At 32.1% G+C, this 121,516-nt stretch overlaps 1 protein-coding gene across 1 annotated transcript; it reads right to left on the bottom strand.

Annotated features, from left to right (window-relative positions):
• Positions 1–8,954: 8,954 nt before the first annotated feature.
• GPC3 (Glypican-3) lies at positions 8,955–118,490 on the bottom strand. The gene is made up of 13 exons (XM_051210605.1): positions 118,223–118,490; positions 80,913–81,356; positions 63,886–64,201; positions 43,354–43,741; positions 34,398–34,566; positions 29,320–29,447; positions 26,980–27,129; positions 23,556–23,674; positions 20,656–20,908; positions 17,941–18,142; positions 14,594–14,832; positions 12,879–13,041; positions 8,955–11,515 (listed from the first exon to the last, which is right to left on the bottom strand). Exons 1-13 carry the CDS (start codon positions 118,395–118,397, stop codon positions 11,151–11,153), a joined length of 3,111 nt encoding a protein of 1,036 aa, XP_051073184.1. The 5' UTR covers positions 118,398–118,490; the 3' UTR covers positions 8,955–11,150.
• Positions 118,491–121,516: the final 3,026 nt, after the last annotated feature.

Below are 121,516 nucleotides of genomic sequence, written 5' to 3'. Positions count from 1 at the left end.
ATTTTTTGAATGTGATTGAAAAAAATTCAAAAATAATTGATTGGCTAGTTTTTAAAAATGTGTGCTTGCGTGTTTATTAAAAAACCCTATCAGATATAATGTAACCAAGATCACTTTCGGTGTCCATGACAACGTTCGAAACAATACAGCTAGAACTTTGTGAGTTATCTACGTTCATAGTTTTGAGAAATGGTGATCAGTCAAGGAATATTTATGTTTTACATCACTTTTCAAGAACCAGTAACCACTAATCACCATTTTGAAACTAATTATTTTCATTGAACTAAACGAGATGAAAAGAATTTTATTAAGAATAATGTAGAAACAATCATGCAATAAACGCTATTCAATGGTCGGTTCACGACGTCAATAAAATGAATCAATATTTTACTTGTCAATCACGACTACAACGCATAAGAAATAAAAAAATATGATTGTATCCAAGCTAAGATATTAGAGTAGGAAAAAGAAATACGGTGGTCACGTTCAAATTACAATACTTTTGAAATATATTGGGGAATCCATCATCTTCGTTATTCTTTGTTCACATTTCTTCATAGAACTAGTACTTTAACAAAAAAGCTTCATATGCATACGATTGTACAGCTTGATAATAAATTCATTGAAAAGAGATCCCTTCGCTGAATTTCATATTTTTAATGCTTAAATAAGAGAATATGACAGTAATTTATGCATTAAATTGAGCTTATGATTCATGTAATAAAACGGGCATAAAACTAAATTTTTATTGAGTTCATGAACTGATCATCATTGAAAAGCTGGATTTTCAATGGTAGTTTAGTATTGATCAGTTCATGATCTCAAAAAACTCAACAATCTCCACAACGCTATACTGATAAAGCGAAATGCTAGTTTCATACAATCTTTCTGATAGATACTCAATTTATCTTAAGGATTACGTAATCACAATATTAGTATATCATTTCTAAATAGTTCTGGACAGGACAGAAATTACGCAAATCTTCAAACTGCACCACGAGGCAAACCCTAACTTGGAATCCTGAAGGGAAGCGGAAAAGAGGAAGGCCATAGGACACATTACGTCGCATAATAGAAGCAGATATGAAAAGGATGAATAACAACTGGAAGGAGCTGGAAAGGATTGTCCAGGACAGGGTTGGATGGAGAATGCTGGTGAGCGGCCTGTGCTCCTTCACGAGGAGTAACAGGCGTAAGTAAGTAAGTAAGTTAATGTTCTAATGAATATTTACATATGTAATACTGCCGATTTATTTACTGAATAGGTTTTTTTCTCCCTATTATTTTCTTTTCTTTCAAGTAGTCGGTTAAACTTGTATATAGTAAGATTAGGTATCATTATCAATTATCGGATATCGTATGTTATAGTAAACACATTTTATCAACCACTTTATTTTGTCCTAATAATTTAAACTATAAGACTTTATGTTATTCTTAGTGTAAATATTAGTTATATAAACTGAAATTATAAATTATATTTGGCGCCATTAAATGTATGATTATTATCAGCAAAATGTTGGATAAACATGAACTTTTAATATCAGGTTAATGAAATACAGTAAAGTGGTTTAATTGCACTGTTCAGAGTCTTCTATTATTTATTATTATTATTATTACTAATAACTTTGTTCAATATTATATTTTTGGCACAATATAGAATTCTCAGCAAAAAGTATTTCAACAAGTATCTGTTTATTACTTCTTAGTCAATACTGACGATAAATATTGAATAATCGCCAATTAGATGTTCACAGTCCAGTAAATAGACATCGAAATAATGTACATTCTTTCCACTGCATATTGTCAGCAACCACGATATCTCTGATTGAAACTTTTGTAACTTGTACAACGAATGGTTGTACACTTTAAAAAAAAAGTAACTGTATAGGTTACGCAATCAATGGATATAATAATGTAATAAAACAAACAAAAATAGATAACTTGTTGAAATATCTATATGGCAGGGACAGGTAGCCCAGTTGTTCAAGCAGGCCGCCAAGTTGTTTCTAATGTTATGTGGTTATCATAGAGGTACATTTCTGATTATTTTCATAAACTGAAATTAATTAATGTTGATTTGTATCTGTATTTGCAAATCATTAAATCAATGTTCATTACTGAAATTATCTTCGAGCGTCCTTTTTTAAACTCCCTCAATTTTTATAGTCATATTTCCAATAATTTCTTTCTTGTATTAAAACCTATATAATTGATAAATCTCTTTAAAATACAATTATATGAACGAAGAATATTCTTTTCGATAATTTCTCATCAGGTTCTACAATCATAAGTAGTCTCTTTTTATTATTAGGTAACAAAGTAAATCAGAAAATTAAGTAATTTCAATAGTTGAGATCATGAGTCAATTGAAGCTAGAGAATGGTGGACGTGTCACTCAATTTCGTGGGTTAGTTCAAGTTGTACATTAACACCGTTGGATGCCGGCTCAGTGGTCTAGAGATAGTTCCTGGGTTCGAATCTTACAGAGGGGGACCATGGATAAGCACTACTTAGGAATCCCACAATAGGATGAAACGGCCGTCCAGTGCTTCCAAGTTATCTATGGTGGTCTAGTTTCAATTGACTCATGATCTTAACTATTGAAATTACTATAATATCCACAAAAACCGCTTCTGACAGACAGTTAATTGTCCATTTTCTTACTGATTGTGACTGAACACTACTCCATAGCATTCTGACCTTCATTAAATGACCTTTCTAATAAAATAATTTTGAAATATAAATGTTGTAACAGATGTACACTTACACCATTTTCAACATATAACATAGTCAAATTCATTAATACATGCCTTGTTCTTGACCTTTGTAAAATATCACAATAATTATGGAGAGCCTGATGATAAAGTTATTGAAAACAATTGTTCATTTCAATATTCTTTATTCATGAATATGTATAGAAAATTTAAGTAGAATAAGAATGATTTACTGTTCAGTTTAAATATTCAACAGTAATAAAGATAACTTGACTTTTATTATCAAGACAGAAAGAGAGAGCATAACGATTCAAACTTAAAGTATACATACAATCAAATATAAATTTTGTGATCACTGATAAATTCAGATAGTTAGGGTTGACTATAAATGACATTATATTGATTGACAAACTAATTTAGAGAAGAATATATCTATGACAATTCAATAACTTATTTAGTACCTATTAAAGATGTTAATTGTCTAGGAACAAGTGATAACATTTTAATTGCACGTGTAAAGATTCTAGGAATAGATTTCTTATATTGGGGAAAATATAGTCTGCTTGTTTAAACATACGCCAAAATAGTGTATCATACTTGGCGATAAATAGAAAGAAGTGTTAAGGACAGAGTTGATTGGAGAATCCTAGTTGATGGCCTTTAGTGTAAAAGGGGTAACAGATGTAAGTAAATGAGTAAGCTTTTTTTGGGTTGTATTGGGTCCCGTGTAAGTAAATCGTATTGACATGAATGCAACTGTACGAACTCGTTCTCTAGTCCAATTGCTGATTTATTCACTTGTACTATCATTAGGACGGGTTTGTTTCAAACAATTTGAAACGACCATCTTCTACGGCTTCTCGATTTCCAGATCAGTGATCCCAAATACTAGTCATTAAGTAGTTTCATAAATTAGATAATTATTTAAGTGAAATACAAGACCCATCCCAACTGATGCATGTCATAAAGAGAGCAAGAACAAAGATTGGTGCAGAATAATATGAATTCATTTTATTTCGTTAGGTTCTCATCAGCTGCTTACAACCTAAATTATTTAAAATTCAACATTATTACAGATATTGGCATACTTATACATAAGAGGGTGATTAAGGGTGAAAAAATGTATCATGGTGTAGCGAAGATTCCGATAGAGTTAATGAGGTCATAAGATTTTGTCTCGAATAAATAAAGTTAGAGAGGGAAAGTTCCGGAACATTGAAATAGTGACCAGAACTCATGAAAATAGATTAATGGTAATAAAGAAAATATGAATTGAAATCAGTCAATTATGTATGATGTAATTTAAACTTCAGAAAGAGTTGGAATAATGACGCAATGAATAAATAAATAAATAGAAATAAATGAATAAAAAGGGGAGGGTTATTGTTACCAGGGTAAAGAAAGATTTATTACTCTTTTTTTTTGTATACATAGGTCTGGTTTTAGACGTTTGATTGCTAATGCTTCAGCAAATTTCGGAAGGTTGAAGCTTGATTGTTTATTAATCATCTTGAAGGACTTCAGTGTGTCGATTTCGTGTCCTGTCTCAAGGAGATGTCTTGCGATGGCAATGTTGAATGCTTTCAATCAATTTGATGTCACACTTTTCGGAATATGTTCTTTGAATCGAAAGTAGGCTCTCCATGAAAGGGATACCTGTCGACCTTTGATTGTGTCAAAGAACATGTTGTTTTGGACAGGACAATCAATTTTGCTGCAGGATAAGTTCTAATCACTATTTCAATGTTCAGTAACCTTCCCTCTCAAACTTTATTTATTCAAGACAAAATCTTATGACCTCATTAACTCTATCGGAATCTTCGCTACACCATGATACATTTTTTCACCCTTAATCACCCTCTTATGTATAAGTATGCCAATATCTGTAATAATGTTGAATTTTAAATATTTTAGGTTGTAAGCAGCTGATGAGAACCTAACGAAATAAAATGAATTCATATTATTCTGCACCAATCTTTGTTCTTGCTCTCTTTAAGATAATAAGGGGAACTATGTGTACGAAATGATGCATGTCAATTGATACAAAGTTAAAGATAACGATTTCAACTGAAAGAATAGACCACTAAATAACTATTTGATCGGTGCTCGTAAACAAAAAATGTACAAACTAATTCATCATAAAAGCAGCTACTCAAATTTTGACTTATTCTTCTTTTACCATATTGGCATTGATGTTTGTTATATCTGAACGAAGGATAAATGAATGGTAACGGTTAAGGATTATTTATGGACTATCATTACATATATTCTTATTGAATATTTATTCAGTAACTATATTATATGCATATTCATATTCCTTTTATTATAAGTTTTCATTTGATCAATTGATTACTATTATAAGATTTACTATTCTTAATTTATTCCCAATTTATTAGTTACAGTCTCTCACAGCTACTTTTGGCTTCATCTTGTATAATTGTTATTTTTTTATTTTATGGTATGATGCAATCTGATTTGTTTGTATATAAACACAGTATGTATGAAATATATTATTCATATAGCGGAGGCTGAAATTAGTGCTCTGGAATTAAGTGGCTGGGTTGGGTGAGAACCTGTGGAGGCCCGTAGCTTGATTTTGTCCTCATCTAGATCGACGATATTCGTTGGAGGGCTCACCACTTTTGTGGCCCTTTGATCTGACTCCATTTAGAGCGTATGGAAGATTTGCTATCGCTGATTCTCGTATATCATCGTGGACTGAAATCGCGTTATCCAATAACGGAATTAAATAAGTCGAATAACGAGAATTGCCTTGAGAATACATATATTTCGAATATGAAGCGAATAAAAGAGTAGAGCAAAATGACATGTAGGGAGGATGGCTTGGAAGCCAACTCCATCTTTGTCAAGCGTTACTCAATTTTTATAGTCAGACAAAATAAAGCTGCAGACATGTGATTAATGGAATAAGAAGGGCACACACATATACGCTCATATAAAAACAGTCTAGATTGATAAGCGAATAAATATCAAGGTCAAAGTATGGCTCGAATAGAATGAATAAAATGGGATATCCGGAAGCTAGAATAAGGTATATGGGCTTGGTACAATAACTGACACTACAAACCTATGATCTCGAAGGTTCAATAAGAACTCAGAGTTAATTCTAGGCTGCTTGTACTGTTTATACTTCATTGGTTTCGTCAATAAGTCGGTTTTCTAAGTGGCGATCTTATCACGTGATAATTAACAGGACATTAAGAGCATAACAGTCTTAACTATAGAAATTTGATTACTTCCCATCATAAATTTACTCATCTCAGAATTATAGGATTATTGGATTAATAAATCTGACCGTAGTTGATATAACAGACTGATGTTAGTTAGAAAATCATCGAAAACATGGAAACACTGGATAACAGTTTCATCTTAGTATGAAACCCTTAAGCAGTGCGTTTCCACGACAGCAACTTAGGGGACCGAACCCAGGACCTATGGGTCTCCTGGTGACCACCTGAACTTTGTACCATTGAGTCGGCATTCAATCATGTACATACTTAACTTCAAACAATTTTCACTATTATGTGACCATTTTCTATCGCTTGCGGTGGATTACTGTCTTACATCCGATATACTTAAACTTCATTGAACACGGCTTCTTACTAGATCACCCTGACTTACCTTTCTAAGTTAGTTATTAGCGAGCACATGATTACTATTCTTTGAAAAAAAGTTTGTGGAAATAAATTAATTTTCATTGTTTACATCATAAACTGGTTTTAATCAAATAAACATTAAAAGAAAGAATTTAATAGAAGTTGATTCGTCCTATTATAGGACTTGGATAAATTCACACAGATCACATATAATATCATTATCAAGTGTTTATATTTAAAAGCAAATAATGTAAAACGATGCGAAACCACAATGTCACCTGGTTGGAAACTAACATTTTATTACAATGATGACAAAATAAAATATTATTTCTTTCTAGAAAGAAAACAGGTTTATGAATATCATATGTTTTATATTGTTTGAAGTGACTCTTTAAATTGACTTATTCTGTTCTATTCCTATGAACATTAATAATTGAACATGTGATTGAAGTGTAAGTTTAAAGTAATATAAAGAAATGTATAAACTGGTTTATGGAAACCAAATACTTTAGTAATATATAAATAAAATCCAACTACTAGACGCATATACAATAAAATCTTTTAGTTAACTAATGAATTTCAATTATTTGACAAAATAAAAATGAAATTATCAGTTTAGGGGTTGTGGAAATTGTTAAGTTTTTGATTGAGATCATGAACCGATTGATGTTAGACCACCACTGAAAACCTGGAAGCACTGCACGGCCGTCTCGTCCTATTGTAGGACTCCTCAGCAGTGCGCATCCACGATCCCACCCGCGGGATTCGAACTCAGGACCCTCAGTCTCACATGTGAACGCTTAACCTACTGGACCACTGAGCCGGCACTCAATGGTGGTAATGTCTAACCTCAACCAATCCGCGAAGTTGAGCGACCATCTTCCATTGTACTGAGGTAGACACCTGTTTCTACCTGACACGGACGAAACGGCCGTCCAGTGCTTCCAGGTTTTCAATAGTGGTCTAACATCAATCGGTTCATGATCTCAATCATAAAAGAAAATTAATAAGTAGGGTAAATCATTTAAATGGAAAATGATACCGTAAATTATGGTGAATTTTGAATATTGATGATAGTGGCTAAATATAAAGTGTGTGTGATGAGGGCTTCATTTAATTCAAGATTAATCAGTTTTAAATACTGTTCAATATAAACATAAATATTAATGACTTCCATTCAAGTACCTACAACTATCTAACATTTCAAGAGATAACAGGTCACTCAAATTAATTGCTACATTACAATCAAATAGATAGAATTCTATCACCGCTCAAGGAATAAACAAAAACAATATGGGTCACTATTCAGTGATGATTTAATTTTAGATATTTTAGTCGTGAGAGAGTTTAGTCGATGACCGAGTAGCTCATTGATGATGTTGCAGAGAGTGAAGCTATGTGGCGTGTGTTTAGATGGTACAAGAGCATCAGTTGTCACAAAACTGTAAATATGCTTTACTGATTGATGCTAATCAGCATGAAACTCATGTCTAAGGTTTTAAAACTTCCAAAAACCTAGAAAGTATGGGGCTACTTTGGTACTTTAATTCTGTCACTGACTAATTTTTTATCAATGAATAAATAATTCCTAGGCAGATTACATCGTATTTCATGCCTGAAAAAGACAAGTTATTTTCAAGACAATGCAAATATATATAATTAGCTGTCTTCTATGGCTTTTCGGTATTACGTTCGGTGGCTGGTAATGGTCTTAATTTAATAGTGCCAGTAAAACAGTCTTGATGCGTAGTCACTAGTTGAATATAGTCACTTTTATTTCAGTTATGCCACAAATAACTACTGCCATCAAAATAGTTAGTTGGTCAAAACTTCAGTTACAAAGAATAACGTAAACTGTGAGGATACATGTGAAATAAGTGAACCAGTATTGCGCGAAATTTTTCTAAGTTTAATTTAAAAACTTAAGGTAATATGAAAAACCCCACCTACAGACACTCAGAGTGCAATCCTCTTCCAGTTACTCCTTAGTGTATTCACTTATCTATAAAGCATTGAGATGTGGCTTAAAAAAGAATATAGAGTATTAACTTGTAAAATCTCCAATTACCTGCCAACAACACCGATACTGAATGGTGTAAGATCACCCAATATTACTAGAGGAAAACATTCTATGGATCCAAATCAGTTAGCATATATCATCATAAAATGTTGGGTGATGAAAAAAAAACCCAGAACAACAGCACACTGATACGTTACGCATAGGTAACAGAGATGTGTGTAGTGTCAGTTATTATTTTAAACCCATATATCTTATTCTAGTTTTCGGAGAAACCAATCTATTCATTCTATTTGAGTCATATGTTGACCTTGTTAGTTATTCGCTTACCAGTCTTCATTGTTTTTATATGAGCGCATATATGTGTACACTTCTTATCCCACGTCTCATCACATGTCTGTAGCTTATTTTTGTCTGCCTATAAGTATTAATTAACGCCTGACTAAAAATGAGTTGGCTTACCAGCCATCTCCACTCTGCATCGCTTCTCTTCCTGCTATTCCATTCACCTCATATACAAAACACATGTATTCAAAATCCCATTCTCGTTATTTGACTTATTTAATTCCGTTATTGACTAACGTGATTAAAGTCGACGATGATATACGAGAATAGGCGATAGCAAACATCCATACGATCTAAATAGGAGTCAAATCCACGGGCCACTAAATGTGACAACTGAAATCCAACTTATGTGTACAAGAAAAAATTGTACTTTGCTCTAAATTGCCTCACTAACTTATTGCTACTCTTCGACTTATTTTCTAATAATTTCCTTTTAAGGAAAATAAGAACGCTAAATTTGTATTCATAATAAGAACGAATTATATGAAAATTTTATTTTATACCAATAATCTCTACAAAGATTCTCGTAAGCACTGGTTAGTTGTTTCATCGTAGTATGGAACTCATCAGAAATGAGCATCTAGGATCTTGATAAGAGAAATTGAATCCAGATTTAATTCTAGCGGCAAGAACTGAACTTTTAGACTGTAGCAAGCCCATTCAACTACTGTATTATTTATCTGCTCACTGTAATTCAGACACTTAATTCACTTATGTTAATTTCTCTGTGTGTATGATTGAGCGCGTGTCTGCACATCAACCTCAATCTATTCTCCTATTAATTGTAACATGCAGATAATCAATAATTTATCCACACTTGATTAACACTCATAATTATATACGGATTTTTAACTCACACACATACGCACACGCTCTTGGTTTCACAGTGTGCTTGCTCGCTGTACGCTTGCGGATTTTATTTATCTTTAACAATAAAATATCTCTACAACTGGTGTTCAGGCTTCTGAATAATCTCAAATAAATCCATAATCCTACTAGGAGATTTAGCCTGCCTTAAATACTCAATTAACAGGATATCATTTATTGGAGTCAGATATAGAGGAAATTAGCCTCAACAAGACTACTGAGCCAGGATACAACGTTATACATATATATTCACTTAACATTTAAAGAAATAACAGTATTGCATTCAAAAAATTTATTTTAATTTCTCTCTCTGATTATGAGTCAAAATATGAAATGGCATCATTTGAAAAGAGAAAATGAGAAAAACAAAACAGAAAGGAAATACAAGCACAACAACAAAAAAGAAAAAAAATGAAGAAATTAAGACACAATAAATAAATATAAAGTACATTTAGTACATTTAGTATGATTCTCTATTAATTTATATTCACTAAATAAATAAAGATTTATGCATTTGTTTCATATAGATTAACTATAATCTTATCAACGGAATGATATTCAATGGTTATTTTCTATCATTTACTCATTTCTGTTTTCTTTTCTTTTTGTTTTTTTCTCTTTTAAATTATACTAAATGAAATGTTATCCATTTCAAGGATAACATTCTATAGATTAATCTATATAGTCAAACTGAATAATGACTATCATCATATAAGTCAATTATATTACAGTTCATGAATGTATATTATCCAATGATGTAAATAAGTATACAATGACTATTTATAGTGAAATGTCGTTTAATTTTGGTTTTTCTATCTACGAGAGAAATTTAGGAGAAAAAAACAAACAAAACAAAGAGAAATGCTGAGCAGATAGTACAATAATGAAAGAATAATCATATCCTTACTTGTTCATATCATTGATTATAATAATATATCAGGTATCATTCTATGTAATAAACGTTTGAAATAATTGAGTAATATTTCAATGGATAGATGTAAAATTTCTATGGATTATTCACATTTTTCAATTAATATATGTAAACGCTTTACTTTATGATCGAAATCTGAATGAAATAGCATTTAAATGGTTTAAGTTCTTATGAAATGGAACAACAACAAAAAACGAAAGGGGGGAGTGTGATGATGGTGACGGGAGAGAATCATGAAATCCATGATAAAAATCATCTCAATCAAATCAGTATGTCATTATACAATTTCATAAAGAAACCCTATCGTATATTATCGTAATAATGAATGTTCTTACAATTGGTTACCATGTGTTTTCATTCTTCTATTCTTGTCAACAATAGGTAGTTATCAATTAAATTCATTGATATTTAATAAAGAATAAAGTAAGAAAATTCTATCATAAATTCTTCTTCTAAAAGAGAAACAAATATTTCTGTACATTATTTAAAGTAAGCATTTTCATTGTAAAACAAGTTGAAAAATGATATAATGTAGGGTATATGAAATGGTTCATGTGCATGAATGCATAAGTGGATACTTGTGTGTGTGTGTGCATGTGCTCATGTATGTGTGACAGACAAAAAGGCAATTCATGTGAATATATCAATCATTTATCAGATTATATCCCCAATAAATAAATTAAAAGCATCACAGATATGCTAATATTTATAATCTTATATTGTTCTCGTTGAAAATTAATACACACAGCTACATTTTTATTTTTATTTGAATCTTGAATTTTGTTTAAATCAGTTAAGTTAGTTGTCATATTATTTTCTGTATTTTGTTTATTTGTCCATAATGAATTATTAAGATTCTGATGATAATTTGGATTCAATACACTATGATTACGTAATGATTTTTCATCAGATCCCATTATTGATATATTTAATCCTTGTGAATTCATATTCATAAAAGGGAACATTTGTGGATAATCAAGTTCACCTTTGGAATCATGAAAACCACTTTCATCATAATTTATTTCTAAATAATAATAGAATATGAAAATAAGATATCAGTAGTGGTTTTGTAAATATTATACTAATTTTAATAGTTGAGATCATGAGTCAATCGAAATTAGACCAATATGGAAAATCTAGAAGCACTAGACGGCCATTTCGTGCCACTGCGTGACTCCTCAGCAATGCGCATCTACGATCCCGCCTCTCGAGATTCGAACCCAAGACCTATCGATCTCGCGTGCGACCGCACAACCTCTAAACCTCTGAACCAACATCCAATGGTGTTAATGTCTAACTTCAATCGATCCATGAATGACTGCACAACCACTGATCCATTGTCTGAGGTAGATATCTGTCTCTACTCGACACGGATTGAACTACACTAGTCATAGCTTCTCACTAGAACTTCATGAAATCATCTTAGAGCCAGTCACTAGTGAGAACATGTTGATTATTATCAGTATGGGGTTGCGGAGATTGTTAAATGTTTGATTGACATCGATTAAAGTTAGACTACCAGCCATCCAGTGCTTCCAGGTTTTCAATGGTGATCTGACATCAATGGATTCATGATCTCAATAAAAAAGATATAATTGAAAACAATCTAACATCGAAACTTTCCAATAATTAATTTATGTTTTTGAGTTATCTTTCCTTAAAATTATCAACATCAAGATATTCCTTTCGAAGTCGATTAATTACCGTACATAGTTTTTTTTCAATTATAACAATAGGAAAGATGTGTGGACTAAAATTCAATCTCAACTTCCATTGTATGATTTACATTAATTCATTTTGGATAGTATTTATAAGATAAGATCATTGAAAATAATAAATAGTTGTTACTTAGTAGGTTAAAATGGTCACTGATTATTGGAGATGTCATTTAATGTTGATTGAGTAATTTTTAGTAGAAATAACAAGTTTTGATGTCATAGTATACATCATAGACTATCCTTCTTTAGACGATCATTAAATAAACACCTTGCGCTGAACAACCGTTTTATCGTAGTATGGGATGTTTTACCAATACTCATCCAAGAGTTCACCAGGAATTAAATCCAAAACAAACAGGTTCTAAAGTGAGCGCTTAACCTTTAAATCACTGAAGAGTCCTATAATAGAATGAAACAGTTGTCCAATGCTTTCCAGTTTCTAGTGGTTGTCTAATGCCAGTTCATAATGTAAACTACAATATTCAACAATATCCGCAAACACTTCACAATAACGATCTGAATTACTTAATAAATAGTTCAAATAATTAAAAAAATATTTCTATCCAATGGGATCTGTTCGGCTTGAAGTAGGAAATTTGTTCGATCAATGGGGTTATTGATTACTTATTTGACGATAATAAAAAGTTTGAACTTCATCTAAATCTATACCTTCTTGAATTAAACTATTATCTACTGGTTTTCCATATGTATGTTCTTTAGTAGGTGAACTAATTGGAGTCCATGCATATAATGTCCAACCTGGAAAAAAACCAGAACCAAGATTTGAATTTCTATCTAACGGTCTTGTTTGTTGTTTCTTGTCAGGTGGATTCTGTAACAGAGAACGAAAGGGAGAGAGAAATATAGAACTACTTAATTCTTCTAAACTATAAACAATAATAAGTTTGTATGATTTAGAATTAAATAACTTGATTTTACGAAATCGAAATTAGACACAAGAACAAGAAGTATCTATAACAAATGTATAGAATGTGTAAAACAGACTCCAACAATTGAACAGACAAAGAGAACTCATAAAATTTGATTCAACTCCGAAAGGTATCATTACGACGTGCAATACGTAAGTATCTATACAAAAAGTTTTAAAAAACTTTGAGATCTAGCTAGACTGGAATTATATTACAGAGGCTGTTTGAAATTTATGTGAATAATTGAAGAATGTCATGATAATAAAATTCTAAAGTTTGTTTCATGCAGTAATGATTAAATTGATTTTTATTTAAAACTGGAAAGCCACCGGGGAAAGGAAAAATGGAATGGTTTAAATTGTTATGGGACCCCATAAGATTATTTGATTACAGTGATAAACGATCCGCTAAAATGTGGTTTAAAGCATATTAGTAATGTGAATATATCTTATGTATAAGTTTAAAGGCTATTAACTTGAAACGGTTGTAGATAAACTCCGAAGAATCTGAAAAAAGCTCAATGTCTAGTGTCATCAGCAAACTTTAAACAAATTCCAAATGTCGATTTCCTTCATAACTTGTCTCTTCATACTAGAGAAATTTGACATGTTTTACATAACTCATAAAACACAAGGTAACCTGGTATTATATATCAGTATACGGTTGTGGAAGTTGTCGAGTTTAGACTGATATGATGAACGAATCAATGTTAGACCACCATTGAAAACCTGGAAGCACTGGACAGCCGTTTCGTTCCAGTACGAGACTCTTCACCAGAGCACATCCACGATCCCTCACCAAGGGAACTCGAACCCATGACCTTATATAAACGATCTTCGATTTTCTTACCAGAACAATGGATAAATTTCAGTCATACCATTCTTTTTAATTATATTATGATAATTAAAGGTTTGTATGATGGTGAGAATCTGAAGGTCGGCCAAATTTTATTGATATATGCGTTTGATGCATAAAGCTTTCTTAAAATCAGTGATGATTGCGATAAGCTTATTTGATTGTTCTGAATTAATTTCAACTGAATGAATCTGTTTTATTTGTTACTACAGAAGAGTTTGTGAATATCGTTAGATTTCACTGTTCACATAAGGAAATAATCTTAGTTATACAAGCGTTGAAAACTGCACTGATGAAGAGTTTAATTACAGGTCTAAACAGCTGTTCAGTGCTTCTTGAATGTCAACGGTTATCTAACTAACATTAGTTCATGATGCCGATTCATTTAAATGTATTATCTAATTAATTCAAAATAACGTATTCTTGATCAATCTTCTTTAAGATTGTCCACTCTAGACTTAGGTGTCAATATGTTTTACACAGGAGATTATGTTCGCACAATTAAAAATAAACTAGTAACTGTTCATTATCTAACCCTAGCTACTGAAATAAATTCGTAACTTAAACATGATTATGTCCAAAAATGAACTTTTGTTTTACTTTTTTCTTTGAATTTCCTTGATTTATAGTCATTCGTATTGGTTTCGAAGAGGAATCCGATGACGATGGATCATTATTTTTAGAATTCATGGGTATTTTACGTTGTATTTCTTCGTCTTCTTCTTCTTCTCCTACTCCTTGTGCATTCCAGTTTAGTATTGATCCATAAGCGAGCATACCTAAAGAATTGGTCATATCTGAATGTGAATTGGATGATGTTTTTCCAGTTTCATATTTTTCTGAAAATGAAATAATGAAGCAAACATTTGTAAATCACACAAATATATTTTAAAATAAATAAGCCGATACTTTCAAATGAAAAGAATAAACATCTATCCTGGAACACAGTTTGAAAAGAATTTTGTAGTCTTTTCTATATTATATAAGATGCTTATTGTTCTCGTTCACTTTTGTATGTGAAATTAGGTTACTTCAGTGGGTGAAAAAATTATTTTAGTATCAGAAGAGGTTTCGTGGAGATTGTAGTAATTTCAATAGTTAAGATCATGAGTCAATTGAAACTAGACCACCATGGAAAACCTGGAAGCATTGGACAGCCGTTTCATCCTATTGTGGGACTCCCCAGCAGTGCGCATCAACAACTCCGCCTCGCGAGATTCAAACACAGGACCTATCAGTTTTGTGCGTGGGCGCTTAACCACTAGACCACTGAGCCAGCATTCAACGGTGTCAAAGTCAACATATACTCACTAGTGACTGGCTTCAAGAGGTATATCCTCGAGTTCTAGTGAGAAGCAGTGACTAGTGGAGTTCAATCGGGTCATTTGTGAGATAGTAACTCACTGATGACAATGGTGGATGTGTCGCTTAAAATTATTTTACTTATATTAACATGTAAAATCTACGATTTCTGATATCATATCTATCAACTATTCAGATATAATAATAATAATAATAATAATAATAATAATAATAATAGGTTCAGACGTCATTTAGACTAGTCTATCACTTTTCAAAGTAGCATATATCTTATTGGAGTAAATTATCTTTCTAGGTACTACATACTTTAGGTTTATTTTGAATAATTAAAGTTACCAAGAGTTTGATTTTGCTTCAGATTACTATTTAAAATATTGTGCTATTGTCCTGTGTATTGTTTGTGCACAAAAATATTTGAATTGAAGTGCCTATGATTCGATATAAAACTATAGATGACAATATTTGAGTAATTCCCTAGAATCCCAAAATTCATTTGTTTCTGGATGATACGTCAAAATGTTTTGCTGTATAGAAGCCTACATATATGTATGGTAAATAGTTACTTACTGTCAACATGAGCCATTCTATATACATGATAATCATTTCACTGATTCGGAAAGTATTATCACCCTCCAGAGAGTTTGTTTGTTAAATATCGATAATCAGATGGGTTCATAGCTCATGTGGATGACTTTTAGTAGATTTTCGTTCACTTAGCTTGACAGTTTCATCATCGAGCTCATATCGTTCTTCTGAATGAAGTTACCAGCCTAAAATTTTGGTAGAAATGAATTATTCGGATCTCGCGACACATGATTGAGTGTTTGGTCAACAAACTTCAGTCTTGATTGTTGACCTTTATTCTGTCATCAAATGCACATTTATATTGATTGTCTTTCCCTTTGACCTTATCCTTGATTCGAAATTTTTCCACAATATTTCCAATTAGTTGGTAAATGCGACCTAATTTTCAGTGCGCTCATTGATTATTGATTGACCTAACTGTCAAGCTTCTCCTTGTATTACTTCTCGCTAAAATCTCATCATTTTCCTTGTTAATTATCAACATACATTAGTTTAAGCAAAGATATATTGTAGTGTTTAACAGAAAGTTGATATTTATGCAGATGAAGAGGAAAAGGGAGTTCACCTTGTCTGATATAGTGATTCTTGCAGATGGGACAGTTTATTTTGTAGATGACGTTGGTTTTTATTCTCTGTCATTTCATCTTTCATGAGTATAAAGTTGTGGAGATTGTTGAGTTTATTTAAAATCACAAACTGTTCTAATTTAGATAATCACTGAAAACCTGAAAACACCGGACGATTGTTTAGTTCCAGGTTTTAATGGTGGTCTAACTAAAATTGGTTCATGATTCTAGTGAGATTTTATCCTTACTTGGCGCAAGATTAACTGAAGCGATTTAACTGGTTTATGTGTTACACTTATTCCAAACGGCCTCAATAATCTTGTTGTAGTTTCTGATATGTTCTTTACATATATTATGATGATCCATTCGTTGATTTCCATATTTGATTTTCTTTTCGGTTGATGAGTTTGATTGATGTTCTTCAACGAATTCCGGTGGATACCTCTTCTTCTGAAAAATAATTATTAAATATTTCTCTTCATATTTTGGTGTGGTAAGTGTGCTGGATTATGTTTTTTGCTCTTTTGTATAAGGTTTGTACTCATTTGATTTTGCTAGTTCCTGGGTTGTTCACAACTCAAATGAGAACGTGGTCCGTGTGAATTGGCTCTCTATACATCTGACTCCTCTATCTTCTTATATTGGTTAAGGTGGTCAGCACATCCGAGAATAGTATTTTGTTGTTCGGTCCGTTTTCTATTGTGAAACATATGTTATTGAGGACATTGCTGATCAGAATGCATACATTTTCCAGAACATACCGATGATGACGAATGACCTCCGCATAATGAACCTACATTTTTGGTATGATCACTGATTCTTATTAGTGATCATATCGAGCCATACAATCCTTGCATCACTCCTTCTGAGATAAGTTCACATTAACAATCGTCAAATAGGTATTCCTCTCGTCTGTTTGTGGTTGTTGTTCGTGAATTAAAAGCATGTTATTTGGCATAAACAGGTGAGTTCAAATAGACTTTAACTTTAAAGTCTTATGTGAATTGGAAGATTCGTTTCACTTGTGGCTAGGCCAAAGATAAAGGATCTTTTTTTAACTTCGGTTCAGTCAAGGAGACTAAGATTGTCGATCTTGATATTATTAGGAATTTCTAGATTTCTTGTCATGTTATTCATAAAATTAAAGAATGGTGTGTTATTCTATTAGAGTGGCTAAATAACTTGGAGATGATTTATACTTCTATATCACTTTTTTGTACTTTAAGGCATCCGTCATCTGTCGATACTATGTTGTTTACCACATAGTTCACAGTTCTACTGAATTTAGTAAACAGTTTGAAAATGTTGTATCATACGCATCTTTTGCAAAGATTAGCAAAATTTGCAATGGTTTCGTGAGTTTCTTAATCAACATCAAAATTTACTGTTGCTACCTCGAGACTGATCATGAGGAGTCCCTGAAAATGTATGTGTAAATGATATATGGATCAAATCGAACAGAACTTAATTTAATACCTCCAGGTTTTTGAGATGTTGAAATTCGTGCCCATGATTCCGGTGGTGTATTTCCTTTAGATTTACCACTTCCATTTGAAGTAGACTTGGCATTTAATGAATTATAATAGTTCGTTTCAGCTAACAAAGACTTCACGGACCATTCCAAATCTCTAGATGCTCTTACTAGAATTTCATTGGCACGTCGAAAAGCTAATTCCTTCTACAGTTAGATTATAACAAAAAAGATAAAGTGGAGAAAGTAACTGCAATTAACTAGACTGAGAAAGCAATCATCTTGAATACAAAATATTCATTCTTATTTGACGGAGAAAATGCAGGAAAATCACATTCATATTTAATTGAACCATAATTTTCATTTCTCAAGTTTGCAAGTGGTACATCATAACACAATGATTAAGTTACAATGTAGATCACAATAGATATTCTTGTTTTACAGTAAACCTACACTGAAAATATCCTACAGCTTTGATCAACTAAACACTATTTCATGTAATAAATGCATTTTTACGATCACTGTTAAAAATCGAATATCTAAAAATTTACCTTGCACTAGGTATCTAAGCTAACAAAAAATGAAGGATTGTGTTATAGAGATTGTTAAGTTTTGATGAAGATCATGAATCGAATAATGTTAGACCACCATTGAAAACCTGAAAGCACTGGACGGCCATTTCGTCCTAGTATCAGACTCCCTAGCAGCGCACATCTACGATCCTGTACGCGGGATCCAAACCCACGATCTTCGGTCTCGCGCGCGAACGCTCAACCTATAAACCTCTGAACCGGCATCCAATAGTGTTAATGTCTAACTTCTATCGATATATGAATGGCTGCGCAACCATTCATTCATTGTCTGAGGTAGATACCTGCCTGAAGTAACCAGTGGAGTCCAATCCGTGTCGGATCCCAAGTGCGAGATCGTGGGTGCGCACTGCTGAGGAGTCCCATGCCAGGACGAAGCGGTCATCCAATGCTTCCAGGTTTTCAACGGTGGTCTAACACCAATCGATTCATGATCTCAATCAAAAATGAAGTACACTGTACATGTAATACATCTGGTCTGCAGAATAACCTCTGATTTGAGAACATTTAATTAAAAGTATTTTCTATGAATATATACAAAACTACAAGTTATCTTACCAGATATTTGCAACTTTTGACAAGATATCTCAATAATTTAATATTTATATTTCTTTGACTTTTAACTACTTTATCTTAATAAGTAGCAATAAATATTTCAGAAAGTTTTGAATGTATAAATATCTTGTTAATCGTGAAGTATTTCTGAAAGCATTTAGAGACAAGTGCAACCATAAAGAAGTTCAAATTTACAAGGAGATGGGTTTTAATCGTGTAACGAAGTTTTCCAACTACAGTGGTGACCATAAATTAACATTTAGTAACATTTTGGTTGATAGAAGAAATCATAGGGGTAACAGATATTTTTATATTTTGAAAAATCACTTCGCTCAAAGATAAATGCAATGACGATTCTTGATCACGAAAGTGATGGTAACAAGAAATTTACTAATCATGGATTGTTATTTTGATTCGGAAGCCGAAGAGATTAAGATATATTCACTTATTATGCTTTCTCATAACGAAAAGGCACATCGTTACTCTAATACACATTAATATTTATATGGATACGTGAAAATATCAAACCAGTGTCATTTCGCTGCCATTTTTTCCAAGGTTTTTTTGACCTACTTTCTGTTATAAAACCTTGATTCGTTTTCTTATCAATTCTGTTACATCTAGTACACCTATCATCATACTATCAGTTTGTACTTTTTACTTATAATGTGTGGTTATGAAATCTGTTTCGCTGTAATTATTGACCCATAAATTGCCTTGATAGATTTAACTATTTTTCATATATGCATAGAAACATTACAGTACATTAGTGCAAAACTTGATCAGGATCTAATTGAAAACAATACTGTACACTTATACACGTTGTTTTAATTTGCATTTTAGGAATTCTTATTATTTTAAAATCGTTTGTTCGTTCATTTTATTATTAGGATCAGTTACAGTGATCGGTTACGAAGACAATACTTTCCACAGTTATAGACAAACGTATACTGAAAACAAGATTATGTTAATACAGAAATGTTTCCACTTTACATATATTCTTCATAGTTTAGACTAGGAACTGATGTTAACTAGATCACCACTGAAAAGCAGGAAGCACTGAAGAGATGCTTCGCTTTAGTATAGGATTTTTCAACAGTAGGAATCAATAACCAAACTACATGAAATCGAACCCAGGACCTTCGGATTTCGAGGTGAACGCTTAGACTTTATACCATGATCAAAAGGTAATGGTCTGAGTGCTTAACTCCAATCAATTCACTACATAATGCAACCATGTTCAAAAGTTACTAATGGCTGAGTGCCTCATACTTGACATGACTAGATTTCTCTTGTCACGGCTTCTCATCAAAAGTTCTGGAATTACGTCCTAAAATTAATCACTAAAATAGACGCTATATTATTATTGCAGAAGGTTTGTGGATAAAATTCAACGTAATGAAAACCAATAAACAGTTTGCATTGATTTCATAAATAGTTCATTGTTGAAGGAGACTCTGAAACATCACAGTTTACAGTCATACTAAAACTTATTTTATATAATTTCATTTCAAAGTCTAAAATCAAATTGTTACTTATTTAATACTAGTTCACTACAAACTCTAATTAACTTACATCATGTTGTAATGGAGAATTCCATGATGGATTATTCAATAAATAGTTAGTTGATGCAATTGAAGCTGACAATAGATCATCTGTTTCACTGACACTTGATTGTTGTTGTACATCATTTGTTGGTATAAATGATGTTCGTTGTTTTCGACTTGGTGATAATTTCTCATTATAATTTTCGTTTTGTGAGCTTGTAGCAATAGTTTCTTGTAATTTTGGTTCATGTTGACAAAATGTACATTCCTCTTCATTAAAACTGTCAAAAAATTATTTTTAAATGTGACATAAAAACAAACTGTACAATTTAAGTAGTATTTGAGATTTTGGAGAAATTTTGGATCCCAGTGCTAGGCACTACCCATCTTTGCTTATAATGCTTATGAATTGAGGCAATAACTAGGTAGTACGCACAGTATGTACATATGCTAGTAAGCGACTGATCACTTTCAGTCCTAAACATCAATGCGAAGATTCAGGTTAACAATAACTCCACCCCATTTAACATACAAGTGGCTATTAGGAGTCAGTAGCTAAGTAGGTAACGCGATGATGTTTGAAGCGAACGGTACTGGGTTTGAGTCTCAGAGTGGACATCAACTCTGAGATGCAGATACATCCAGTTGACTAGTTCCAAATAAGACGAAACGCGCATCCTGGATTTCAGTGCTAGTCGCTACCCATCTTTGCTTAGAGTACTAGGTAAGTGGTCTTATAACATATCAATTTTTATATTTCTCAACGTACATTTAACCTTTAGCAACTAGGTTAGAATTCTATGGTACACATTACTAACTTCAGTCCATATGTGATATTGAGTAACCATTATTATACTGGCTATACTATTAAAGTAGAGACGAAGCTTTTGACTGAAACGTTAATAAATAGTGGTTCATTGAAGTTCATAAACCGCTGGAAGGGTTGTAATCCGATTAGACCTATGACGCTTCTGGCACCCATAAAGCGAGTTTACATTATGTTACCATTCAGAGGTGACTCAAACAGTCTCATTTTGAAACGGAGACTTAAGTTATCTATCAACAGGACATTTTATGCAGCCCAACTTGTCATTAATGAAAAGACAAGGTCTGTGTTTCCCTTATTGTGTCTACCAATTTACATGTATGCGCGGAAACATGTACATAGGGGGGAGCAATTGCGGTCTGCAATTAACGGTGGCGGAACATATACTCAAATGGCTACAGGAACAAATCGATTCCAATGGTCAAATAAAATCACACGATAGACAGACACCTTCCTCCATTGCGAAACAATTAGTTGAGACTGTTCATAAAGTTGATATCAAGTCATCATATGTAGTGTTGTACATAAACCTTCAAGGATGTATACTAAGGTTTATTAAAGTCTTGACTACACGGAAACTGAAATCCCCTTTATGTGTTCAAAAACAATTTGTTCTTACCGTGAACCTACCCTGGTAATAGTGATTTATTATCCAGAGTGGTTATCACATTGTTTTTGTGTACTTTATTTTTCTTTGTTACGTCTTACATTAACCTATCTAGTTGACCTTTTAATTTTCATATAAAAACGTTCGAATAAGTATATGTGTGTGGTCAGATTGTTCAAAATGCATTGCGCAAATATATCACATAATTCTGATAACTTTCGTCTTCTAATTGTATTATCGAAATTTATCAAGTGGACTAATTGTTTTAAATCATATTTAGGTTAAATAAAATGAGATTAAATAATAATCATCAGAAGGGGTTTGTGGAGATTTTAGAAATTTTCACAGATTGAAATCATGAGTCAGTTGAAGCTAGACCACCATTGAAAACCTGGAAGCACAGGACGGCCGTTTCGTCCTAGTACAGGACTCCTCGGCAGTGCGCATCCACTATCCCGCACCCCGCGGGATTCGAACCCAGGACCTGGATGCGCACTGCTGAGGAGTCCCGTACTAGGACGAAACGGCCGTCCAGTGCTTCCAGGTTTTCAATGGTGGTCTAGCTTCAACTGACTCATGATTTCAATCTGTAAATAATAATCATCATTAAACTAATTATTAAATAAAGTATGAATGGAGTGAAAACATTGAGCTATTCATTTGTAATTTACCAGATTGTTTCAAGGAAAACTAACTCTTACAGAATAATAATATTATCAGAAGGGGGTTTTGTGGAGAATTTAGTAATTTTATACTTGTATTTATGAGTCAATAAAAGCTAGATCATCATGAAAAACCTGAAAGCACTGGACGGCCGTTTCAACTTACTGTGGGACATCTCAGCAATGCGTATCCACGATTCCGCTCGAAAGATTTGAACCCAGGGCCTTCAGTTTTGAATTATCAAAGAATTTTGCCTGAAAGTAACTTTTTAAAATTCCTATTTCTTAACCAGAAGTTTACCATTTAAAACCTACTGATGTTTCTTTATATCATCCTTCACAGTTTTATATTGATATGATTAAAAAATGATATTGCCTTTCTTAAAACTAATAATAATTTCAAGTATTTTGTTGGTTTTTAGATCTCTGAGCTAAATGGTTTAATTTAGGGGGTTCTTCTTGAAATATGCTCTGAAGATGTTGTCCAAAATGACAATGAAAGTTCTACAATTAAATCATCTAGCTCAGAGAGCTCGGCATTCTTAAAATATCCACGTAAGCTGCAAATATTTTTTATCATTTCAGACGTTTCAAGTATAACTAACATTGACACTAATATCTAGGAAAACTGAGAGATTTCACTTTTGATTATTTTTTAGTGCAAGTTATGGCAAAATTACATGACATGTGGTGTACAGTAAACACCATAAAAGTAGTTTTACGGCTTGTGCAAAAAGATTCACAAATAATAATATTATTGCTGTACAGAGGATTTCGATTTCAATTTCTATGCTTAATTTCGAGGAGGTTACAACTATTTATAAAATCTGTACCTTGAAATAGTTGTTCCATTCCAGCATTGATCACGTCTTCTACTGAGTAAAGCCAGATAAGGTGATTCTAAGCACAATGCTGTACTTGAACGTGACCATATGTTTGTGATTTCATCCATCTGGAAGGATAAAATTACATCAAATTAATAACTGATATGAAGAAATCGCTGAATGTTTAGTCAAATAAATAATGACCTTTATTTATTTCCTAAGAGTGATTCTAAGCAATTATTAAACCTAATTTAAACTACTCTTTAGAATTGCTTTCCAATTGCTTTACTAGGCATTACAGAGTATTCAGGTAATTGTGGTAGATCCTTGGAAAAGACGTATATTCTAGTTCATCTATCCTAAAGAGCTTGCGACTTAAGGCTATATTGAGGCAGTCCGAACAGGATGTACATATGCCAACATAAGACTGATCAATTGAAGTCCTAAATAACGATGGGAAGATACAAGTAAAACAACACCAAGTGAATTCATCTATTCTAAAGTTTAAAAACGTACGGTGAGGCTCTCATATGAATTTTATAACGACGATGGAAGATGATGTGATACAAATAAAAATGGCATGTAAAATGTTTCGTTTGAAAAATACTGTTTCATGAAGCTTATTTTTGAACGAATCTAATGGACAGGATCGTTTTTCTAATGTATTAGTTACTGAGTGACGGATTCGATGTTTGCCTTATCCTTTAGTGTCGATCGAATTCTACTGATCAAGTTGCAATGTAGCTAGGTGGCTGAACATAGCGTGAACCATGTCAGGTTGTTAGATGACTAAAAATCGTCAACAGAAAACCCTGAATCTAGTTTTCGCTCGTTAACAAGTCTTTCCTGGAACTTTGCCTTTTAACTCCAACCACCTAGTATCTTAATGTGCTGTACACAATGTCGAGTTACTCAGACTAATGACTGAATTGTAACTTGATTGATTGAGTCCGATTAGAAGTAAAGGAATAGATATGATACTAGTCACTACTCAATTAATGATCAATTGTATACATTTCATTCCTACAGTAGGTTAGCTATTGTCTCAGTGATAACATCTCAGACTATGAACCAGGTGATCATCGTTAAAAACCTTGTTTCTGTGCATGTATTCTTTGGATTATACTAAGTTAAACGACTATTTAATTGGGATTTATTATTAGTATATTATGTACTTCCGTTGTGAATTATTCACAGTGTAGTGAACGAGAATACAAATGGGGACAATCGAGTGTATTTGAATACAGAACGTCTTAGTAGAACCTGAGAACCATACAGTAAATACTTCATTTGTAAAATGTTAATCAATCTTCTCAGACTTCATTGTTCTTTCGTTTCCATACCGATCTTTTCTTCGATTTTCTTAACCATCTGTCACCATGCATTTCACTTTCGATTGATGATACATACTACTTATATCTGTCAACATCAGTAGCACACACCATAACAGCAACTAAACATATGACACTAAATAAAGGGTTTAAAATGGTTATGGTTTTCCTGCTTTTGTGGAGTCGTTTCTAATAAATTGGAACATTGAACATAATTTATTAAATTGATATTGCTCTTTATTTGACTTAAATACAACCATTTTATCATTTCTAGGCTTCCTCAAAACGCACAGATTTTGTTAAGTAAAAATTTCATTGCTTACTGAGTGTTTTTATGTGTATCAATTGTCAATATCATTGCCTCAAAAATGCCCTGGTACGACCGAGAGTGCGGAGAGTTAACTCTTCCTCTCAAAATGCTTTCACATGGTCACTCTTATATAGCCACTGCCAAGGAAGCCCAACTCATTGCTTTCTCGTGGCACTACTGTTGTTTACGAAATCGAGAGGACGAAAAGGTATTGTCTGTCGCTTTAACTGGGTTGGTTGGTGGATGTAGAGGATCGGCCTAGAGGAGTTGGAAAACCCTGATTCCAAACCAATGGTGCACATGGGCTCCAGGATCCTGAGGGGAGAAATGGAGCATAAACCAATCGTTGGTCACCGGCTACCATGGGACTGCATCTCCTGACGTTTTTCCATTGTCTTGTGGATCAGACCTTGAAGTCGAAGGCTCCGGGCTTGGTTCCCCAAGAAAACTAGCTGCTTCGGTGTACGCACGCAGGTAGTATCACCGTCCACACACATCTAAGTGACGTGTGTGGTGCATATGTGTTCGGTGCCCCTTTGTACCAATATTTACGTGTTCAAATAAATAAATAAACGAAATATTGACTTATTCATTTTAGAAACTAATTAGGTCATTATTTGATGCTGAGATTTATTCCAACATTGTTTTTTTAGGTATCATACACTTTGCTAATGGTAATTAAATAATTATACGCGAAGCAAACCTATTCAATGAGCGTAGTAAAATGTTTGAATGTTGTGAGAAGATACAAGAAGAAATGATTGACGGTGTAAGCTACTTTTTGAAATATTAATACACTTGATGTTTAGTAAGTAATTACTAACATTTGGTTTATGTGACTTCTTTGATTTCTTCAGGTATAAACTTCTGATTAACCTGTAAACTACTGTTATATCTTTTTCGGTTTTAAATTTGTTTTAATTTAAACACGAGCCTTGTTTTCTATTTGTCTACCCTAAATGCCCTATTTGGGCGGATATTATATGCTTGAGTTCATTATACGTTGTGATTTACTTTGTCGCATATTTAATTGTGCATCTTTTTGAGTTGGATTAAAATTCGAATATAAAGATTTTTACTTTATCTGTCTTTTATCTTCTCTCACCAATAAATCAATATCCGCTTAGTAAATGATTAGTCAATGAATAGTACAGTTCTCTGCCCGTAAGCCTGAATGGTCACAATTTAACTCTCATTTGTGGTTTAAAGATTACATTTAGTAGCCTGGGATGCCAGGTCTGAATTAAATTTTTTGCATATCCAATTACAGAATCACTCGGTATATCAAAAGTCATATTACAGTGTGTACAACTGATGTCGATAGATATAAGTAGTATGTATCACCAATCGAGAGTGGAATACCTGGTGACAGAAAGTTGAGAAAATCGACAAGAAGAGAACGAGAACAGAGAGTAATTGGTATGGAAACGAATGAAAAACAATTGATGGATATTTTGCAAATGAAGTATTTACTGTAACTCCAGCTGGAGCCACCCTAGGGCTACTGCCGGTCCCAAGCCCAGATAAAGGGGGAGGGTTGGGCATAAGGTTAGCGACCTCATCTCATAGAAAACTAACTCGCTAAAAAAATATATAAGACCTATTTACTGTATAGTTCTCAGATTATACTATAACATTCTGTAATATCATATTGAAATACATTTGATTGTCTTTAACTTTGTTCTCATTCATTACAATATCATTGAGATACATACTGATTAGATGTTCTAATTTACAAAATGTATAATTTTCATTATTTCAAAAGTTGTATAAATTGAATTGATTTACTTACAGTTGTTTTCATTTGTTCAAATATCTTTTTATGTTGTTTTAAACGTTTTGTATTATTACTCTTTATTGGTTGAAATATAGTTTTTGAACTATTTTTAAGTTGATCAAATAAATTGTATAATCTTTTTATCCCAGAACATTGAGGTTGTAACTTGTGTAATGAGAAAAGAAAAAGGTTGGTACATAAGGTGTGATAGCAGTCAAAACAAAATAACAAATGAATGTTTTCAAAGTTTATGAGATTTAACTAGGCTTATTTTTTTGCAAAAGATCGTTTTCGTCACAAATCGATATCAGACATTGAGCTATTGAGAACTTGAAGGTATTTGACAACTGATTCATTATGGCCTAGGACCATATGAAAGTGTATATACATGAACCAGTTAAAAATCTAAAATCAGATTTTTTCGGTCTTGTTTTCAACACATTACTTTTAGATCATCAAGCGAAGATCCAATCATCACTATTAATAAATCCAGCCTTGTTAAATTAATGACTATCCACTGCCATGAGTTATATCTCTCACAACCATGACATGGCTGACTGATCTATGTAAACCAACCATTACTTTTCACTAGAAGTTGGGGAATCCATACCATTGACATTCCTCGATGACGAACACATAAAGTTCAATTAGGTCATGAACTACGAAAGAAATCGATTTAGTCACAATTAGATTACTACTTGAGTGCTCTGAGTTAATAATATTCGCATGTCAAAGTTAGACGGCTGAAAAATGTGTGTGTATCGGGTTTGGAAATTCTAAATGAGGTTGCTTCCAGAGAGAATACTTAAAAGTAGAGTTAATTATTAATAACACTTAGTCTCAACAAATAATGATCTAATAAAGTAGAAGGATGTCGACTCAGTTGTCTAGAGACCAGGCGGTGGATAGCGCGACCAATGGTTCGATTCTCTGTGGTGGGGTCGCGCATGCCATCTGCTGATTCTCGTGCTTGGAAGAAATAGCTATCCAAAACTTCCAGATGTTTCATAGTTGTTTAACTAAGATCAGTCCATTAAAGTAACCGTAAAAATGGTAAGAATTATGTGAGTGGAGATTTCGGCAGTTTATTAATTTTTATAGTTTTCACCATTTGAATTAATTGTGAAGAATCCAAATGTTAATATAGCTGGGAAAATTTGACGTTGTGGATCAAATAATATTCAGTTTTGTGGATGGACACGAAAATTATCACCCCTAAATGATATGAAATAGCTATCAATTTCTATTTGATTTTTGATGACTTATTAATTGATATAAGTCAACGATAAAAAACTATCTCCGAACAAACCCACTACAATACAGAATTTCAGTTGTAGAACATTTCAGTTGAACTTAGATAACAGTAGCTCGACATTCGTAATATAAGTTTATATCTCACTGACTTTTGTCAGTGTCAAAACAAGAAATAGTAGAGTGCAAAATTTGAAGAAAACACTTTCAATTCTTGCTGAGTATTAGTATGAATGATGAACAACAGTACAGTGCTCACCACTACTACACGAACAGAGCACTAAAGTTCATAATGTATTTGGAAAACATGCAAACTTGATTAACTATATTCAAGCATGATATAAATCATTAGTATTCTCTCAAAGTTAGTGGATGTCTCATACGTAAGATACTGAATGTCCGTTGACCAGATACCATCAGCAACAACCTACAGTGGTATAGAACAAACCAACTTCCGGTTGAGTAGGAAATTAGGAAAAGACGTTGGAAGTGGATAAGACACACATTGAGGGGATCATCAAACTGCATCACAAGGCAAGAGCTAACTTGGAATCCTGAAGGTAAACAAAAAAGAGGAAGGCCGAAGAACACACTACGTCGAGAATTAGAAGAAGACATGAAAAGGATGAATAGCAACTGGAAAAGATTACTCAGTAGAGAGTTGGATGGAGAGTGTTGGTATGCCGCATTTGCTTCTCCACGAGGAATAACAGGCGTAAGTAAGTAAGTGTATTTCTCATATACAAGACCAATACTAAATCATAGTCAATAAATACATACACATTTATTTTGTTAATCGGTTATATTCAATTGAACGGAACATTTCATTTTCCATAAAATGTAATATATAGTACAACTGACAAAGTAGAAAACCTGGAATTGATCATAGCCAACTTATGTCACTACACTAGCGTTACTTCATAATTGAAAAGGATAGACTCATTCTCTAGAAATTCACTACATATAACAAATACTAAGTTTAATTATGCAGTGAAATAATACTTTATATACATTCATCACTAAACTACATTGTTTACTCAGATGAATACATATCATATTTACAACTAAATTGATCTGGAAACAAAAAACGCAATCATCTCTTACCCAGTTGTGATAGGTATGCAATAATTGATGATAATAATTTACAAGATGTTCTGGAAAATCATCCAATTGACTTTCTAATCTTAATTGTGGTTTTTCTAAAAATATATCTGCCACACTTTTGATAGTTTCTATAATAAAAATAACAATAAATAGTAGTACAATGAACCCTTTTTTAATTCAGTAAGAGAGAACCTTTATTGAACATTGAAATTTTCTTTGGTAACTTACTGGGTACCAATGAAAAGTTTGAATCATTCGATTAGGAAATCGATCATTTTTAATTCCATCTAACTATAAAACTTTATAATATTGGAATAATGCAATGGTATGGACATGAGGAATCTGATATTTTGATAAAGAGAGATATCCCACTATTCTTTACTTTCCTTGCTCTCAGGTTTTCTCATTTCTTTTATATGTTTCTCATGCAAATATAGTTTTTTTTCAGTTAGACTAGAATCAAATAACGCTCGCTTACTCGCTTACGATTTCCTAATTGTCTACGAGTTAGTCTTCTTAGAGTAAAATATCAAAAGCCGAATAGTTATTTAGTATCATCTGAGAAGAATTTAAACTGCTGTTATATCCGTACGAAGAATAAATGATTAGTAACATACAGAAATCCAAATTGCTATGTCCTAGGCCCGTCAAATATCATGTGACAAAACTGTTACTCAGAATGCTGACTGCTACGACCTTTAAACTGGTATTCATTCCGTAATCGTTTTCAGAATGTTTGAGACTTGTTGTTATTATTATAACTATTATTATAGTTAACCATTGTCCAAACATACCCTAGGTCCTTTAACAAGAAGCGTTTGTCTACTTAAAATTTATAAGTAGTTAAGAAACCTTATGTAAAAGGACATGAATTTTAACAAAGGTGTAGTGATATTAGTTTAATTCTTTAATTCACAACGAAAATTAATTCAAGATGTGAGTACGTGAAGACTAAGAACTGCATTATTTCTCTACAGTGAACATGAACTTAAGAGAAGGAATTTCTTTTCAACGAACTTATTTTCAAGCTGTACAATCGTATATATATGAATACTTTTTGTTAAATTATTAGTTCTGTGTAGACAAATGAACAGGGAATAAATATGGTGATTTAATAGAAAGATTATAACATTAGGTTACGTAATATAGATAATAACAATAAGAGATTCCGTATGTGCGAATAGAAAGACTTGTCAAATTAATAAGTTAGCAACGGATTGTTGTGTGAATGAAGTAAGGTAATTAAAATATTTTTGTTACAATAATTAAAGGTAATAGAGGAGTAAAAATGTAATGGAGTGATAACAGAAGCAATTATGAGGATATGAAATATAATTAAGAAGAGAGAGGGGGGTATATTTAGGTACAAAATGAAGCACTGATGATGATAATAATAATAGTTGAAGGCCAAGGTAATGATAACGATGAGGTGCACTTCTTTTGTACAAACAGTTCTAGCCTTAAATCATGGATGGCAAAGAGCTTCTGCCATTTTAAAGAGTTGAATAAGAAGAAACCTAGGTGGATTTAGATGAATTTTATAAACATTCTTAAAACCAACCTGTGGATCGATAGAGTGATTACAGTCGATTAGATGTTCAAGAATGAAACTTCTTTCCTCTCATCCTTGTAGAGCCACACTGTGACTTTTTCTCGTATCTGAGCTGAACGCAAGCACTGACTATAGCTTACGTACCATGCTCATAAGAGCAAATGAACCAATAGATGCACATGGAGGCGAACAGACTGGGATATCTATCCTCTACGGATAGAGAAAACAGGTTCTTACTAGTGAACGTTATTCTAAGCTTTGCTGCATAAAACACTGAAAAGAGATCTCTTCGCTGAACCTCCTGTTTTTAATGTTTAGATGGGAATTATATGCCAATATGTCTAAATATTTACCGAAGCCAGTGAAACACAATTATTCAGCGTTTCAAAAATGCAAAAGAAAAACTGAATCTTGTCAAATCCATGAAATTCTTTTTTGTAGTAAAACTTTAGAAATAGTATATAGCTCACCAAAAATAAAATGTCTCTGATTATGACAGTGACTGCTATGGAAGATATAATTTGGCTCAATATTTCTGGTGCACCCAGTTGAAACTTAGTTATAAGCCCAACTATCAACTATTTACGTTGATCATTATCATTCTCTGTTTTTAATTACATAATACCATTTTATAATCAATGTGACATTATATAATTATTACGTAACACTACTGCTCAATAAGTATTATTTAACTGTTGAGGAGAAGAACTAATACTGTGGATGATTTCAATCAGGTGAATCATAGGCAATATAGAACTTGGGCAAATATATCCATCGATTCAAGTTACCCATAAGAGATTTTCACCGAAAGATGAAATTATAAAGAGTAATACCAGATTGGTGGGAATGATAACAGTGACAACAATATCTATGAGTGTAGAGCGATGATGAAAAACTAATTGAAAAGAAATGTTTTCGTTCCATTCGTTCCTTCTGTTAAATGTCATAATGGAAATTTCCACAACATCAGACAATGTACCAGAATGTTAGAGAAGTGGACTTAGTAACCATATTCTGTTCTAATCAATATAGTTTATTTCGAATTAGTAGCTGAGATTAATTATTGATTGGTGATTTATTACTGTAATTCATTCGGGAAAAAACGTTTTTTGATCTTCAACTTTCTGGCTAGAAAATTCGGTCAATGAAAGTAATGATTACGCAATAGGATTCGGTTGCCTTACCAGTTCATTATATATCTTCTCATAAGGAACATTTCAACTTGGTACTTAATTACGATATCACAGAATATTTTGTTAAGTAGGTTTTGAGCATTTAATTAGTGTGGAAAAAGTTTCAGTTAAAATCTAAAATCAGTAAGAGAACTAATTCAAACCCAATAAGAACTAGAAAGCTTTTTCATCCTAGTTAGGGATCTTCTAGGAAGCCAGACATGATCAACTTCAAACATTTCATTAATGTCCAAGTGACAAAATTTGAGTTTAATATAAACATTGTAAGTGTGGTAAAAATAATACAACTGAACTTTAAACTACTCAGGTTATTTTCAGCGATGAACAGCTATTTCTGATTACATTATTTACAAGGTGTAAAAAGTACAAAAACAATCTTTAAATTCACTTGGTTTTGTTCGCTTGTATCTTCTCATTGTTGTTAAGGACTGCAATTGATCAGTCTCTTGTCGGTATATTTGCATCCTGTTCGAATTGCCTCGATATTGCCTTAAGTCATAAGCTTCTCAGGCAAAGTCCCGGAGTGAAAATCGACATTGGGATGTAGATACATCCAGCTAACGAATCCCAAATAGGACGGAACGCTCATCCTGGATTCCATTGCTAACCACTATTCATCTTTGCTTTATCGTTTTTCATTAATTATTTGTCAGTTTATTATTCAAACATACACACAAGGTCATGTTTGCGATTAACCTTTTTTTTTACTGACTGGTATACACTTTGGCACCATTGAAACATTGAATAATTTTCGTATAAGACAGTGATTATATTTTGATTAGTCACTAGTGAATGTTTTAATTAGTAATCATCTTAGCAATCAGTAACAACAAGGTAAGCTATCAAATATAGAATATTGTTTTTAGGTCAAATGTATTACAAGAAATACAATATTGTTTCAAAGAAGATTAAGCTCTATTGATAGATTAGGAAAACAAAAATAAAACATGCATTTTTTAATATCTGAATAATAACAAGTTGCTTTCTAATGAGAGATAGTTATGTAAAATTCAAATAGTTTTTGATTGAAACAGTTTCACAGAAATAATTAGAATGTTTGATGGTATCTCTATATTATAATAGAAAAGTACAGGTTTATTACCATTGTACTAGTAATAAATCTATATGTGGGAAATTAACCAATTCAGAAGTGAGATAGTAACCTATTAATAACATGAAATCAAAATATTATGTTAAAATGATATTAGATTCCAACTGAGTTACTCTTAAATATATAGCAGTAACGTAATGATTCATAGGTTTTAAGGTCATACCGGATAAATATGGTCATTGTTGATGATTCTCAAGTTAAAAGGAAAATATTACTGTGAATTCATTATTATTTCAGTAGTTGAACTGTAGACAAACTATGAGTCTTAAAGTGAACATCAACTCTGGGATGCAGGCACATCCAGCTGACGAGTACCAAATAGGACGAAACGTGCGTCCTGGATTCCACTGCTAGCCATCATCCATCTTTGCTTAAAAAGCTCGTGACGTAAAGCTATATCGAGGCAATCCTCACAGGATGCAAATATACCAACATGAGACTGATCAATGGCAGTCCTAAATAACAATGGGAAGATTCAAGTAAAACAACACCAAGTGAATTTAAACTTCACTCCATTGCACAAGCAGGTGTCTATCGGGGCTCAATAGTTAAGTAGATAACGCGATAGCGTTTTAAGAGAACGGTACTGTGTTGGAGTCCTCGAGTGAAGATCAACTCTGGGATGCAGTTAAATCCAGTTGACGAGTCCCAAATAAAACGAAACGTGTGTCCTGGATTCCACTACTAGCCACTATCCATCTTTGCTTAAAAACAGTATTGTTCGGAATATAATTACTTGATATTTTAACTTTACAAGGTTCATGAGACTTGTGTATGACAAGCCTTTTAATTGTAAAGAATTGGTATCTGTAACATTGTGTTTTGATTTATGTACATTGCAATGAATTAATAAACTTATTAGCATTCATCTTGAGAAATAAGTAAGTCAATAATTAAATACATTATCAATAAAAAAACACTATAGTTATTAAGAAGGCATTCAGTTATCCAGCTGTTGATATTCAAGATTGAAACAGTACAAATGACATGAGATACGCATCCTGGCCACCATTCAACTCGGCTTATAACTTCCAATATCTATTTCAATATGAATAGTCTTATAGTACTAATAGATCTAGAATCACATTATGAGGGGTCAATTCCTTAAAATTTTAGATAAGCCCTTTTGATAGTTATCAACTAAAATGTATTTAACTAACTATCTAATAAATTTGTGATTACATTGTAAATGATTCATAAATATAAAATAAACTCATCTTACCTGTGAAACGATACCATTGTGGATTAAGTTGACTAAGTGGTCTTAAACAACCTAATAAAATTTTTAAACATAATTCAGGACATGGTCTTGTTAAAGTTTCACCAGCGCATAATGCACAATAATGCATACGCATTAATTTTCGCATACATGTACCTTGAGCAATATTAAACTAAAATTATAAGGGAAATAAATTCATTAATATAGTATTCATTTTAATTATAAGGCATACATTATTAGTAATATATATATATACTGATATCGATAGATATAAATAGTATATATCATCAATCGAAAGTGAAAAACCTGGTAGCAGACAGTTAAAAAGATCAAAGAAAACAGAACGAGAACAGAGAATGATAAATGTGAAAACAAAGGAACAATAAAGTCTGAGACGATTAACTGAAAGTTTACAAATGAAGTATTTAGTGTATGGTTCTCAAATTTTGCTAAGACGTTCTGTAATTTTATATTCAAATACATTTGGTTCTCCACACTGTTGTTCTCATTCATTACAATAATTCTAGAGAATAATTCTCTACAAATTTAGATTCGGATCATAACTTGCTCATTTTATTGAATAGGTCCTAGTATTGATAACTTTAGATTTTAGATGAAATTACAGCTAATGTAATATAAGAAAATGATTCACTACTTGAGAAATCTTGTTAACGTTCATTACTGCAAGTGGAAATGATATCTTTCATAGACCCAAGTTACATCCTCTTCAATCTATCAATATATATATTTACAGATTTCGAATTCGAGTACTATAACTGTTAATCTATAGTGTTTATACGAACTAAAATTTTGAGATTTACCCCCCCTCCCACCAAACAAACACACACACACACCAAAAAACAACGTGAAGATATTACATAATTTATGACTAGTAACAAATCTAGGATAGTTAAACTTACAGGTTACAATAATCAAGCATAATGTAAACCATAGTGATGTGTAAATTTTGTTTGTTTGTTTTTTGTTGTTGTTGTTAGTTTGTTTATACGAGTTGTTTCATTTAAAGACACAATACATAATAATACTTGATATATATGAACGACTAATTTGTGCATAGAACAGATGGTAACTAGACAATTTTACCTGTTATCTCTACTAATTAAAATAGTATTTTCATATTGAAAACATTGGGCAACATTTATTATTATTAAAATGATGTAATCTTTAATAACTGTACTCGTAAAAAGACAAGATTATATAAAACAGATTTGTAAGATAACCAATGAAGGTGATATCTTAGTGAATATCTGAATTAGAGAGATTAGGATAATAATTAAATTTCATTTAAAGAATAAATCACTCATTGATCTTGGATAACTAATGAATATCAAGAAACAGTAGATAGTTGTTTCATTCTAATATGAAACTCTTCAGTAGCTCTCATTCATGACACTAACGGGATCTGACTCAATACTTTAGACCTGGTACACGGGCGCTTAGCTTCTGAATAACTAAGTATTTATCTAGTGCATCGCATTTCTAGCCCCAATCAAATTTCAGTTAGATGAGAAATATAATTGAAAAGTAAAGTGTTTTTATGTAGGAGACTAAAATATTCACTTCAGTCTATCAATAATTAAGTTGTTGTCAGAAGGTTTTTTTTAAAAATTATAGTAATTTTAATAGTTGAGATCATGAGTCAACTGAATCTAGACAACCATGGAAAACCTGGAAGCCCTGGAAGGCCGTTTCGTCTTATTGTGGGGCTCCTCAAGAAGCAGTGACCAGTGGAGTTCAACCGGGTCTGTAGTGAGATAGTAACTCACTGATGACAATGGTGGATGTGTCGCTCAGTTTCGTGAATTCTTGTGTGTGGATTTAATTTCACATAGTTAGGAAGTTCCAGACCAGAATACAACAATGGTTCTTCTGCTGATGTAAGTCAACTACGAAAAATATACTCAAATACAATCATAATAAAGAGCGAATTGTAATTCCTAGAATGAATATAATGAAGTAAATTTTTTTATTCATCATAGTGATACATCATGGTTTGACTTCATAAACTTGTAAATCAATTGTTTCCTGGTTTAATAATCTTATTTTGAAATGTGTCAGTGACTCCCAATACTATTAGCAAATCAAATAGGTTAACTTTTTTTGACAACTTAAGTCATATACCACTAGCATGGATGACAGCACTAAATATTTTAGCAGTGCAGGGTTGTGCGGATTGCTAAGTTTTGATTGAGGTCATGGACCGATTAATGTTAGAGCACCTCCGGAAGCCAGCAAGCGCTGGATGGCCGTTTTATCCTTGTGTGAGGCTCCTAAGCAGTGCACATCCACGATCCAACACACAGGATTTCAACCCTGGAACTTTGGTCTCGCTCGCAAACGCTTAACCTCTAGACCTCTAATCCAGAATCCTACAATGTTAATGTCTAACTTCAACCATTCCGCGATGTTGCGCAACCAACTTGCATTGTCTTCGGTAGGTAACTGCCTAACACGTGACACGTACCAGCTCCACTAGTCACGGCTTCTCACTGCTGAAGAGTCTTATACTGGGACCGAACGGTTGTCTAGTGCTCTCAGAATTTCAATGATAGTCTAACATTGATCGGTTCAACTCAACAATCTCCACAATACCATACTGAATATTATCAGATTCGAATGGACAACTGAAAAATCACACCACTGTAGTTATAATTATACATTATTATAATTATACATCTAATATCAAATATCTCCTTATGTTGGTTATTTCACTTATTTAATTTTTAGTAGTTTTCATTATCTTGTTGTTGATATTTTGATGGAATTTTGATCATGTTTAGTTGGCATATGTGCATACTGTGTGAATTACCTTGATATAGCCATTATGTCATTAGTTTATATATAATAAATATAACGTGGCTAGGAGATGGATCCAAAACTGTATTTCAAGGCAATCCACACAAGATACACATATACCAAATAAGACAAATGAGAATTCCGTAAAATTATCAACAGCAGGATAATCCTAACTATTACACATTAAAATGAAATTCATACACGAATGAGATAGAGCACAAGTTCTGTATTCCTCTACTAACCTCATTCCACCTATTCTATGACAGTTTTATTATTCTATATATTTCTTTGATGTTACATTTTAAAAATTTTCGGCAAGACGATCATTTATGGACAAACCAATCAGATATGAGATAACAGATCTCGAATTTTGGCGCGAAATTCATCCATCCATTTGGTCACAGAGTTTTGGCATTATAACTTATATCAATTCATGATGAAAACCCTAAATCTAATTCCTAACCATAATCATCAACTATAAATCATAATTCTAATTCCTTACACTAGTTTATAACCCTTATTTGATCCTAGTTATTAGATGGACACTTTCAAGGTCAATTCACTGTCGTTCAAAGGTCGTTCATCAATGTTAGTTTCATCAAAATGTCTTTCTGTAGAAAAAATTATTTACTGTAAAGAACTAACAAACCCTCACCATATTTCACTTGACTTAATTTATTTCCACATTTTACTATTATTATTGAAACATCTGTCTATAAAAACTCACTTCCAATCTACAATTGCTATTTTTATTTTCAATGTATTTTATTATATAAGGAAAGATAATTTTTTTGTGAGATGGAAAGAAAAAAAAGAAGAGAAGAGAAAAGAAAATGATATTTGTGCAGTACATATGTGTTGTTATCGTTGTTGCTACCGTTGTTGTTGTTGTTGTCTAGTTCAATGTTGATTTATGATTACATTTATTCCATTTCAATGGGAATTATATTTTGGCAATCACTCTTATGAATCTTAACCAAGAATGAGGTCATTACACACACACATACACACACTGTTGAAATATATATGTATTCTTGTGACTGCTTTAAAAGAAATCATAAATGAATTTTATCATTTCTTTCTTATTTCATAACGGTACTTTATAATTTGCCATTTATTATTTTGATTTCATAATGAAGATGATAGGCTTGTTTAATTATAGAAATCTTATAATGATTGAATTTATTTTCATTGTTATCTTAGGAGTTTTTATGTTCAAGATAACAAATTATTATACGTTATTCATAGATCAGCTTATATTCTCTAGGTTTTGGAATATTTTAAACCTTATTTAAGAATTGTGAAAAAATCGATACTTGGCGTTTTCATCCTAGTATGAGACTCATCAACAGTGAGTATCTATGATCACTAATCTAGGAATTAAATCCATGATCATTGGTCTATCGGTTAACTTCTAAACCAATGAAACAATAACCAATTATGTCAACCATGTCCGATGTAAAATAGTTATCGAACTCAGGCAATGAATGAGCACTGTATAAAATTATGAGTTGATTGAAGTTAGACAATTGTACACTACTAAGTGTTAATTTAGTGGTTTATAGGTTAGGTTTTCGCACACGAGACTGTAGTTACTAGTTCCGATTTCCGGATATAAAGTTATGGAATATACACTTTTGATGAGCCCTATGCTGAAGCGAAAAATTTATCCAGACATTCGTATGGACGAAAAAGCCGTTCAATGCTTCCAAGTTTTCCATGGTGGTCTAGCTTCAATTGGCTCATGAATTCAACTATTAAATAGATATATACGTATTCAATCACACCATATTGTTTACTTTCTAAACAAATAAATATTTCTATTACAAAGCTTTATAATGTATTTCCAAAGTTAGTTCGTATCAATTAACATTCATTTTTAAAAAAGTAATGGAAACCTGAGTTGATATTTACCAAATATTCAGTTTAATGGTTAATAAGCATGACGGTAATTAACTACTAAGTGGCATAATTAATACATATGTATATATTATTTATAGGTTATTAAAAGTGATACTCTACATTTTACTAAGTGTATTGACCTATACTAATTAAGTTTATATTCAATTAAGTAATCAGTACTGATTTACGATGAGTAAATTATGTAAGTAAATATATATGAATAAAGGTTATTTTAATGTTAAAGATAATATTTATTCAAGACTAACGTTAACCCCAAAACCAAAAAGTTGCTACCTTGTCTCACTGAAATTTCCTAGTAGCACGAAACACAGATCTTGGGTTTTATGCTGACAGCAAAATATAGTGCACGTGATGTCGACTCATTGAGAATAGTGGGCACACAGAAACTTTATTGATAATGTTTGATCGGTAAAAATGACTAGACAAACATGACGTTAGTCACCACACAGTGTAATGTCAATGTAAACAGCATTATCTTTATTATGGAATTATATGTCGTTTCATAGAATGTGAACGTAGAACTTGAGGCTTTAGTTCCAAAACTATTTGATGTTTTAAATTAGATATTGTTCAATGATATCGAATCGTAGCTCAACATAATCTACATAACTGGTAAAGTGTAGAAGGTCTAATAATGTCCTAGGTACTCGAACTAGTTGCCACTTAGACTTTATCTCAACCACAATCTTTAATCCTCTCTTCACAGGCGTTTATATTCTGTGCGTTGTACACTGGATCTAATTATTGTGCTAGATGGCAATTGTCCGAAAGGTGGATCTAGGTTATTTCAAAAACCAATATTCAACACTAAGTTATTTGTCCTCCAACTGACCGTTACGTTCATTCCTATTGCAACCTAACTGATAGAATTCGAACGGCTTTAAGGACGAAATTATTATACTTGGTTACTTCTTAGCTGTCTCTCACTTAATATTACCAAAACAAAATTCACGGTATGAGATTGTTTACATCACAAATGGTAAGAAGCCCTGACTTGCGAAGTTCAACCATACTGGATCTCAAGAAGGTATTCACTGAAGAGAATGGAAAATCGCCACGCAATATCACGAACTGATTAAAGTTACACTTGTACATCGATAGACCACGGTTCAATGGTTCACTGGTTGCGTTAGCGCACGAAACCTGAGTGTTGTGTAACGTGTATTCATGCCACCGGAGAGTCCCCCACAAAGATAAAATGGTCGTCTAGTACTTCCAGGTTTTTAATAGCTATATAACTTGGATCAGTTCATGATATCGATGAAAATCAGTATCATCCGATCGCTTTAATTTAAAAAAAATCATTGTCAGTTCTTGCCATATTAATTGCACTTCGTTTTGTTTACGTTTTATAAAAACGTTTCATTTTAACATACTACAATTAAACATTTTTAAGAATTTAAATATTATTGATTCTATTGAAGCTAGACCACCATGGAAAACCTGAAAGTACTGAACGGCAGTTTCGTCCTAGTATTGGGCGGTGCGTCAATTTCGTGGATTGGTTGAAGTTAGACATTAACACCGTTGAATACTGGCTCATTGGTCTGACGGTTAAGCGTTCACGCGCGAGACTGATAGGCCCTGGGTTCGAATCTTCTGGGGGAGCGAGGTCGTGGATGTGCACTTCTGAGGAGTCCCATACTAGGACGAAACGGCCGTTCAGTACTTCCACGTTTTTCATGCTGGTCTAACTTCAATGGACTCATGAATTTAACTATAGAATTACCAACATCTCCAGAAAAATCTTTCTGATAATTTAAATATTGTTATTGTTAGGTCATTATACAACAAAAACAGTATCAAACAAACTATTCATTAGTTTATTTTCATTCTTAACATTCATTAATGAAAAAGCCCCTGATTTTTATTTTCTTACCATAAAGTGAAAAAAAAGATGGAAAGAAACTTAACAGTGGATTACACATTACTATTATTATTATTATTCAGATATCCAGTTCTCTGGAGGGAATTCAACATTCAATTGCTTATTTATCTGTCTATCATTCAATCAATCCATTCAATTGACTGTCTGATTTATCCTAATCATAAATAAAAATACAGATTTCTCTATTTAAACTTGAATCTCTATCGAAATGATGTTCTTTAAACATAAATAAATAAACAACTACATATCCACAATAATCGAAACATAAACAACAAGTTAACTAGTGAATTAAAACAAAAATAAACAAAATTAGATAAGATTATTTAAACATACATACTATTTGTTTAACCTAGACACTAATAAACATAAAAGGGGATCATTCAAAATACAATAGTAATGATAATAACAGTATGAAATACATTTAGACAAGTATTCCTATTTGAAAACAAAATAAGAAAGTAAACAAAATACAAAAAACCAAATAAATAAACAAGTAAACAAATAATAGTAGAACTAAACAAAAAGAAACTGAATGAAGTAATAACACAATCAAGGGTTAAATAGATAACAATAATTTTAGTATTAATAGTAAATACAACAGAATGAACATTAAATTCAACTTGACCCTAACTTCAATGATAAATGTATGAATAGAGAATTGGGGATTACTTTTATTATTTCATCTACTTTCAATATCTATGAGTATTATTGATATCATTCATATAAGGTTCATTTTAGTATTGACATATATCAGAAGGGGTTTTGTGGATATTATAGTAATTTTAATAGTTAAGATAATGGGTTTATTGAAGCTAGACCATGATGGAATGTCTGCAGGCACTGGACGACAGTTTCGTCCTACTGTTGGAATCATCAGCGGTGCACATTCACGATTTCGCCTCACGAGACTCGAACCAACAACCTATCGGTCTCCACTGTGTCGGCATCTAACGATGTTAATGTCTAGCTTCAACTAATCCACGAAATTGAACGACACATCCAACATTATCATCAGTGAGTTACGATCTCACAACTCACCCGGTTGAACTCTACTACTCAATGCTTACCACTAGAACTCCAGATAAATACCTCTTAGAGACAGTCACTAGTGAGCATATGTTCATTAACATCAGATATAATTTGTTACTTTGAATATATACATTATTCTTTTTATTTAAAATGTGACGAAACAGAACTAAGACGGCGGATAGCTGTTCTTATCAGCTTAAGACAATATAAAGATTTTCAATTTATGAATAACCATTTATACATGATGAAATATTTGTGATAGTCATTAGGGCGGTAGTATAAGAGTGAAATATAAATTTGGGTGATAAAACAGTTGACTTGTTCATTGAATTGTTACTATTTCTTTTCAAGATTTCGATACTATGTTCCATGTTTGTAATCCACCTATACGTCCAATAAACAAAACTCATTTGTAAGATGAATTAACATGTTGAATTCACCTTATATTCCTTGATGAGTATAGAAGACTACGAAAAACTATGTTATGCAGTAAATTGTAGACTACGTTTGACTATCCAATTTCAAAATTCGATCTTTTAGAAGTGGAATAAACGCTGGATAAATTTTTTTCTTGATTGATATTAATAGAATTCTGTTGATCGTTATTATCGAAGAGAAATTATGTGACAGTATTTTGTATATCGGTAATTTTGGTGACTTACTAGATAACTTAAAAGCTTCTTAAATAGAAATTCTTTATCAAATGAATTATCATAGCGTAAAGCAGGAAAAATGTATTGGTTGGAAAGCATAACATAATTATACTGAATATCTTTGATTTCCTTTTCCTAGGTCACATTAGTAGTCTACACAATCAGTAACAAACAGATTAATGTTTCAAACAATATAAATTATAAGCAGAGATGGATAGTGGCTAGCAGCACACTCATCAACTGGATGTATCCGCATCCGAGATTTATTGATCACTCCATCATTCGAATCTGGTATCGTTCGCTTAGAATGCCATAGCGTTACCCACTTAGCTACAAACAGGTAGTATTGTGCATCCTCGATTCCACTATTAGCCACCAACTATCTTTGTCTATATAATGTTTGTAACTTAATATCGAAACAATCCGTACAGGGTGCACATATATCAACAACAGACTGATCAACTGCAATCCTGAACATCCATGGGAAGATTCAAACAAACAATACAAAATAAATTTCATGCAGATTATAACCCAAAAAGAATTGAAACGTGGACAAAATGTTTGTTCAGTGATTATTTCTATCCAAGAAGACACCATTTAAGAATAACATTTTTATAAAGAAATAAAAAAACAACTTTTCAAAACTTACATTTTTCAATCCATCAATTAATGATTCACCTAATTCTAATGATTGAATTAATTTACGATTTAATCTGAATGTAAATACTAATTCAGGTTTATATAACATTCGATATTGTTCAGCTTCAATAAGAAAATTATTCATTTGATTTATATCATTATCATCAGTATTATGAATATTGATGTTATTTGATGATTTTACATTTCTACTTTTTGTTATTCGCCTTTCTTCATGTTTCATTAGATTATTTTCATGATTCCTTAATCGGTATAATGAATGACGACTTAATTTATTGACAAATAAATTTCTTGATTTTCTAGTTAAAGATGGTAAATCTGAATGACCAGTTAATGAATCGAAGATTAAATTTAATCGAGCTTGACAATATTCATGACACCTAAATTAATGTAAAAAAGATAAGTGTTAAATGATTGAGAAGATTTGTAATATAGGTGAATGTTTTTAATGGTATTTTCTTCGTATCCAACTCTTAAAAATAGCCGAAGCTCTTACCGTCCAGGAGCTTAAACCAGAACTATGCGTACAAAAGAAGTACGTCTTATCGTTATCGTTACCTTGGCCTTAATTATTTCGATTATCCTATTATTATTATTATTATTATTATTGTTATTATTATGATTACTGCATTCCCCCTTTACTTATGTCTTATATTCTCATTATTTTATTTTATTCGTAAATGCTCATCATATCACCTTATTTATTTCTACACCCCTATGACCTTTAATTATTATAACGAAAACATTTTAATTATCATATTATATTCACTAAATCTATTGTTATCATTCGTATTACATAATCTAGTATTATAATCTTTCTATTACGTCATCTTGGTTAACTGTGTTCACATTTCCTCACGGAATTACTATTTTTTCATATATATACGATTGTACCGTTTGATAATAAATTCGTTGAAAAGGGATCCCTTCGCTGAACTTTGTGTTTTAATTTTAAAATCTAATACTGTATGTAGAACAAATTGCATTAACTGAAGATTTTATTCGGAATGACAAAAAAACGGCTTCAAAATTAAACTGTTTAGCTTAAATATCATAACACTATCACAAAAATATAAAATCTTTCAGTTATAGCATTATCTTCAGGACTTGTATTTCTAAAAACAGATGACTCGTTGTCATTACACAGAAATTAGTGTTTAATACAGATAATGAACCGATTCATGTTTGACTACCATTGAAAACCTGCAGGAACTTGACGACCGTTTTGTTGTAGTACGAGATTCCCCAACAGTGTGCATCCATGATCACTCATACGAGATTCGAACCCATGACCTTCAGTCTCACGCGTGAACGCATAACCTCTAGACCAATGAGCCGGCATCCATTAGTACCATTAAATTCCAGCTTTATGATCTAGAGGTTGGGCATTCGCGCGTGAGACCGAATCCTGTTTTCAAGATCATGGATATGTGCTGTTGAGTCCCACACTAACACGAAACGGTCATTCAGTACTTTCAGGTTTTCAATAGTTGTTTAACAATGATCGGTTCATGATCTCAATCAAAACTTAATCTCCACAACCTACTTGTATCGTTTTATTGTATCCTGATGGTTTTAGATTTTATATGGATATTTCTTTAAATGACAGTGTTACTCAACTATCGAATTAATTTTCTAAAAATAGTATACTTTACTTTTTGAGGGTAGACTTGTACTGCATGTACATTACAATAAAAAAATCTATTTTTACGTGATAGTTACGTTTATATAAACAGTAGAATTGAGTATTTTCAAGACTTACTTCATACGAAGGAAGGTTAAAACACACAGACAAACTATACAGTCTAATTGATTAACCACAAAATATATGTCACATTCTTAAATTATCTTTAATAATTTAGATCATTCGATTAACTTCATTTCCTAATAGCATGATCATATACAAAACAATCAATCTACGCACTTTTGGCTTAAATAGTATTATATTGAGTCAAACAGTAGTTAAAAATGCCAATTCATTTATATTTAAATAGTCCAATATTCATCCTGTTATTAATTGTTGGCTCAGAATATTGAAATTAAAATCAAATATAGTTAGACTGAGATACTTTTCAGTAAATTGGAATATAACAAAACTTCAATCATCAATTCGTTTTAGTAAAACAATATTTAGATACGTCTGTTCTACTAATTGGAAAGTGGTTAACAGAAATATTACTTTCAATTACATTCAATACATAAACAGAAACTATTTGATCTTCCGTGAATCTGTATGCTTCTATGAAACATGTATTTTTTTATGAAGGAAGAATGAAGGATGAATATCATTCATCTAGGCATTCAGTAAAGTTATGATGTTCATTCAATCATGACATATTAAGAACTAAAATGATAGGTCAACTCCGCCTGGAGCCCATTTGGAGCTACTGCCGATCCTAAGCCCGGATAAAGGGGAAGGTTGTGTACGGGGTTAGTGATTCCATCCCGTAGAAAGCTAACTAGCTAAAAAACGCTAATCAGAAAAAAATTATTCAAAACTATTAACTTGAAAGGTTGTTATAATTATCACCTACACTATTCTAAACATGAAAATTGATGTTATTCTATGAAAAACACGAACAAACAAAAAGAAACCGAATAATATTATAAAGAATTTGCATCTGACTGACTTGTATAAAATAAGCTGAGGAAGAAAGGCATTTTTTAGATTAGATTACTATCTGTTATGCGTTTGATCACTAAATAGATCCGATTTGTTCTCAATAGACAATTTTAGTCAAAGGTAAACTTGGAGGTGAATAAAAATTAAATTACATTTGTTATTTTTCAAAAAAAGGGACTGACGTTAAAGTAATATGCAACTGGTGCTTTAACCAGGTTGGTGAACACGGAGAGTCCACTTAGGAGAGTTGGAAAACCTTGGTTCCAAACAAATGGTGCACTTGGGCTCCAGGATCCTGAAGGAAATAAATGAGTATGAACCAATCGTTAGTCATTGGCTACTTTGTGGTACTGCACCACCTGACGTTGCTCCAATTGTGACCCCCTGAGAAAATTATCAGCTTCAGTTTTGCAACCCGGACAGTATCTCAGCTCTCATACAAATTGAATGATTTATGTGGAGCATATCTGTCTGGTGCCTCCTTGTATCAGTGTTTATGTGTCTAAATAAATAGTAAATTATTATAACTATATATTGTATAATCTGGAAGTTGGTTTACTGTCCTAATTACAGACATCACTATGTAATACTCATTTGATCTTTTTGTTTTTTTATTTTTTATGAATCAACACAGTTTTTAGGTTCATACAAAATGTTTATCAGATCAAATTAATAGAGTATTATAAACTTTATTTCCTTTTATATTTGCAGACTATCATAATTTATCTAAAAATCTTTTTTAAAATATTTATAATTAACTACTTAGAAAATAATTATTAATGTATTGTTGGAATATGGTTTGAAATTTATCACCGGTCTATCTGCCGCTAAATTATAAGTGATTTTAAGGTATATATATACATAGAAACTCATCATTAATATTTAAATGAGGAATACAGCAAACACTAGATATTGTTGGGAAAAAACTACTAGGTACAGTAAATTCACTTGGTATTGTTTGTTGGTATTTTCCCATTGTTCTTAAGTACCGAAATTGATCAGTTTTCTGTTGGCCATATGTGCGTTCTGTGCGGATTGCCTCAATATTGGTTTAAGTCTCAAGCATTATAAACAAAGATGGATAGTGGTTAGCAGTGGAATCCAGGTCGCAGGTTTCGTTCTATTTGGTACTCGTCAACTGGATGTACCTGCATTGCGAACTTGATGTTCAGTAGCTAAGTAGATGACACAATAGCATTTTAAGCGAAAAGTACTGGGTTCGAGTCCCGGAGTGAACATCAAACCTGAGATGCAGGTACCTCCAGCTGGAGAGCCTCAAATAAGACAAAACGCGCTTCCTGGATTCCAGTGCCAGCCATCATCCATCTTTGCTTATAGTGCCTGTGAATTAAGGCAATATCGAGGCAATACGCACAGGATGCACATATGCCAACAAGAGACTGATCATTTGAAGTCCTATACAACAATGAAATGATACAAGCAAACAGTACTGAGTGAATTTGAAATTCACCCCATTGTACAAGCAGGTGGCTATCAGGACTCTGTAGATAAGTGTATAATGCGATGGTGTTCCAAGGTGACTATCAACTCTGGGATGCAGGTAAATCCAGCTTGACAAGTCCCAAAATAGAATGAAACGCACGTCTTGTATTCCACTGCTAGCCACTATCCATCTTTGTTTATAATGCTTGAGACTTAAGTCAATATTGAGGCAATCCGCACAGGATGTACATATGCCAACAGAAAACTGATCGATTTCAGTACTTAAGATCAATGGGAAAATACCAGCAAACAATACCAAGTACAGTATTCATACTTTAATGTTGGTTAGGTAAAAATTAATAAATTAATAAAATGCTGATTGGATATGATTCAAGTTCAGTTGATATGAAGAATAATGAACTAATTGACCGAAGTACGATTGGAAGCAATCATCCACGACAGTTAATCACTTTTAATTGTCATATCATTTAGTCAACTAGTTATTTCCAATGGTTATAAATACCTAATTGTATGATATTGTAAATGTGTTCACATAGTTAATTATTGATCTGTTGGTGTTATATACTACTCAGTTCAGTTTACACAAATCTGAAAATGAATAAATAATATGAAGATCAGTATACTTATGCATCATATGATTCATTCTGGGTGTTAAATAAATCCAAATCAACAGTCTTTGTATTTTCATTACACATAATTAGATTTGGGACTCCAGTTTCAACTACAAGTCAGTTAAGCAAAGATTATATTTTATAAGTCATCGTTAGCTTTGTAAAATTTGTTTAGAGTCGATACATACGCTAGATAGATCTTTTAACTATCCGCTAGGTTACAGATGATTTTATTCACTAGTAAGATTTATTCTGTAGCTACAGTTTACATAGTAACAGTTTGTGTATGATTTAAATAGAAATTCAATCTTATTAACATGACAAATAGATTACGACAAAGTACTAGTAAGGATTTGTATTTTCCCGTTGTTGACACTAAAGAATGGGACTGGTCAGTCCCTAGTGATACAGATGAATTCAAACGTATAAAATAGGAACATTTCTGTTATCTTTACGACCTTATGTTTTCAGAGTTAAGCAATTCAGATAGTCATTACGACATAATTACGGATTGAGATCACTTTTGTCGAACCTAAACTATTAAAATCAATGTCAAGAACTCTGACAAAGTCTGTGGGACGAAGGAATCACATTATAAGGGTGAACAAGAACGTAGTCTACTATCAAGTTATACTGTATACAATTTGATGTTTGACGCCTGAGGGTTTATAGGAGTAAGGAAGAAGGTACCAGTTACAATAAATTATACCGTATGATGAAACCGAATTTTTAATGCCATTGTGGTGTGTGCTACTGATGTCGATAGATATAAGTATTATGTATCATTAATCTAAAGTAAAATACGTGACAGGAGAAGGTTAAGAAGATCGAAGAAAACAGAACGAGAACAGAGGATGACTGGTGTGAAAATGAAGGAACAATGAAGTCTGGGACAATTGACTGACATTTTGCAAATGAAGTATTTACTTCACGGTTGTCAGATTTTACTAAGATACTCTGTAATTTTGTATTTAAATACATTCAATTGTCCCCACTTGTGTTCTCATTCACTACACCGTATGTATAATCGATATATAAAGCAAACTTTTCAGTAAATTAATGCAAAACATTCACTTACTCGTACTAATGTACTAAGAATTTATTCAGAAAATACATATGACATAAATGACATTTTCATCAACTACTCAATGTTTTGTTTAGTGTAAAAAACTTCATTAGAACTCTCACTACCTGTTCAATATATTGGATAATGGGGAGGATTGAAACAGAATAAATAGCCGTTTATTCAAAAATTACTCAGTATTGAAATTTACGATGTTCCTTATTCATCTGTATTATGAATCCTGAAGAAGAATAATTCTACCAATATATTTTACCAAAATGGTAACTACTTGTGCATTTGTATATTTATGCCTATTCGTAAATCACTTTGAATGAGGTCAGTATATGTACACTGGACATTTTGAGTTCGCTGCTGATTTCAACTGATTATCTAGATTTAACGATCCATTCAGTAGATTTCCACTATTAGCAACAACCTACTGTGAGAGAGAACAAACCAGATCTCACTGGAGTAAGAAATTAAGAAGAAGCGCTGGGAGTGAATAGGACACACACTGAGGAAAGCACCTAACTGCGTCACAAGGCAAGCCCTCACTTGGAATCCTCAAGGCCAAAGGAGAAGAGGAAGACCAAAGAACACATTACGCTAAGAAATGGAGACACATGAATAGAATGAAAAACAATTGGATGGAACTAGAAAGGAAGGCCCATGACAGAGTGGGTTGGAGAATGCTGGTCGGCGGCCTATACTCCATTGGGACAACAGGCGTAAGTAAGCAAGTAAGTAAGTCAGTCATTAGATTTCATTCATCATTCAGAATGAAAACATGTTATTAATTCAGATGTGATATTATGATTACAAATACAGCAAGGCCTGGATTTTAAACTGTTTATTTTGGCCAATTAAATCTCAATTTTATGTATATAAGATGGAGAACAAAGCTCACTAAATCGTTTGTTTTAAATATTGATTGTTTTATAGATGTGAACACTAACTGTTCATAGCCTTGTTTTGGTTTTCTTACTAGTTATTTTCTTGTATATCATGAGAATATTGAATAATATAAAATATGTGTGTAACTCAGGTACTTGTATATATATAGTTATTATGAGGTAGATTTTGAACTGTAATCATGATGGCGATAGTAACAGCAAGTAAACAAACACTAATCCTATGACTGAGACTTGAAATCTTTCAGTTAAAGATAGTATAATCAAAATATGAATGTAGATAGATAACCGTTGGAAATCGGAGATTTCGAGGCTTTACGGTAGTCGAATTGGATTAAAATCCAATGGTCGACAGCTCCAAATTGATTCTGCTCGTGGTATTGTACGACAGTCATCTAGTGAAATCAGTGTTTACTGTCCTAACTTCGATATGACCGAATTCCAACACTGCGTTGGTAATAATTCCCATATTAAAACCAGAACCTACTGGTTTTTCAGCTAAAGTAGTTCAGTGGAGTAGACTTTCTTTTAGTTATTTGTGATCTAAAAGAGTGGCTTAGGATGAAAAGATTATAGTCAGTCTCAAGGCATGATAGAATGCATGGTATCGCGAAACCATATAGTACATGAAAAATTCTAATGCGAATGGAATGAAGTAATTAGATTAAGATATCTCCTTCTGTTGAGTCTCAGCTACCATCAAAGTTAAGGTCAAAAATTCTTTCAGACTGTTTGTACCTGGTTAATATGCAAAACCTTGTATTGTTTAACAAGTGTGCTATTTTCTTGTCCAAATTAACGGATAGTAGCAAGCTAATTACTGATAAGTCGCTAACTGTATCGTTTGAAATGCCAAAGTTAAACAAATAAGCTATATAAACTATATAAACTGATAAACAGCTACCCTATTTAAATAGAAAGTTAAAATTTGTGTTTTCATCTCAAAATATCTTAACGACACCTATTCGGTTATTGAGAAATAATATAAGAAAACGTATGGTTACATAAATAGGTTTGTACAACCAAGCCAAATGAATTGCCAAATGCAAATAATTATTCGTTATTTATTCTAGTGTTCTGTTACTTTTTGAATACAGTAAAAGAAATACAGTTTACAACACTACTTTAGACAGACAACTTCTAAGTATTACTCAGTATATCCTAGTAGGTCAAAATAAAATAACAGCTATTCTAACTGTGACAAATAGTAGATAATTTCGATAGATATGCTCCACACAAATCATTGGATTTTTATGAAGGCTGGGATACTGTCCGGATGGCCAAACTGAAGCAGGTAGTTTTCTTAGGGTTCACAACCGGAGCCTTTGACCTAAAGGTATGATCCACAAGAGAGTGGAGCAACGTCAAGTGATGCAGTACTACATAGTGGCCAGTGACCAAGGATTGGTTCATACTTCATTTATTTTCTTCAAGATCCTGGAGTCCATGTGCACCATTGATTTGGAATCAGGGTTTTCCAACTCACCTAAATGGACTCTCCGTGTTCACCAATCTGGTTAAGACGCCAGACCTTGACTTTTCTTCTTTTCGATTTGGTCAACAACAGTAGTGCCAGTAGAAGGTAGTGAGTAGGACTTCCGTGGCAGTGATAGCATGCACGTGATCATGTGAGAGTATTTCGAGTGGGAGAGCTCTCTCTCCCTACTCTCGGCCGTACCATGGCATTTGGAAGCAATATTCACTGATTAACCTTATTAATATAAGTTTAGAGACTGACAATTAGAATTGATTTATAGCGACTGTGAGACGATTATCTACAACAATCAATGAAAGTTAGTTGAGAGATATCACCGACTGATTCAAAATTGAACATTTGTACACTATCTGATGCCTACTCACACTAGACCTAATATCCTGAATTCTATCCGTTATGATGAGGTCGTAGATAAGTATTACTAAGCAATTGTATATTAAGTTGAAATATCTATCCAGTATTTTCACAGTTTCAATACTAACTTATCTAAGATCAATTCATGATTTAAACTATAAAATAGAATGAAACATTGTTAGTAAAAAGCATTGTATTGAGAATTCATAAATGTGCGCTTTCTAATCAATGCAAATTAATATTCATTCATTATTAAATTTAAACAATTTACAAAGAATTCATTATTCAATTGCGTATAAAAATTAAATATTTTTTTAAAAAAGAAAAAAAACATTTTTCCTCTTGGTGATAATGTTTTTCTTCCTTTTTTTCTGGTTACATCATTCAACTAAACCATAGTTTCTATGGGCAAAAAATTTGTAGGCTCAATTTAAAAGAAAAAAATTATACTACTGATATTACTTAATTACTACAATCATTTCAATAAATGGGGATAATTCTTAGAACCATAATACCGTATACCGTATACATATCTGATATATTTATGCATTTCTGTATCCAACCTTATCCGTTTCCAACTATCATTCTTATATAGAGTTTTCTTATTTAAAACTAAATTTAATTAATAAATCATCCTTATACATAATTAATAGGTGATTTTGCCGTCTTTTAAATCTGACTTTAAAAAGAAAACGAAATAAATTATGAGTTGTAGTTTATGTAGAAATAAGGATTTATGTTGATTAGTTATATTCAATGAAAAGTATAAGGTAGTACCACCATAAAAACAACAACTAATTGATATACTTATAAGGGTGATGTTAAGTGTTCCCGTTTATTTATTTATTTTTTTTATTGTGGAGGTCTTTAATTAATCAGTTTCTTTTTAGTACGGGTTTATTCTGTGTGGTTTATTTTGGTATTGGTACTGATTCGTGGTGGTTTTTTTAGCACAGATAGAAGATGTTGTTTGTTACAGGTAACTATGATGTGAGTTTAGTTATATCCAGGACTCATCAGTTCAATATGAGTGTATACTGGGACTTTGTGATTAAGTAGACTATGAGTTTAGTGTGTAAAGTGAAGGACACTGTGATTGAGTTCCGACGCGAGTATTAACAGGAATGTTAGTATATTCAGTGGAAGAGTTTTGAACAGGATGAAACACAAGTCCTAGATTTGACTGTTAAAACTATAAATGTGTTAGGACCCGAGTTATACCCAGTAGATTAATTATTGCTTGATATGATGGAAAGAAAAGTCAATTTTCGATTGAATTACTCATTATGAGTTTTATCCACTTTTACATCCGTTTTGATTCAACATGAGGATCATTCAGTGTAGTATTTGATTGTTTTCTCAGTATAATATTCTCTTCTGTATAATATACGACATTCTTGCATTTACTTGACATGAACTATGCTCAGTAAGTGCTTTGTTATAATTGAGTATGTGATCTTATCCTAATTATTAATCGAAATGGGTGTACAATCAATATATAAACCAGTGTATTTTGATTCGTCGTTGTCATAGTGTTTGGGGTTAATAAATCTTCACTTTCACCAGTCTTGTGTTCTTATTTTCGCATCGCGGGAATCACCGTGCTCCTTCGTTCCGAGTATAAGTGATCAGCGTTTTATGTTTTTCCGGCACAACAAGATGTTTGCTTGGAACTAATACATTTTGGGCGAAAGTTTGTTTTGATCACAAATAACACTGATATTCAAGAACTGCTAAACAAGAGCAAGCAATATATCATTTCTACTTACACATGAAATAATATTAGTAGAGAGAATGTTTTATAAATATATACAGTGCAGATAAGAGAATATCATAGAACAAATATTGGGAATTATAACAGGTACTGGTTTTATATGGTATATTAATTCATTCTCTATTAACATATGAACTCATTGACTGTTAAACATTTCAATAAACCATAGTGAATGGAATTTCTGTTACCAAATATAATCTAAGATTTGATAGTTGAACAAGCGGCTTCGAAGTCCTACATTTATTTATAAGCTTGTTAAATCAGGCATATCTTAATTTTACACTTCGAATGTAGACTTCGTTATAAATTAATATTATTTGAACAACTACTGAAAATAAGGATGTATTGAACGTGTGTTTTATTCTTTATCCGAACTCAAGAACATTGTCTATTAAGGTAAGTATGCTTTGTTGATTTTAAAACGTGTTAGCCCATTTTGAGTTATTGTTAAATTTACCACAATACAAATGTCATCCAATTTTATCCTAAATTGGATTATCTTCTCAGTTCACACTATCACACTGAAAATAAAGTAAATCATTTTCAAGGAATGCTACTACTTATTATATGATTGTGTTAGCATAAGAGATTTGTAACGAGTGTTGTTTAATATTCAACTCATTTTGTGCTTCGTAAACTAGTAATTCGATTACCACTTTGGTTACTGTGACATTATGTTCGCTCACAACTAAAGCGAAACATAATAACGAACATATTTTTGCGTCAAGTATATTCGTCTACTTTAAGCACAGTCTAATCATCATTAAAACATATATCTATAGAAATGTACGTTAAACTGGTGGTTTTTCTTTAAACCAACTCTTCTCGAAAAATGTTAGACAGTTCCCTTATCCGACAGTACCATTATTTATAGATTCGGTCACACTGTCTGTCTTATCTTCATTTTAACTTATCACTTGAAGTATTAATTTTGGACAATAAGATTATTATAAAAATAATTTCAAGCAGATTAGCTAGTTGGTCAGATACGATGGGAACTCTAATAAAATCTATTAACCTCTTAATATCATGCAGTCTCGGTTTGTGAGCTTACTTACTTATAGGCTCATTTCGACAATATTTTTACTTATAAATATATTAGTTTAATATATCTCCATATTTCAGAATGCTATATAGTTATCTTTGTCAAATTTTTTGAGTAACTTCATCCAAACACCATAGAAGTTTGTGAAAATTGTGGTATTTTAACAATTGAGTTCACGAGTCAATCTAAACTAGATCATCAGCACTGGACAACCGTTTTATCCCAGTATGGGACTCCTCAACAATGCTCATCCATGATCTCGCACGCGAACCTCAAGCGCAAACGCATAACCTCTAAATCATTGGGTCGGCACCCAACGGTGTTAATATCTAACACCAATCGACCCATGATCTTGCTCAACCCTTCATTTAATTTTACTATATCATTAATTGGATAATTTTATATTTTACTAAAAGGCAAAGAATCAAACTCTAATTAAGTTATTTCGATAATATTATTGATAACTACAATAAAACACTAATATTACAATGTGTTTTTTTAACACACTGGAAAAATTGCTTCCTTAATACAAATATTTAACACGAGAATATATACACATATATAAATAAATCTAGTGGTAGAACAATAGATTTCTGGTAATAAGGAATATGAAAACAAAACATATATATTTTTCGATTTGACATAGATAAACAAATCTCTATGTAACTATAGTAACTAAAAGTTAGATACATTTTATACCTACCATCTTTGTTTCCTACTATCAGTAATTATTTAACATTATCAGTTAGAGTAAAAATTTGTGTTTTTATCTTTATGATTATTATTTTTTTTTAAACCTAAAAATACATGCGATGTTCAATGTTCAATGTATATTAAGTAGTTTGTATGTCTATTTATTTAGTTTAAGCATTGAATATTATGTAGTTAAGTACTTTCACCCCCCTCTCTCTCGCTCCCTCTCCACAATTATTACAGTATGGTTTATCAGTACTATCATTTTTATAATGAGTCTCAATTGTTTTTTTCTTCTTCTTATTTCTTTCTTATTCTTCATTTATAATTGTAATTAGGGAATTTAGAAAGATTATTGAGTAGGAATAAAATATTTTCATTCATTAAATAAACATAATTGTTTAGACGAAAAAAACAAACAAAGAAAGTTACATACATTATAAAAGAGTATCTCTATGTGACTAAATGTTTAGTTAATTACATAGTCGTACATATATGTATATATTACCATTAGTTTTGGTAAAAATGTCTATATATAAAGTATTTCATGTGATAATACATAGTTTCAAGTACTTCTTAGATCTGACAATTATATCACCCAGTTTGTAAAGGTAAATGAACATGTTAACCAGTAAAGATTCAAATGAACTATTCCTAAGCAAACTGATATAATGTACTTTGAAATTAAACATGATCTTCAACTGTTAAATTGCTTTATGGTAGTAGAATTAAACTACTGTTAAGAATTGAACTGGATCACATGATTAATTATTACATCACAGTTTGAAAATAAACATTTACAAATATAAATAAATAATATATTTTTAATATTCTAATGAGTAGAAAAATTAGATTTTATGACGTTTCGTGACTTAGTATAAGCCACTTCTTCAGAGGATAAATATAGACTTAAAATACTCAGATAGTAAACATGAGATAATAACTAAAGCTATCGATATACTCAAAACATAAAATTCCATATGTGATATAAACACAAATCATACTTTTATTGGATTAGTACACACACATATCAAGGTTTAACTTGAAATGACTACTGAAAACAAGAAAGTACTGAACAACTATTTTGTACTAGTATGAAACTCGTCACCAATGCACAGTAAGAAAAAAACTGAAGAGCTTGGATTAATGGCAGAAGAAAAACATCAAAGCTATTGAAAGCTAAAGAGGAGAAATACATCTTAAGAAAAAGTGTACAATAGGAAAAAATGAGAACTTTTGAGTCTCATTAAATATTTAAACAGAGACAAGAAATAAATGTTAACTTATTACCATGATCATTTTGCCCCACATCCATAAAAATCATCGGCCATTAATAACGACTATAGTACTAACTCCAAGTGTAAAGCTTTTGCTAGCCAATGAAACAGTGATCATTAATTAATGAATTCATATTTGGATATTATATCTTCATCTACCTGCCCCTACTTTTTCTTTAAACTTTACTTCAACAGACCAGTATTACGCAAATATGTTAATAATGATCAGTAATGCTTAGTTTATACTACAGAGACTATAGTTTGTAAATTTTCACAACCATATCAGTCGATTTTTCCATATTCAGAAAAAAATGTATAAGTAACACTTATTGACACAACATTCAAATGGAATCAATAAAATGAAGGGAAAGATATGAATACCAATTGTAGTTATGGGTAAGAAGGGAGAAATTTCCTTCAAAATAAAAAAACTACATTTTTGTAATATATTACCCATGTAAATTTTATGGAATATTTCTTGAAGCTTCTTATCATAAAATACAGCTGTTTAACATATTATTTTTCATGAACTGATCATGTTGACTGGATATTGGATTCAATTTACGAATTACTATTATTATTATTAATGCCTTTATTCAATATTAGATCTTTTGTACAATATAAAATTCTCAGCGCGAAGTAATTCAACAAGCCTACTTTTTCATAGTTCTCGATTGATCCTGATAATAAATATTAAGCGATCGTTAATTAGGGGTTACCAATTTAAAAGGAATCCATATCTGAATAATGTTCATTCGTTTCGATCTATATTTCCAGCTACCAAGATGTTTGTAATTGTACTTTATTGTAACTTGTACAGAGAAAGATCATAAATATAACTTAAATATTTATAAACAGTTAATATATATGAAATGATAGAACATTAATTAATTTGTTGGCGTTTTAAATATACAATTTCTGAAATACTGTTTTATAAACTGAGTAAGATTCTCTAGGAAACTCTTATGTATGTTATTAATTTTCAATACAGTTTACCTGAAATGATACAAAAAATGATCATCAGCCATAATGAAGATTCAATGCAAGAAATATTTCTGTGAGTATTGTGAACTTAGAATAGTTATTTTTTATCGCATGTGGTGTTTGGTAATATCACTATTAAGTTGAACTATTGAAACTACAATCGACCTATATCCAGTAACTGTAAAACTTTAGTTATCTAATTTGAATATATTCAGTAATGTTTGTTGAAGTTTAATGAATAAAAATTGTTAGTTTGATGAAACAACTTATTTCAACTGGTACATTTTCAAATCTGTACAACTGTATATGAGGTGGAAAGTCTCATGTATCTGGGTAGCATCATCGATGAACATGGAAGATCTGATGTAGAGGTAAAGGCTAGGAATGATAAAGTATAAACAGCGTTCCTACAACTGAAGAACATGTAGAACTCTAAACAACTGTCAACCAGTATCAAAGTCTATATCTTTATTACGAACGTCAAGACAGTCCTACTGTACGGAGATAAAATGTGGAGAACTACGACTACCATCATCAAAAAGGTACAAGTATTTATAAACAGTTGTCTAATCAAGATACTCATTGTCCGTTGGCCGGATACCATAAGTAACAGCATACTGTGGGACAGAACAAACCAACTTCCAACCAAAGAGGAAATTGTTAAAAGTGGAGTTGGATAGGATATACATTCGGGAACTTATCAAACCGTATCACGGAGCATGAACTAACTTAGAATCCAGAAAAGAAATGAAAAAAAAGAAGGCCAAAGAATGCACTGCGTCGGGAATCGAAAGAAGGCATGAAAAAATGAGTAGCAAACGAAAATCATCGCCTAGGATAGTTCAATGGATAATGCTAGTGAGAGGTCTATGCTCCTCCATGAGAAGTAACAGACGTAAGTAGGTAAATAAGTAAAACTGTAAACATTTTTACATTAAACTATATCCATAATTAAATTATATATTAGTATATAGTATTCGTTATACACTGACCTAACTTGGAATTTTATTGAAAACCAGTATTCACTAGACTGTTGTTTCATTGTAAATTGATTGAAGTGAGAATTGTATCACCGGAAGCAAACTAGATGTTTTTTATGAGTAAGTGTTTGCACAAAGTTTTAAATGTCCAGGGTTGAATACCTGGTGGGGCTATGAATACTCACTGCTGAGGAGTCCAGTAGTTTGATGAAGTATTTGTCCTATACTATTTTGCTTCAGTTAAACACCAAGTTTGTAATGATGTTATTATAGTTGGTTTTAAGGGGAAAGTCACCTATATATTTTTGATTAAGTAGTTATGGAGAAAGGTGAATTATGAAATTCAAGAATTTGTTAAAAATAAATGTGGACAGCATGTAATTTCAGAGATAATCAGGAAATCCTGCTAATCAACATCGATCAGAATTCTGCACTGAGCACCAACATGAAGATAATATCCATAATTACGAAGAAATATTTTTCTAAACATGATAGAAAATTATGTTGAAGCCAAAGTTTTAAAGCCAGTTATTTTTTTGTACACATAACTTTAGAAATAGACTGTGAATGACCAAAATGTTTACAATCCACCATATAATTGAGGATATGAACCTTTAGAAATCTTTGACCGGATCTTGTAAATGATACATATGTAAGAAACTAGATTACATCTATATTTTAGGATAATCAATTATAAATACTACTGAATATTTTTATATCAGACATATGTATACATAAATGTCAAATAAAATTTCTACATTCAGTTTTTATTAGCAGTCCAAATATTGTCTGTTATGTAATAGAAATTTACTACATCAGTACCGATCTAGCTACAATTTTTTTTCCGAAAAATGCGATCAATACAAACATAAAATTATTCTTCCATGAATTAAAGAATGTAAAATGTTCACATCTTCAGTAATGAATGTGAAGAAACAGGGAAGAAGATGAATGTCATTTTAACTTTCCATAAAATTAATTTGAATGACGATAAATGATACACATAAGCTTGTTTGTGTGTAAATAGGCAATTGTGGTATAAAATTTTGAATAAGCCTTCCTTTTATTGATATCTTACTGAATAAAATTAAAGTTTTCCAACAACCAATATGATTATATTTTTAAAGTTGTTCATGTTGAGCACTAGAAGACACTTCCTTTTAAGCAGGGGTCTATATCAGCTAGCAGTGGAATCCAGGACGCGCGTTTCGTCCTATATGGAAAGCATCAGCTGGATTCACCTGCCTCACAGTGTAGATGTTCACTCCAAAACTCGAGTCTGTTATTCTTTGCTTCAAACGCCATCACGTTATTTATTTAGCTACCAAGTCCAAATATTCATTAGCTTGTGTATTTGGGTGAAAATATTCTCTGTTACAAAAATGAATTCTTTACCATTAAAGCACAAAAATTATGTTAATTAACTCAAACATGGGAACTATAGATTAAAGAAACGTGTTCCCATCTTTAGTGATGTCCTAGAGAGTAACTTAGTTGTCTTTCAACCATTCGGGCATGCATGTATTTGGAGAACTCACTAGCCCCATCATACCTAAAGAACGTTAATTAAAGCTAAGTAAATGAATCTGTACATCGTAAATGAATTATATCATTATGTTTTGGTAAACACTCATATATCTTTTTTTTACCTTAAACTGTAACTTAGATAATATCTAAAACTAATTACTACTGGTTCAATGTTTCTTTTGATTGTATTCAATGAAAATTATTATCAATGTTTATTTTCACGTAACTGTTTTTGTATTTAAGTTCATCGATTTCCTTAAAACTGAAATTGATTAAATACTCGTTTACAGAGAGGGATATAAAATGTTCCCCATCAATAATAGAAATTCCCTTATAATTATGTCAGTTGAAAAGAAATACTTTAGTAAAAGAAAAATACTGATAATTTGAATTGTATTTTAAAAAAATGCAAGTTATATTTTGAGATTGTAAGTAAAACTATCGGTTCTTAACCTTTACATTACTCGAAACATAAACGCTGGTAATACAGAACATGAATAAATGTTTCTACGTATGAAATCTATCTCATAAATAGTAAAATCCAAAAAAAGTCATTTGATTATACATATCGTTCAATTAAGTTTCATGGTATGTTTCAGACTGACATTCCGTATAATGGATTTATTGCTTCTTGATGAAGAGCTTCCTTTTTTTATTCAGTAATTAAGTTTATTACTAACTACCTTTCTAGGTGAAACTATATTTTATGGACGACCTTGAAAATGTCCACCTACTTAATAGAACTAAATGAGGGTTATAAACTAGTGTGAAGAATTAGAATATTATGATTTATAGTTGATAGTTACGGTTAGAAATTAGATTTAGGGTTTTCATCACGAACTGACATCAGCTGAAATATCAAAACGTTATTTAGCCAAATGGATGAATGAATTTTGTGCCAAAAACCAAGACCTATTTTCTTAAATCTGATTGGTTCATCCATAAATTATAGTCTCGCCGTCAATGAAAATAAAAGTAAACTGTATTGTATTATTTGTTTTGAATAAATAAATCTAAACATTTATGGTATAAAACTAGTTATCCTATAACCCGAAAAAATAGCAAGGATTATATATTAAATAAGAAATATTTATGAATATAAGGCAATTTAATGTCAGTTTTTGTCTTATTACAACTTAAAGCTGGGATTTTCAAGCATAGTTGACTAGTGGCTGGCGCTAGAGTTGAAGGCACACGTTTCTTCGTATTCAGAACTTATCAGCCCGATATTTCTGCATCCCAGTATTTCTATTCATTCAGATACTTGAACTCACTATCTTTCACCTCAAACACCATATGCATTATCCACTAAGTTCCTGAGTTCAAATAACCATTGGCTTGATCATTTAGTCCTTAGCATCAACAATGGGAAGTTTAAAACTTTTATAACAAAGTCATAGTCAAAAAGATTTTCTTACAATAAATTCTTTCATTGAATTTAAATCAATGACAATTTTGAAAATTATAATGAAACTTTCTTAAAAAATAAACAAAAAAACAACTAATTCTAAAAATAATCACAACTTTCCATGGTATCAGTTGAAAAACAAAACAAAAAAACGATAAATAGTCTAGTTGACATGACTTATTTAATTGGCATATCATCTTTTACAACACACAATATGTGAATAAACAACGGATTTTTCAACAACAACAAAAATAATGCTTTCATAACTAAACATTTATAATAAAATACTATTCATGTATTCACAGTTGATTAATCACTGTGTGGTGATGAATGTCATGTGTTTCAAGTCCTTATTTAGTACAGATCGAATGCTATCGACCATGTTGCAATGTGGCCACCAGTCTAGGTGACTCGACACTGCGTGCACTATATATATTGAGATTAGATGGTGGTTGGAGGCAGTCGACAGGAAACGCTGGACCCGGGTTTCGTGCTACTTGGCACTCGTCAGCAAGGTGGTTGGTCACAGCCCGGATAGCTCAGTGGTAGCGTCTCTGACTGTGAAGCCGGGTGACACATAGTCGAATCCGCCTGGGAGCACTAGTTTCTCCAAGATTACAGGGACTTTTCATGCATGGTTACATTTTATTAGTCACTATAGTTTATAAGAAACGAGTACAATTTTTTTTGTTATTGTTGTTGATGTTATTAAGAATGTGTCTCTCCATTTGTTACTTTGGTTAAAAAAGTATAGAATATTCTAGAATTCAAAAGATTGAATACATCTATACCGACATGATATCATGAGTATAAATTATTTAGTTTATTTTTTTCCCCAGTTGTTTATTCATCATTGTCTATTGAAATGCTTAATGTATATTCATGTTGCTAAACTGATATATTTGGAATAATTCATTTCTAATCATTAAACGCTTCCATATATAACTGAATAAATTTCTTTGCAGTTGAATTCATGAATTGATTGAAGTTAGATCACCATGAAAAATCTGGGGGCAATGAACGGTCGTTTCGTTTCATTGTGGGACTCCTCAGAAGTGCACATCCACGATCCCGCCTCCCGAGTTTTGAACCCAGGATCTATCAGTCTCGCGCGCGATCGCTTAACCACTAGACCACTGAACCTGCATCCAACGGTGTTAATGTCTAATTTCAGCCGATCCACGAAATGGAAACATCGTTGACCAGGTTGGTCTAGTTTCAATGGACTCATGAATTCAACTATGAAATTACTAAACTCTCCACAAAACTCCTATTAAATTTATTTACCCCAAATCTAGTGAATATAGAGTGATCTTTCTTAAGGATCGCTTGTCACAGTTCTGTTTTAAATATAAACACATATCATGAACTAAAGATGTTCTTTTTATATTATTATTAGTGGCTTTATTCAATACCATATTTTGTGTAGTATAGAATTCTTAGCATAAATTATTTCGAAAGATTTCCTTTTCCTATTTCTTGATCGATCCTTGAAATTAATATTGAGTGGTCACCAGTTAGATGTTAGCAGCTCAGCAATCGACATCTGAATAATGTATATTTTTTTCAATGCATATAGCCAGCAACCACGATATCTCTGATTGAGCTCTTTTGTTACTTGTATAGCGAAATGCCGTAAACGCACCTGAATAGTTTATAAGACTAATAGGCAATTCGTTTAAATATCCAGATGGCAAGAACAGGAAGCCCAGATATTCAAGCAGGCCACACAAAATATATAAAAAATAACTATGGAGTTCAATCATAATAAATAATCAAGCTTTTATTGGCAAGACCATAATTTATGGATGAACCAATCAGATCTAGGATAACAGGTCTTGAATTTTGGCGCAAAATTCACTCACCCATTCGTCCAAATAGGGTTATGGCATTTTAACTGATGTCAGTTCGTGACGAAAAGCGTAAATTCAAATCCTAACCGTAAACATCAACTGTAACTCATTGTCTTTATTCTTCAAACTGCTTTATAGCCTTCATTTAGCTGTATTAAGTAGGTAGACACTCTCAAGGTTACCTCGGCGTCGATCAAAGGTCGTCCATAAAATATAGTCATACCGCTTTTGTTGTTAAAAAAAAATCAAAAAATGATCCATTACTTTCTAAGATTAACTATATCTAAATTAAACAACACATAATGATCAAGAATTTCGCTAGACATTCATGTTCTCAGTTTAATTCTATGTGTTGAGTAATGCCTTATGATTTTTCATAGTTTTCAAGCTATCTATTCACTTCTTCAAATCATCATCATCATATACATACAAATTCATTCATTACTATAAAAATCAACTTACTTAATCTTTTCATCTAATTCTTCAGCTTGTATATTCTTTGAATCCGTCATATAAGTTTGACATGATGTTTCTAATAATGATTGCATTAAATAATTATCAACTGGAAACATTAAATCTAATATAATATCATCTTGTGTTAAAAATGATTGTTCTAATATTAAACGAAATTTCGATATTAATTCCATAATATGATACCAACAATTCCATGTATAATTTGTTGAATTGTCATTGGAATGATTATTAATAATGAATTCATATGAACAAAATGTTTGATTTAATTGAATTTTTAATAATTCAAGACTTTCAATTAATTGATCTACAAATGATTAATACAAAACAATAAATGAATTGTAAATAAATAAATTTTCAATAGTTGAGATCATGGGACAGTTGATGCTAAACCATGATGGAGTGTCTGGAGGCACTGGACGACAGTTTCGTCCTACTGTAGGACTTCTCAGCAGTGCACATCCACGATTTCGCCTCACGAGATTCGAACTCACAACATATCAGTCTCAAGCGCGAGTTTTTAACAACTAGACCACTGAGCTGGCATCCAACGATGTTAATGTCTAGCTTCAACTAATCCACGAAATTGAACGACACATCCAACATTATCATCAGTGAGTTACGATCTCACAACTCACCCGGTTGAACTCTACTACTCAATGCTTACCACTAGAACTCCAGATAAATACCTCTTAGAGACAGTCACTAATGAGCATATGTTCATTGATATCAGATATAATTTGTTACTTTGAATATATACATTATTCTTTTTATTTAAAATGTGACGAAACAGAACTAAGACGGCGGATAGCTGTTCTTATCAGCTTAAGACAATATAAAGATTTTCAATTTATGAATAACCATTTATACATGATGAAATATTTGTGATAGTCATTAGGGCGGTAGTATAAGAGAGAAATCTAAATTTGGGTGATAAAACAGTTGACTTGTTCATTGAATTGTTGCTATTTCTTTTCAAGATTTCGATACTATGTTCCATGTTTGTAATCCACCTATACGTCCAATAAACAAAACTCATTTGTAAGATGAATTAACATGTTGAATTCACCTTATATTCCTTGATGAGTATAGAAGACTACGAAAAACTATGTTATGTTGCAGACTACGTCTGACTATCCGGTTTCAAAATTCGGTCACTTAGAATTAGAAAAAACGCTGTATAAATTTTTTTCATTGATGTTAGTAGAATTCTGCAGAAGTTGATCGTTATTATCGAAGAGAAATTATGTGACAGTATTTTGTATATCGGTGATTTTGGTGACTTACTAGATAACTTAAAAGCTTCCTAAATAGAAATTCTGTATCAAATAAATTTCCATGGAAAACCTGGAAGGACAATACGGCCATCCAGTGCTTCCAGGTTTTCCATTGTGTTCTAGCTTCGATTGACTCATGATCTCAACTATTGAAATTACTTAAATCTCCACAAAACCCCTTCTGATACAAATAAACTTTTATTAGAAAGGTGAGGTTTTTGTAAAGATAGTAGTAATTTAATGGTTGAATTCATGAATTCATTGGTTGAAGTTAGCCATGAACACTGTGGGATGCCGACCCAGTGATCTAGGTGTTAAGCACTCGTGTGAGAGGTCAAAGCGCCATGGTTAGAATCCGGCGGGAGGGGTCGTAGATGTGCATTGAGAAGTCTCGCACTAGGAAGAAATGGTCGTCCAGTGCTTCTAGGTTTTCCATAGTGATCTAGCTTTATTTGACACATGAATTCAACTATTAGATAAATTTTAATTTAAGTAGTATAAAACGTTTGGATTATTAAGATTGCTACATTTTATTTCACTTTAAGATAGTTTAGTTTATCCTGTTGTGAAAAGTCTTTATATTCTAACTCGAATTTGTTGGTGTATGTACATTCTATCCAGCTGCATCGAAATAACTATTATATCACATGTTTACATACAATGAATATAATATGGGGCTCATTTGATCTTGTTTGTGACCTATCAGCTGAATATACCCAGAGTTGTTGTCCAATCCACAATATAGATATATCCAGCTGATCAGTTCTAAATAGGACTAAAAAAGTATCCTGACTTTGATTGTCAGCTACATTCTACAGATTCTATTGAAGGTTTTTGTAAATAAATTCTTTTGTCATGAGTAAAACATGTATTGTCTTATCGAATCCCGTAGTTTTATGTATAATCATATAGGATTTTAAGTGATGGGTACCACATTCTAGTTTTATTGTGAATATGAACACTTAGAAACCACTAAATCTATAATAAAATGAAATGTTTGTCCTTATATTTCGACATCTAGTCAATATTCGGAATGTAATTAAATTTTAAATCCAAACATTATGTCAAGACTATTCTTTGAAGAAAATCGTTTTAACGACATGAAGACTTTAAACAATGTAATTCAACAGATTAAAGCTATCTATTTTTTCTACTTAATAGATCAACTGATTGAAGCTACCCGACGACAGCTCATTCAAGTTATTGATATTCAAGGAAAGCTTACAAACATGTGATATATCAAGCCTTTAGTGAGAGTCATAATTAAGCAAATACATCACATTCAATGTTCTAAAATCTGTGAGTGTATCTTATTCCATAAGTGAGATTATAAGAATTTTAAATGTTTAGCCATTCATATTACTGAATCCACTAAGCAAAATCACCTACCTGCTGTTACTTTACACTAACATTATCCCTAGCAGCCTGAACTAATTTGGATAATATCTAACACAAATGATAAATCAGAAAATAACCTGACTTAACTAACCTATCGTAATAATTATTGTCCTTTTTTCTATGATCTCTGCTTCTGCTTTATTTTCTCTAGTTAAACATAGTTATAATAAATTCGTTATAGCGTAAGAAATGATCTTGGATGCATTGTTCATACATCAACAGAATGTCCACTAAAGAAGAATTAAAAGTTCCTAGCTGATGAAATTCATTGTTATAACACAGTTTTTGAATTAGTAAACTTAAAACAATCTTATATCACATATTGTTTTCCCTACATTTAATGTTACTATTCGTATCAAGGTGATAATTCTTGTAGACTGGCATGAATTTTGTAATTATTCTTTTCAGAATATATATAAATAGAGTCACAATTACTAAATATTGGGAATATTGAGGCATGGACAACACTTGTCATCAATAGTCTTAATTTGAATGATCATTTAGTGTATTTTGAAAGGTATAATTTTATCGCCCATTCATGTTTCAAACTGTTTTAGGTAGTAAGTATTATCAATGGTTATGTAATGCACTGGATTAAGGTTCTCTTGTAATTTCTTTTTTTTATTTTGTTTGAAATTTAAGGATATAGGTTATGGAACTATTGTAATCGTATGTATATCTACCACGTTTCGGTAAATGTAATGGAAATTAAAAAAAAACAAAAAACAAATTGAACTGAGTGAATCAGTTGCATTTAACATGTAACTTTCTCACTTTAGTACAAACCATAAAAGTTATTTAAAGTGGGTTTCATAACCAGGCTTCAGCTACTCCTTAGCTTGTCTAATGATACATAAGACATTTCAATTTTAATGTTCAGAACATTAACCTTTAAAGCTTACTGAACTATTTTCTGGTCAATACTTTACACAACCAAGATAGCGTTTTTAAACTATGTTAGTAGAAACACTTTTTACTACAACGTGGGACCAGGAACATATATGTATTGGTTCAAGTTGCCATACGTCATTAGCACAGCAAGATGAACACCGAATTCATAGAAGTAGTCACTTCAATGGTATTAATATATAGAAGAAAGATTGTGTATAAGAATATGTTACTGGGAGAAAGAATTAGTTTGTAGAAAGAAAGATTTGAGGCGATTTTAGTCTTACGGTTTAAGGGAAGACAAAGAGTGTATACATCGATGCCATTGTGATTGATTCGGGGCCATGTCATCCAGGGTCTCCGAACATTGGTTACGATAGTCACGCGGACCTTGATCAAGTAGTCTGCATCTACCAACATGGCTCAGACTAGGCGTTAGTGAGTTCAAGGACTAATGCCACTTTTTCACCAAGACAGACGTGATATCATAGGATGATACTGAATATTAACATATTGTATATCGTTATTCAATCATACATATGGGAGTTGTGAAAGGCAATTTGAACGATGGGTGAATTAAAATATTTACTTATAACAACGTGAACAAGATGGCGAGTAATTGAACATTGTGGCTCAATGATTAAGGCGTTGAGCAACTGAAGCAAAAGTATTATGCTCAAGTCCTAGTGTAAGCATCAACACTAAGATAAAGGTGAATCCAGCTGATGAGTCCTGATTCTACTGTTAAACACAACCCACCTATTATAAGTCACTACAATTTCTTCCTCAGAGAAATAAATAAATATCAGACGATATAAAACTCACACATAAAACTATTCGAATTGTTTTCATTATTATAAATGTGAGTAATTTTTCTTATCAGATTTTTCTACTACTACTACGACTACTACTACTACTACTACTACTACTATTACTACTACTACTACTACTACTACTATTACTACTACTACTACTACTACTACTACTACTACTACTACTATTACTACTACTACTACTACTACTACTACTACTACTACTACTACTACTACTACAGAAACATATTTCTCTTACTAACTATTCACTTAACTATGTAATGATGGTTTAATGTTAATTAGTACACCTTTATATTAAGACAATATACTGGCGTCATGCTAATGGATAATTGATATAGTTTTCTAGAAGCTATTTCTTATTCTTAAATACCTAAAAACCAAAAATAAAAAACAGAAATTCAGTTAAAAGTGTCCTATTGATTACGTCTAGCTATTCACTATTATATCAATACATTAATTATTACAAATTACTCTAGTAATGAAATCATTGTTACATTTTCTCTTAAAAAGTAAATTAATCTAACGTTTTTTTTTAAGGAAAATTTTGGGGTTTTCATTGTGATTATTTTTTTTCCTCTCTCTCTCTCTCTCTGTTTCTTATCTATCCCAAGATCATTTCTTGATATACCTTGGATCATTGGTTTGTTCTAAACTGTACAATCATATTCATACATATTCATACATACATACCAATTCGTGTGAACTACAAAGAAAACCAGACTAATATTAATTACAATGCTATAAATATGTACATAGTAGTTATGGCAAATAATACAATACCTTAATTTCCCTACACCAACGTTTGTTACTATTTATTCTGATAATGTGGATTTATAATTGATAATGAAACACATCTATCGACATGGGATTAAGTGTACATTATTAGGTATATCTGTTTTAATATTACATGGCTTTTAAGTGTAAACAAAATGGAAATGAAAAATTGCTTTTAAATAAATAAGAAATCTAAACCTTACATTCTATGGACATTATAATATATATATACATATATAAAAGGATGGATACTAGGAAAATTTCTAAGACTATCTCCTATAGAATGACAGATCATATTTAGTAATAATTAATGCAATTGTTAAATCAATGATCCCTTAGTAACTAATTTGTTTAAAAAGACATTAGACTACATGTAACACAGTATAAATTCTTATCGGATATTATACAATTTACATGTTGAAAAATTGGGTATTTTTTAATATAATAAAAGACTTGAGTATTATTTATTTTAGGTAGGAGGCTTAAAGTTATTCATTCACAGATAGTGATACCGAAATGACAAACAATTCCATATAGTTTACATAAAATATATGAAATAAGGCTAACTGTAGAATCTATGACACAAGTTTCGTCCCATTCTGGACTCGTCAGATGGATGTAGCTGTACCTCAAATTTGACGTTCACGCCATATGACAAGAATAATTAAAGTTTAGTGAAATTATCAGCAACGCAATAATACAGATCATTGGAAACTAAGTTAAATTTCAAATGGTACATTTGTAGGTTTAAACCGCAAACTTACCATCACTAGAAACATGGAAGAACGGGATATCCGTTTTGTCTTAGTATAGGATACCTAAATAATGAGCACCTAAGAATCCGTGAAAGCAAATAAAACAAAAATCACCGCTATTTCAAGCAAACCTTTAACCTCTAGACCACTGATCCAGTACTCACGGTGCATATGTCTAATTCGGATCGTTTCACGAGATTGTGCGACTGCCTTCCATTGCCTGTGATGGGTAAATCTCTCACATCCAACCTAGTATAATGGTCCTAACCCATAAACAAATGATAACAAAGCAAATAATTTAAGCAGTTTATCATCCCATATGACAGGAAGCGATTAGTATTTTCTGAGTAGGCAAACTAAGGTTTAATTCACGCATTGTCATACATCACATTAGTATCCTCTATGCCGTTATCTATCTATACATTCTATTAATATGTTACAATAGTCTTAAAATGTAAAGTAGGAAATAACTGATAAGGTAGCATCTACCTAATATGCCCATTCATTGAACAATTATTTGTAACGAAACAAATAATTTTTCCATTGACAACTAATTCTTCATTTAAACTATCTCATTATTTAATCACTACCAATGACTTCCCAACAAGGCTGGCTATGAATGGAGATTTTCTTCCAACACTCAAAATATCGTCCAAAAAAACAAACTTCTAAATGATTAATTGTTAATCCTTCAAGATGTGGGTATTTTAATATACCTTTTGTATATACAAACAGGATGTTAATAAATGTATGTCTAAATGATCAAATTAGAAAAATAATTCAAGGTGTGTATATATTTTAATAAAGTTTTACTTGTGACTATTGTTGAAATCCAAAGCATGTGTTTTACACCGTTTCGGGCACACTAGTTGGATAAGCCTGTATTCCAGTATAGATATTCACAAATCAACTCGAACAAAGTACTTATCACTTCAAATGCTCTGTAATTTAGTTGATAACCAGTCAAGTATTTAAGGTGTTTACATATTGTTTTAATCAACCTATGTTAGAAAAGTATCAGTTACTTTGAATGAATCAGTTAAACATTAGATTTGAAATAATTTACTCTTTAAATAACATTCCCAAACCCTAATCTTTCCGATTACTGCTTATACTCTTACTACCTCTACCACTAGGGGATTTGAATCGACAACTGCATCACTGTGCTAATGTGGTATGTCAACTCGAACTGATGTACGTACGTACGTAGTTCTACGTTGTTACTGACTGACTGATTTGAAATAATTTAATAAATACAAGAGAGAACTTTGAGTCTTTGAAACACATGAAAGGTAACTAGAATAAGGAAGGAAGTGGATATCTGATTTATCAAGACCATTCTTCTTATTCATAATTGTAATAAAGTTTAATGTGTGCATGATCGATATTCAATCGAACTAAAGAAGTATAAGTGAATGACTTCCATATAAACAAAAATAAATGTTATATTATTCACTTTGTTGTAATGATAAGGAAAACAACTATCTTGTAGTCCAAGTTCATTTACTGATTAACTTACCATTTTTTTATGAAACAGTATCATAAGATCTAAAGAATTGATTATGTATGGAAGTTTTTATACTGAGATCTATATTAGGAACAAATAGTTTAAAGACTTTCTGGCGAAACTCTAATTTACGGACTAGCCAGTCAAAGGCGCTTGAAGGAATTCAAGGTTACGGCGCCGGCTTCAGTGCTTAATGCTAACGTACGGTGGGTTCACAAGGAATTTCGTACAAAACGTGATAATTGAGCGGCTATAACAAATAAAACGGCGAGACTATAATTTGTGGACGAATCAATCAGGTATAATATAACAGATCTCGGATTTGGGCACGAAAGCCTTTCATCCATTTGGCTAAATAGATTCCTGGCATTATAGCTGATGTCAGTTCGTGATGAAAACCCCATATATAATTCCTAACTGGGGCAAATTATGACAATTATCGCGAACTGGATAATAAATGTGCCAGCAACACTGGTTGCAGCCAGGTACTACAATATATAAGGATGATTGGAGAGCCTACAGACTCCTACATAGACTTGGTTGTGTGCATTGTGTCGTTATCCACAAGTGGTATTTTGTGTACTCAACGACCGGAATTCACGCAAGCAAATATTGAAGCTATGTGGTCGAGGCTAAAATGTTTTTGAGACTTTATCATGGCTCCAGAGGCTGACTATTCTGTAGCCATATGGATGATTTCCTCTACTGCATGCATTACGATTTTAGAACTTCTGAACCTCTTTCTAACTTTGACAAGTTTTTGAACCACGTATAAGAAGTGTATCCACCATATTTCCTTGGTTTTGTTTATATTTTTACTCTGTACTTACTGTTCGCTGATTGGCTAATATTCTCAAGGTCACTTAAGATCCGTTCAAAGGTCGTCCATGAATTAGAGTCTCGCCGACTTTCTATTTATCAAATAGCTCTAAGTCACTAACTCATTTTGTAATGATAGAATTTCTATGATAAAATCATTACAATATATAACTATTAAGGTTTGTAAACATTTATTACATCACAACATAGTGTTCAGCTTAGAAAAGGGTAAGAAGTATGTTCGATGTGCTTTTCTGGACTATACTTCAGCTTTTGATTCTATACCAAGACAACGTTTACTTAACAAGTTAATCAGCGTCAGCACTGACAGCTGGATAAGCAACTGGCTATATTCCTACCTCTCTGGAAGGGAACAGTACACTGTGTTTGGAGGAAAGTGTTCAGAGTCTCTACTGTCTCATGAAGATGTACCACAAAGAGCTGTTCTTTCACCTCTTCTTCTCTCTTTTTTTCTGCATGATCTGTCATCTTCCACAGAAAACACTTTTGTGAAATATGCAAATGACCTCACTGTATGTATGCCTATCTCTTCCTCCTTACATCCCATAGAATGAGTTTTTGTCTCGTATTGATTGTTGGTCTGTTGGTAATGGTCTCACACTTAATCCGTCTAAATATAAAGTTGTTAACTTTAGCATGAGACATGAACGGAACCTAAACACCATTTTGAGATCCCATAATGCTTGTACCATCGGAGACTCTTTGATAAACACAGTGTCGAAGGTCAATTATCTTGGTGTCACCTTTTCCTCTGATCTGTCTTGGTCGTCCCATGTTTTATTGTTATCGAAGAAGGTTTTCCATCTGACTTACTACATAAAGAGATTGCATGCTCTCAGGATTACTCGTCATTTACTCTTACAACTTGCCAATTCTTGCATATTCCCTATTATTCTTTGCTGTTCTCCATTGTTCTTTCCCCGGCTTTTGAGAAAAGACTTTGTTGTATTGCGGAGAGTGCTGAAGACAGTTAGCAATATGTGTGGTGAATCTTTCGAGGTCATAATTAATATGGTTGTGGACAGACATCTAAAGTCATGCAAACTCCTGTCAGGTGTTATTTTATTAGATACTAACCATTCCCTTCACTCTTATCTTTCTCCTTGTATATCTTCTGGTAGAACGAGACGTAATTACATTAAAATCCATGCACGCAAGCAAAAGTATAAAAGTTCTATAATACCTTACCTAGCAAATATACTCTGTGACGAACAGGTTGTTAGAGTTAACCTAGTCAATAACCTGCATTCTTAACATGTCTTTAATTTGAAAAGTTGTACAGTTTTTCGGTTTTTTAAACCCTTTTTTATCTGTTACTGATTTTTTTGCGTAGGTAACTTGTTGAAATACCCTGTGCTGAGAATTCTATATTGTACCAAAATATAATATTGAATAAAGCCATTAATAACAATAATAATAATAATAATAATAATTTCAATCTGGATAAAACAACCAATCATGTTCACTACTGACATAAACTTTATGACTAATGCATCAATATAAAATACGTTTGGTAATTGATATACGTTTTCACATTTTGTAACGATCCAATAGACAAGTATCAAAATGATTCTGAATAAAATAAACGAACTGAGAGAATGATAAAAGTGGCGTATGTTGACTTTACCAGAGTAATGTTTTAGTTTTTATGAGTATATCGAACTATTAAAATTTAATGTTTATGAAAAGTGATCAGCAATAACTTAAAGACATAAATATACTGTTTATTTAACCATAAGACATAAAGTTGATCTCTAAAGCTCAAACATTATATTTATACTGCTAGATATTGTAACTTTTAACAATATAATATTTTCAAATAAACAGCCATTTGTTATTAATAAATTTCATTCACACACTAGACCGATAGGTCCTGGTTTTGAATCTCATGGAGCGAGATCGTGACTGTGCACTGTTAAAGAATCACATACTAGGACAAGACAGCTGTCCAGTGCTTTCAGGTTTTCCATGGTGGTCTAGCTTCAACTGACTCATGAATTCAAATATTAAATAACAACTTTATTTAATTGGCTCATTATTAATGTAAATTATATTTCATATTGCAATCTGATTTTAATAAATCTATACATTTTATAAATAAAGATTTTACATTCACTTCAAGAACCAGGTATCAAATTTCCAATAAAAAAAAATGGATTACACCTTAGAATTTTTGTGCTACATTATGTAAGTTAATCTTAAACGAAACTTTGATACTGTCCTCTCATATCTTATTAATCGTTTGTTTGTACTTATACGAAAATAAGGCGACCTGCTTGAATATCTGAGCTACCTGTTTCTACCATCTAATTGTTTCAATAAGTTATCTGTTTTTCATTTTGTTTTAACGTCTCATTATGTCTATTAATCGTATAACCTATACAGGTGCGTTTATGGAAAGTCTATGATCTTTCGCTGCACGTTACAAAATAGTACAATAAAAGACACTGTGGTAGTTGGCAATGTGCGTTGAAGAGAATGAGGATTAATCATATGTCGATTCCCGAGCTGCTAAATTCCAACTTCCGACCACTAATTAACAAGTTGGACTATATTCAATTCCTACCAACCCAAAATATGTATTGTAATTGTTGTGTCATCACAATTCAAGAATCTTGGTTAAATGATTTACAGAACGAATACTTAGTATCACTACGTGATTTCAAACTTATCGTCAGGATCGATCAAACAATAAAAAGAGGTGCGGCGGCGGTGAAGCGACGTTTGTAAATGTGAACTCGCGTCGATCTACTTTTGCATGTTTCAAGTATTAAAATGTTTCTATCGACTGTCTAACATTAAGATGCCGTCCAAAACACCTAAATAAATACAAATATATTACGGTCAACCTATTCAATAACCTGTATTCATAAACATGTCTCTAATTTGGAAAGTTGTACAATTTCACATCTTTTTTCACTATTTTCCTTTCGTTTTTGTTTGCAAAAGAAACTTTTTGAAATATCTTATGCTGAGAATTTTATATTATACCAAAGTATAATATTGAATAAAGCCATTAATAATAATAATAATAATAATAATAATAATAATAATAATAATAAGCGATATGTTTTTATCACTCATCAAACTATATATATTTACTTTGGTTTATAATTGTGAAGTAGATTGATGAATTATCAGAATACGTGAAAGTAAAAACCAAGCATTCAACCATTTTATAGCATAAATGGATTGTAACTAGCAACTGAATCCAGAGTATTTATTTCACTCTATATATTTGAAACTTGTCTATATAAATGTCTAGATAATCAGTGAGACTATAATTTATGGACGACCTTTGAACGACACCAAATTGAACTTGACAGTGTCTATCTAATAACTAGGATTAAATGACGGTTATAAACTAGTGTGAGAAAATAGAATTATGATTTACACTTGGGAATGAAGGTTAGAAATTAGATTTAGGGTTTTCATCATGAACTGACATTATCTATAATGCCAAAACTCTATTTATCCGAATGAATGAAATCCGACGCTTGTTACCTTATACATGATTGGTTCGTTCATAAACTATAGTCTCGTCAGATAATCTTATAAGATAATGCCTTGTTCAAAGCAATTAGCAATGGATTCATTTAAACCAATTAAGATTGATTAAAATTCATTTACAAAATATTATTCAATTGAATAATACAAAGTCATTACAAACTAAATGAATCAACATTAAAGAGGAAGAATGTATTTGTAAAATCTCAGCGAAAGAATTTGAAATAAATCCAACGTTTCGCCTGACAATCTGGTCCAAACTTTTTCAAGGAAAATATAATCAAACAACAAAATTATCGAATATAAATTTTGTTGTTTGATTATATTTTCCTTGAAAAAGCTTGGACCAGATTGCCAGGCGAAACGTTGGATTTACTTAAAATTCATTCGCTGAGATTTTACAAATACCATTCTTCCTCTTTAATGTCTTACATTAACTCGACGTCCAAATACTGTGAAACTATTCGCTCAAATTTAGACAAAAATTCTTATTTATAAATGAACCAACCTTAATTTCTCCTAACCAGTCAATTGAAGTTATATAAATAAAAAAACAGCATTCATAACAATAAGAAAGAATGTTCATATTTTATTCACTATCTTCTTGTCATTATTGTATGTTTATTAATATAAATGAAGACTTATTACAAAGTATATGTATCTATAAGATGTCGAATAAGCCGACCTCCTATTACAAAATTATATTAAATATCATATAAAGTAGTTATGAATGACAGAAAATCATTAGCTACATAAAAACAAACATACAATACCTAATTTGTCGTCTGTTTGTTTGTTTTTTTTTGCTTTTTTTTCTAATTTTCTTTTTACAAAGAATGAACTACATTTAGATCAAATGTAAAATAATGAGACAATTACACATAAGTTAATGCATTATAGTCTACTTTGATCGGATCAAAATATTTGTCTGATGTTTAAACATAAATACAACTGAGAATAATCCAATTTAACAGATTCATTAGAATGTATTGCAATAACTTTGAACTATACTATAGACGAGATATATAAATAGATAGATAGATAGATAGATAGATATCTTTATTAACCGATAAAAGATTACTTTTTACCTAACGACTAAATCTTTCGTCTATTACATAATCACTTTTAAACTTTGTGCAAAAGAAAACTAACAATATACAAATGTCAAAACAGTTGCTACAATAGTATACTTTTTATATAACAATATTCTTATGTAATCTATGCATGGATGTTTGTATTACACTTTTTTTTTCTTTTTCGTTCTAACGTATAGAAATGATTTAACAAAGTAATTTTTCTTTTTTTTAAAAAAAAGAAAAGAAAAGCAGTTGATGCTACGGGATAAAACATATGCTTTTCTTTTCTTTTTTTCCCTTTTTTTTGTAACATTTGTCTCTGTCTGGTTAAAATATTATTGATATACACATATCTATATATTAGATCTAATTGAATAATCTGTATTTAAAAATATAATTACAATGAGATGACAGTTTGTATAGTAAGCCATTATTAAACATCTAGAAATAGCTCATAATCACAATCGATTGATCACTGGGTGGCGATCAATGTCATGCGTGTCTAGTCCTTATTAGTGCAGATCGAATGCTATCAATCATGCTACAATATGGCCACCAGTCTAGGTGACTCGACACTGTGGGTTTCCTGTCGACTACCTCCAATTACCATAGCTCATGATATTCATAATTACTCAATCAAATATCGATTGATGTACTTGTTGGAGGTTCACAGTATGATATAGTATATAATTGTGTAAACAGTAGTGTTAATATTTCAACTTATTTTACTGAGAGTAATTTTGAGAATGAAGATGTAATAACTATGAAAAATAAATATATTAATACATTTGAATATCAATGATAACCTAGTAATGAAAGGAATATATTTCAATGCTTTCTGGTCATAGGTATTTCAAATATGAACACTTAATTAACGAGTTGAATTACTTTAAAAGTAATACTTTTCTAATGGAATAATTCAATACTGATGAATGATGAATGACTAGTTTCACAGGTTAAAGAACTTTATTATGTGTATAAATAAGATCATATTTATCTCATTAAGGTTATAACTTGTTTGTAGTTACAACTGTTGCGAATCTTGATTTTGTTTTACGACATATCATGCATAAGCGAAAATGGATGGTGGCTAGCAGTGAAATCCAGGAAGCCCGTTTCGTTCTATTTGGGACTCGTCAGCTGGATGTACCTGCATCCCAGAGTTGATGTTCACTTAGGGACTTGAACCCAGTACCATTCGCTTCAAACGCCATCAAGCTATCCAGCTGATGAGTCCCAAATAGGACGAAACGTGCATCCTGGATTCCACTGCTAGTCACTATTCACCTTTGTTTATTAAGCTTATGACTTAATGCTATATCGGGGCAATCCGCACAAGATCTACATATGTCAACAAGAGACTGATCAATTGCAATCCTAAACAATAATACAAAGATACAAGTAAACAATACCATGCATAACTAAATTAATTCGTCTTCGATCGATGTAATTGATATTTGAACTAATGTCATTTGTATGATTGTTGTTTTCACAAACTTTTAGTTATTATAACTGGAACACTTGAGTAATACTTTCAAAATAATTATGGTTGTTCAATTACTGACTCTAAACAACTTGAAAATGGATATACATCAATTATTGCAGTAAATATCAATGTATCATCAAGTCTTATCCTGTTGTATCCAAGGTATACATTTCACTTTATTTACATTCAATTTGTCAATATTAAACAGACAATCATAAGATGTAATATTCATTCATCATTCTTAATAGAGCTACAATCTACTGTACTGTGAATTATTTGAATTGTAAAATCACTTACAAATATTTCTATCGAGACATTTTAGTTATTGCATTTTTTTAAGGGTTATAACTGAAGTTACATATGGGATACTGTTTTTATAACTACCCAATTGTGAATGTTCAATGTGTATTCATTCTTTATTTTAAAAATAGATTTGTAAATTAATTCTCCCAGTTTTTATTTATCAATTTTTTGTTGTTTGAAATATCAATTCTAAGGTATAGAAAATGGTATTTAGTTTTTTCTGTAATGCCGCCACTTTTTAAGCGCCGAATTCAAAAGAAAAGAATTTAAACAGTAGTGTTTATTTCTTTTTGAAAGCAGCGATTTTATTTAATTTTTAATTAATTAGTTGAATTTTTGGGTCGATTTAAGCCAAACTACCATGGAGGCCGAAGTTCTTGGGTTCGACTTCTGTATGCGCAATGCCGAGGTGTCCCGTACTATGATGAAACAGACATCCACTGCTTCCAGGTTTTCCATGATAGTCTGGTTTTAATCAATTCACGAATCCAACTATTAAATTACTGCAATCTCCACAAAAGCCCCCTTTCTGATAATAATTTTTAATTCAAAAGTCTCCAGATTTTTTTTGTAAAATTAAATATAGGGATTAGCTTTGTTATAATAAATTATCAATGGATTTGAAATATCCCTAAATGTAAAATTTATAAGTTAATTTCATTAGTACACAATGTGGCACATTACATAGACACATTCATCACAAAAATACTTGGAGTGGAGTTTATCTCAATTACTATAGTTTCTGCCCAATGAGTTACAAAAACGGTATTGTACGAACCCTTTTTGACCGCGCTCGTAAACTTTGTTCAAAGGAATGCCTTGACGACGAAATTACTCTCATCACTAATGTTCTACGTGAAAATGCATACCTATTGAAATTCATCCAGAAATATGCGAAAACAAATCTTCGGACAAAGTATGATAGAGTAGAAAAGAAAACACTTGCTTCTAATATTTACGTTTCAAAGGAGACGAAATTGCTGGATTAATTAATCACAGATTAAATTCCGCGTTGAAAGTGGCCTACCTAGCAGCAAAACTGACAACAGCATGGGAGACGAACTCTTCACTCAAAACAAACTAAAATCGACATGTCCTCTTTTCTCAGTAGCTCCAACTGCATTTACCAATTCACATGTATATGCCAAAGCATATACATTGGAAGGACTGGGAGAAGAGTGCATTTTAGCATTTCTGACCATGTTCCAAAGAACTTGAGTCTGCGAGGGACTAGGGCTCTCAACAGTGCAATAGCCCGGCATTTACTTGACACCAAGCATACCATCAACATCCTGCACGCTTTTAAAATTATCAACAGACAAAGAAGTACGACTGATCTCCGTTCCGCTGAAGCAGTCGCGATAAAAAAACAAACCGGATTTATGTATTCAAAAAGAGACATTAATAAACTTATTATCACCCTGTTAATCCATTTTTTTATTTGGGTTATTTTATTCATTTATTTGTTTTAAAATATTTATTTTGTGTTATACTCCTTCCCCATTATCTAATTCTTAAACCAACCTTTCATTCACACATTTCCGCCAACTGATCCTCTTAAATTATGTTAACTCTTCAAATTCTATTTAATTATTACGTAACCTATCTTATCACTGTTTTAATTCCATGAATCCTTCATTATCTCTGAAATGATCACACAATTTATGAACTTCACTAAACTATTACACCACCCATCCTGAATTATTTCCTTATTTCTAACACCAATTAACCTCTGACCTGTTCTTGTATATATATAGTTATCATTGTAAACCCTTGTCATACCAGTTATTTACGTTCATTCGTGCCATTTGTTTCACACTATTTCTTATCTCAATGTAAAATTCCATTACATATTTGGTTGTAAGCAGCTGACGAGAAACCACGAAGTATTATGAATTCATACTACTCTGCATCAATATTTGTTCTCGCTTTATTTAAATTCATAAAGGGAACTAATTGCATGAAACTAATATGTTTCGTTGAATTTAGAAGTCAAAAATTTAACGTATTAATGAGAGTAGATAACTTATCAAGCATTGCTCTGTGCTTTCTACACACATGCACACACACAGTTCTATGCATGTTCGGTTTCACATATTAACTATTTGTAACAATAGTTTCTAGATATCGTTTTGCATATGAAAATTGTTATATTAATTAGGAGAAATACAGATATATAGTTCATTTCTTTGTGGATTTAGGAGCAGTATTGTTTAAGTGCTCTTAGCCAGGATAAAACAGATTTTCAAAAGTTACGCAAACAGTTTCAAATGAATAATGAACGAAAAAACCAACATTTCTTCATGTCAAGTGATAAACTGTTTATAGGCAAATATTAAATTTGTTTTAAAAAAAGGTTTCTTTATCAAATTACCTCTTAAAGCAGTTCTTAATTTTGCCAGTTCTTTATGCCATCGTCCTAAGTAAGTTGATAAACTTTGATGCAATTCTTCCGTAGTTTTCTGTAATAATCCTAATTCCATTTGAAATGTACAACATGTATGCTTTGGTAAATCGCTATCCGACGAGTAACACAAACTTTGATGATATAATTGTGAATGATTAGCATCCCAAGTCAAGTCGGATAAACTTCTACCTTGACCAGCATGAGCTCGATATGTATCCAGAAAGTTATACTCCAATAATTGATTAAGTTGTGTCTCAGAGAGCCATAAATATAAGGATTCTTTAGCATTTCTTGAATTTTCATCTACCGTTGTTGAAGTGGTTGTGTTACTAGTACGACCATTATCTCGTGATAATTGTCGATTTTCTGTATTCGGCTGTTGTCGTTGTTCACTTTGAGTAGTTGAATTCACTAAAAATGTACATGAACCAAAGAAATAGGTAAAGAAAGTAGAATTCAGTTTTATTTTTGAAGTTGTTATAAATATTTTTAACATACTATACTGCTGGCTCAGACGTCCATAGGTTAACCAATCTTGGAAGAGACTTAAGTTCCTTGGTTTGTTTCCTGGATGCGCACTGTTGAAAAGACCCACACTAGGACGAAACGTTTGTCTTGAGCTCCCAAGATTTAATGATGATCTAGCTACGAAACTTTTACAATCTCTACAAGTTAATTTGGTACAATCCATATCGGAAACAAACACTTTCAGAAGTTTCAATGTGTCAAACAATTAATGAGGATTGTTAATTATATATATGATGCTTTTAATGAAGATTTCAGTCAGTGGATATAAGATTACTCAATCATCTCCCAAGTACCATGCTGTAAGATATGCCTATTTTTATTAAAAAACGGGATTCATTGATTGTGGTCTCTAAACATTGATGATAATCCATCATTTGATGTTAACTAATGCTTTATTGCTTGTTATTTCATTTAATATATTTGTACCTGTGCTGTAACAACAACCTGTACGGTAGCCGACTATCGGCTTATCGTGGAATTTTTTTATACTCGCATAAAATAGATTCCGCTGAATTTTCCGAAACAAAGCATTTAAAAGTCAGGAGGAGGGGGCTGAAAACAGTATACCTAAACCTATGTTCATCGAAAACTCATTAGAAATGTTCAGAGAATTAACAGATAAGTTACACTTTAATTGGACGATGGATTAAACTTAGTCTAAAATTATCGTAGCGTAAGAGAATTCAGCGGTCAAAGATAACTAACACACTTGTATGATAATAAAACTTGAAATTACGCTTCTATGATTACTTCATTCTTCTTCTCTACTGTTTAAAATTCAAGTTTTAAAAAATTCCTGGTAATCTACAAATTGTCCAGGAAGTTATTATCAAGCATTCAAATACAAGAAGTAACAGTTTAGACTTTTATCTTCTAAATGAATATATTCTAATCATTAAAAATATCTCTACCATAACTTTATCTATCCACTAAATTGCCCATTTTCCGGATTTTAAAAAATTAACTTTTTTAGTGATATTGTGATGTATGCTACTTATGTCTGTCGACATAAGCAGTATATAACACCAATCGTAAGTGGAAAACGTGTCAGCAGAAAGCTATGAAGGTCGACTTGAAGAAAACAGAAATGGAATTAAAAAACAACTATGAATTGGAAGAATCATACAGAATATGAAAGAGAACTAATGGGAATTTTCAAATTAACTATTTAATGTATAGTTCTTATATTTTACCAAGACAGTACTCTGAATAAGTGGCTTACACTGTATCACTATACTATACTTGTCATAACTTTAGATTGAATGAGTTCCATTGACATGGTCTGTTTGCAATCATGTATTGTTTTCATTAGTCAAAGGTGAATTTTATGATATTTTACTTATCCAAATACGACATAATTTACATTTGATCAGTGTTTCTAGAACTCTGTCGTATCTTTTTTTTTAAAAAAAAACATCTTTTTGAGTGAATCAGCAAAACATCAGAACAGTATGAAACATAATCAGTTTTATACATCTACATTTTTATTCATTGTATTGCTTTAAATTATTATTCGGAAAATAGTAAACATACGTCAATTTTCTATGGATATTTCATCTGTATGTGAGATCTCTTAGATGCAAATTAACATAATGTCATCGTTTATTTTTCTTTAGAATTTGTAAAATGTTCATTGGGCATAACAAAGTACTTGACTGATAGTCTATCTTAGTTTAAGACATTTCAGTGATGAACGAATAATCCTATAAGTGAATGAATTGTTAGATAACCATGTCTCTAGGTAGACAGGACAGATCACAGGACTTAAAGTGTCGTACTTATCTCAAGATCAGAAAGTACCTCCCAAATGCCTTGGTACGGCTGAGAGTAGGGAGAATCAGCTCTCCCTCTCGGAATACTCTCACATGGTCACGCCTAGACAGCTACTGCCAGAAAAGTTCTACTCACTATCTTCTCGCCGCATTACTATTGTTTACGAAATTGAGAGGACGAAAAGTGAATGTCCAGTGCTTTAACCGGATTGGTAAATATGGAGGATCCAACTAAGGGAGTTGGAAAACCCAGATCCAAAACCAATGATGCACATGGGCTCCATGATCGTGAGAGAACGAATGGTGTATGAACCAACTGTTGATCACGGGTTGCCACGGGACTGCATCTCTTGACGTTGTTGCACTACCGTGTAGATCGGACCTTTAGGTCGAAGGCTCCGGGCGTGGACTCCTAAGAAAACCATCTGTGCGGTTTGGGAGTCTGGACAGTATTCCAGCCTCACGCAAATGGAATGATCTATGTGACGCATTTGTATTCGATACCCATTTGTACCAATGTTTCTCTGTTTGAATAAATAATAATAAAATTTCAGAATGTCATCGGTTCAATCTTGTATGTAATTTTAAGCCACACTTACTACATTATAGAAGATTATTTTTGAAAATATAAATATTCAGACTATATTATCTAATGGTTAGATACATTTTAAAATCTTTATAAATGTAATTAGAAAACTAAGTCAACTATAACATTATTATTCATAATAGAAAATTAGACAATGGTCGGTTAGTATTACATTAAAGGAATTGATATCAGCTATTTCCTATCATTGTCAACATAGTCCATTATTCCTATGAGTGATGTTTTTCTTTTGTGTGTGTATGTGTATGTGTAGAAGAAGAAGAATATGGGATAAATGAATATTGCCCACTTTTAAATGATACCGCTAACTGAAATATTCAGAAAATAATAGTTTAAATAGTTTAATTGTATATGATTAGTTTTACTTTGATCAGTATAAATGAAAACATCTTACCACAACAAGAGGAGAGTATAGTCTACTCATATATCATGGTAGAATTTAGTACATCTAAAATATGATACAAATCGATCGATGTTTTGAGTTCAATTGTGTAAAGAAAGATACAATGACCCCCCCCTATGTTACTTAAATTTCCATCAAGTTGACTAGAGTTGAACCTTCGAATGTTTATTTAAATAATTCAACGACATTATGCTTATTTTAATCATTTAAAGATCTTAAATTTGATCTCCGGTTCACTTATTGATATATAACCTTAAATGAGAATGTAAAAGTTGTCTTCTATGAAATTTATGTAATAAACATACATATAATAATGTAATCATATAAAATTGATCATATACTACTGATTATTTTCAATATCTATAACTTTTGCCTTGATAAAAAAATTACTGTACTTTCACAACATTCGTAAATAGGTATAAATTGAAAATTATACCAGTTAACTAATTTCATTATTAAATAGGAACTTTTGTCTAAATTTGTATTGAATAGTTTCAGAATATTTGGACTCCAAGTTGATGTGAGACATTAAAGAGGAAGAATATAGTTGTAAAATCTCAACGATTTCAAATTCTTTCGCTGAAATTTTAAAAATACATTCTTATTCTTCAATGCTTTTATCATTATTACAGTATTAGAAAAATAATAAGGTCTTAATAAAATATAATTGGAATTTTGTATGTATCCTTTTAGTTTAATAAAGATTTTTATTACACAGTAGTGCAAGAACATATATGTAATTACGGACTGTAGATTTATTGGTGAGACTATAATTTATGAATGACCTTTGAACAACGTCTTTCTGATAACTAGGATCAAATGAGGGCTATAAACTAGTGTGAGAAAATAGAATTATGATTTACAGTTGGTAATGAAAGTTAGAAATGAGATTTAGGGTTTTCATCATGAACTGACATTAGCTATAATGCCAAAACTTTATTTATCCGAATGAATAAGTGAATTTCACTCCAAAACCCGACACTTGTTATCTTATACATGATTGGTTCGTTCATAAATTATAGTCTCGCCGATTTATTTTTCTAGAAAATTAAGCAAATCGTCTTTAAGCATACAATGTGATTTCATATCATTCATCTATAGTTTCTATCATAATCATTCAGTGTAAGGAAGAAAGAAAAGAAATCTATTTTCTGTTCTATTAGGAATCTCTCAGCGAACTTTGATTCATTCGGTAAGTTGTCTAATATACCCTACGAAAATTTAACAAGTGTCTAGGAAATGAACATATATAAGATGATTATTTCATAGTTTCAACTTCAAAAGACTTTCGTTTTCATTATTTCCATCATACTTTTTTGTCCACGAATAACTTTGTCGTTCTAAATATTCGAAAATCTTTACTTACCATTTACCAATGTTGGAATTCTTTTTGTTCTTTCATAGTTGCTAGTGTTATATTCAATCTTACTCTCTCACTCTCAGTGTGTGTGTGTCTTAGTTGAAAATGGAATCATTCACAATTTAAACACACTGGAAAAAAACAAACATATTTCACCGAAAATTCACATTTTTCCGCCAGTCAACTTCGTAGTCTTAAAATTCAGTCAACAGATCAAGAATATAACACTTGACATGAGATAAATGAGATGGGATTTTCTAAAATAAAAACTTCACTATATATATAAGGAAGTGAATGAAAGAAAGGTATGGTTGTATATATATATATAAGGAAGTGAATGAAAGAAAGGTATGGTTGTTATAAATTTCCTACAATGCACTCCTTATATTTATCTAACACAATTAAATATTTACTGAAAGAATTTCGGAAAATAATTAATTTCACATAAATTCGAGGAATAAATTCACGTAAGGTGAATGTGTTCATTTAGTTTATTGTCATTTGAATGAAGACGTTTATCAAAGTTAAAATGTATTGCTTTGGTTACATCTATCAGTTTTCTAAGTGAATAAATAATATTTCAACATAAACATGAATTTTGCATTAAATGACCTGATACGACCGAAGATGGGGAGAGTTAGCTATCTCTCTCGAAATGCTCTCACATGGTCACGCCTAGACAGCTACTGCCAGAAAAGTTCTACTCACTATCTTCTCGCCGCATTACTATTGTTTACGAAATTGAGAGGACGAAAAGTGAATGTCCAGTGCTTTAACCGGATTGGTAAATATGGAGGATCCAACTAAGGGAGTTGGAAAACCCAGATCCAAAACCAATGATGCACATGGGCTCCATGATCGTGAGAGAACGAATGGTGTATGAACCAACTGTTGATCACGGGTTGCCACGGGACTGCATCTCTTGACGTTGTTGCACTACCGTGTAGATCGGACCTTTAGGTCGAAGGCTCCGGGCGTGGACTCCTAAGAAAACCACCTTCTTTTCTTTGGGCACCCGGAGAGACTCACAGTCCACACACAAATCAAGTGACTTATGTGACGCATTTGTATTCGGTGCCCCTTTGTACTGATATTCGTGTTTTCAAATCATAAATAATAATATAATCAAATTGGATGATTTCTTGAGAATAATTTATTTAATGCTGCCGCTGCATTATAGGCAATATACGGAAACTAAACACTCATGGTTTCGTACGGGTTAGTACGGTGTATTTACAATCTTAACACTCTGTGTGTGATCAGGACTTTTGTCATGCAACACCCAAAACTTTAATTATAAACGCCAATACAAATTAATGGGAAAGCATGAATGTAGTAAATCAACAGAATTTAGGTCATTTGTTGAAATCGATCTGAATGCCTTGATATTCAGTGGAGTATTAGACGTGCACTAATAAGTATTCCAGTACCAGACAGAAACGGATATTTGATGTTTCCTTGTTTATTATGATTGCAAAACTAAGGTCAGTTGCTGATATACATGGAAAAACTCAACGATCTCCACAAACCACCATACTATAAACAAAGTTTGGTTTTATCAGAAGGGGTTTGTGGTGATTTTAGAAATTTCACAGATTGAAATCATTAGTCAATGGGAGCTAGACCACCATGTGAAAACCTGGAGGCACTGGATGGCTGTTTCGTCCTAGTATGGGACTCCTCAGCAGTGAGCTTCCACGATCCCGCACTACGCAAGATTCGAACCCAGGACATGTCAGTCTCGCGCGCAAGCGCTTAACCAACTAGATCACTGAGCCGGCATCCAACGGTGTTAATGTCTAACTTCGACCAACCCACGAAGTTGCGCTACCGTATACCATTGTCTTCAGTGAGCTGATATCTCACAACAGACCTGGTTGAACTCCAATGGTAACGGCTTCTCACTAGAAGTCCAGGAGTATCTCTTGAAGTCAGTTACTGGTGAGCAGATGTTTATTATCAGAAGGGGTTTGTGGAGATTGATAGGTCCTGGGTTCGAATCTTGCGTGGTGCGGGATCGTGGAAGCGCACTGCTGAGGAGTCCCATACTAGGACGAAACGGCCATCCAGTGCTTCCAGGTTTTTCATGGTGGTTTAGCTCCCATTGACTCATGATTTCAGTCTGTTAAAATTTGGTTTGTTTATTTAAGCGTATGGCGAATATAAGTCATATATGTGTAAAACAAATAGTAGCATAATACATGTTCATATATTTCTAGAAAACGTAATAGACTAAAAACGAAAATGCAACTTTTCTCTTTTAAAAAAACAACAACACAATCACTTTAAACAAATTTGATCGATTACATTATCTTAAGCTATGAATGCAACATAATTTCACAATAACTAATTATTTCTATGGCTGAAATGAGAAAAGCGAAACCACAAAAATTTAAAAAAAAAACATGATAGATTTTGCTGAGCGAATAATTTAATGCCTTAGTGACAAATTCATCCATACAATACATAACTAGACAGACAAATGTTTGCATAATTGTGTAATCACTACAAACACAAAGATAAAAATTAGTGTATGAATGTATGTTAATAAGTAATAATGTAATCATGTGTACAGTATTTGTTGATAAATACATACACTTGTTCATCTTTAATCACTAACATCATCAACATTATATCGACAGGATTTGAAGATAAACTATAAACTAACTTATATGTACCGTCTATCATATTTCAGCATGATTTTATATTAGTGAATACATGAATGTGTATATGTTTATCTGTGTATCCGTATGAATGATTGATATCAAAACGGGTAACAAGATTTTTGTAGTGAAGTGGTATTCTTAGTCTATTTGATCATTTCAAATGGAAACAATAACAATAATAATAGTCATAATAAACTATAGTAATAAATAACCTGTTATGTTCTACGTTAACACTGAAACACTTTTTATCCCATATTCAAATTAGATTGTTCTGTTTCATTTATTCGAACGTTTAATGAAAACGAGTTATTTTTGTTTATTTATTTTTGCTATTTTTTTGCTTCATATTTCAGTGTATAAAAATTCGAAGAAAAAACAACAACAAACAAACAGAACAATTAACCTGTAAGGGTGAAAAAAAATAAACAACTATTTATTGACTTTATGTCTAGATAAGCACATTACACTTAGTAGCTTAACCAGTTCGAATGTCTACATATATATATATATATATATATATATATATATATATAGGGCTTCTGTATTCGGAATAGTGTAAGTGACCAATATATATATATATAACATGGAAATATCTATTTAAGCCAATAAACTGAATTGATTTCTGATAAATAATTATCAGATTATTTAAAGGAAGAAAAAAATTATTTTTACCATGACGAAATCATTGAAACTTGAATCATTTTCAGTCTAATTTAAATCATAAACTTATTAATTAATAAATTCACTTGGTCTTGTCTTATTTGTATCTTCCTGTAGAGGCTAATTTCTCCTATAATCTGACTTCAATAAATAGTATCCAGTTAACTGAATATTTAATGCAGGCTAAATCTCTTAGTAGAATTATGGATTGACTCGAGATTATCCCAAAGTCCGCACAACAATTATAGAGATAGTTTACTGTTAAAGATTGGTAAAATCCACAGGCGTATAAGAAGCAGACACACAAGGAAACCATGTGTGTGTGTGAGTGTTAAAAATCCATATATATTTATGAGTGTTAATCGAGTATGGATAAATTATTGATTATCTGTGTATTACAACCAATGGGAGAATACATTGAAAATTAATGTGCAGACATGTGCTCAATCAGACTCACACAGAAATTTACATAGTGGATTAAGTGACTAAATTACAATGAGCAGATAAATAATACAGTAGTCGAATGGGCTTACTACGTTCCCATTGTTATTTAGGACTGTAATTGATCAATCTCATGTTGGCATATAGGCATCTTGTGCGGATTGTCTCGAAATAGCTTTAAGTCATAAGCTTTTCAACTAATATATAGTTAAAAGAAGAAATATAGAACAAAAAATGTCAAGATTTATAGAATAAAGTAGTAATTTCTGACAATTTTCTCTATTCATAAATTTGACTAAAGCGGAAACAACGAATGTATTAGAATAAGGTGAATTCATATGATTTCGTGCTTTCTATTCGGGTTCTGGAAACGGGATCGTGGATGCACATGTCTGGGGAGTCTCATAATAGAATGAAACGGACGTCCAGTTATTCTAGGTTTTCAGTGGTGATCTAACTGACATTGATTCATTAATTCAACTATTAAAATATAAATATTAATCATTCTTTAGAAATCTATGAATGTATTTTTTCATCTTCCAACATCTTATTTTTACTGTGCTTTGAACCCGGCTTCATTAATTATAAGGTGAAACGTTTTATGCATAGTAATGTTACTAATTGAATCTTCAGTTATTACACAGTTGAAGAGAAGTTTAGAAATATAATGCGATTCATTCTATATAACGGACGACAGGTAATGCACCAGAATAAAGTGAATCCATTCGATTTCGTGCTTTCTATTCTGCTGCTCACAATCTAGGAGTATGAGTGATAAATATTTACAACAAATAAATATAATTTATGTCATATGAATGAATGAAGAGTGGTATAATAACAACGACAATTGTTGAAGAATGATAGGATGGTAAAGTGAATGACTATTTTTGTATTACTGAATATGAAAATTGTGTAAAAGACAAGCATTTTTGAAAAGACGTAGAGACATGTTTCTAGACTACTGAAATTAGTATCATAGTTATTCAATAAATAATAGGAAATTTCAAAAGGTTAAAATTGCGAAACAATCTCTTTTTTTAAAATGGTAACCAAATAATGAAACATAGGAGTTTTTATTGCAAAAGATATTGCGTAATCGAATGCTGAAAATTAAACGTTATCAGGGTGGTGAGAAATTTACAACTGTATCTTTTCGAATACCTATGTTCAGTTCGAACTGTTTTTTTTGTTATGGTAATAGCATCGGTGTAACATAATGAATTAGAAGTTATTTGAGTATTGATTATTTTGAACGATTTGAAACCATCAACATGTTGTCAGTAATCAGGCAAACGATAAGTTGTATTATTGTTGAACTATATTCATTTTAATACATATAGCTATTATAATTTTATGGTTGTCATTGTATAACTATGATACCGATAGCGGTCCACTTGAAACATGTCTCTACGTCTTTTCAAAAATGCTTGTCTTTTACACAATTTTCATATTCAGTAATACAAAAATAGTCATTCACTTTACCATCCTATCATTCTTCAACAATTGTCGTTGTTATTATACCACTCTTCATTCATTCATATGACATAAATTATATTTATTTGTTGTAAATATTTATCACTCATACTCCTAGATTGTGAGCAGCAGAATAGAAAGCACGAAATCGAATGGATTCACTTTATTCTGGTGCATTACCTGTCGTCCGTTATATAGAATGAATCGCATTATATTTCTAAACTTCTCTTCAACTGTGTAATAACTGAAGATTCAATTAGTAACATTACTATGCATAAAACGTTTCACCTTATAATTAATGAAGCCGGGTTCAAAGCACAGTAAAAATAAGATGTTGGAAGATGAAAAAATACATTCATAGATTTCTAAAGAATGATTAATATTTATATTTTAATAGTTGAATTAATGAATCAATGTCAGTTAGATCACCACTGAAAACCTAGAATAACTGGACGTCCGTTTCATTCTATTATGAGACTCCTCAGACATGTGCATCCATGATCGCGCATACAGACTCCAACCCATGGCCTTCAACCTCGCGCACAAACGCTTAATTTCTAGGCCACTGATCAGGCATCCAACAGTGTCGATGTGTAACTTCAATCGATCCATGGTGAATGATTGCGTATTAACACTCAGATGCTTACTCTTTGGTCTAGAGGTTAAGCGTTTGTGCGCGAGGTTGACGCCCGCGGTTTCGAGTCTCCTTCGCGACATCGTGGACGCGCACCTCTTGGGAGTCGCATAATAGGATGAAACGGCTATCCAGTTCTTCCAGGTTTCCAGTGTTAGTCTATCTTACATCGACTCATTAATTCAACTGTTAAACTTTCTACAATCTCGAAAAAACCACCATTTTGATAATAATATTCATAAGTTGAAGATGAGGATATATTTGACATCATAATTATTAATTACGAAATAAAGAAACTTTGTTTTGGAGAAACGAGTGATTATATAATCAAGTCATCTAGTTATTATGAAATTAAAATTAACATCGTGTATAAATACCAGTGGAATGTTCCAAGTTATCAAATAAAATTAAAGGATTATGTAATAAACATATGTTTTGCTACTATAATTATCTACCAGTGCAATAAGAGGTTCACTTCATCTGCTTTCTACTTACAATGGTCAAATCAAATGCAATTGATAATAGTAGCTTCTGCAAAGCGAATTAAAAACGACTTTCGTTGTCTTAAATACCTTTATGACATTCAATTTATATTCATTACCCACTGAATGTCATGTGATCGTATCTGCAAATCTTTTACTTTCTTTCAGTTATAACTTTTGAAAGGTATATTCAACAAATCTTGTAGATAACCTTCGTTCAATCCTTACCATGTACTTGCTTCCATAAATACATATAAATTCATAGATAAGTTTGAAGGTGGATTAGTGACCCTCTCCTTTATAATTTAACTCTGCCAAAAGGTAGTCAAAACAAATAAGGTATGATATTTAATTCATACCGATAAATGAAAAAACTGAAATGTAGAACATAATTTAACTTTTAAAAAAACTATTCCTTTAAGTGAATAAAAAACCAATTGTATCAGAAGGGTTTTGTGGATATTATAGTAATTTCAATAATTGACATCATGAGAGAGTTGAAGCTAGACCACCATGGAAAACCTGGAAGCACTGGACAACTACTTCGTCTTATTGTAGGATTCCTCAGTAGTGCGCATCTACGATCCCGCCTCGCGAGATATCAAACCCAGGATCTGTCAGTATCGCGCGCGGGCGCTTAACCACTATATCATTGAGCCAACATCAAACGGTGTTAATGTCCAACTTCAACCAATCCACGAAATTAAGCGACACGTAGTTTACTTTTTTAACTTTTTGATTAATTTCAATAGTTCAATAAATAACGTTCATTCTTATGTCAACCTTGAATAAATAACATTTAGTATTTTATCTTAAATATCTATGAAAATGAATATAGTTGGATTGTATCTATGTAATTCATATTTGAATGAAATTCGAAAAAAACATCTTATCAATCTATTTCAATCTATTAAGGTTATTAAATTTTCTATTTGAGTACAAATATTGAAATCACTATGTTCTATCTTTTCAAACAAAGAATTTTTAATGGTAAAGTACATTTTCTTTTACGGCGGTTAACAACAAATAAATATTTTAAATTCATGTTAAGCAATTTCTCTTTTTTTGTTGGCTTTTCAGCAGATTATGATTACAATGGTTGAGAGCATGAGCTAGACCACCATGGAAAAAATGGAAGCACTAGATAGTTGTTAAGTGTTATTGTGGGACTCCCCAGCAGTGTGCATCCACGATCCCGCCTCATATGATCACCAGTGACTGGCTTCGAGAGGTAATTCCTGGAGTTCTAGTGAGAAGCAGTGACCAGTAGATTTCAGCTGGGTCTGTTGTGAGATAAGAACTTACTGAAGACGATGGTGGATGTTTCGCTCAATTTCGTGGATTGGTTGGATATAGACATTAACACCGTTAGATGCCGGCTAAGTGGTCTAGTGGTTAACTGCTCGCGCGAGAGACTGATAGGTCTTGGTTTCGGACCTTCCGAGGCGGGATCGCGGATGCGCACTGCTGAGGAGTTCCACATTAGGACGAAACGGCCGTCTACTGATTCCAGATTTTTCATGCTGGTCTAGCTTTAATTGCCTCATGATCTCAACCATTGAAATCAGTATAATATTCACAAAAACCCTCCTGATGTATGATTGGTTGTGATTTAGTAATTTTAATACAATGTTGGTTAGGAAGCATAATTTTCTTACAAAACGGAAGCTGATCTTTCAGTATACTGTAGTTGGACAACTTTTAAATGTTTTTGTAATAACTTAATATTATATCTTTATGAGAATAATGTTTGGTAACCGTTGGAATCTATTTCTGAACTAATACGATACATATATATTTTTATTGTATAGTCGTTAAGTAACCAACTTATGCATATTCACTTTCCTCTTATTATAAGCTTTATTTTGATCCATAGACTATTATTATACGATTTATTATTCTTGAGTTATGCTCGGTCTGTCGATTACTATCTCCCATATTAGTCATTGGTCTGGTCTCCAAATCATTGTTCTCTAATTGGCGGTATCATTACGTTATATATTATTGGGGCACAAAGCAACAACTTATAACACTTAACTTATACTGTAAAAAATTATTAGCAATGACAACGAAGTATTGCTTGATTCAATAGAAAAGGACACAATCAAAATATTCAACAAACAGCTTCGAAATCTTGTTGAATATTTTGTGACTTTACCAGACTATCAAGAGAAAAATGATAACTATTAATTTAAACGTCGTGAATCAATTAACAGAATGATAAATCGTCTCTAAATAATGAATTTATTTATATTTTGATGTTGTTTCGTTTTCTTTACAATGATCACCTTCCCTACCCCCACCCCAACATGAATAGTACATTCCTTGGAAAATTGATTTTAGGATATTGGTTTGTTTATTTTGGTTATCAACTCTAACCTTGATCAGTTATGAAGGTTAATGTATTTGATCAATGTATAATCAATCATATATCATGTTAATAATATTGTTAAAAAAGTATTTATCTTATCTTGGAAGGTTAACAAAAGATCCCTTACTATATACTCAAAATACGACTTATATTTATAGTGAACGAGAACACGAGTGGGAACAATCGAATGTGTTTCGACACAAAATTACAGAATCTCTTAGTAAAATCTGAGAACCATGCAGTAAGTACTTCATTTGCAAAGTGTCGTCTCAAACTTCATTGTTCCTTCATTTCCACAGCAATCATTCACTGTTCTCATTCTCTTTTCTTCGATCTTCTTAACCTTCTGCTGCCAGGTATTTCACTTTCGATTGATGATACATACTACTTATATCTATCGATATCAGTAGCACACACCATATATATATGGATTATTTGAAAACCTTTTTACCAAATATAAAAAGCTCTGAAAAATTGGTTAATATTTAATGAAATAATGTGTACTGTAAATAGCTCAGCAAAAAAAAACACTAGAAATCCTTCTTATAACTAAGCATAACTCAAAGACCAATTGATTGTTTTGGCTTCAAGCAAAACTGTTTTATGGTAAATTGAAATGAACCCCATTAGTGTATTTCTATAGTGCAAGAATGAAATTTAGGTTTTAAAATCGTCCAATTACATAAACAGGGCAAGAGCCAATCGACACCTAAATAACGGTAGTGCTCATACCCGAACTGAATGAGGTCAGGACCTCGAAATTATCTAAAAATATCATGGCTGCTAAGTAATCAGAAGGCTCTTGATTTAATTGCGGGTAGAGATCGTTTATACGTATTCATACAATTTCCCAATCTTGATAAGCTGATAGGTTTACTCCAGTTGAAATAAGACAATGATGGAACTAGTCAAAAAATGAAATTATTGGTAAGAACTAATTATATATGAAATAAACGGCATACACTTGATTGTAGCTAATCTGTGAGATCAGCTGTACAGTGGTTTAGTTGTATCTTAATTTGCATTTTCAGTTGCAAGATTTTAGTAATTATACTTAGCAGATTTTTTTTCTTCAAACAGTGATATTTTGTCATGCATGTTAGAAACAAAGAATTTCTGATAAAATAAGTTAGGCCAAGAAATATTTCGTTTTAATTAGTTAGTTATCAGGGCTATTATATCCGGACGAGAATAAATGGATGGTAACCGTCAGGAATTACTTGTGAACTAATATTAAACGTACATTTTTATTGTGTGACTACTAATTGACTATATAATACGTATATTCATATTCCTTTCATTCTAAGTTTTTACTTGACCTATTGGCTATTATTATACGATTTACTATTCTTGAAATATTCCCAAATTATTAGTAACGGTCTCTCACAATAACAGCCACTTTTGGTTAAATCTTGTACAAATATTATTTTCTATTTTATGGTGTGATATGGTCTGATTTGTTTATATATAAACCCAATATGTTTGGCATATATGACTCGTATCGTAAAGGCTGAGATTGACGTTCTGAACTTAACATGCAAGGTAAGGTGGAAGAAGGACCAATAGGAACTTTAGGCTGCTGGTACTAGTATATGCGTCATTAGTTTGATCGTATAAGTCACTGTATCTAAGAAGGCAATCGTATTTTCGTGATATCGTCTCGCTAAGGACATAACAAGGGTTTCACACAAATATTTCTAGGCCTTACAATCGAGTAGAAAGTCGACACCGAATAGATGATAGCCAATTTAAGAATAAAATAAATAATTAGTAAAAAATATGTGGAAATTAAATTTTTATAATCAGTTAATTATTACAACTCGTTACATAAGAGTAGGAATAGCAATTCTAATTGAATTTATATATAAATATTATTTAGTTATCTGTATAATTAGCGATGAGTAGGATGGTTACAATGAAAGTTAGATAATAAGGTTAGTAAACAGGTAACTTAAGATTAGAATTAGGAATCGAAAGGTTAACAAAACTGAAGTTTTACAAATTTTAACATAAGAAAAAGTAGACTTTTGAAACACATAATAGTATCTAAGTGGAAAGGTAGGGTAATTTCTGAGATGGTATAAACATTTTTCTATACAGAAGTTAAGTTTTAGATATAAATTTCCGTGGTTTGTATTGTATATAAGATTCTTATTATGGAAATCAAGGGTAAATTCGATGGGATAATATGAATAACTCAGAACGCTAAAGTTTTATCTACATGATGACCGGTGCTGATTAAATGCACCAATAAAAGAGTTTCTTACTACTTTCTATTATCCTTTGGTCAACCATGAGGGTGATGAAATTGTCTAGTTGTATGCCTAATATAACTGGCTCCACAAGAACAGTCGAAACGTTAAATATACATAGAGGCAGAGGAACTGGGCAACAAAAAATTTCAGGGAACCTATCCATTCACTTGGTGTTATTTGCTTATATCTTTCCAGCTGACGAGTCCTGAATAGGATGACACGTGCATCCTGAATTGGAACAACCAGCCATCATTTATCTTCGCTTATAAAGCTTGTGACTTAAGGTAATCCGCACAGGATGCACATATGCTGACAAGAGACTGATCCATTGCAGTCCTAAAGACTAATGGGAAGATTCAAGTAAACAATACCAAGTGAGTTTAAACTTCGCCCCACTACATAAGCGAGTGTCTATCAGGACTCAGTAGCCAAGTGGACAACGCGATAGCGTTTGAAGCGGATGGTACTGGATTGGAGTCCCAGTGTGAACATCAACTCTGGGATGCAGATACATCCAAATGACGAGTCCCAAATAGGACGGGATGTGCATCCTGGATTCCACTGCTAGCCATTATTCATCTTAGCTTATAACCTATTCATTGTTTGCTTCATTTCAAATTAAAATAATGTGATTTATCTTCTCACTTATTTCATTTCAAGTAAACCCATTTATGAACATTTTACTTAACATCTCTTCCAATTTTTCAAATGTTTATTATTATCCTTTTACAACTTTTAATATCCAGGCTGCTTTGTTGGCAAGACTATAATTCATGGACGAACCAATCAGATATAAGATAACGAGTCACGAATGTCGGCGCGAAATTTATATATACCTATGACTAAATAGAGTTTTGGCATTATAGGTGGTGTCATTTCATGATGAAAACCTTAAATTTAATTTTTAACAGTAATTACCAGCTGTAAATGAGAATTCTGATTGCTTTATAAATCTCATTTAGTCCTAATCAGTAGGTGTACATTCTCAAGGTCACTTCAGCGTCTAACAAAGGTCGTCCATAAATCAGAGTCCCGCCATTTTGTTTTATAATTTCTAAATTGATAATAATCAATTTACAAATAACCAAACACACATATTGACAGTGCTCAATATATTCTCAGTCTACACTTTTCATTTGTCTTTTCTCCCGGAAATTCTTGTGTTGATTAAGGGAACAGTCAACCTACCAACATCATTTCCTTAAACTATAATAACGAACTGAATGAAATCTGTAGAAAGCTAGACATCATATTAAGACGAAACGAGTATTTACACTTTCTTTATTTAACCACTAAATTCTATAACTAAACATAATATATTGCAAAATGATTTGGGGATTGAACTTATTGAAGATGGCACAGGTATTTGGAGTTTTGACAACGCTTTAACCAGTAACACCTTTTAATATGGATCGTACCGACCAAGTGAAATCAAAAGACAGAAGCGATGAGGTTCGTAGATATATGTGATAGACTATCAATATACCATGGATCGACTGATCTAATCTGGCTAGCGATTGAAAGGGATGTAATCTTGTGTGGATGCATGACCAAGCGCTTACAACTAGGTGGGTTCATTAAAACTAATATGGTCAGAATCCAATGTCGAAGACTTACCGAGTTATTGATTTTGGGGATTTATTTACCGCTACAGTATGATATTTATAATAGTAGTCTATATCAAATACAGTTTTTGGATTGGAATGGCAGGGTTTTTATTTTTACTTATCATTTACTTCATTCCAACATGTGTACAATTAGGATTATACAACTGTCGTACATTTAAAAAAGAATCACCTAGAAATACACATACAGTATTTGTTAAAGATTAATAGTTAAAGCAGTTAAATGTAGAATTCAAAAATATGTTGAAAGGTATTCTGGGTACATGAAGGAAATAAATGGAAAAAAGTAACCATGAACACATAGATGGTTATTAATGACAGTTTTAAAAGTGGGGAATTTGTAATTGTATAACATAAGGTTATTATGTTATTATTCAACCAATTTGTAAGTTATTTTCCCTGTCTATACAAATAAGTTTATAAACTATGGATAGTTTCCTAATAATTCTCTTATAATTCAATTAGGGATAATTAGTTTCCCTGTTGATGAAATAACTTATAAATAAAAGTTAGTTATATTAATTATTATCTAGTTGGTTAAGCGCTTGGCGCGAGACTGATAGGTCTTGGGTTCTAATCTCGCGTGGTGCGGGATAGTGGATGCGCACTGCTGAGCAGTCCCATACTAGGACGAAACGGCCGTCCAGTGCTTCCAGGTTTTTCATGGTGGTCTAGCTTCAATTGACTCATGATCTCAATCTGTGCTATTAATTATTGTTTTTAGATTAAAAAAGTTTTAAGATCATATTTGTGGAAATTCTGACGATTGGAAATACCTCAAGCATAAGAAGGATCAACAGTAGTGCATATTTAATTCATTCAATTAATTATCACGATTCCGTTCACTTTTGAGTTTTATAATAACAAATATACTCATAATTAATAATTTCTTAATCAATATACATTTCGAAGAGACTAATACAATTTTGAGTCGAACCTAAGACCATGGATAACCATTAGGATTCAACAAGAATTAACTAATACACATAACGTTATATGCCAAAGACACATTTTCGCACAATAAACAAAACTAATCTATAAACTTGGTTGAACGATCTTTTATTGTACAATAAGTTTTAGCATTATTTATCTATGATGATCTTTATTATTTCATTGAGGAAAAAGTAGTAATTAAAAGGTTCAAAATGTATGACTTCAATAACTATGATTTCAAAACACTATTATGTGAATAAAAGTTATAAATGAAAATAGTTAACAGTATGTACATAATATACCCTTGTGGGCCAGTGTAATTTTACATTGGTTTTTTAGGAGAAACAGACACCAACCAGACTTTCACGTTTTAATAGAATAGGACTTTTTCAGCGATTAACAGTAGGTATCTAGGGGCTTGAATTATATTGAAAATATATAGAAATTAAATTTTCAATCCTTTATAAACATTAACACTTCTATTTTAAGATCGTAATTTTTACACAAAGTGTTTTAAAGAACTACCAAACGAAAATTTTGTATTTTGTCTACGTACATATGAACTGAAGGAATATTGGAAAGATAGCAACCACTGGATACCTGTTTCGTCAAAGTGAATTCATTACCATTCGTGTTTAAGTCAAGCTTATTATCATTTGACTACAGAGTCAAATTAAAACAAAATTTGAAAATTTTTTTCGACACACGTAATGTAGTCCAGCATCGTCTAATCCTATTAGTGTTTAACTTACCGACTCTTGATGTGCTTGATATACACGACTCAAAATTCTCATTCGAAGTTTTAAGATCTATCTAGAATTCAATCATTAATGAGAATAGATTAAATTTTCCCACAAAAATATTTCTATCTTAATACAAATAAATATATTGAATGCTGGACCAGTGGTCTATAGGTTAGGCGTTCACGCGCAAAACCGATAGATCCTGGGTTCGAATCTCGCAGGTTAGGATCGTGGATGAGCATCCGGATGAAACGGCCGTCCACTGCTTCCAAGTTTTCCATAATGGTTTAGCTTTAATTGACTCATGAATTCAACTATTAAAATAAATATTAGTACTTAAAATATTACAATTGAATGAAATATGAATCAAACTCTTTCTATTTTTTTACGATACAATTTATAATTTAACTACTTGAAATACATAAAAATGATAACAATAAAAACTCTAATGATGAATAATAATAAAGCCTATAATGTCAGTAGTCAGTTATCCTTTGAAGATGAAGAGAATCTTTTCTTAAATGAATGAAGGAAAGAAAGAAAGAAAACAAACGAATACAACATTCCAGTGAAAAATACTTCTTGATTAAAAAAATTATCAAAATATTCATGAATAATAAAAAGAAAAAAATTATTTTGTTGTTAGATTATTCCCTCCTCCTCCCCCTATCAACCAATAACAACGATAAAATATTTTTTCTTCTGAGAAACAGAACAATACAGAGAACATACAGAAGAACTTTACAAAATAAAGAGATATCATTTATCTGTATAGATAAGTCTCTAGGGTTTATCCCAATCTATGGAATTATATATATATATATATATATATATATATATATATACTGACATAATAGAGTGAGTTGAAGTTTATCTGATTAACTGGAGGTTGATGATCTTTGTATAAGTGTTGGTGTAATGCCTTGTTACATGTAAAAGAAGAAAAGAAAGAAAAAAAAAACAGAAGAATATAATATACAACTAATTCCATTCACCTGTAAATGATGCTTTTTCTTTTTTTGTCTAACTAGACAAACAAACTAATGTTGATAAGTATTGAAAGATATTTTGTAAAATGTCAAATATTTTCCGAAAATGTTTTTTTTTTATTATTTTCAATTCCGCTTTATTCAATTTTCGGTTTATCTGTAATATCTTCTTGTATGAATAAAATAAATGAATGTTTCTAGGAACATTGATAGTATGTGTTGAAAGCACGGAGTAATATGGACTATAGTGTTAGAAATTCCTTTTGAATGAGTAAGTTTTATATTGTTCATTTTTATTGTATGTTTATATTGTCTATTAATATGTGAATAATATTAGATCTTTCTTATTTGGTCAATTAATTAGTTACTTAATGATTGTTTTCATGATGATGTATTATTAAATGGAAATAAAGAAATAAAGATGTTTATAAGTTATGTAATAAGGATGTTTTATATGCTAAGCTTATAATTTATAATATTGGTTATGTAATTCCAAGAAAAAATATCTTAATAATACCTCTATGAAATGTTCATTTAGGCTTAAATTAAAAATTTAGACTGTTTGTTAGTTATATCAGTACTTAAATCTGTTCAAACAAATGAAAACTGTGATTAATGTTATTACATTATAGATGGTAAATGTTACATGACTTTCAAATAACAAGCTCTCTTTGAACATAAAATTAAATTTGAATTTTTAAAAGCTAAAATCAGATTGACTAGTTGAAGTACAAATGATGTGATCAGATGGTTTGTACACTTCGATAAAGTCTTAAAACTAGATGCAAGTAAGCATTTCTAGTAAACAAGTAATGAAGGTTAGGTTTGTAGATGTGCACTGCTGAGGAGTCCCATACTAGGATGAAACAACTGTCCAGTGCTTCCAAGTTTCCCATGGTAGTCTAGCTTCAATTGACTCATGAATTCAACTATTAAATTAGTATAATATCTACAAACCCCCTCTCTGATTTATAATTCAGTTTATTAATTCTAAATTTTACCGATTAAAAAACCCAGATTCATTATTATTTCATGTCTCATCATAGCAAACTAATCACTATATCGACTGATGAATTAATGAAATGAATTTTTTGGATAAAATATATTAACTGGACTGGTGGTCTTAAATTTCTATTCAAAGTTGTATGGTAGTAGTAGTAGTAGTAGCAACATGATTTAGGTATCTAAGATGAAATTGTAAATCATTTCCACATGAGAAATTATCATTTTGCCATTCTGAAACAGTGAAATTTCTAGTGTTTAAATAACAAATTCAAAAACCATATTCACAGTTTATAACTTGTAAATCCTTACACATGCAAGACATATTGGTCTGATATGAGCTTTGTCTGTTGGTACTTCTTGTAAAATAACTTGAAGTTTGAAGTTACGAAACTTAAAGCTCATCTATTTATTATGAGTTTGGGAGGCTTATGGAAAATCACATTTTTAGTTAGCTACATGAGTTAACTCAGTTAATCATGTATTAAAAATAAGATTGCTAAATGGTTACTTTGCCGTAAATTATGACTCTTAAATAATGAGGTCTCATAATAATGTCAAGAACAGAACTTAAAATATTCGCGCGTTATAACAAGACTCACAGCTTAAATATATTGGTCTATGCTGTTAATTACAGTCGGTTTGCTTGAATACCTTCAGCTGGTTCTGAATGATTTGTTCCATATATGATATGGCTGAACTCAACTGACTCTGAATTCTTACTAGAATTTTTGGAATTTCTTCTTGTAATTAGTTACTCCTAAGTAGCAACTCTACTTACCAGTACAGAAAGGTTAGATTTTATGCTGAATAACGGAAAGAAAATTCAAATCCTTTCGGATAATACTATTATACTTGTGAATTATGTTGTTGTATATTGTGATTTAGTTAATTAGCGAATGGGTTGTTGTCTTATTTTATGATTAGTAACTGGTTTGAGTGTAACTGTGAACACCAACTCATGAATAATGATACATCTACTTAATGATTCCCAGACCGGATGGAAAATGTATCCAGAATTACACTGTTAGACACTTCTTAAACACAATCAGTGTTTCTCTCGACTAAAAACTAATATCAGAAGGGGATTTTGTGAAGATTATACTAATTTACTAGTTTAATCTATGAGTCGATTAAACCTAGGCCACCATTAGAAACCTGGAAGCACTGAACCGGTAGGTCCTAGGTTCGAATCCCGTGGGCGGGATCGTGAATGCGCACTGTTGTGGAGTCTCATACTAGGACAAAACGGCCGTCCAGTGCTTTCAGGTTTTCCATAGTGGTCTAGCTTTTTTTGACTCATGAATTCAACTATCCAAAACTAATAAATTTAAAAGGTGAACTAATATATCGAGAAAATCTTAATCTGACTTGTTTATAGGTTTATTTCTATACAAACAATAACTATAAACAAATGTTAAATTGATAAATTTTATATTTTAAAAAGTAAATAAATCAGTGCCAATGTTTTGTCTGAGTTAATGTTTTTGAATAATTCATAACCACAACCATATAACTTTACAACCTCCTAGTGTTCCATTAAATAATGTAGTCAGAATCAATCTGTTCACCTGAGAATAGCATTTGTTTGGTTCTGTTTTAAAGATTAACATTTAGGTATGTGAGTTACAAAACTCTAAAACATACTTTATTTCATCATGTTATCGTAATTAAGTCAGTGACTGACACAGAAATATGTATTCCACAAATCATGTTATTAGGTACTCCTTCATTTAGATATCTAGATATTCTGTCGATTTGTAATCTAAATTCCAATTTTTAATCATAGTTTATTTATGGTTTACTTTTTCTAATGTTAAACGTTATCACTCCCAAATAAATCGTATCAGATTGACGATGTGATTCTGATAGGTCATTTAATAAATTCTTAATAACAGGCATGCATAATGTTATATTCTGCTGTTTTGTTTTATTATTTTAACGACTGCACTTCCTCTCAGTTAAAGACTCTTTTTCCTTCCCTACAAACTGGAGTTTTGCATATAAGCACTTGTTGAAATGATATATACATTTACTGTTATTAGTACTGTTGAAGACGTCTTGTAATTAGTGAACGGCAAATAAATCAGTCTTCTTCTACACTCTTATTTTCCTCCTTGACTTGACAAAGCAGTCTCGTTCTGTTGCAAAAATAGCAGGTAGCAGTTAGGTTGTAGTCATTGAAAGTTACCAGCATTTGTTTCAACTCACAACACATACACATCAGTCTTGTTTCATAGTGTTACAGGCTTGCCCTAACGACCTTCATTCTGGTTAATACAGACAATGACAGCATGCGAGTCAACGACAACAAATCAAAATGAAGATAGACAGAATAATCTGTTAGTCATACATAGGAAAATTTAAAATAGCTCACTTCCACTTGAAGTTAATACCGACAATGAAAGCTTCATGATTGAAGCATCCATATCAGAAAATGTAGCTTCACTAAAATCCAATAAAATAGACATGTTCATATGGTGTGAGACAATTAATACCGACAAAAAATAAAGGAAAAAATGGGAAAAAATACTTTAGTACTGTTGTTTACACAATTCATATGAATGTATATTTATATTTGTATCAAACTGTGTTTTTTGTACTAAAACCATTCCTAGATGTTATAAACATACATTACATACCAGTGACAAGATGTAATAATAGATCCTATATTGAATAATAATAAAAATTAAAATGTAAATACCATAATGTCGTTTAAGTGAAATTAGGTAGCAGCTAACAGTGGAATTTAAGGTATGTGTTTTAGGCTATTTGGGACTAGTTAGCTGGATGTACCTAGAACTCAAATGTTTATTCCTGATGTAAACATCAATCCTGAGGTGTGGTTATGTTCATCTGATGAGCCCATAATAATACGAAACACACGTCCTAATCCTTTCTAGAATACTTGTCACTTTACGATAATCTCTAGATAATTTACATAGGACTCACATATGTCAAAATATACTGGTCAATCTAAACCCATTACGTTAACGAGAAAATTTAGGTAACCAATATAAATGGATGGAAGCAATTCCGTTTTGTTTAATTCTCATCGTAAAATATCCGTTCAGAATAATTTCAATGATTATTAATTTGAATAATGTTTAACAGTGGAGTGCAGAATGTTCGTTTTACTTTACTGAAATTTCTTCTACTATATATTGACGCACTTTCTTAATGAAGTTCACAGGAAAACTTGAATCCAATACTCATTTCTTCAAAAACGGAGAAGTAAAAATACTCTTTCGATTGACGAAGTAAATACAATCGTCCTTGTCAGTTGCTTGTAATCAGCTAAAGACAAGATTTAGACCACGTAATGAGTCACATAAACTAATTGCAATATGATCTATGGAATTCAATTAGCACTAAACACTAGTGAAACATAATATATAGATTCATACTTGATTTCATTTTACTAATCAATAACGAAAAACCAAATGATTTCCAACCCATCCAATATGAACGTGGTAGCTCAATTGATTTCATGTTTATGGGTAAAAATCTGGATACTGGGTTAGAGTATCAGTGTGAACTTCAACACTAAGATAAAGATGTAACTGGCCAACAAGTTTCAAAAAGATAAAACACTAGTCCTGAACTTTATTGCTGATTACAATTCAAGAATACGTAAAGATATTATGTAATGAAATGAAAGTGCTAGTATGTTGTTTGTAATTGCAGAAAAATTTTGAAACCACATATATGTTTATATCAATAAAAGTTTCTTAACTCATCATAAAAGATGTTGAAAAGGCCCACATGTTAAAATAATAAAATTAATTAGGTCAATCGATGTAATATGATTGATTCCGGCTAAGTAATCTATTTTATTTACAACTGACTGATCAGTGGATAGTGGTAAATGTCACATATTTCCAGTTATTCTTAGTTCTGATTGAACTCTATCGATCAAGTTGCAATCTGTCTTCTAGTCTAAGTGATAATACATTGCATGTACTATGCTAAGATGTGAGATGTCAACAATTCTGACTATGAATATGAGTAACACAGGAGTGAATCCATCAAGAAGAATCACTTCTCCCAAGGCTACATGTGCATCTTACTAATGAGTAGTGTCAAACAGCAAGAAATGTAGATCCAGTGTTTCTTGTCGGCTACCTCCAACTACTATCTTAAATCCATTTTGTTGATCAATTGTGAGCGAATTTTCGCAGTGATTCTAATTGATTCCCGTTTTGATACATTTGTAATACATACTATACACAACGACAGATTTTGAAAACTCCTATAATTCTTAATCAGAAGAAGTCATTCAGTTTTTACAAATGCAACAGATGAACGCAGATTGAAGATAGGCAGAGAACTATTGAAAAACAACGAGTTGCCAGGTTACTATTTTATTCCAGGCAGTTCATACATCCCCACATGGGATTGGAATTCGTCACAATTTCACAACTTATAGATTAAATGATTCCATGAATTTTAAACTATAGAAATGACTAAGATTCAAAAGTTCAAAATAACTGAGTGATATGCAATCTAATAAAGCACCATTACTCTTTGAAATATATAGTGGGAACTTTTCAAATTTCGGTGCATTTTGAATACTTTCCGCTATTTCTCATTTTTCAATGAGACACAAACTTGTGGAACACAAACAATGCGAATTATTGTGTATTTTCACTAAAATACAAACGTCTGTCAGTATGACGGATGGTTTGTAATGATTATCAAGTTTCGAGGTTAGCTTTTATTACGAACGATTGAAATCTAGAAACTCCCAAATAACTGTTTACCTGTATTAGGTTTTAGAATCTTCCCGTTAACATGATGGATTTCGATTGATCAGTATATTTTGACATATGTAAATTGTTTAGATATTATAGTAAACTGGCAAGCATTTTAGGAAGGATTGGATAGTGACTAGCAGGACGCGTTTTTCGTCCTGTTATGGGTTCGTCATTTGGATGTGCACGCAACTCATTGTTGATGTACATGCAAGAACTCAAACTTAATCCTCATCGTCTTAAACACCGAACGCGTTTTCCACATAGTTGCTACGTCCAGATAGTTACTGGCTCATGTGATGTGGTGAATATTAATTTTTTTGCTCTCATTGTTTCAATTTTTCTTATGACGTTATGAAATGCAACTAATCCCTCTTAGCTGACTTATCTTACATGTTTTGCTGGTTGCCTTAACACTCAAATTGAGCCACACTCATTTTAGCTATTTTGCTATAATATGCTACTCTACCGCAGTGCATACGTACACAGATTTCACACAAATCGAATCTATTGTCCATGAGAACACTGAATATTTACATTATGCTGTTGAAATCCGATAAATTATACTTCCGTCTTTCATAAAACAACATGAATAGAGTGAAGAAGCAGTTCTTTTATTATTTAGCTGCTCATCATTGCTTAACACATACATATATATGTTTAACAATAATAATAATAAAATGTATCAGCCAAGTGGTGATATGTTAGATAATAATATTACACATTCAAGTGTTTATGAAAATAACCGTGAATCCTTAACAAAACGATCTGAGAATGATGTCCGCAAGGTGATGAATATTCGAAGGCATTAGTTAATAAATGAACAAATTGGAATTTCTGGTTTACAGATTGGTAACAAAAGGAGGTTTAGTATATAACAGTTACGTAGTATGAATTTGAATATGTAGTTGAAAGATTACTTATACAGCTGATAAACTAACTGATAAACAGTTCAATGGTAATAGTATTTTAAATATGTATATCAAGCATTTATGATAACGGAATTCAGTAAGATTTAAGGGACAAATACTGAAATTACTTAATACCACTCAAATGAACAAGAATTTCTGGGAATTCCTAAAGGTAGACTTATTCACTCTTACACGACCTATATCTATCGCTAAAGCATAGAGATGGACTGTAGGAACTTTTTTTAGTATAATGATTAGGCTTTTGAATGTGGATTGCAACGGCTTTACTAGTATGCCAAAAACAAACTGCTTAGATCATTGCATTGCAATCCAGTAGATCTAACTTGTTTCTTTTGTCACGTTTATATGAAACACCAATGTCTTAAAGTGACATATGAATATTAGCTACCTATGATCAACATTTTTATTCACTACATTTCGACATCGTTTACTTACTACTGTAATCTTCACTCAAAATTACTACTCTACTTTCAAAACGAATAAAATGTCAGTAGAAAGTGGATCTCTTTAATTATATTTGACATTACTTGATTCATAATAGGATTTTCCTAATCATAATATATAGCACATTAAAATGAAAAAAGATGAAATATTCAGTTTAGCTTGCCAAAAAGTTTAAAGTTGCTTTTTTTTCATTTTCAAAGATAAATTTAGTTAAATAAAGATTATTAAGAAAAGGGAAAGTTTGTATAGCCCCATATATATATATATGTATATATAGTGCAATATAGTAACATGGAAAACATAATCCTCACGATGAGTGGTTGACTGGATTTGAAAATACCAAACTAAGTATCATATATTATCCATTTGTAAACCTTTCACTTTCTCTCTCTCTTTCTCTGTAAATATATATACATACACGTTGTTATATCCATGTATACACGTATTTGTGTATGACTATGTTCATGCAAATTCATGAAACACGTAAAGATATAAAGACAATTCTCTTTTTTATATGGAACTGTCATAAAGAATAACAGTATTTTGTTTTAAAAAAAAAGTAAGTGAAAAGAATAACAGAAATCTTATGTTAGTATAATAATCACTGAAATACTTCAAGAACCCAGCGGTTATTCATTTATGTTCCTAATGTCTACATTCAAACAAGAAAGAAAAAAAAGTCAAGCCGGAACTATCCTAACAAAATGTAAGTGAACTACCTTCAAGTTAAACAGCATAATTTTTTTTGAAAAAAAGAAGGTAGTAAATAATTGTGCACTAATACACTCCAAAATACCATTCGACATACATTTTATTTGAATATATATATACATATTCGATGTGATACATGAGAATCATCAAACAGTTCAATGTTTCAATACTTCTGTACATATAAATTACAATATTTTTTTTGTTTTAGACAAAAAAGCCACTCATAACTTCAGTGATAATAGTAGTAGTGTTAATAGTAGTAGTAGTCATACCCCTTGTCTAGTTGAAAAAAATAAATGACCTGATCTTTGTTATCAACTGTATATATATCTTTAACAAATGTGTAAGGATATGTAGAAACTAGAAAAGCCTATACAAAAGTGTACAATGTGTAAGATAATAGACGACATCATGCATATATATATATATATATATATATATATATATATATATATATATAGGATATAAATTATGCAAAGTTTCCTATAAAATAATTACCTAGTTTGGGAAAATTTGCAACAATAAAGTGATCTTAGCCACCTTCAAAATGATATTTATTCCAAAGTAATTTCCTCAATTTACTTTTTCCTTTAAAAACAAAAAAAAACATTTGGCAACACTATAGTTGCGTCTATTTTTTACTTATGAGATCTTTATTCAGACTATATTATAAATAAATAAATCAAACAAATGATTCAGAATTTCGAATATAAGTTTCAGATTTGTTATTCTGTTGTATACTACAAGATGTGCATTAGCTTTTTTTATTTTACTGAATGTTATTAGATCACAGTAAACCAACTGTTTAAATGATCATAGCGGACGTAAGGATTTGAGTGTGTTCATTGTTGGTGTCAAAGACTAAAATTAACTATTCACTTTTAGGATATTTACATCATGAGTAGATCACCTAGATTTTATGATCAATCTCACAGTGAATATTGACATTGAGAAAGTGGATTCAGCTTACTAGTCAAAAATAGTCACAATTTATTGATCATTGGGCGGTGATCAATGCCATGAGTGTTAATTCCCTATTTAGTGCAGATTGAATGCTATCGACCATGTTGTAATGTGGCCACCAGTCTAGGTGACTCGACATTGCGGGCACTATATATTGAGATTAGATGGTGGTCGGAGGTAGTTGACAGGAAACCCTGGACCCGGGTTTGTGCTACTTGGCACTCGTCAGCAAGTTTTTCCGGTAATCTTGAGGGAACTGATGCTCCCTGGCGGATTCGATCTTGTGTCACCCAGCTTCACAGTCAAAGACTACCTCCAACCACCATCTAGTCAAAAATAGTAGACGAAATCAATGTCTTGGATTTGATTTTGGTCACTACTCAATCACTAATCATCTTATAATTGAAGGTAGTAACTCGTTCTCATTATAATTACATTTTAATGTAAAAAAATTATTCTATATATCGATTACTTTCCTTTACTTTTTCTTTAAAGAAATAGTACTCTTGAACATGTTAAAGTACTTGCATATTCACTGGATTTCTATAACTTTTACATAATGTATAGATAGAATTCTTCAATGATTCTCTTAGAATGAAACAAACTTTTATGCATAGAAGGTTCATTAAAGTTAGTTTTCAATTTAACAACAACAAGAAAAAAAAGAAATAAAAAGTAAATTAAACAATCAACTTGATATTTTCCAACTAGAAACAATAAGTTGAAATATAATTTTCAATGCAAAAGTTCATAAAATAAAGGGAGAAAAATTTAGATAATTTACTTTATATAAAGTATAGAACACTTAATTTGAATGTTCTTAATTAATTTCAACGGATATTCATGTGGTTTTCCAATTAAATAAACAAACTCATTCCTTGAATGATATGTAAATGTACTATATATATATGGGGTTTTTGTGAAGATTTTGGTAATTTAATAGTTGAATTCATGAGTCAATCAAAGGTAAAGCGACCGCGCGCAAGACTGATAGGTCCTGGATTCGAATCTCGCGGGGCGGGATCGTGGATGTGCACTGCTGAAGGGGTCCCACAATAGAACTCATGAAAATTGTCTGCATATGATAAAATCATTAAAATGATCATGAAAAGTTAAGTAAAACATTTGACTTTTTAAGAATTGATTTACAGTCTGAAACCTCACTTTACTGCTTTCGATCACAAGTAGTCAAACAAAGCGCTACTGAAAGTCGATTCCATAACCTGTACATGATAAAAGAACTATATAACTTATTACTTATTACGTCGTAATCTATCAAGTTTATTCCTAGTAGGTTTCACCACGGGCTAACGGCCAGTGAAAATTAGAAAGCACAAATGTGAATTTCGGTCTTTAAAAATAGGGGATACTAGTAGGTTGCTAGTATTCGACCATAGATATCTTCGAACTAGTGTTCGTATATTTTGCCATCATCGAGTTTGCGATTCGGAGGTTAGACGCAGAGTACTAGGTAAGTATTGCAAACCTCTACTGAATGAAGTCGTTAGGACATGTATTACAAATGCACATTCACCGACCATCTCGATAAGCGATGATAGATAGTGTAGGAGTAAACCGAAAAAAAAAGTTAGAGCAGACCAAACCAAAACGTGGCATTAATCAATGAAGAAACTGACTGTTATAACGGGCCATTCAAATAGGTGTAAACTACCTGATTGATCTCCTTTTGGCTGTCGTAACCAATGGTTAGAGACTTTGGGTGACATGGTTAGGAATCGTTCGTAATAATCCAGGTCCACTCAATTATGATTTTTATTTAAGTCGCAAGTTTATAAATTCCTCATAAGCTCATTTTATCACTTTTTGTTTCATTAATCTACATTTTCTGCAGTCTCATCGTCGATACCTTATCTCCTCACACTATTACTACCTATACTACCCTAAGATTTGCTCTATCGATTTCATCTCACTGTGTTAATAGAATATGACGACTTCCACTGATGTACATTTGTGCCAGGTTATACGTTGTATCCGACTTAGTGACTGACTAATTGAACAACTATTCCATAAAGTTTTTTTCTAATTCTGGACAACTACTTAACTTACATCAGTCAGCAGAGTAAACTGTGAAATTAAGTAACCTCCACAAGCCACCTACGGCATTATCATGTTCAAATTATTCGTAAAGTTTCGTCTAGAAATGATAGCTGTTATTAACAAGTGTTTCAGTCAACGACAACTTAAATAACATAAATAATAAAAACACCAAGCATAACTAGATCTTAACGTCATGATATCATGTAAGAAAGTGGATTGATTAATGAAGACCTTTGAACAGATATATATTGTCGGTAAATGCTTTCATAATTATCAAATACTGAATTATATTCATTTTTACAATAGGCTTAAACCCGATTGAACAAAAGAATCTCACATTAAATCTTTGAGTATATTTTAACTACTCTTTTCATTCAACTATATCAATTACTAATAAAACGCTATTTGAAGATGTGACAATAAATTATATGTAAATTATTTCAAATAATCATATATCTTAACAACAAAGATTTATTTTAAATAAGATTTTTTAAGCAAAGATGGATAGTAGCTCGCAATGGAATCCAGGACGCTCGTTTCATCCCATTTGAGGCCCGTCATGTGGATTTATCTGCATCCCAGAGTTGATACTCACTCTAAACCTCGAACCCAGTACTATTCGCTTCAAACATCATCTCGTTATCCACTTAGCTACTGAGTCCTGATGGCCTTAATAGTCTTGAAACGCGCATCCTAAATTCCACTGATAGTCACTATCCATCTTTACTTAAAAAGTTTGTAACTTAAGGCTATATCGAAGCAATCCGCACAGAATGCACATATACCAACATGAGACTGATCAATTACAGTCCTAAATAACAATCGGGAGATACATGTTAAACAACATCAAGTGAATTTAAACTTCAACCCGTTGCATAAGCGAGTGTCTATCAGGATTCAGTAGCCAAGTGGATAACGCGATGGCGTTTGAAGTGAATGGTACTGGATTGGAGTCCCGGAGTGAGCATCAACTCTTGGATCCAGATGCATCCAATTGACGGGTCCCAAATGAGACGAAACGCGCATCCTAGATCCCACTGCTAGCCACTATCCATCTTTACTTAAAAAGCTTGTGACTTAAGGCTATATCAAGGCGATTCGCACAGGATGCACATATACCAACATGAGACTGATCAATCACAGTCCTAAATAACAATGGGTAGATACAAGTAAAACAACACCAAGTGAATTTAAGATTTTTTAAGTTATGAAAACAGATTCAGAAATACAACAACAATAGTATTCATCATACACTGAAAGGTGAATACTTCTTCTTTTTCTTTTTTTCCTTCCCTTCAATTAATCATTTCTTCACTTTTTTTTGTTTAATCATAGAATTTTTAGATACTCAGACAAAATTCATTCATCACTAGTCAAAATTTTAACTTGATAAGTATTGCTAACTTATTGATGATTGTTTACATCTTTAAACAATTTACTCCTTATAGAAAATAAAGACGGTTAGCAATTTCGATTGAAATGGATTACACAAATCAACAAGAAAAAGTGAGTAAATATATATTATGTCATTTAATATTTGATAAAAATTGTAACTATACCAACAAGATTGAGAGAAAAGAATTATTTAAAGAAATCTAATTAAATTCAAACTGATCCTTCATACAATTGATTTTCCTGTTAAAATATTTGACAGTTTTGTATAATATCTAAACTGTACTATTTAATTTAATTTATTTCTTTTTATAGAGCTACTGTTTATAGGAACTAAAGGATATTTTATGTTGATTAGTTACATTTCTTAAAATTCTGACTAATAACTTTGCATTAAATTAATAGCAATGGTTTGTATTTAATGAAGAAATATTTTACGGTGACTAATGTTTTTTTTATTGAATGGAAAGTGAAATATCTATCTTGATGCACCCAAATACCCTGTTACGACCGAAGATGGGGAGAGTTAGCTGTCTCTCTAGAAATGCTCTCACATGGCCACGCGTATACAGCTACTGACAGGGAGGTTCTACTCACTACCTTCTCCGGTGCTTTAACCGGATCTGTGGATATGGAGGATCCATCTAAGGGAGTTGGGAAACCCTGACTCCAAGCCAATGGTGCACATAGGTTTCAGGATCCTGAGAGAACAAATGGTGTATGGACCAGTTGTTGGTCACGGGCTATCAAGGGACTTGAAGTTGCTGCATTGCCTTGTAGATCAGACCTTTAGATCGAAGGCTCCAAGCGTGGACCCCTAAGAGAGCCACCTTTGTTTCCCTGGGCACCCGGAGAGACTCACAGTCCACACACAAGCCAAGTGACTTATGTGGCGCATATGTATTTGGTTCCCTCTTTGAACCAATATTTATGAATTCAAATAAATAAATATCTTGAAGATAATGTTTATTAGCTACAAACATCGTATCAAAGGTGAGTAAATTTCATTGGGTTTATTCGAATCTGTCAAAGTGATTTTTGCTTTCTACAGACCTCATGTAACGATAATTATATAAAGGTAATAACTGGAACACCGTTAAAAACTTGAATCTACTTGACATCCATTTTGTGTAATATTTAGATTCTTCGATAGCTCACAGTGAGAAATACACAATCGCTATGTGTTAGTCATGTATAAGAAATGATCTATACCGCACACTAACTCTGACTACAGCTCTCTAGGATTTCTAATAATTCTTATCCCAGGTAAACTAGGATGGTTGGGTGAAGAGTTAACGAGCCCACCTCGTAAAATGTAACCTCGTTACAAAGGCGCTAATTGCAAAAACTATCTGAGCTATCTTCTGAACGTTAAAGGGTCCTGATATGAAGGAGTAGTGTTGTCTCACAAAGGAAGCTGAGTTGTTCCGGGATTCGCTAGGTTGGTGCCCCTTATGATAACCGCGAAAACAATTAGTACGGTATATGGGATGATGGAACTATATGGAATGCCAGGATAATCATTCAAATAGAGGCGGAAATGAAACGATTCAACTTAGCTCTGTTTGGAACGAGTGAAACTCATTCGATACGACCTCAACAAAAGAGGATAACTTCAGTAGAGCTGTTTTGGTATTCTTTTCACAACTGAGACAATAAAAGGTTGTCCAGGCAAGCTTATTTGGAAACCATCAGTAATAATTTACTTTTTGAGAGAGTAAACTAGCTATCAGCTAAGGAGGAAATTTAGAAAAACAATGTGAATGTATAGGACACACCACGGAAACCATCAAATTGCATCTCTAGGCAAGCCCTAATATAGAACTCTCAAAGTGTTTGGAAAAGATGCAGGTCAAATAAAACATTGGGTCGGTAATAGAAGGTAAACATCAAAACTATCATTAGCACTTGACAACTGGAAAGGAGCAGCTATGACAGAGTTATTTGGTGAGCCCTGGTCAGTAGTCCATGCTCCAAGTTTGGTATCAAAGTAAATAAGTAAATATAACACAAATTGACTGAAATCAGAACTTGGTAAATTCCAGATACCGCGTTAACCTCTAAGCTATGAATTTCTGGGTTCACTTTGTCCGGCCATCTCAAACGAAATACAAACAACTCTCTGTTGTTTCGTAATATTCAGCGACTATTTAGACGACATCGGTTTCGTGATATAAAAATTGCCCTCAATTCGTTTTAATCTTTAAAATAAGTAAGTGGTATTTTGATAAATCAATATACTAAGATTAGTAAGTAAATTAAATGAGCAATTTGAAATATATTTCTGCCGTAAATCTAGTGTTCGTGATACAATGAAAGAATAAATTCTTTGGTGCAAAACAAGAATCAGAAGATTATCATTATACATAATCCACTTCAATGGTAATAATGATATACACGTAAATACTCATAAACTAAAGATAAAGGTCTAATTTCTTAACTAAAATGAATAGAACTATGTTCATAGAAAGATTGGTTTCTCTTTTTTGCTCAGCCATGCCCACACTGAGACACGTCACAATCTTCACAATGACTGTCAGTACGTCAAGCAGATAATATTGGGATCAGAGAAAAAATGTACCTAAATAAAAATAGTACCTAGACTTTAAAACTACCAACAGAAAAAACAAAAATAATTGATGCTGTCAAGTGGTAAAAAGCAACCTTTTCTGAAGGTAGAAAATAGGAGTACTACAATAGGAGTAAAGCTTTAAAACCAGGATTCTCTTCCGCACTAAAGTTGTCACTAAAATATCAAAAATACCTAAAGGAAGTCAATAGAAAACAGTTTCTCTTTGTTCCACAGAAAAGAATATAAAACAAGACTAACAGAAACTGAGAGTTATCAAGTGAGTTAGTGTACTAAAGATTAAGTCGTAGATATATCTAGCTGGTGCCATTAACAAAACATCACTGGGTATATTCAAGATGTTTGATTTGTAAATAAATAGGATAGTTTGTATTATCAAATTGGAATATAGTGTATACATAAAAGAAAAAAATTAATTTTAGTAATTGCGCATTAATTATAAAGTTGAATAATAACTAAATTATCAATATACGATTACATCATAAACCAAGCGCTAACTTTGAATCCTCAGGGCCAAAGGAAAAGATGCAGATCAAAGAATACGTAGCACAGGAATCAAAGGCATACATCATAAGAATGAACAGCACTTAACAACAAACACAAAGAAGATCCTAGTACAGAATAGGTTGAAGAATTCTTCTCATCTTCTTATACCCCACGAGAGATAACGGGGTCAAGTAAGTAAGAAATAGGGTGGTGGAAATTGTTGAATTTTAACGAACAACGTAAGTACGGACAACTTTTAGTTTTATAATGAAGCATCATTCTCAATGGAGCTGGATTTATATCCTCGTGATAAGTGTCGATCTTGAAAAGAGTTATTGTGAGATTAGCCGTTAATGATGAAATTTAAACATAACTCACCGTACAATGACTAGTTATTGAGTAATAACAGATATCGTTTTTATCTATTTTTGATGCCGACTGAATTTTATCCACTGGTCTAAGCGACTTAAAATTATTTGTACTACGTTTTGATGCTATGTGGTCAAAGGAAGTCAATGGGCAACTTTTGACCAAGGTTTCATGCTAACTGACACTATTCTGGGGGGTGTACTTCAGATCTTTGGGTGACTGATGTTCTCAGTGGGATTTAGACTTGTGTCATTTAAATTTTTAGCATATGTAACCACTGAGCAATTCTAACGCCAACTAAGATATAGAACTTTTCACATAATACTCTTGCACACTTGAAATTTGAGGTCTAGTATACACCTGTCGTACAGAAACTTAGATAACAGTGTCATATGTTTGAATCTGCACCTAACAAACATTTCATCACACATTTATGGTGAGCTTCCAAAAATATATGTCACTTCCTATCAAGAAAACAAATAATTCTAATGTAAAGGTTACATTATCATGTTACCATTATATGGGTTGAATTTGTGGTTCTCAACAATAATTTATGTTTTACACGTAAATATGACAGATAATATACCGCATACGACAGCGTAATGTATTTATGTGTTTGCAAGACTAGATCGTTGACATAAACCACTAAAAGAACTGATATCGAAACATAACTCTGGCAGCCTGCTGAATAATTCTTTAAAATAATCCAACGGCGTATTAAGTATGAACCGCGAGAATAAAGATACCATATCTCAGAGATCTGAAAGTTAAGCGCTCGCTCTAAGTCTTGAAGGTGTTGAATTCGATACCTGATAAAGTCCTGGATATAAACCACTGAGAAGTCTCACATCAAAATGAAACAACTCTACAGTCCTTCTTGATTGTCCAACTAATATCCGTCTGTGATGTAGACTATGAAATAATTAAGAGCGATTTGAAACATAGACGATTAAAAGATACGAATTTCAAAGGCCATCTTTTACTTAATGTTACTAAATTTATTACTGATCAACATAAGTTCTACAGACTACATACAAAAACAAATGAGTTTCATTTTTTGATGAGTTGAACAACAGTGACAAATTTAGAAATAATATTCAATTCACGCCCACAGGCATTTATATTGTTACCAAAATATCGCTATAGACAACAAAGGTAGGTTTGTAAAGCAACATATAAACCTCACACAATTGCTATGCTAACAAACGTTCTCCACCTATTAGCGCATGAAAATTTAGTTTCGTTACAAGTTTTCTTGAAACAAACGGGAAGATTTTGCTCTATTTATGTTGATTAAGCCTCATTATTAAACATTTATTGACCTGGTACTGTGAACTAACCAAAAATATGATGTTTACTCTCCAATAAAACATTCTTTTAAAGACGGTAAACACATTCCGGATAATACACGTCAGCTAGAGTCATTGGGTTATTTTTCAAATTGCTTGATGACTAATGATCCTAAAAAAGCTTTTAGTCTGAGAACTGTATTGCTCCTTATGAATGAATATTTCTATCTCTTTCAATTTCCTTTGTCAAAATCCCTTACAAATCAGAAATAAATATAAAATGCATTGTTGTCATATTAAGTGACGAAATTTAAAAGTCTGACAAAAAAACGTGGCCATATGACTTACAAAATATTGGTAACTTTTCAGGCTGTGGAAAACTTAATCCCATAGAAAGCGCTTCTTGTACTGCCAGTCGACATATCTCTTTGGTAAGATTTTTAGCACTTGTGTTGAAAATTAGTGATACGGTAACGATGAGAATCAGAGACTCATAGTTTTTTAAAATTAACGACCGAGTCATAGTTACAACCAGACTAATTTTATACAGCTAAAGTTCATTGACAGCAATTATATCACGTTTTCAAGTATGCGTATTGAAAGTGTAACATTTTGACTGTTCGTCAAAGGTCAAAAGATCGACAGAAATAAACAAAACCAATTTACAAGACAATTTGGCATTTATGGTACAAGGGGTGAATTTATTTTCTCCCCTCAAATACTTTTGCAACGTTTGATGCCTCATATTAAATCTGGACCACTTTCGTATATGTTACGCCAGGATAAACATTACGCAAACTATATACACATATTTGCGAGTGGTTTCATATCTCTTACAAACGTGCAGAGGATAGTTATATACATAACTTCCCTGTCTTTAATTCGCAATATAACAATGATTTTGAGAAGCCAATTTTTTCATTCTGTTATTTTATAGATCTAAATGATTATTATGGTTCATTTCGTGAATAAACAATAAAATACAAACGGGCAGTACAAACGTCGGAGCTCCAAACTGTATGTCAAACTCCTGAAAGTATGCTAACCCGGCAAAATCAGAAGTCAAAAATGAGGGAGTTCGAATATTTATTAGACATGCCGAGAAGCATTTGGTCTAAGCTGCCTGGAAGTTTCAAGGGATGAGTAGCACGGCGTACCCACACATCATCTGATACGAATGAGTAACTCAGCACCTTGAGATGGGGTGTGTCCAGTGAAAAAACTAATGAGGTCAGGGTCATTATCGTAGACATGCAGGACTATTTATTCTGGGCATTTATTTACCGCCACACGTTTTATCCATGTATTGTGGCTACTTTGATAACTGTGTAGAAGAAACGTGACATTGCTGAGATGTATGAACGAAAAACAGGGTAAAGAAACTTGCGATGTAACCAGCGCTGCATGAGCATGTCCATGACATGTAAGTGATTAACTTGCAGTAGTGATGTTCAGTTAACTGTCAGTGATCCGTCGTTTAACGTGAAAATGGTCCACTCTAATGGTCACGGCTCAGTAACATTGCACTGTAACAAAAAATTATTGTATGAGTCAAAACCCCACTTTTGTTAAGTCCTCAGTGTCGCCTACATTCAAGTGAGTCTTGTAGTACCGTTACAATCAGAAACGTTGGAGTTCGGTGTTTCCAGTAGTCCTGAATTCACCAGTGCTACGTCCAAGCACAACAAGGTGGACACAATTAGATGTGTCGTATTCGGAATACTACAAAAAGGAACCATTATTTAGCAGAAATACCAAACGTACATTAATTTCGTTGATCCACAATATTTAACAACTTCCTCAAAAGTACAAATGGCCTGTTTTTATTACTATTGGGCCTTTGACTTCTGGATGAGTTACTTCCAAATCGGGGAATAAAAAATAGAGTGCAGAGAACGAACGTATGATGAAACTTGACATTTCTTTGTTCGATAACATGATAAGTCTAAACAGTACAACAAAGATCAATCGCAAATGACATCAGTTACTGATTAGATGAAATATTCTATCCCACTCAAGACTATGTGTTTTGGCTGAACAGCAGATAATCAACACTGATAGAGTATTCATAATACAGCAGCTGACATCTCAGCAACTCCGAACAGCCGTAACCAAGAGATGACCTCGGTAGTGCACCTTGTTTGACACTCTAGAAGTAAATAGAGTGCCTCGTTCTTCCTTGAACCAGCTAAACAGCTGTGAGCTATAAAGTACATTAGAAAATATGTCCTCAGTAGAACCTGTACATGTAATGGGTTGAGGCAACGGAACCATGAGGAGCAATCGTTCAATTCCAGCTACTTATAACTTTCTACAATTTCGGATATAACGGTGTCACAGGTTTGCAGACTAGATTTAAATAGTTCACTGTCTTGTGGTGGCGTCCGTTAAATCCAGAATACGAAGAATCCCGGTGTCCATGCCATCGATTTTCCTCCGTCCATGCTCCAGTAAGTCCAGCTTAATAAAAAGACGTCAACAACCAGTAATGTGATAGCTGATGACATGGCAGACAGACAACACGATACAGAAGAGATAATATCAAAAAAGAATATCCACATAAGCAAACTTATGATACCTAAACGATTTTTTTCTTCAATGAGCGCAGACACTTGATAAAAACAAATTATTACTATTGGAGAGACGTTTCTACCAATGAGGAAACATTTTTCCACCCGAAGGAGAGGTATGGGTTAATCCATTTCCCCCAATTGTTGAGCGATCACTACATAATAACAATCCACAAGATTAACACAATTACCATACTTTTTATGGTAGCTTCATTCACAATATTTCTGTTTAATCGGTAGTCGTATACTCAATATTACCAGTCTAAAGGTTATGGAACATGTATATCCTATGAAGGCTGGATGTGTAGAGTACGACTCTCATCTTCCTATACCAGCAAACCGAGTGTTAAGACATTTTACGTACGAGACAATAAGTTTACTTCCTGTTTCTTTTACTTACAGCAACTGCACAACAAACCATTGCGCACGTTGTTGTTTCGACGTGAGTTGTTTCTTAATAAGCAATGTCCAAGCTGTTAGCTGTGTAAGTAGATTTATTTACAAAGACACAAATTCTATAAATCAAAACAGTCAAATCTTGCTTTATAGATTTCACAGTGGACTTACACCATATTATAGACAAACAGCTAAACTATAAAGAATATTAATTGTTAAAATAAGTAAACTGAGTTTAGACGTATTGGTATATGGAGTAAATTACTGCAATCGCTGAGTCCATACTTTCTATTTCTCTTGCTTATATTCTTGTACTCTAGCTTTCAGCTTCCATGGATCACATGTTGACGAACATCAGAGGAGAAGAAAGCTTTCTAAGGACTACCAGATGCGAAGCCCATGACTAAATACTGTTATTTCTTCAATTTTTTCAAGATTTTCGTATTGATTGTGTGCTAATAATAATCTTTCTAGACTACACAATTGTACTTTTAGACTGTCAAAAAGGCTGTAATTTAGACTGATGTACAGCGTAAAAACAAGCCAGAATACGTCGTTGGAAGAGGCACTGAAGAAAAACATCACATCTAACCACTAGTATTTTTATATTCTTATTAAAGTTTGTCTATGTTTATAGTTTACCTGCCATCATAAGCCGCAGAAAAGTTACAAGTAG

This window comes from Schistosoma haematobium, chromosome 1 (assembly GCF_000699445.3).
Source record: "Schistosoma haematobium chromosome 1, whole genome shotgun sequence".
NCBI lineage: Eukaryota > Metazoa > Platyhelminthes > Trematoda > Strigeidida > Schistosomatidae > Schistosoma > Schistosoma haematobium.
This window is presented reverse-complemented; position numbering and strand designations above follow the sequence as displayed.

What these genes read in the sequence shown, in the direction of transcription:
- GPC3 (XM_051210605.1), bottom strand. Translation starts at nt 118,397, where the DNA reads ATGACTCGGTCGTTAATTTTAAAAAACTATGAGTCTCTGATTCTCATC. An exon ending in TGAAAAGTTACCAATATTTT is followed by an intron (nt 81,357 to 118,222) that starts GTAAGTCATATG and finishes GTACATTTTTAG; the next exon opens with TGAATTCAACTACTCAAAGT. An exon ending in ATTCTCCATTACAACATGAT is followed by an intron (nt 18,143 to 20,655) that starts GTAAGTTAATTA and finishes ATCTAACTGTAG; the next exon opens with AAGGAATTAGCTTTTCGACG.